Source organism: Ranitomeya variabilis, chromosome 5 (genome assembly GCF_051348905.1).
Source record: "Ranitomeya variabilis isolate aRanVar5 chromosome 5, aRanVar5.hap1, whole genome shotgun sequence".
Lineage (NCBI taxonomy): Eukaryota > Metazoa > Chordata > Amphibia > Anura > Dendrobatidae > Ranitomeya > Ranitomeya variabilis.
This window is the reverse complement of record NC_135236.1, coordinates 224,922,161-225,044,056: the sequence shown is the minus strand read 5'-3', so window position 1 is coordinate 225,044,056 and position 121,896 is coordinate 224,922,161. Positions and strand designations below refer to the sequence as shown.

General features: G+C 45.2%; 1 protein-coding gene across 8 annotated transcripts; it reads right to left on the bottom strand.

Moving 5' to 3' along the window:
- Positions 1-6,811: 6,811 nt before the first annotated feature.
- Positions 6,812-64,904, bottom strand: RNF111 (ring finger protein 111). Of its 8 annotated transcripts, none has more exons than XM_077263850.1 (14): positions 64,480-64,904; positions 41,644-42,530; positions 39,391-39,520; positions 35,175-35,338; positions 34,837-35,019; positions 31,260-31,579; positions 30,661-30,910; positions 29,682-30,051; positions 29,467-29,592; positions 25,994-26,120; positions 15,088-15,180; positions 11,486-11,581; positions 10,831-10,958; positions 6,812-8,006 (listed from the first exon to the last, which is right to left on the bottom strand). In XM_077263850.1, the coding sequence occupies exons 2-14, from the start codon at positions 42,458-42,460 to the stop codon at positions 7,889-7,891; spliced, it is 2,922 nt and encodes a 973-aa protein (XP_077119965.1). In that variant the 5' UTR covers positions 42,461-42,530; positions 64,480-64,904; the 3' UTR covers positions 6,812-7,888. The 8 variants fall into 8 exon arrangements, with proteins under 8 accessions (XP_077119965.1, XP_077119967.1, XP_077119964.1 ...); XM_077263852.1 differs by having other exon boundaries at positions 10,831-10,934; positions 64,480-64,771; XM_077263849.1 differs by having other exon boundaries at positions 41,632-42,530; positions 64,480-64,619.
- Positions 64,905-121,896: the final 56,992 nt, after the last annotated feature.

Genomic DNA, 121,896 nt, shown 5'->3' with positions numbered 1-121,896 from the left:
GTTGTTGTCCAATTTGTCCTGAGTATGCTGGTACCCCATATGTGGGGGTAAACCACTGTTTGGGCGCATGGCAGAGCTCGGAAGGGAAGGAGTGCCATTTTGGAATGCAGACTTTGATAGAATTGTCTGCGGGCGTTATGTTGCGTTTGCAGACCCCTAATGTACCTAAACAGTAGAAACCCCCACAAGTGAGCAAATTTTGGAAACTAGACCCCCTAAGGAACTTATCTAGATATGTGGTGAGAACTTTGAAAGCTCAAGTGCTTCACAGAAATTTATAATGCAGAGTAGTGAAAATAATATATATTTTTTTCCAACAAAAAAGATTTTTAGCCCCCAAGTTTTTATTTTCACAAGGGTAACAGGAGAAATTGGACCCCAAAAGTTGTTGTCCAATTTATCCCGAGTACGCTGATGCCCCATATGTGGGGGTAAACCACTGTTTGGGCGCACGGCAGAGCTCAGAAGGGAGGGAGTACCATTTGACTTTTTTAGCGCAAAATTGGCTGTCGTGTTTGGAGACCCCCTGATGTACCTAAACAGTGGAAACCCCCCAATTCTAACTCCAACCCTAACCCCAACACAGCCCTAACCCTAATCTCAACCCGATCCATAATCCTAATCACAACCCTAACGATAATCACAACCCTAACCCCAAAACAGCCCTAATCTCAGCCCTAACCATAACCCTAATCAAAACCCTAAATCCAACACACCCCTAACCCTAATCCCAACCCTAACCCTAATCCCAACCCTAATCCCAAACGTAACACTAATCCCAACCCTAATCCAAACCCTAACCCTAATCCCAACTCTAACCCTAACTTTAGCCCCAACCCTAACTTTAGCCCCAACCCTAACCATAACTTTAGCCCCCGTCGTCACAAAAAAAGTTCAATGTAACCTTTTTTTTGTACGTCGCGTCCGCCATTTCCGCGGATGCGTGGCCGTAACTCTGCCCCCTCCTCCCCAGGACATAGACTGGGCAGCGGATGCGTTGAAAAACTGCATCCGCTGCCCACGTTGTGCACAATTTTCACAACGTGCGTCGGTACATCGGGCCGACGCATTGCGACCGCCCCGTACCGACGCAAGTGTGAAAGAAGCCTTAGGCTACTTTCAGACATAGCGCATTTTTGAGCGCTATTTTGCGGGCGCTTTTCAAAAATGCGCAATGTCATTTTCGTCTGCCGGCAAAGTGAATGAGAAATTCACTTTGCCGTTCAGACACACCGCAAAAAAACGCGGCGCTTTTGTCTGCAAACACGCCGGCGTAAAAAGAATTGACATGTCAATTCTTTACGCAGCGGCGTGTCTGCGTATCCCCCTAGGGCTCCATATTACCTTCCACACACAGCGCCTTTGTCCTGGGTGTCGGCGTCTTTGTACGGAGGGGTTGACACCCAGGACCGGACGTGACGTCGGACAGGAAGAGGGAAGCCCCCGCCCCCCAGTGAAGCAGCATGGAGTCCTTCTGTGTGTGTGTGTGTGCGTGTGTGTGTGTCCCCATGCGACGCTAGTGCCACCATTGTGCTAAGTCGCCGTATGGGACTACTACTCCCATCCGGTATTAGGATGGGAGAGTTGTCCCTGTGTCCGGCGACTTAGCACAATTGTAAAGTTACACAAAACACCTACACACAATACACATACATGACACACAGTACATACAACATATAACACAGAGTATATACTCACCAACAGCACACTTGTAGGCGAAGCCCTCGATCCTCCAGGAAAAAATCCAAAAATAATAAACCAAATTCATACTCCCTGTCCGCAGAATCCATAAAACGAGTGTCCCACGCCGATCGGCTGCCAGGAGCGAAGCTCCTAGCAGTGTATCGCGTACTGTTCCGGAGTTCAATGACTCCGGCGTCTCGGTTAACAGCAGTACAGCTGCGTTGAACTTTCCCACGCAGCACTGCCGTTAAGCGAGAGTGCCGGGGTCAATGACCGCCGGTAAACTCGCTCGCGCATGCGCAGTGACACACCGACAGGAACTATGGCTCCTGTCAGTGTGTTGCTGCAGCCGTGGAGAGCAGACATATCTCTGGATGTGTCTGTTCTCCATGGAAAATCTTGATACGTGGCACTTAAATATGTGGCAATTAAATACGTGACACGTGGCACTTATACGTGATACGTGTCACTTAAATACGTGGCACTGAAATACGTGATACGTGGCACTTTGATACGTGGCACTGAAATATGTGGCACGTGGCACTTTGATACGTGGCACTTTGATACGTGGCACGTGGCACTTTGATACGTGGCACGTGGCACTTTGATACGTGGCACGTGGCACTTTGATACGTGGCACTGAAATATGTGGCACGTGGCACTTTGATACGTGGCACGTGTCTCTTAAATACGTGGCACGTGGCACTTTGATACGTGGCACGTGGCACTGAAATATGTGGCACGTGGCACTTTGATACGTGGCACGTGGCACTTTGATACGTGGCACTTTGATACGTGGCACTTTGATACGTGGCACTGAAATATGTGGCACGTGGCACTTTGATACGTGGCACGTGTCACTTAAATACGTGGCACGTGGCACTGAAATATGTGGGGCACGTTGCACAAAAAAGTTACATGTAGTTTTTTTTTGTGTCGACGGTCCGCCGAAGCACGACGCATCCGTCGCACGACGGATGCGACATGTGGCAATCCGTCGCAATGCGTCGCTAATGCAAGCCAATGGAGAAAAAACGCATCCTGCAAGCACTTTTGCAGGATGCGTTTTTTCTCCAACGACGCATTGCGACGGAAGCCAAAAAACGCTAGTGTGAAAGTAGCCTAACCCTAACCCTAAATTTAGCCCCAACCCTAACCCTAACTCTAACCCTAACCCTAACTCTAACCCTAACCCTAATTTTAGCCCCAACTTGTCTTCTCCTGCCGGCCGGCAGATGGCAGCAGATGGCGGGCGCACTGCGCATGCGCCCGCCATGATGAAAAAGCCGGCTGGCAGGAGAAGACAGAAGAGGACCCAGGGACCCCGGGTGAGTATGATAGGGTCCCCGAATCCCCCTATTTCTCTGTCCTCTGATGTGCGATCACATCAGAGGACAGAGAAATAACTGATCGCTTTTTTTTTTTTTTTTTCTTTGCGGTCGCCGGTAAACTGTTAATTACCGGCGATCGCAAAGCAGGGGTCGGTGCAAATCGACCCCGATCATGTTCTTTGGGGTCTCGGCTACCCCCGGCAGCCGAGACCCCAAAGAACATCCGGGTGCCGGGCGGCGGGCGCACTGCGCGTGCGCCCGCCATTTTTTCCCGGAAAAAAGATGGCGGCGCCCATGGGGAGACACGAGGAGCACCGGGGGAGGTAGGTAAGTATTGGGGGGCTATTGGGGGCCATCGGGGACCACATTTCTCTGTCCTCCGATGTGCGATCACATTGGAGGACAGAGAAATTAAACGGCAAATCGCTTTTTTTTTTTTTTGTTGCGACCGCCGGTAAACGGTTAATTACCGGCGATCGCAACTCGGGGGTCGGTAAAAACCCCCCGAATCATGTTCTCTGGGGTCTCGGCTACCCTCGGCAACCGAGACCCCAGAGAAAATCCGACTCTGGGGGGCGCTATTCACTTTTTCCACAGCGCCGTTAATTAACGGCGCTGTGGTTTAAGTACCCTTAGCGGCCGCCATTAAAAGGCGTATCGGCGGTCGTTAAGGGGTTAATTCTAAAACTCTGGGCAAAACTGTCAATGAAAAAGACCTGGGTGTATGGGTGGATGACAAACTCATTCAGTGGCCAGTGTCAGGCAGCTGCTACAAAGGCAAATAAAATAATGGGATGCATTAAAAGAGGCATAGATGCTCATGAGGAGAACATAATTTTACCTCTATACAAGTCACTAGTGCGACCACACTTAGAATACTGTGCACAGTTCTGGTCTCCGGTGTATAAGAAAGACATAGCTGAACTGGAGCGGGTGCAGAGAAGAGCGACCAAGGTTATTAGAGGACTGGGGGGTCTGCAATACCAAGATAGGTTATTACACTTGGGGCTATTTAGTTTGGAAAAACGAAGGCTAAGGGGTGATCTTATGTTAATGTATAAATATATGAGGGGACAGTACAAAGACCTTTCTGATGATCTTTTTAATCATAGACCGGTGACAGGGACAAGGGGGCATCCTCTACGTCTGGAGAAAAGAAGGTTTTAGCATAATAACAGACGCGGATTCTTTACTGTAAGAGCAGTGAGACTATGGAACTCTCTGCCGTATGATGTTGTAATGAGTGATTCATTACTAAAATTTAAGAGGGGACTGGATGCCTTTCTGGAAAAGAATAATGTTACAGGGTATATACACTAGATTCCTTGTTAGGGCGTTGATCCAGGGAACTAGTCTGATTGCCGTATGTGGGGTTGGGAAGGAATTTTTTACCCCATGGTGGAGCTTACTCTTACCACATGGGTTTTTTTTGCCTTCCCCTGGATCAACATGTTAGGGCATGTTAGGTTAGGCTATGGGTTGAACTAGATGGACTTAAAGTCTTCCTTCAACCTTAATAACTATGTAACTATGTGCAGAGCAGTACTGTTACTACCGTCACCACTCTTCAGAGTCGCTGGGTCTCGCCAGGTCTGGGCTAGTAGTGGGGGTGTCTGATAGACACCTCTCCATTACTTACACCAGGGATTGATAGTATCTGACATTACACAGCTGACATCAACCCTAAAAATCATTACACATACCAGAATTAAATGCTTTGGCGGCTGGGAAAAGCAGTAGAGTTAGCGCTATTCCCAGGCGCCGGGTGCCAACTACAATTGTCATCATCCTTGCCTGGTCTCCCTGCAAAGCATTTCTGCTGTATTTACATGCGCTGATCTCAGGCCGCTAAACGAGTGTGATCCACAATACTGAAGTCGTTCGCTTGTTTCACGGCCTCTTTACACCAACTGAGAAAGAATGAAGGGAACAGAACAATCACAATTAGATCAATCTGTCCCCATACAGTATCATGTTATCTGCAGCACAACTACAATTTACACCGGCGATGTGCTGCCGAGAACAAGGATTTCTGTTCCCACAAACAATCCAATCACTCGATGAATAGGCAACATTTTGCTTTAGTATAATACACCCCATAGTCCTCCATATATTATAATGTGCACCTCAGTCCTCCATATAGTATAATACACTCCTCAGTCCTCCATATATAAAAATACATTTCTTAGTCCTCCATATAGTGTAATACACTCCTCACAGTGCTCCATATAGTATAATGCACCGCCATAGTGATCCATGTAGTACAATTCACTTCCCATAGTATAATGCACCCCATAGTTCTTCATATAATATATTCACCTTAGTCCTCGCTACAGTATAATGCAGCCCACATATAGTATAATGGTGCCACCCCACAGAATATATTGTAGCCCCGAGTATAATGTAACCCCCCAGAGAATATAATGTAGCATCTCCATAGAATACAATGCAGCTCTCTCCATAGAATATAATGTAGCCCCCTCAAAGTATGATGCAATCACCCCTCAAAGAATATAATAAATTTAATACATAAGAGTAGGATGCAATCATCCCTCATAGAATGTAATACAATCCCCCCATAGAATGTAATACAGCCCCCCCAATAGCCCCACAATTCAGTTATCACTCATTGATATATTAAAAAAACCCAAAAACATACAATCCTCACCTCTTCTCGTGCCCCGCACTGCTCCTGGCTCCAGTCTCAGCAGCCACAGTCTGCCCAGACACAGCAGGTACGCGATGATATGACGTCATCGCGCACCCGCAGTGTCAGAGGCAGAGCGGGGAATGATGGGAAAGGGAGCGTCAGCAGATGCTCTCTCCTCCATCATTGCATTCAACTGTACTGGCATCATAGATGCCGATACAGTTGAATGCGGCGGCGCTGGTGGGGGGGGTGAGTCGGCGCTGGCGCTGCTGACAGCGTGCACGGATCGAGCGGCCCACTACTGGCACCGGCCCTTCTGGCATTTGTCAGAAGTGTCCGATGGCCAGTCCGGCCCTGCCAGTGCAGTAATGTTATAACTTCTTAAGATACATATACAGGGGCATCGTGTCCTACAGTCCCTCCCTGGCATAGATACACGCTACATCATATTCACAGTTGATCATGGATTTCGTCATACTCCGCACTACCTGCACTTTATGGATCTATTGAGCATTTCTCTCTATGCCTGATTATCCTTTATGAGGTCATGATTTCTATGCAGCTATATTATATACACAGATGTCAGCCTATACTTTGATGCAGTGGGTTTCATTATGGTGCAAGTGTAGACTCTGAAAAACTGTAAATACTGAATTTTTTGGCATTCCCCCCCAATTTATGTAGTTATTTTAGGCTGTGTAAGTGATTTTTTTTTTTTTTTTTTTAAAGAGATAAATGTTGCTATGTGAAGTTTTTAAAGTTGTGTAGTAGCACCTCTTTACAGTTACTATTTTATGGAGGATGACCTTCTGTAGTACACTGTGTTCTGGAACAACCCTGAATCAGATCCTCTGCATAGAATGTTATTTACAGCTTGGAGCTGCTATTTTGGACATTAATATGGAGGGACCTGTAGTATGTGTTTTATCTGCATATTTCATTTCCGCCAACATATGCATTTTGTTGCAGATTTTACCCTATTCATCACAAAGGGTATATACAAGATATAAATCAGCATGGCAGATTTGAAAAACTGAACTGCACATCAGTTATTTATTTTTTCTTTTAACACAATTCTCGATTTCTTAAAAATATATATATTCTCCTCCCCCCTTCTGTGTATTGTAAATAAGAAATAAAGACACAATCCGCTTTCATTTAGCTAAGTTTATTAAACCAAAAACTCTACGCAAGAGTTTTTGGGGACCTTGAAAAAGTTCTCTGGATGCATGGACACCTGCCATATAACAGCTGCTATTAAGACTATACATTTAAATGTTAGAATTGTTGGAGACGTCTTACCCATATTAGTAAGAACATGTACCTGACTACTTGCTATTGGACAATTTGTTAGAGCGATTTCACAGAAGCAAAAGAAAATCACATCCATAAAAGAAATAAATAGGTGAACAGCAGTCTAAATTCCTTAATATCGACACTTAAATATATTTGCATTGTGCTGAAAAGTGATTTAAACACACCTTTGCGGAAAACTGAACAAAATGGGTGGCAAATATTTATCCTACGTTATTTCTCAAAGCAGTGTGATTTCAGCATTAAACAATGTCGTCATCTCAATTAGCACTTTGTTTTGTTTTTATACAGCAGCCCAAAAATAAGGAATGTTTTCATACATTATCTCCTTTTTGACAACTAGAACTTTCATACATACAAACTAAATATGAACAAAAGTCGATCAAATTAAGGACTTCACCGTTAGTAATGAGTGAAATCCATTTAGCCTGGGACTATGTGGAAACCACACGCCCGCACAGACTCAATTCTACCGACTAGAGCAGCTAGATCTTGCCTGCAAGTTTAAGGGGTCACAAAGCCCATAAATGTGCAAAGAAATGCAATATGAGAAACCATGCAAAATACAAAGAAAACAAACTGTAGAACAACTAAATAATGAAATAGAAAGACAAACACACAAAAAAAATTGCTGTATAAATACATTTCTGCTCCCCTGCTTTGTAAGCAAAGGCCCCAAATATGATCTGTATACAAATGGTAGTCTATAGCATTAGTTGTATACCGAGGCAGAGCCGACACCAGATTTAATGCTTCCATGTCTGTGCATTTATGCCATGCCATCTTTTTTGTTTATTTTTTATAACAGGAAATCTTTATTCTGGATTTCAACATAGGTCATGCCATCTTTGGTTGGCTGCAGTACCAAAAGGAGTGAATGGGCACATTATTTACGGATTTTAAAAAAATGTCAACTATCGGTAGAAAGTTGAGCTTCAATGTCCACTCTACATATGGGGCACTTTTTATTTGTGATCAGCCACTGGTCCACACACACTTGATGGAAGAGATGCATACACGGAAGGCGCCTGGGTGGAGAGAGAAACAGAAGATTAGTACAAATCTACAAACTGCCTGATAACACGGGCAATCCCCACATGTACGGTGTCTAACAGCTGCAAAACATGTAGCCGCGGGGAATCGGACATTTCCCTCCTCGATACTCGGTGCATAACCGCGCACCCTAGGCAAACTCGAGTGACGAGCGCTTGTGCTCATCACTACTTTTAAAAACATTGTGTACTAGTCATACAGCCATTATCCGTTCACATGGTTGAGGCACCCAGGCGACCCATCACCCGTCAAAGCTGCGACTGCAACTGAGCACCCACTAAATACAGTGAAATAACCTATTAGTCAAAGAAGAAGGAAACATCCAGCTCAACGAGATAGTGAAAAAACGTGTCGTTCCTTTATTCACTTCAATAATATATGTGGAGGATAAAAACATCAGCAACAACAGGAATAAAAACAGTATCAACGCGTTTCTGGTGACAGAGCACCCTTAGTCATGACTAAGGGTGCTCTGTCACCAGAAACGCGTTGATACTGTTTTTATTCCTGTTGTTGCTGATGTTTTTATCCTCCACATATATTATTGAAGTGAATAAAGGAACGACACGTTTTTTCACTATCTCGTTGAGATGGATGTTTCCTTCTTCTTTGATTCTTCTACGCCCTGACACAGCGGTTCCGTGCTCCGAGTATCCAGAGATGTCAACTATGGTGAGCTGGACTTTGCTTTGCTCTATTATAAATAACCTATTAGTATATGATAATCGGCTATTTTGCTCATATCATAGCAGCTTCTATATCAATAGGAAGGTTGTCATATCATTGGACTCTTAAGTAGAAACAACCATCTTTAGCCATCTATATGGGCATGCAGGTCACAGAAAATGGAATAAAACGATAACTTGATATCTGTGATCCGATGTCTTATTCCAGAGAAATCCACATTTTTCTTAATACATAAGCTAAGATATAGAAATCCAATATAGATCTCCCTTAGAATCTTTTTCTAGAGGCAACATTAAAGGAAAGTCATGACATGTCTTACACTGGCAATGCCACCTGACAGTCTGCTCTCCTGAGTTACATGTCTCACACTGGTAACGCGCCCTTTCAATGAAACTACCCTCTAGAGGCAGATTGTTAGGGACATCCATGTCCAGACCATAGATAATTGTCATTTACATACTAAGATAATTTCAAGGGAACCTGTCACCCCCAAAATCGAAGGTGAGCTAAGCCCACCGGCATCAGGGGCTTATCTACAGCATTCTGTAATGCTGTAGATAAGCCCCCGATGTATCCTGAAAGATGAGAAAAAGAGGTTAGATTATACTCACCCAGGGGCGGTCCAGCTGCAGTCCGGTCCAGGGTCTATCTTCCTACGATGACGTCCTCTTCTTGTCTTCACGCTGCGGCTCTGGCACAGGCGTACTTTGTCTGCCCTGTTGAGGGCAGAGCAAAGTACTGCAGTGCGCAGGCGCCGGGCCTCTCCGACCTTTCCTGGCACCTGCGCACTGCAGTACTTTGCTCTGCCCTCAACAGGGCAGACAAAGTACGCCTGTGCCAGAGCCGCAGCGTGAAGCCAAGAAGAGGACGTCATCGTAAGAAGATAGGAGGCCCCGGAAAGGACCGCGACGCCCATCGTACCGGACCACGACGCCCATCGGATCAGACTGGAGCGGGACCGCCCCTGGGTGAGTATAATCTAACCTCTTTTTCTCATCTTTCAGGATACATTGGGGCTTATCTACAGCATTACAGAATGCTGTAGATAAGCCCACCGGCATCAGGGGCTTAGCTCATCTTCGATTTTGGAGGTGACAGGTTCCCTTTAAGATCAACAAAATGAGCAAATACCCTGCAGTAAATCAATCGCAATAGCCAACCCACCACATCAAGGCAACCCTATTCGGCACGGTGCTAACCTCTAGTATTAAAACCTTACCATAAATCAAATGATGTGAATGAATAAGGGTCGAGCAGGACAGAGACCCGACTAACGGACACCCAGCCATGGGGAGCTATATAAACGTAATGTCCAGCTCACAGAAAAGGGAGGCCAGGCAGTGTGAACATGCGCCTACACGTTGTATGTATACCAACTTATTCCAGAGAAATACAAAATTTTCTTAATATACTCCAGTTCATCTTTGGGTTTTTATAAGGCCGGATGAACACGATCCAAAGTAGCAGCGCACGTTCGCTGCGTCCAAGGTGCTGCTATCTATTGAACGTAGGTAAATCCGTATGTGTTCACTGAACCGTGCAGATTTACCACGTCCAATACATTCAATGGGTGAAATTTCTCTTGCGGAGAGTAGCGTCTCCACAAGAGAAATTAACGTGCTGCCGTGTCCGTGAGTGATCCGCAGGCGTCTCTGAACGCATAGTGGGCATGAGATTTCTTGAGATCCCATCCACTGTCGTAACATCTGGACGCTGCACAAGTACACAGCGTCCAACCCGCAGCGTTTACTGTGTGCGCCTACCCTTAGACCTAGGATTGCAGATATCAAAGGTATCAGTTTATTCAATCATCTATGACCTGCATGCCCATGAAGAGGTCTCAGAAGGGTTGATTCTACTGAGAGATTCCCAGCTAAGCAAAAGAGGAGCCGCAGCTGCAGTCAGGTAAAATGCAATTGTTCGGTCACGGAATATAGACCTGGCTGCTGGACCGGGGTCCTGAGAATCACTCCTCCCACATATAATACCGACTATGGGAGAAATACAACTAGATGAAATTATATTTTGACATTTGCAAATAAGCATTTTACAGAAAGTTTGTTCTGTGTATGATTTATAACTTCTCAGTACAGAATTCAGCTGGTACATTACCTGACATCTTCACCTTCCTCTAATATAGAAAGGCAGATGGTACACTTCTCTTCAGTGTCCTCCTCAGTGGCTTCCTCCCCATCTTGTTTGCCATGCAGTTTCCTCTGTGAGAACCAATCAGTGGATACCTTATTAGAGATGAAATTATTGGCAAGCTTTATAAAGACCAGTTTTAGGAAGACATTTACGACAACACAAACATTTAACTTTACTATTACATTTAGCAGTAAATCCGGATTTCATTTCATCCGGGGCCACGTTGCAAGTATACATCTGGATGTGTACATTACAGGGGTTGGGCCCTTCCAGTTTATGTATTCTCCGGCCTCCCTGGAGGGACCTTTATTATGGTTCCACCAACCTGACATCATATTGTACCCACGTGACAAAAAAAGTGATCAGTAAGAGTGGGGAGGCAACTGTGCACAATGCTAATATCTGGATTTTGGCATCTGAAAGATGCCCACTCTGCCATTAGTAGCTTTTACCAGAGCACGACTTCTAGAAAATAGGGATAAGGCTGTCCACACTGGACTAGGAAAGATATGTATCTTGGTACCGTATTAGCCACACTGGACTAGGCATTGTAACGGTTTATCAAACAATATACACGTTTCAAACAATGTTGGAGAAAGTTTGTATTTTCACGTCTCACCTTCTTATATTTGTGTGGGTATGTGCATCGCTCTATGGTCCCTTGTGAAGCGCCACGATTTACATTTCCAAGCCTTTCCTCCAGATGAATAAGCTCCTGCAGGAGGAAAATCATAGTCATCAATGGAAATAAATATTGCTAGTAACTGACAGACTGTTGGGGCCTATGCTTAAAGGGGTGTCAGGGTACAACGTATTGACGACTTATTTAATTTGGGCCTTCAATATCAGATCAGTGGGAGTCTGACATGGCAAACCCGATCAGCTGTTGCTTACTCCGATTCAAAGGAATGGGAGCCGTTCCCGACAGTTACACTGCCCTGCAATTCAGGTGCTAACATCCGGCAGACCCCAAAGCAAATAACAGCTGATCTATGGGAGTCCGACACCTGGCAACCCCAACGATCTGAGAATCATGATCTCTCTTAAGGATGGGTCATAAATAGATTACGCCTGGACAACCCCTTTAAAAATGTTCCCTCATGCCAATATAAAATTAGTTTAAAGCCATTCCACAAGGTATTACTTCATTACAGGTTTTAAATTCTGTGTGCTGAACAGACTTGAACGCACTATAAAAATAAAGGAAGCATGGGTTGCAGAATAAAAATAAAAAAAAGCAAACAAAACCCCCCCCCCCAAACCTCGGCATGGGTTTGCAGGAATATGGCAGTTGCCACTTTGAAGACCTAGCAATAGTGATGAGCAAATTTGCTCGGATAAGGCGTTATCGGGGCATGCTCGTGTGCTAACCAAGTGTCTTTGGCGTGCTCGAAAAACATGTTCAAGTCCCTGTAGCTGCATGTCTCCTGGCTGTTTGACAGCCCCAACATATCCAGGAATTGTAGTTAGGCAATCGCTGCATGTGTTGCGACTGTCGAACACATGTTGAATATATTACTCGGGCATGCTAAAAAAAAAAACCCAAAACACTCCATTAGCACACGAGCATGCTAGGATAACCCCTTATCCGAGAACGTTCCCTCTTCACTACCTAGCAATGCTCGGCCTCTTCATGGGCTAAGATCAAAAGAATGGCATAGTGTTATATAGAGGCACATACAGAATCACACTCCACTCTACAGAGTGACATTCAGTTGTTTCAAGAAACTATGGAACTAAAAGGTCATTGAAACAAGATGATCTTACAGAAAAACGTTGAAATGGCAACAAAGAACCTAATGGGAGTAATTAAAGTAACAGAAGTAAAAAAAAAACAAACTAACTTCACAGCGTTTTTATAATAAAGTGTTGCAGTCTTTAAAAGTAGTTGTTTCACGTTCAATCTTCAGGAGCACACTGCTCCCCTGCCTCCCGAGGATTAGCGTACTCCTGAAGATTGACAGTTCAGGCAGGCGGCACGGCTGGGCCACTGGTCCGAGCCGAGAGGCAGCTTCGCCTCATCAGGATGGGAGAAGTGCAGGGACACCGAAGCAGGCCAAATCCAGCCACGCGCCTTGCCTAGGAAACCTGACACCTCTGAGGTGGCCTGTATCCTTGGTAACAAGCTGTAATATCTTTAAGAAGGTGAGAATTTTAATTTTTTTCAAGAGGTAAAATTTTAAAGCCGCTTGTTTTTACACTCCAGAAGAGTTTCTCATTTTACAGTCTACGGTGACATTTGAATGCATTACAGAAAAGATTAATAAAAAGATTTAAAAGAATTCTGGTGTTGCCTATAGCAGCCAGTCACAGAGCAGCTTTTCTTTTAGACAGTTGCATATATCCCCTCCAATATTCTTCACCTCTTGATCAATAAGTAAAGCTTGGTGGCCAACAATCTCATGTCAGGGAACATGCATGTTACATTTAAGTGGCAGATCCTTTTGTTCTCAGGAGAACAGCAGTCTCCGTACTTGTCTGGTAGCAGCTTATACCCCTCTTCCGTTTGTTCAGACAAGCATAGATTCATTTTCAAAGTGTTCATATGTTATTAGTGGATGGGAAGGAATGACTGATTAGACTAAAGATCCACCAAACACGTTCAATACTTGTTGGCCAAGTGTTATTTTACTATGCTGCACAAACCAAGATAAGCAGCTCCCCAACTGCAACAAGTGGATAGTAGACAAGCGACAGCGTGGAGAGGACAGGACTGGAAAGGTTACTGCCCAACCCCGCTTACAGGCTAGGATGACTGTCCGCTGTACAGAAGGTACCAGGCATATTCATAAAGCAACGCCCCAGAATAGCACACGCTATACTGCAATCATTTTATAGTCCTTTACTTTGTATTAAAGATCTTACGTGATAGCAATACTTGTCAAATTTAGCAGCTAATATTGTATGTATAATGCAGTTTTGGTATGTTTTTGAGATAAGTGTACAATTCTGAAGACCCTGGTTCAGTGGCCAGGTCAGTATTCGGTGGGCCCTGCACGGGACCCTGTGTACCCCCCTCCTAAATGATGCCAGCCGCAGTTACACTTGCATACACGTCCTAGCGAGATATCATTGCGGCGTGAGGCACACAATGTCCTGCAAGGCCGGCTAATGAACAAAAGAAGAGGGTCATCAATGCAGTCAGGTAGAAGGTGGTTCACGGGGTTCTCGCCCAGCGGCCATGGACACATACATGGCTGCTGGGCCAGAGTCCAGCGAATTTATCAGCTCATCTCTACTAGTCGTAGGCTAGGAACATGTGCTATGTGTGGACTCATTATGTTTTGGGTAGGGATCCCTGTATTTTTGTTTCAGCCCAACACCCGTACAATCGTTCTCTTTTGCTCACACTTTAGTTACTGAATACAGAGGATACACAATGACCAAAGCTGCAATATGCAGGAAAATGGCATCAATTCATATATAAACTACATACTAGACATAGATTATAGTTGGCTTAGCTACAAATCATGCTAGAAGTAAGCTTTAGCCTTACAGGGTGCACGAAAACAAGAAATCATGTGGATCATCAATGTGCATATAAAGTATACTGAACGTCACAGTAGAATACGGCTGCTTTCACACTAGCGTCGGTACGGGCCCGTCACAGTGTGTCGGGCCGACGTATCGACGCATGCTGTGAAATAAATGCCCGACGTGGGCAGCGGAAGCAGTCTTACGATGCTTCCGCTGCCCCATTGCAAGGTCCGGGGAGGAGGGGGCGGAGTCTAGGAAAATGGCAAACTCGACGCACAAAAAACACTTTACATGAAACTTTTTTGTGCCCACGGTCCGCCAAAACACGACGGTTGCGACGTGTGGCAAAACATCGCAATGCGTCGGTAATGTAAGTCTATGGAGAAAACACGCATCCTGCAGACAACTTTGCAGGATGCGTTTTTTCTCCTGAACGACGCATTGCGACGTATTGCAAACGACGCTAGTGTGAAAGTAGCCTAACTCCGGCAAGGAATTAAACGCCACTTTCATTTCTAACGGCTCACGCCAAGATGCTCACTAAAGACATCTGCAGCAAACCTACTAATTGGCCTTGTATTTGGGGAACACATTAACACTCTGCATCTGATGGCGGGGAGGGGGAGGAATATTTTATTGTGTATCCTGTTTAAAGACACCAAGAACACAGCAACCTCATGGAAATATTCCATAGATGTGTTGCTCAAAAACATGACAGCAAAAAGCTAACATTCAGTTACAAACCTCAAAATTGCCCCTGAAAGGAACTCTGAATGACCTTCCATCCAATCCAGATGAAATGTAGCGGATGTGAGGGTAGCCCGCCATGTCTGGAACCTATTCAAATAGCAGATGTAAGTTAAACTTTAACACAACTGCTTGGAAATGATCGCATTGATCTATTTGCTGTTAGAGGGCTTTATAGTGAGCACCCATCTGGCACCAAATAGCTCAAATAAAAAAAAGAAAAGTATATAAAACACATAACTATAGTGAAGGACCAGAAACTGGTTTAGCTCTTTCAAATCGCAGGAGAAAATGGTGGTATGCTTTATGAGACTCCGTACATTACACTACAAAAGAGGCCAAAACACAGTGTGGATGCATCATGGGCCTCAGACATGATGGTTATTTATTTCTCTTTTTAAAGAAGACCACTTTTGTGACATAACACAACAAACAAACATGGGGCAACAGACAGACAGCTGACTTGGCGCCCCAAAACACAAAGCTCTACTACAGTCTTTAATGGTTTTATTATGTATAAAAAAAGGTAACCGAACCCTTCAAAATGTGCAACATCAAAGACCTGACAAGACCAATTCAAGTCATGCTGCAATTATTGACATTTTATTCCAGTAAAGGGGTTGTTGGGTGAAAAAACAAACAAAAAACACCACATTACCCACCCACAAGATAAGTGGAATCTTATAGGTCCATGCAGGTTTCAGTAGTCAAACCCCACCAATTGCCAGAACAAAGCTCCTTTATTCCCATTACAAAGATGTCGCGGGGCGCATGCTCCACTGCCACTATTCATTTTCTATGGGTATCTGCCAGAAAGTGACAAGAGCAAAGTCCGCCCTATAGAGAATGAATGGCGTGGTGGTCAAGCATACAACCTACTGCCCCTTCTAATAGATAAAAGTGCCCCAGATTAGGCGACGGGGTTCTACCAGTTGGACCTTATTGATTACATATCCAGACATGCACTAATCAGGAATAATAAGACAAGAGTAGTAGGGCGCTACGAGATACCTACTGTAATGTGTGCAGTTAAAAAAAAATTAAAAAAAAATGATAAAGGTGTCTGAAAACTGCAACATCAGCATTCACAATCTAATCAACCAACCCTTTGGTTTTCTAATCTTTGACATTTTGATGGACTGACAAAGGTCATTAAGAATACAATATACAGAAGAAACCCAGTAATGGAAATACAAGCGTAGGCAATAAATGAAGCACATCCTCAGGAGCTACAACACATGGAAAAGCTCCCGCGTTGTGAACTGGAAGGAGAGTAGGAATCAGATGCAGAGTGTCAATTCCTAACTGCTTAGTTGTCATTGAAAGTAAAAAAGGTCACTAAGAAGCTGGAAAAATACAATATCAATATATTCTAAGGAACTAAAGATTCATGCCGCTTCAGGTTATACTTTACAAAAAAGGCCCTCGTACTAACATCCATATCCTGTACATAGTGCAGAGAGCTACTTTACAGTAGCCGCCTGGCTCTGATGATACCACAGTGATGTTCTGTATGAAAACAGTGGTTGTCGTCAAGGACTATGAGGCTTTAAAGCTGCAGGCGCTTTGCAGATTTCTTTAGAATTAGTTTAAACAAATTGCTTATAACAGGCCCCTATTGTAAAAATTGTGAAACATAGAAGTATAGATAACATAACAATTAATATGTAATATTCTGTGTATACTGTATATTGACAGAAAGCTGCTAATCAGTGCTGGGGGAATGGTAGGACCAGGAAGCACGAGACAACTAGTCCTGTAGTAAGTAAATCCTGCTGAAAAACCTCAGATTTTATTAAAAACCGCAAAATACAACCCAGTAACATCTCTTGAATCAGACTCTACATCATGCTGAACACTTATGTAGAGCAAAAAGAAGAAGTCCTCCAAACATAGTAATGCATAAAAAATACATTTCATTAAAACAAACTTAAAAATGTTAAAAGGAAGTGTTTTGGAGATGAATACAGACCATACAGAAAAAAAAGACATACATCAGGAGATCTTCGGTATGTATATTCCATTATTATTTTTTCTCTTATTTATTTTTTTGTACATTCCCATATATTTCTACATGTCTGCAATTCAGACACTGTCTGGGTTTCTTTCTTGTAATTATGCACTTATTATTTTTTGTTTTCTCGAATGTCTGCACATTATATTACATTTAAACACATTCTGCCACTAAGTTGCAGTCTATACGATGCAAAAAAAAATCTCCCATAGTACATAGCACTTCATCTTTTTAAGCACGTGCACTTTATCTAAATGGGTGTCTGCTTTGCACGTTTCCCCTTCTCATATGCACTTGCTCACTTTAAGGCCATGTTCACACGCTGCGGGTTCCTCTGCGGGTTAATCCCGCAGCGGAATTGAAAATCTGCAGGGCAAAACCGCTGTGGTTATCCCTCGAGATTTATCGCGGTTTGTTCCGCGGTTTCCGCTGCGGGATTACTGCTGTACTATTGATGCTGCATATGCAGCAATATGCAGCATCAATAGTAATGTAAAAAATAATAAAAATTGGCTATACTCACCCTCTGACGTCGCGATCTCCCCGGCGCTGCAAGCGGCTGTGCCGACAAGGACCTTCGTGACGTCACGGTCATGTGACCGCGGCGTCATCACGGTCATGTGACCGCGACGTCACCACAGGTCCTGTTCGGCACAGCAACTGAGACCGGACGCCGCGGGCAGCGCTGAGAGGTGAGTATAGCTTCATTTTTTATTTTAATTCTTTTTTTTACACTATTTTATGGTTCCCAGGGCCTGGAGGAGAGTCTCCTCTCCTCCACCCCGGGTACCACCCGCACATTATCCGCTTACTTCCCGCAACGTGGGCACAGCCCCATGCGGGAAGTAAGCGGTTCAATGCATTCCTATGGGTGCAGAATCGCAGCGATTCTGCACATGCTGCGGGTTGTAAACCGCTGCGTTTCTGCGCGGTTTTTCCCGCAGCATGTGCACTGCGGTTTGCGGTTTCCATAGGGTTTACATGTTAATGTAAACGCTATGGAAACTGCTGCGGACCCGCAGCATCAAAATCGCGGCGGTTCCGCGGTAAAAACCGCAGCGTGTGAACATGGCCTAATGAAATGGAATAAATTCTCTTTGGGAAAGAATTGTATGATCGTTCTTTTATGTTTTTACACACTATTCCTTTTTGGAATATATTATTTATTATATACGGTACATTATCCTCCTTCTCCTAGTCGCTGGAGACATCTCTCCCAACCCCGGCCCCCCCATGTTATAGCCAGTCAAACCTCCCAACTGCTACACCCAGAAACCCCTCTAACCTTATTAATATTCCCTGCATGCTTTCTGTCTCTTTCAATTGTGCCCTTTGGAATTCTCGCTCTGTGTGTAATAAACTCTCCTTCATTCAAGACTTTTTCCTTTCTAACTCTCTTAATCTCCTGGCTCTTACTGAAACCTGGATCCAGCAGTCAGACACCACCGCTGCTGCTGCTCTTTCATATGGTGGACTACACTTTTCTCATACCCCAAGATCAGACAACAGAGCAGGTGGAGGCGTTGGTCTGCTCCTTTCACCCAAATGTACCTTCCAAGTTATCCCCCAAGTACCCTCACTTTTATTCCCTTCCTTTGAGGTCCATGCTGTCAGACTCTACGTCCCCTTCTCCATGCGAGTGGCGGTGGTGTATCGTCCCCCCGGCCCCTCTCATCAGTTCCTGGATCACTTTGCCACCTGGCTTCCACACTTTCTCTCCTGTGACACCCCCACCCTTATCATGGGTGATTTTAACATCCCCATTGCTTCTCCCCTCTCCCCATCTGCTTCTCACCTTTTATCTCTAACCTCCTCTTTCGGCCTCTCGCAGCATACTAACTCTCCAACGCATGAAGATGGAAACTCCCTTGACTTGGTCTTCTCCCGGCTTTGCTCAGTGGATGATTTCACAAACTCCCCTCTCCCGCTCTGACCACAACATTCTTTCATTCTCTATCAAGAACTGCCATCCCGCTCAGGTCACCCCCACTTTCCACACTTATAGAAACATACAGGCCATTAACACCCAGAAACTTATGAAGAACTTGCAGTCCTCATTGGCCCCAATCTTCTCCATCTCATGTCCTGACTCTGCTCTGAAGCATTACAATGAAACCCTGCAAAGTGCCCTGGATGAAGCTGCACCTCCTATACATAGAACTACTCGGCACAGACGGCGACAACCGTGGCACACGCTGCTAACACGTTTCCTGTAGCGGTGCTCCAGGTGCGCCGAACGTCTGTGGAGAACATCTAATCTACCCGAAGATTTCATCCATTATAAGTTCATGCTAAATGCATACAACTCTGCCCTTCACCTCTCCAAACAAACCTATTTCAACACCCTCATCACCTCACTGTCAAATAACCCTAAACGTCTCTGACACTTTCCAGTCCTTCCTCAACCCAAGAGAGCAGGCCCCAACCACAGATCTCCGCGCTGACGATCTGGCCAATTACTTCAAAGAAAAAAAATTGACCACATTCGACAGGAAATCATCTCCCAATCTCTTCATACCATGCACGGTCCTCCCTCCCCCACTGCATCTAGTTCACTCTCTGATTTTGAACCAGTTACAGAAGAAGTAAGCAGGCTCCTTGCATCTTCCCGCCCGACCACTTGCACCAGTGACGCCATTCCGTCACATCTCCTCCAGTCCCTTTACCCGGCTGTCACCTCTCACCTAACAAAAATATTCAACCTTTCCCTCACTTACGGTATTTTTCCCTCCTCATTTAAGCATGCCATCATACATCCATTACTTAAAAACCATCCTTCGACCAAAATTGTGCCGCTAATTATAGACTTGTCTCTAATCTTCCCTTCATCTCTAAACTCCTCGAACGCCTGGTCCACTCCCGTCTTACCCGCTATCTCTCAGATAACTCTCTTCTCGACCCTCTTCAATCTGGCTTCCGCTCTTTACACTCTACTGAAACTGCCCTCCCTAAAGTGTGTAATGACCTACTAACAGCTAAATCTAATGGCCACTACTCCATGCTAATTCTCTTGGATCTCTCCGCAGCATTCGACACTGTGGATCATCAGCTCCTCCTCACTATGCTCCGCTCCATCGGCCTCAAGGACACCGTTCTCTCCTGGTTCTCCTTTTATCTCTCTGACCGATCTTTCACTGTATCTTTTGCTGGTTCCTCCTCCTCTCACCTTCCCCTTACTGTTGGGGTTCCTCAAGGATCAGTCCTAGGCCCCCTCCTCTTCTTTGTATACTGCCCCTATTGGACAAACAATCAGTAGATTTGGTTTCCAGTACCATCTCTATGCTGACGACACCCAATTATACACCTCTTCTCCTGTTATCACGCCGACTTTCTTAGAAAACACCAGTGATTGTCTTACCGCTGTCTCTAACATCATGTCGTCCCTCTATCTGAAACTGAACCTGTCAAAAACTGAACTCGTGTTCTCTCCCTCTACTAACCTACCTTTGCCTGACATTGCCATCTCAGTGTGTGGTTCCACCATTACTACAAAGCAACATGCCCGCTGCCTTGGGGTCATCCTTGATTCCGAGCTTTCATTCACCCCCCACATCCGATCACTGGCTCGCTCTTATCTGCATCTCAAAAACATTTCTAGAATTCGCCCTTTTCTTACTTTCGACTCTGCAAAAACTCTTACTGTCTCACTTATTCATTCTCGTCTGGACTATTGTAACTCTCTACTAATCGGCCTCCCTCTTACCAAACTCTCCCCGCTCCAATCTGTCCTGAATGCTGCTGTCAGGATCATATTCCTCACCAACCGTTACACCGATGCCTCTACCTTGTGCCAGTCATTACACTGGCTACCCATCCACTCCAGAATCCAGTACAAAACTACTACCCTCATCCACAAAGCACTCCATGGCTCAGCACCACCCTACATCTCCTCTCTGGTCTCAAGTCTACCACCCTACCCATGCCCTCCGCTCCGCTAATGACCTCAGGTTAGCATCCTCAATAATCAGAACCTCCCACTCCCATCTCCAAGACTTTACACGTGCTGCGCCGATTCTTTGGAATGCATTACCTAGGTTAATACGATTAATCCCCAATCCCCACAGTTTTAAGCGTGCCCTAAAAACTAATTTGTTCAGACTGGCCTACCGCCTCAATGCATTAACCTAACCATCCCTGTGTGGCCCATTCAAAAAAAAAAAAAAAAACACAATCAGGTTCCTCTCATCATGTTCTCATACACTTTATGCAGTTAATAGCACTCTATGTCTGTACTGCTACATACTTAGGCAGTTAACTAGTTCATGCAGCTTTACATGAACACCCGAGCCTTAGGCTAGGTTCAGATTGCGTTAGGGCAATCCGTATAGCGCTAAGCGCTAGCGGATTGCGCTAACGCAATGTCTTTTTAGTGGTCGCGTTAAACGTCCCCGCTAGCGCAGATGCCAGAGCGGGGAACGGACCTCGGGCACGCCGCGGACGCTGCAAGCAGCATCCGAGGCGTGCCACAAAAGAACGGCACATCGCTAGCGCTTGCCGAAAATGGCACGCGCTGGCAAGGCGCTTTAACATTGCTGACAATGGGAGCGCTAACGGACGCGTTGCACGGCGTTAATTTGACCGTGCAACGCTGTCCGTTAGCACTCACACAAAAATGAAATGAGAACCTAGCCTTACACTATGGCTGGTCCAAATAACTAAAGCAATTGTTACCATCCACCTCTCGTGTCTCCCCTTTTCCTCATAGTTTGTAAGCTTGTGAGCAGGGCCCTCATTCCTCCTGGTATCTGTTTTGAACTGTGATTTCTGTTATGCTGTAATGTCTATTATCTGTACAAGTCCCCTCTATAATTTGTAAAGCGCTGCGGAATATGTTGGCGCTATATAAATAAAAATTATATATATATATATATATATATATATATATATATATATATATATATATATATATTATATATTTTTTTTTTTTTAACCATATTTTTTTTTTCATTTTTTCATTATATTCTTTATTTTTTGGTACTTTTTTTGGTCTAAATTTAATCTCTTACCTTATGTGGTGCATGTGGGCCCACTTACACCACACTTTGGGTCTACACTTTAATAATTGCAAACAGATGATGCATCATTAACGCACATTTTTTTTTTTTTTTTTTTTTTTTAAATCTACCGTAAATCATGGTTAAATGCTGCCATGAATGGGTTAACATGACTCCTGATTTCTGATGAGACTCAGAGAGGCCAAGTGATGTGTTTAGGTTGATTTGCATGATGCTGCGATCAGGTCCTCACGGTTACATCCAGCTATAGCAACTACAGCTATGATGCTGCGGTCACGTGAGTTGCACTTTCAGACGAAACACCTCCTGTGGAGTCTCTGGCCGATTCCTCACTTGGGTCACACACTGGAAGGAACCCTTCCGGGCGACGCTGACCTGAGATTGAGTGTCCCTTCCGGTCACATGGAGATCACATTGCTCACATTCGACAGGTATGATGCTTTAGGAGATGGGTGTAAATAGGTGGCATGTTGGACTGGCTTTAAATGCACCCCCTTCTGAGGAAGTAACATCGAACTGCAGGTAAGGGGCACACTGGGACTTCTGACACTCTGGGCAACTATCCCTCTGGCTCCTCATTACATGCTTATGATTGAGAAGGATTTTTCTATTCTGCACCTTGAGCCATGGTATGCATTGTCTCTGGCTTCCCTCATTGGGCGTTTACTTATTTGTTTCATGTTTTGGAGGTACCATATTTCCCCACTGCATTCATACTATTAACCCTTTCCAAGCCTCATTAGGGGCAGCCAGACACATTACCCCAGTAGTGTCCGGGTATATTCATTTGTTTACTTATTTTGCACCCTGTTGTTGTAATTTGTTTGCACTTTATTTATCTCTATAGAGGATTATTGCTTACCACTGCTTTACAAGTGCACCTTGTCACTAAATCTCATTATGTACGTATGCTTAGCTTATACTGTAATTATGGATGCAATATAATTATTCTATTGATATCCATCCACTTTTTGAGCCCAGTGTTTTGCTTGTTTTTTTCTGTATACATGTCCAAAACACTTCCTTTCAAAATTTTTAAGTGTACATATCATTAAAATGTTTTTTTTTTATGCATTACTATGTTTTGAGGACTTCTTTTTGCTCTACATAGATGTCTGGTGTTATGAAGGTCCTCCGATTTAATGATTTAGGGCATTTTTTTTGTTTCTAAAACATGCTGCTCTCAGATTCCATGGCAAAAACCTGATGCCAGATTCCCTTCAAGACATCATTTCCCCAGCCATAATGTACAAATGACTTACTCACTTTACTCATCACTTACATATAAAAACAATGTCACAAACAACACTATATTAGAAAACTGCATAGAAGCAAACCCACAGGCCAAAAGAACTGGAATCTACCCTGCTTACAGGAGACAATCGAACTTCTTTTATACCATTACCTAAGCATTCCTTTAATAAAAATTAGAAGCCCAATATATATTGATAAAAAGGTAAGCAAAAAACCCAAGAGATGAATAGAAACATTGTTCTACCACAAGTCTGAATACTGCAGCATTATACACACAGCACTAGCCTTCATCTTCTGAAAAACTACTAACAAGTTACTGTAGAATTAAGAAAAAAAAAAGTCAGCATTGACCAATCTTATTTTACAGACTTGGGTTAAGCTCAAACAAGTGCAACGATTTCTACAAGAATACATTTTACGCTATGGCTGCTCTAAGGTTAGACATGTGCAATTTGGTTCTATTCACTGACCAAACTCATACCGTGTAAAAGTTTGGGCACCCCTGGTCAAACTTACTGTTATTGTGAACAGCAAGTTGAAGATGAAATGATCTCTAAAGGGGGCTAAAGTTAAAGATGACATTTTTTCTTTGTATTTTATGAAAAAAAAAAAGAAGAAAAAAAATATATAATATTTTACAATTTAGAAATTACAAAAAGGAAAAATGGGCCAATACAAAAGTTTGGGCACCCTTGGAAATGTGTGTGCTCAGATAACTTTGATCAAGGTTTCAGACTTCATAAAAACCCAGCCTCCTCTAACCTTGTGCCAAAAAACAGCAGCCATGGGTTCTTCTAAGCAGCTGCCTGGCACTATGAAAACAGTGGAGGCCCACAAAGCAGGAGAAGACTGTAAGAAGATAGCAAAGTGTTTTCAAACTGCCCTTTCCTCAGTTCGAAATGTATTTAAGAAATGGCAGTTACCATGAACAGTAGAGGTGAAGATAAGGTCTGGAAGATGAAGAAAAATTTCAGTGAGCTGCTTGCAGGATTGCAGAAAAGGCAAATCAGAACCTCCGCTCGACTGCAAAAGACCTTCAAAAAGATTTAGCAGACTCTGGAGTTGTGGTACATTGTTCTACTGTTCAGAGACACCTGCACAAATATGGCCTTTATGGAAGAGTCATTAGAAGAAAACCTATCCTGTGTCTTCAGCATAAAATTCAGTCAGAAGTATGCAAAAGAATGTCTAAACAAGCCCGATGCATTTTGGAAACAAGGCCTGCGGACCAATGAGGGTAAAATAGAACTCTTTGGCCACAATGATCAATGGTATGTGTGGAGAAAAAAGGGCACAGAATTTCAGGAACATCTCGACAGAAGAACGGAATTCAATTAAATTTCAACAAAATCATGATGGAAACAATCTGTTAAAAAAAATTAAAAAAAAGCTGAAGTTGAAAAGAGGAAGACTTCTACAAATGGATAATGATCCTAAACACACGTCAAAATCCACAATAGACTATCTCAAAAGATGATGTGAACATCGAAAAACTGTGGCCAGACATCAAAATAGTTCATGCAAGATGACCCCGGAATCTCACAGAACTGTAACAATTTTCCAAGGGAGAATGGCTGAAAATCCCACAAGCAAAAAAAAAAAAAGGGGGGGGGGGGGGGGAAGGTTTAACTAGGTGCTAATCATGAGCCCATTTTCCTTTTCGTAATTTTTGAAATGTAAAAAGTAAACCTTTTTTGCCTAAAATACAAAAGGAATTGTGTCATCTTTAATTTTAGGCCTTTTAGAGATCATTTTTAACTTGCTAAACTGTTCACAACAACTGGAATTTTGACCAAAGGTGCCCAAACTTTTACATGCCGGTGTACATTTCAATGAATCCAACGATGATGTGGACGGACAGCACAAGGATGTTTTATACATGGGCACGTGGATTTGGCCATGTAATGTTGACAGCATATGTCATGACCAACTGAGCCGTCTCGTTCCTTGATGGCCATCACACATTGACATACACATGGCAATGGTATAGCTAAACAACAATGAATCTATGCCCATGACATTGTTGACATACTGCTCTCCTATTGGTCCAATACAAAAGTATTACTAAAGTAGTCTTAACATTATTCTTCGCACAAATCACATACATCTGGAGAAAGCGAGTTGTGGCCTTCATTTTCTCCAGATGTATATGATGCATCCGAAGAAGGGGAGAGTGACACTAGAGAAGATTGGCCACAGGGACTGCGAGACAATGTTACACAATCCCTGGGAGACACCGTGTTGACGCCTCATGAACAGCTCGGGAAATGGAGTATGAAAGGGTTATTTTACAAGAAGGAAAGATGGGGACTTAGAAGGTGCTGTCCGGGTAGTGGACAACTTCATTAACAAGTAAATTGCAAAGTTGCTTGTTTTGACATGTAAGCTGCAATTTTTCCCCATTTATGATGCTGAGAAAACTCCTTTAAAACAAATATATGTCAAATTTAATTTCCTAGGTGAAAAACAGTAGTAATAGTATTAGCCTGAGGATACAGGACCATTTACAAGCATGACACAGAAATGCAGTACATAGGAAGTCTGACAGAAGCTGTAAGTTTGATGTATAAAGCACCTAATAATTCTTGCATTATATATACCCACAGTGAACAGATCTTACCATTAAGGGGAGGGCTCCGAGCTGTAAGTGGTGAAGCCTCGGAGGAGTATGGTAGTGAGATAAGTGGGGATGTAAGGGACTGGTTTGGTAGGGTGCTCCAGTCACTCCAGTTTCAATTGCTATCTCCCTGCAGGATTTAAATAGAAGAAATCCATTTATGTCCTTGGTACCATAAACTGTGAAATAGGACCACAACATCACATCTGTGTGCACATACTACAATTAGTCTAAAAATACATAAATGAGGACACATCTCCAGGTCAAAAGTGGCCAGTTTTTGACCAGATTTTATTTATTTTCGATGAACCCCAGTCTCTCAGAAGAAGAAAAAAAAAAAAAAAAGTTAAAAAAGTAGGTAAAGTGCTCCAGGAGTGTCAAAGCACCTCCCAAGCCATTGCCCTCCAGGCTCTATACCCTACCCAGCTACACATCTCCTCTTCTTGACTGACAGCTCACTGGTTTGGCTACAAAGTCAGAGCTGTCAGTCAATCCTTCTGACAGACTCCCTTTAATTTCACATGTTCCTGTCCTCAGGACTAGAGATGAGCGAATATGTTCGGGTCCCTTCTTATTCAGTAAGGTATAGCGCTTACCTAATAAGCTGCAGAGGGAACCAGGATACCTGGATCGCTATGGCTGATCAGCTGTCCGGCTCCGCAGCTGCATGTGTGGTGGCTGTGTCACTGTCACAGCACATGCATGGAGAGCCTGTTGGTTGGGCTGGCCATGCATGTGTTGTAACTGTCACTCGGCCACGACACATGCAGCTGAGGAGGCAAACAGCTGATCAGCCGTAGCGATCCAGGTAGCTGGGTTCCCTCTGCAGCTTATTAGGTAAGCGCTATACCTTACTGTATAAGGAGGGAGCAGAACATATTCACTCATCTCTACTCAGGACACCTACAGCAGATTTTACCAAATATATTCTTAGGCCACATTCACACAATCAGTATTTCACACCAGTATTTGTAAGCCAAAACCAGGCTAGAAAACCAATGAAAGTGTACAATAGAAACATGTCACCACTTCTGCATTTTTTTCAAAGTCTCCAGTTTTAGGCTTTCAAATACTGACCAAAATACTGTGGTGTGAACGTGGCCTAATGGGTGAAAGCCACAAAGAAAAATTTGGAACATAATCAGATTTCTTTGGCAGCATCTAGATGAGTAACAGGTCATCCACTTTTGTGTAATTGTACAAGGCCCGTGTTCAGGTTGCAATACCCAGAACGACCACCAGGTTTCCAGGCAGAGACAACTTCCTCATAGGCATATATGACTAATGTGGAGTTCAAAGGGAGTTTGGTCTTACTCTTCTGCATGACTGCCAAAATAATCAGATGTTTTTAATAATTTGTTGAAAATACCCATTCAAAGTTCATTTGTCTGTCTCATTTAAAACCCTAACATGAGGCAAACAAAAGATCTAAATAAGGGAAACAACTCTGTATTAATGAAGTCTGAAGAGAAGTAAAATATTGGGTTCTTTCCCCGGTCAGAGTTGCTGACAGTTATAAAATGGCAAGCTATCTTACTGTCCGATTTTCAAGATCAACTAAATCTGTGGAATTATGGAGAGAAGGTCAAATGTAAAAAAGGAGACCACCCCACCCCCCCAAAAAAAAGCCCACCTCCACAAGTTTATCAAAATAATTATTTTAAACGCGAGTGGAACATGTTGATACATTTTACATACAGGATTAGTGGCTTATTGCCCAATACTATGCGTCAATGCACTTGAAGCAGTCTCAAGTCAAGGACCCTCCCGATGCACTCAGCCTTATTTGCCTATGGCTTCTATACTAACTTATGCATTACTGACACACGGATCTTCACAAAAAGTTATTATTCGTGGGAGTACAAGCACCTATGCAGCTGTAGCCATACCACTCCTTTTTAACAGGTTCCCCCTTAACCCCCTAAGATTAGAGTCAACTTTTGAATTCTCAAAAAGCCATAACTTTCTGTAAATATATACCATTTTGTGAAATTCGTGACCAAAAAAAAAAAAAAAAGAATTTTTTTTTTACTATTTTCTTTACAACATCATCAACCTTATGGGATAAACAATTGTTAGAATCTTGATAGATCGATCTTTTATGGATGCTCTTAAGGTACCGTCACATTAAGCGACGCTGCAGCGATAATCGACAACGATGCTGATCGCTGCAGCGTCGCTGTGTGGTCGCTGGAGAGCTGTCACACAGACCGCTCTCCAGCGACCAACGATGCCGAGGTCCCCGGGTAACCATCGGGTTACTAAGCGCAGGGCCGCGCTTAGTAACCCGATATTTACCCTGGTTACCATTGTAAAAGTAAGAAAAACACAGTACATACTCACCTTCTGATGTCCGTCAGGTCCCTAGCCGTCTGCTTCCCGCACTGACTGTGAGCGCCGGCCGTAAAGTAAAAGCAGAGCACAGCGGTGACGTCACCGCTGTGCTGTGCTTTACGGCCGGCCGGCGCTCACAGTCAGTGCGGGAAGCAGACGGCTAGGGACCTGGCGGACATCAGAGGGTGAGTATGTACTGTGTTTTTCTTACTTTTACAATGGTAACCAGGGTAAATATCGGGTTACTAAGCGCGGCCCTGCGCTTAGTAACCCGATGGTTACCATTGTAAAACATTGCTGGCATCGTTGCTTTTGCTGTGAAACACGACGATACACGCCGATCTGACGACCAAATAAAGTTCTGGACTTTCAGCAACGACCAGCGCTATCACAGCAGGATCCAGATCGCTGCTGCGTGTCAAACACAACGAGATCGCTATCCAGGACGCTGCAACGTCACGGATCGCTATCGTTATCGTTGCAAAGTCGTTTAGTGTGAAGGTACCTTTACACCAAATGTGGTTTTTTTGCATTGTGTGTTTAACAGGGAACAATGAGGTGATTCATATTTTAAAGGCTTTTTTTCTAAAAAAAATAAATAAAAAATAATCTATCTACACACACACACATATGGGGAACTTAAACTTGCGTCCGTTTGAGCACCTCTACCATGTACTGCAGTGCTATAGTATTGAGACATGTAGAAATAAAAAATCTGAACCTGTGGCTTGATGTCACAGAATAAACACAAGAGGCACCCGGCAGCCGCGGTAATTCATCAGTACCCCACAATTGCGTTGCGAGAAGTAGGCGGTGGTTATGCATGCAATGGGCCCCAAATGAACACGCAGGTAAGGATCGTGGCATTTAAATGGTGTGGTCATTGATTGACATCAGCAGTCACTAGGTTAATATCGCTAGTGCCAAGTGCTGCCGTTAGAGGAAATGCCAGCTACAATCACACAGCCACCACCTGCCCTGTGTGGATCAGGCTCAGCTCCTGAGCCTACACCCCACCCAGATATGCTCCTAGACACATCAGCCATGGAGTGTTAAGGCGATAGTGAATTTCCATTTCTGCTCTGCGTAGACATAATCCCACAGTTTTATAAGCCTGTACACCTCATATTCAGACTACTTACCAAGCTGACCGTTCAGAAGCTTGCCTGGGAAGAGAAGACATGGTTTGTGGCACATGAATATGGCGTCCATGGCCATAGTTTGGATGCATTCTGTGCGGATGTGGAGGTGGACGTTCATGGGCACGTCTAGAAAGCAGACCAAAATAAAATAAAATGAGAAGCTTACCAGTAAAGTAGGCATATTAAAAGAATATGAAACTATAAAACTGGCTTACGTTGGATGTTGTATCAGGCGTCGCCTTTGAACTTCCATTCTCTGGATAACTTCATGAGGGTGTAGCCTCTGTGTTGCAGGTGCTGTTGCAGTCATATGATGGGCCATGGACTGATGAGAGGTGGTAAGATGCTGAGGCAATTGGGCAGTAGCACTTGTAAAGTGATGGGATGGTGGCGGTGGAGGAACAGGATGTGTGGACGAAAGGCTAGGGAGTGATGGATGGAAAGGGGGCACTGCGTGAGCAATCACATAGTCCATCTGAGGAGGCGGTGGAGGGGGTGGTGGCGGCGGTAGCTGGGGAGGAGGATTGGCATGTGAATGAGGACAGGCAGAGGTTTGATGGTGGAGAGGTCTTGAAAGGGATGCATCTGCAAAAATGAAAACAATAAGATTTGCATTAAACAAAGTGCACACCCTTCTAGAGTAAGTATTATTCTAATGGAATCTAATGGAAACATGACTCCTAGCAAACCAGTACCAAGTATATCCAAGTAGATAGAATGCATCTGAGAAAAGATGCTTGAAAGGAAGACAAATCAAGGAGAAAAATCAAATCAAAGATTATGGAAACTGCAATGGTGTCTACAAGCTTATCTTTTGTTAGGGTATGTTCATGAGATCATTGTTTCTAGAGAGGAGCGGGTCACCTCTCACCGCCAGTCCATGGTACAAAGTCAGAAGTCTCTGTCTGCACAGATAATACTTTTCAGTCCGGCTAAACATAAGCTGAGCCTGGGATCCTGGAGGCTAAGAGAATGTATGCAGCTCCTGTCAATGGCCAGAGACTACTGACCTGAACCACGGACAAGGAACCTATGCCAGCTCGTGGCTGGTGTACATTTCCTTTACCTGGTGCAGGCCATCCCACAGTATCTATTTTTGACTTTGGTAGAAAAAGCTTAAGAAAGTTTAGCAAGACAAGAAAAAAAGTAAACAGTAGGTCTGCAAAACCAGCAGTCAAAGCATTCAATACCTACATGGGGCATGCATAAAATGCCGACAGGAGGAGAGAGAAGTCTGGGGAGGCGGTTGTGTCTGAGCCACCAAGCTAGGTCCATAGCCATCAATAGCCATAGTTTGGGCTGTATTGGCAGTCGACTGATGTCCATAAACTGAAGATCGTGAAGATGAACCAGGACAGCAAGGGTCAAAAGCAGAGGTGCTATGAAAGCTAACACTTCCATGGCTTCTTATACCATTATTGCTCAGATCCACAGGCAAGGCTTGCTGTAACATGAATGGTATAGATAAGAACAAAGTTCTGAGTCTGCAGAGGCAGGAAATAAAAATCTACCTGCATAGTATAACAAATAAATAATATATAAATAGGTTCTAAGTCTACAGCATTGAAAGGTAGTGATAGAAAAGAAAAACAAACAAACACACTAGACAACTTTCCTAGTGCTGTAACAATAACAATGCTATTTTACATAAACAGTAGGTTCTATTATATTTGGAAAGTTACCATCTTCTATATAATTTTAGCCATTCTTCCATTATTCAAATCACATCTAATATTGAAATAGAGAACAGACCAAAAGAAATTGAACCGTATGATAATCTTGAGGATTCTTACCGGGTCGTGGTACGAGGATGAAGAGCCGCCCGCTGCTCCACAAGGTGGGGGCACAGGGGCATTTCTTTCCACGGGACAGTGTGCATCCGTGAAGGAGGGAGACAAGGGAACGGAGGGGTGAGAACCGAGATGGTGGTGGTGATGGTGATGTGGAAAGTGGTGACTGTGCGTTGGATAACAGCTTGAATGAGTATGTCCTAGGACGTGGGGATTCTGAGATGAACCACCACAGGGAGAATGCTCTGGGCAACAAGATGGTAATCGTGGCATTGCTGGGGGGCCACCATCAGCAGTTGTGCCAGTAGTCCTTCTGGTCTCATCTACAAAATGGAATTACAATATAAAAGTCAAAGCTAATTCTCTATAGCATCTCACACTGCATTGAAATTTGTCACTTAGAGACATTTATTTATTATGTACAGACAACTTTAGCCTGGCTCAAAAAACTGATTGCAACTGGATCAGTTTTTAACATTGAAGTCTATGAAAAACGGATCCATTAACTAGCCATCAGTTTTCATTCTATTTGAAATGGATCGCTTTTGTGTTAGCTGGATGACCGTTCACATGTACAGTAGTCAGCTTTTGGAAATCGGCTTGCAAAGATACCAGATTGCGGCTGGATCCACTTCAAAAAGATGATTATTGGACACTAGACTGTGGCCCGATACTAATGCATCAGGTATTCTAGAATATGCATGTCCCCGTAGTATATGGACAATGATGATTCCAGAATTTGCGGCATACTGTGCCCATCGCTGATTGGTCGAGGCAACCTTTATGACATCGTCGCCATGCTGTGCCCGTCGCTGATTGGTCGAGGCCACCAGGCCTCGACCAATCAGAGACGCGGGATTTCCAGGACAGAAGGAAAAACCCTTAGACAAATATATATATATATATATATATACACAGATCCAGCAGGCAAAAAAACAGATTGTAAAATAGGAGAAAAGCAGAAGGCTATTTGATGTATTTTCCATAGACTTCAATAGGGGTGGGCAACCGACCACACCCAGATCCCTTTAAAATCAGTTTCTCTAGTAGTTCTCTATAAAAAGAACAAACAAACAAAAAAAGAAATCTATATATCCGCTGCCTCGGAGTAACCTTCGACTCTGCCCTGTCCTTCAAACCGCACATCCAAGCTCTTTCCACCTCCTGTCGCCTCCAGCTCAAAAATATCTCCTACTCTACTAAAATGCTTGTGCATGCCCTCATCATCTCCCGCCTTGACTACTGCAACATCCTTTTCTGCGGCCTCTCTGCTAACACCCTTGCACCTCTCCAGTCCATCCTTAACTCTGCTGCCCAACTAATCCATCGCTCTCCTCGCTACTCCCCCGCTTCCCCCCTCTGCAAATCTCTTCACTGGCTCCCATTCCCTCAGCGTATCCAGTTCAAATTACTAATACTGACCTACAAGGCCATCCATAACCTGTCTCCTCCATATATCTCTGAACTAATCTCCATATATCTTCCCTCACGTAATCTCCGGTCCTCCCAAGACCTCCTTCTCTCCTCCACACTTATTCGCTCCTCATCCAATCGCCTCCAAGACTTCTCCCGAATATCCCCCATCCTCTGGAATTCTCTGCCCCAACACGTCCGGTTATCCACCACATTCAGATCCTTCAGACAGAACCTGAAAACCCACCTCTTCAGGAAAGCCTACAGCCTGCACTGACCCCGCTGCCTCCTCATCACTACTGGAGTTATCGCCTCACCAACACCGGAGCTCCTGAAACCCCCCAACCTACTGTCTCCTTCCCCATAATCCTGCAGAATACAAGCCCGCAAGGGTCCTCGCCCCTCTGTATCAGTCTGTCATTGTAAGTTTGTCTACTGTAAGTGATATCTGTAACTTGTATGTAACCCCTTCTCATGTACAGCACCATGGAAACAATGAAAATATATATATATATATATATATATATATATATATATATATATATATATATATATATATATATATATATATATATATATATATATATATATATATATTATATATATATATATATAGAAAAAGCAAAAGAAGGCAGCACTCCAAACACTTCTCAAGGTGAAGAAAGTAGGATTTATTCAGCCCACATCTCTGTGCGACGTTTCGGCTCACACTGAGCCTTTTTCAAGCTTCTCATAGACAGTCTTCTCAGAGAACACAGGGGCCCTCTCTCAAGATTCAGTGCCAAAGAGAACAGGACCAACCCTTTGTTTCCTTGGAGTGGAAAGCTACTAAAAATGTTTAAACTCAGGTGCCCCTCTATCGAAAATGAATGTGATTGCTGAATTAATGCAATTATGAACATTAAATAGTAAGGGAATATGGCTGTCCAACGCTCTACACATACGCTCAGCTAAGCCGTGCGTATGGAAGTGTTCTAAACCGGGAGAAGGGAATATTCCGCTGTCAGACATCCTAAGGATCCTAACCTCTACCCCAGTCCTGCCAACAGCTAATGGTATAGCCACATTAACAAGCCCATCACAGAAAGCACAGATGTAATCCAGTAATTAGATGGTTTACATGTGCACAAATCGCCTTTCATACATTTCCCTGGAGACTTTCCTGAAAAGATCTAGTCGGTGCTATAAGTCGAAGTCCATCTGGCAGCTTCGTAGTTAGTTGTTCAGGCACGAGTGCTCACTGCACACAAGGATCAGAGTAAGGACATATAGAAGGATTTCTAACATCCAAGATAACTGATATATGAAGTGACGCCCACAACTTTGGATCTGGCACATCCCAAGGAGATGGCTACAGCAGGAAACCGGTTGTTGGCTTCATGGTTCTCAGGCATGTAGAAAGAATCTGGTACATTCTGTACAGTAGATTAGCTACTCAGCCACTAGGCGTTAGGTCTCAGTGCAAAGATCACTTAATAGAAGTAGTTCTCATTAAGGTGGTTATGAAGCCCCCGCTGCACTTGGAGTGCATTACTAATACTTGGACTGGTCAATATTCATGTAGTTCAGGGAGGAAAGTGTAACTTACCTACATGTGGATAGCTGTAACCTCCCTGCTCAGTCCTGGCACCCAGAGGTGGCATTCAGTGACCAGTCAGTCTGACCCCCCTACTGAGTACCAGGGGCAGTAGGCTAGCGATTCTCTACCCTTTACCCTATGATGAACCATTTCCCACACATTCACCCCACTCCGTGGGAAAATGTCATATGACAGAAGTGAGGAGCAGAAGCGCAAGGAGCCTGAACTGGAGCAGGTTTGCAGATAAAAGCAGTGTTCAGATTGGCTGCATTCAGCAACATAGTACACGGTCACAGTAAGTTAAGGGTTAATATACAGAGAATGACCATCTGGAGGGGGTCACAACACAATCTACATTTAAATGTGTATATTAAGACCCCTGCATAGGTTTTGAGCTACAATTCATGAAGAATTACATTCCCAATTGGAAAAACTACTAAACGCTACTATACGCTGCCCGATAACAGTGGAGCTCTCACACGGCTTTTTGGGGTCTGTTCTATATCTCAGATTGTTAACCATTAAAAATAAATAAATAAATAATGCTACGCCAGTATAGAATCCAATACTGCTGGGCAGGAAACTTACCTGCAGTCACACCTGTTGTACTGTTACTTGGTGGGACAGCAGGAGCATCGGGAATCGATGTCTGACCCACCAAGGGTCCAGAAACAGCATCAGAGGCCGGCTCTGAGGTAGACGAGTCACTGGAAACAGTGCTGACAGGCTGAGACTCTGTTCTGCCAGAGGTAGTTGGCACAACTGTAGGATCTGTGTTATAAAAACAATGTATACATACATTAGACACACACCCTACATGTATATAGAAGCCCATAGCCGTCCTGCAAAGCCATCAGTGGTCACCAACATATGCATTCGGAACCTGGGATTTTGACTCGCCATCTACACAGGCAGGGTACACATACCATCTTCATCTACAGTAAGGTCCACAACTTCAGTTGCATTTTGCCTGAGAGGCTGAATCACAGTGGAAACTCTACTGCGACTCCGGTGCTCCTGGGACCTTCCAGATTGTGAACTTGAACTTTGGCCCCAATGAGATCGAGAGTGTCCTAGTGAGGAGCGAGACCTATGGGGAAAGCAAAGTGGCCGATGTTAAATATGTAGAGCTAAGGTGTTGTGAATGAAGAGGTAGTGAATCGCTTAGACACGCTAAATGGATGTAGATCTCTAGTGTGACGCAGAGTACGGCAGCTGCTAAGAGCTGACCAATAACAGCATTTAGAGTGCAGACTTATCGCATGGCCTTCTGCTCGCTCACAGACACTAGACAGGATTTTGAAACACAGTCCAAAAAATATTTTAAAAGGCAAAAATTACCTCCAAACTAGATATAACACCTACCTTAAATAAATAGATGTTTAGGGGAAAGAGGGTCCATTTTAAAAGATCATTTAAAAGATTACATTTTTAATGAATTGTATTAAAAAACGTAATTTTTCAAGAAGGTAGAACATATAGTAGCATGCTGACAATCAAATGAATGCATCCGGTGTAGAGCTTTCATAAGGGGCAAAGTGGAGTGTTCAATCCAAATGGCTGAACATATGACTGTAGATTCGACCCCCCAAATCACAATCAAACTGCATGGTTGCCCATAGCCCAATTATAAAGTGCATGTACATAATTTACAGAGCTAATGACATGATTGATATGTAGCTGGAGCAGGAAGAGGGTGCAGGAAGAAACTAAACCAATGTACCAAGAAAGAAAAAAACGCAAGAACAGGAGTGGGGTAACAATTCTTCAAATTTGAAAGAACTGCTGGAGAGTCAAGAACAATAATAGTCTATTTCCTGCAGTCACAGAGAATGAACGGAGCAGAAGTGCATTATCTCAAAAAGCAGTATTATCAGGTTGTTTTTATTTACATTTTTTAAGTCTCGCACTTTTGTTTTTATTTCTTTATTTCTTAAGGGTGGTGAAATTATGCAAGTCAAGTCTGTTTTGTAGTTAGATCATTTACCCGTCGATTACAATTCATATTTTGACAGATCGGACTTACTTATACGGACACAGAGGACGAAGATGGTGGTGACGGGTACCGTTAACATGTCCCTGGCTGCCATAACTACCCATTGGTTACGATGTTAGTGGAAGTTGGTCACCGTTGGCATTGCCACCAACAATGATTCACAGGGGCATTGAAGTGCTTTAACTACAGCTATTGAAGCTTGCCGCGGCCGCCGTAGTTCCAGCTATTGAAGCTCGCCATGGCCAATGTAGTTCCAGCTATTGAAGCTCGCCGCGGCCAATGTGGATCCAGCTATTGAAGCTCGCCGCGGCCAATGTGGATCCAGCTATTGAAGCTCGCCGCGGCCAATGTGGATCCAGCTATTGAAGCTCGCCGCGGCCAATGTGGATCCAGCTATTGAAGCTCGCCGCGGCCAATGTGGATCCAGCTATTGAAGCTCGCCGCGGCCAATGTGGATCTAGCTATTGAAGCTCGCCGCGGCTAATGTGGATCCAGCTATTGAAGCTTGCCGCGGCCGCTGTCGTTCCAGCTATTGAGGCTCGCCATGGCCAATGTAGTTCCAGCTATTGAAGCTCGCCGCGGCCAATGTGGATCCAGCTATTGAAGCTCGCCGCGGCCAATGTGGATCCAGCTATTGAAGCTCGCCGCGGCCAATGTGGATCCAGCTATTGAAGCTCGCCGCGGCCAATGTGGATCCAGCTATTGAAGCTCGCCGCGGCCAATGTGGATCCAGCTATTGAAGCTCGCCGCGGCCAATGTGGATCCAGCTATTGAAGCTCGCCGCGGCCGCTGTCGTTCCAGCTATTGAGGCTCGCCATGGCCAATGTAGTTCCAGCTATTGAAGCTCGCCGCGGCCAATGTGGATCCAGCTATTGAAGCTCGCCGCGGCCAATGTGGATCCAGCTATTGAAGCTCGCCGCGGCCAATGTGGATCCAGCTATTGAAGCTTGCCGCGGCCAATGTGGATCCAGCTATTGAAGCTCGCCGCGGCCGCTGTCGTTCCAGCTATTGAAGCTCGCTGCGGCCGCTGTCGTTCCAGCTATTGAAGCTCGCTGCGGCCCCTGTCGTTCCAGCTATTGAAGCTCGCCATGGCCAATGTAGTTCCAGCTATTGAAGCTCGCCGCGGCCAATGTGGATCCAGCTATTGAAGCTCGCCGCGGCTAATGTGGATCCAGCTATTGAAGCTCGCCGCGGCCAATGTGGATCCAGCTATTGAAGCTCGCCGCGGCCCATGTGGATCCAGCTATTGAAGCTCGCCGCGGCCACTGTCGTTCCAGCTATTGAAGCTCGCCGCGGCCGCTGTAGTTCCAGCTATTGAAGCTCGCCGCGGCCAATGTTGTTCCAGCTATTGATGCTCGCCATGGCCGCTGTAGTTACAGCTATTGAAGCTCGCCGCGGCCAATGTGGTTCCAGCTATTGAAGCTCGCCGCGGCCAATGTTGTTCCAGCTATTGATGCTCGCCATGGCCGCTGTAGTTACAGCTATTGAAGCTCGCCGCGGCCGCTGTCGTTCCAGCTATTGAAGCTCGCCATGGCCAATGTAGTTCCAGCTATTGAAGATCGCCGCGGCCAATGTGGATCCAGCTATTGAAGCTCGCCATGGCCAATGTAGTTCCAGCTATTGAAGCTCGCCGCGGCCAATGTTGTTCCAGCTATTGAAGCTCGCCATGGCCAATGTAGTTACAGCTATTGAAGCTCGCTGTGGCCGCTGTAGTTACAGGCAGATGTCTGCTACATTTTACAGCTGGTACGTTATTAGCTCAGCCCCAGAGTCCCCTCCATATATGAAGATCATATTATAAGATGCATTATTGCATCTTATGTCGGTAAAGGGTTAATCAGAGGACTTAGGACCACGGACATACAATCAATTATGGTCCCAGAAATCAGGCACTTATTACCTATGAGTTCATCTTGGGCTAACCCCTTTAATGTGGCGGACAGCATTTAGACAGCATAATCATTAAAAACCAAACGTCCTCAGTGTCTGATCTATATCATAACCGAAAGAACAGGACATCTTCCCTTGTGATAAATATGTAATAAAGGCAGCATCTCAATGCTTAGTCCTCACATCAGCGTAGGTCGGGGTCGTCCTGATCAGGCACAAAGCCATCCATTTCTCCCAGCATTGAGAGCAGCTGTAGAATGTAGCACACATTTATAGTGCTCAGCAGCAAATGGGTTAAATGCTTTCATTTAATTTGCTTTGTGTGTGAAACTGCAGAGCAAGCAAATTCAGGAGCCTGCGGAGACTGCTCCAAGTGCCCGTGACACCAGAGCAAGTCCCAATTATCGGAGCCTCTTCCATCTCACACTGAAAACAGATGAATGTTTAATAGCGCCTGGAGATCGCGGATAGCTCGGCACGCGGCAGGGCATGCTCTAGTAAAATGGCAAGCCTTGTAGTGACAGCCCGGCCTCTGGCTGGCCCCATATCTCACAAGGCCATCTTAGAATTATTTCACAGGCATGCAAGGATTTACCGATTCCTCATTTCTCACAACGCTGGGTTGTACCATTCCTCTTGAACATTTATGAGAAAATTGACAACTAAGCAATACCATTTTCCTTGTAAAAAGCCGTGTGACCACATACGGATTTAGCCGATTGGGTAGAATTATGTATAGGAACACATCCACAACTGGAAATAGTGATTTTGTATAGCCTTTTTAGGGGGAAATAGGAATGGTAACACTATTGTCAATTTATTCACCTCTATCCAGGAGAAATAATCAAGGACTAATGTGACATATTGAGAAACAGATAGAACTGACATGTGAGGAGGAAGAAGAGCGACTGCTCCTCTCCGAGACGGACGGACATGGTCATGTTACTACTCCTCGGTTAGGCACTTTCCAACCATAGCTTTAGTCGCACTATTTCCTTTATGGTCATTGGAGCACATTAGGGTTTTTTTCTTTATGGATCTTAACCAAGGTTCTCCAGGTTTCTGTTTTGTTTTTGGAAAGTCCAATAGTCTAACAAGTTACTCTATTTTGTTCCAGTACACACAAAAAAAGAAGCTTAATGGAGGCATAAGATTGATGAAATTAACAGAGTTCGATAACAAAAACAGTAAGATTTTATGCACAGCACACAAACACTACACCTATAGCTCACATATTTGGTAGTAAAGGCTCAAACCTGTAGGATTCTCCGACTGTCACTATCTCCACTTCACTGTCAGTTGAGGTGACGTTGATTTCTTCATTGTTGCCAGGGACTTGGGGTGTGGATGAAGCCTCAATGACTACAACGTCCTCATCAATGCTACCTGAGAAGTTAAAAGAGGCAGGTATGAATATAGAAACTGTTACATTATCTTCTGGTAACCGCATAACCAAGTGTAAGAAAAAAACAACTTCGTTTTCAAGTTACTCATTCAAATTGGGCCGTTTAAAAACATGGCACCCCCTTTAATGTTGCCCAAGCCCATCTCTAGGCTGGCAGGTTATATTTTTCAGGACTCCCCATTATCAAATACAGGGATGCCCATTAGCCCTGAAGCATCAGACTGGCACGGATGTGGGGGAGCACTGGTAGGTGGGGATTGTTGGTCATTACTTCATCTAACATAACAAGCACTCCAGGCACATCAGGCACGGTGGTACAGCCAGCGCACACTGCCATTAGTATGCTCTTCCCTTAGCCCCGCTCTAGGTACTGCACTTTCTAGATCCAGTACACATGTACAGGATTTACCATACGCTTCGGACACGCCAGAAAGAAGATGACGAGATGAAGTTTCTAGTGCTTGCATCCTCCCATAAACAACATCCTTCTACTGGAGCACTTTATTCGTGGACGGGCGAGAGACCCAGTGGTGGCACATACTGAATATATACATCTATTTTAAGCGAGAGGGGCTGCCCCACAATCACCCTTCAGAGGACATTTGATAAGAGTCTGCTCACTGGTGGTTCCGGTGATCATGAAAACAGGCGTCCCGAGTCCCCCATTTGAATGAGAAGTGAGAAACTAATGGAAATAGCTTAATTAAAAAAAAATCTGGTGTTAACTTACTTTATTTAAAAAGGGATTGTCCAATTTTGCCATCTTTTTCTTGCTTAAATATATGTACATTTTGCTAAAACTAATTTTTTCTGCGCTGTATTTCTGGCTGTGTAATGAGTTAACTCAGAATCAGTCAGTGAGCCTCTTCTGATGATCCAATGGGAGAGCATCTAACTACTTTCAGCAGATTTATGACCACAGACCACATGAAAGACCAAAGAGAAATGATTTTTTCGCCCAATACATGAGTTTAAAGGGGGTGGGAGAGGGATAGTGTGACGTTCTGGGGGTGTCAGCACCGCTTCTCCTGGAGATCGTGTGACATAACAGTCCCTGTAGCCAGTCAGCGCCCGCATCACTCTCCCTGCCTTTGGACAAACTCGCATGGAGAGAGTGAAGCGGCCGCTGACTGACTGCAGGAGCCGCGCAACAATGTCACGAGATCACTGGGAATTAAACACCAGCACCGGAAGGGGGGTAAGAGTGCTAGTATTTTTACTGGGGGCACCAATGGGATTCAGAAGGGGTAGTCCAAGAAGTTCACAAACCCTTTAAGCTCTACTCCTCCAGCTGATGGGAAACTGTGCTCCAGTGCAGTGCTAAGTGAAGCAAAGAGCATGCCTCCCATAGAGAGCAAGGGGAAACGCAGACAATGGCAGCAGTCTGCACTAGACCACAAGGGATGCTGAAATTAAAGTCTTTAAGGAATTTTATAAAATGCAGGCAGGGGGAAAAAATACACATTTTTTTATTATGGGGAAAGAAATCAGTTAAAATGTGATGCTCAGGTCACACCAATCATGTGGATAGGAGATGTGCATGTCCGCTGTAACTAGACCTGGCGGGGCACTGGCCATTGCTGTGTCTGTACAGCACAAAGGAATGCGAGATAGTAAACAGCAGTTGTAGAGATCGCAGATTACAGGCTGGCTGCGCTGCTGATTGAAAGCCATTTTACATCATTATACTCACACCATCTGCTCCATCTACAGCCACCCATGGCAACAAACTACTTATTGTCAGGCCCAGGGATCTATTTAGAGCCACTGACAACAACTCTTCATAACCAAGACGATGGGACGGAAAAGAAGAAGGCCTTCACTGCACCATCGTATTTCACATATCGGGCCCAAGACAAAGGAGAGATCATCCTAACATCCTGTACATTACAGTGTGTGTGTGTGTGTGCGTGCGTATCAAAAAATGCAGCATAACTTGTATCTTACTCATGCCAGTCCCTGCCAATTCTGTGCCTGGCGTCCACTGGGCGGCTCTCAGTGACAGCTATTTCAGTAGGTACAGGAAAGGCTGACAACCAGTAAGTATTTTAATTTAATATGACTAATTTAATATAGAAAATGCTAACTTAACTGTACACGCTACCTGAGGGAATTGTTGTACCATTTTGGTGGTTTTCCCCAGGAGACACAAATATGTCTTCTCCTTCAGTGGAAGAACTGGAAGCCGACTCACTGCTGAGGTCATTCTCACTGGAGCTACTGGAACTGGGGAGCAAGGCGTACTTCTGCCTCGCCAGCACTTCCCGCTTCTTTCTTTGCATTAATATCCGCTCTTTCTGCTTTTGCGTCCTCTGAGTTGAACCTTTTTTCATAAACGTCTTCCGATGTACAGGCCTCCTCAAGCTGCTCACCTGATAACAAGGCCTTTTCATAAGCATAGGCACAGAGTCTGAGGGGGGACGAGGCCATTTTTGAGCCCTCGCACTGGGACTTCTGTTTGTAGGATTTACTCCGGCAGGTGAAAAGCGTCGAGGGTTGTCCTTGTCCTCATCAGAAGTCATAGTATCAGAGTCACCAAAATGGGAGCTTGATGAAGGCGAAGAAACACAGTCACTAAAGGAAGAGTCATTGTCATCGTCACTTTGGGGCTCTAGTCTTAGCTCCAGCAGTCTCTGATTTTCTTTCACAGCACAACTTTGGGTGAAGGAGGGACCAGCCTGCTGGCTTTTCCTCTTTTTTCGGACTAGGCCCTTTTCTTGATCTGTGCCACCGCTGTTTAAGTTCCTCTGTTGCTTAGTAGAGTCACCATAACAGTGAGTGAATTCATTACCTACTTTACTTGAGATCATGTCTACGTCTGCTGGGAAGGTCCTTGCTGCCCCCGCACACTTAGGGTTCAGCAATACCCCTTTCAGATTTTCAGGTATCTTTGGTGCATCTGTAGGAACCTCACGCTTCATATCCGCTTATAGATGGTGTTGTCACTCACACAGAACTGACCATGAGTGAACTGGTGAGCCCCACCGCAAGCTGAAAAGAGGAGGAGGAGAAAGATATCAGTACAGCACCCAACACTTGAAGACTTTAAATTAACAGTATGAGAAAAAAAAAAAAAAAGCAGCTTGCCAGTAGTGCCACATATGATTTCACGCATATTTAAACAGACTATATACTCTGGATTCAGCAGAAAACGTATATAAGAAAGGTTACTTCCTTGTGAAATGTACACAGGTGCCCATACACCAAGAAAGCAGGCAGCCAGATGATCGCTCAGCCGGCAGCTCCATTTTTGACTTTCACATATAGACAAATTCTCAATGGGGAGAAGACAATATGCCACTGACAAAAGGTCTAGTCTTCCTTGGAGCTGGTAATTAGGCATGCCGAATAACAACCTTATACCCTTGCCCTGTCAAAGATGGTGGGCCAATTCTGCCAAAATTGGAAGATTCGACTGCTATGCATCTAATGTGTATGGGTGCCATTATCTTCACAAAACAGCTATTTGACCTCTGTCAAAAAAACAGATTTTTAACCCCTGGAAGTAACCAATGAGTTCCTAGTGAATGCCTGCAAGCAGAGTTATTGACAACTGATGAATTGATAAATACACTGGAATCATAAGTCTATTTCTCCCTGATGCTATTGTGTGCACAGACCCTTAGGCTATGTGCACACAGCACGTTTTTGATACTTTTTTTTCTGGGCAGAAATGGGCCAAGAACACTCTGGAATCCTTATGCAAGCTAATATAGTGACAATCCTGAAGTGTTGTGCACATGATCAGCACATTTCCCTAAGTATTTGCAGTGCGTTTTTTTCTGCAGCATGTCCACTCTTTGTGAGTTTCTGCACCCACTGACTTCAATCGAGTCAGTCAAATCTGCAGGTGGAAAAATGTTTGCGGAGTTGCTGAGCTTTCGTTTTGCATTTTACCAGCTTCCTATGGTGTTTCCCGATGTGGTGGTTCTTATCGGTGGTAACGCAACTGCCGGTAAGACAGTCGGTCAGAGAGCTGCGGGGTCATGCTGTAGGATGTCAGCGTGACCCGTGGTAACGCTACCGCCAGTGCGGTCAAATCTGCACTGAAATAAAAAAAACAACGTGTGCACACAGCCTATCAGTCAGTAAATAAAAGTTTAGATATTACCGATGCTGCTGATCCATCAAAATACCACTGTTAAGTCCAAAGTTTCAGCATTAGCAGCGTGCTAACTCAAGTCTATGGGCCCATAGATTCACTTTGACAAAGTCAGTCTGCAGCGCTGGTCATAGAAAAAAACTTTTACATAAGGACAGTAACACCTTAAAGTAAACTTATGGTAATAGATCAGCGACATACAAATCACTTGCCCAACACCCTGCTTTTATGTTGTACTGCAGTCGTGAAAATCAACACAACTGAGCAAAGTGTTAATTGTTCAAAACCCCCAAACACAAAAAACAAAAAAACAAACCACAAATAAGGAACGGAACCTGTACATATGATACAGTGGGGGAAATAAGTATTTGATCCCTTGCTGATTTTCTAAGTTTGCCCACTGATAAAGACATGAACAATCTAATTTTAAGGGTAGGATAATTTTAACATTGTACAGTCACACTGTATAAATTATATACATTTATTTGCATTTTGCAGTGAGAAATGAGTATTTGATCCCCTACCAGCCGTTAGGAGCTTCTAAGGCTATGTGCACACGTTGCGGATTAGGCTTAGGAATTTTCGGTGCGGATTCTGCATCTCTTGGCAGAAAACGCAGGTGTGGATTTGCTGCGTTTTTACCCCTGTGGATTTCTATAATGGAATGGGTACAAAAACGCTGCAGATCCGCAAAAAAGAAGTGACATGCTACTTTTAATCCGCAGCATTTCCGCACGGAATTTTCCACACCATTAGCACAGCATTTTTTTTTTCTATTGATTTACATTGTACTGTAAATCACTTGCGGATCTGCAGCGTTTCTGCATGGCAAAAAACGCTGCAGATCTGCAGGAAATCAGCAACGTGTGCACATGGCCTAACTGGTCTGTAGGAGCCAGAACTCTAAGGCTAAGTGCACACGTTGCAGAATTGCCGCGGAAATTTCCGCGGCAATTCTGCAGCTCCTGCCGCGGGTATATCACATGAGGAATTGGCATGCATATTCCCGCAGATAACTAGCGTTTTGCAAGCATAATTAGATTGCAAAATGCTAGCGTCTTCCAAGCGATCTGTAGCATCGCTTGGAAAACTGATTGACAGGTTGGTCACACTTGCCAAACATAGCGTTTGACAAGTGTGACCAACTTTTTACTATTGATGCTGCCTATGCAGCATCAATAGTAAAAGATAGAATGTTAAAAATAATTTAAAAAAATGGTTATACTCACCTTCCGCAAACAGCCGATCTCCTCAGCGGCTTCCGTTCCTTTAGATGGTGTGTGCAGGACCTTCGATGACGTCACGGTCACGTGACCGCGACGTCATCGCAGGTACTTCACACACACACACCATCTATAGGAACGGAAGCAGCCACGTGCAGCGCTGAGAGGCGGGAAGGCTCCGGGGCCATCAGAGGGTGAGTATATCACAATTTTTTATTTTAACTTTTTTTTTTTTTTTTAAACAATTATATGGTTCCCAGTCCGTGGAGGAGAGTCTCCTCTCCTCCACCCTTGGGTACCAACCGCACATGATCTGCTTACTTTCCGCATAGTGGGCATAGCCCCACGCGGGAAGTAAGCAGATCAATGCATTCCTAGGTGTGCGGAATCCCCGCGATTCCGCAAATTTAATGAACATGCTGCATTTTTTTCTGGAATGCGATTCTGCTCAGGAAAAATGTGCACAAAAAATGCGGATTGCATTCTATTAAATAGGATGCTTAATGTGAGCGTTTTCGCGGTTTTATAGCGAAAAAAAATGCGAAAAATCTGCTACGTGTGCACATAGCCTTAATCAACTTGCTACCTGCAATAAAGACAGCTGTCTTGCAAAGTCACCTTTATAAAAGACTCCTGTCCACAGACTCAATCAGTCAGACTAACCTCTACAACATGGGCAAGACCAAAGAGCTTTATAAGGATGTCAGGGACAAGATCATAGACCTGCACAAAGCTGGAATGGGCTACAAAACCATAAATTAGACGCTGGGTGAGAAGGAGACAACTGTTGGTGCAATAGTAAGAAAATGGAAGAAATACAAAATGACTGTCAAGCGACATTGATCTGAAGCACCATGCAAAATCTCACCTCGTGGGGTATCCTTGATCATGAGGCAGGTGAGAGATCAACCTAAAACTACACGGGGGGGGAAAGTTGTTAATGATCTCAAGATAGCTGTGACCAAAGTCACCAAGAGAACAATTTCTAAGGCTACGTTCACATTTGTGTTGTTGTGTGCTGCGTCGGCGACGCAATGCACAACGCATGCATAACGCAGCGTTGTGACGCATGCGTTCATTTTTTTAACGCAAAAAAAAATTGCTACAGGCAGCGTTCTCTGCGCCCTGATAGTTGCGCCAAAAATGACGCATGCGTCACAAAACGCGAGACAATGCATGTCCATGCGCCCCCCCCCCCATGTTAAATATAGGGGTGCGTGACGCATGCATCGCCGCGGCTGCAAATGTGAACGTAGCCTAATACATTAAGGCGTAAAGGTTTAAAATCCTGCAGTGCCCGCAAGGTCCCCCTGCTCAAGAAGGCGCATGTGCAGGCCCATCTGAAGTTTGCCAATGAACACATGGATGATTCTGTGAGTGATTGGGGGAAGGTGCTCTGGTCAGATGAGACAAAAATTGAGCTCTTTTGTCATTTACTCAACTCAGTGTTTGGAGGAAGAGAAATGCTGCCTATAAACCAAAGAACACTGTCCCCACTGTCAAGCATGAAGGTGGAAACATTGTGTTTTGGGGGTGTTTCTCTGCTAAGGCCACAGGACTACTTCACTACATCAATGGGAGAATGGAAGGAGCCATGTACCGTAAAATCCTGAGTGACAACCTCCTTTTCTTTGCCTGGACATTAAAAATGGGTCATGGAAGGGTCTTCCAGCATGACATATGACACAAAATATACAGCAAAGGCAACAAAGGAGTGGCTCAAAAAGAAGCACATTAAGGTCATGTGCTCTGGTCCTGCTCTTCTGTCTGTCAAACTGGATACAGGCATAACAGAGGTAGGATGACCATTGGACAATGACAGACAACGCATGCAGAGAAATGAGGAAGTTCATCACCTATAGTGCTGGCAGAATGTGGATGAAGAGGAACCACTCACTAAAGTGGATGGCAAGTATCCAGGAACAGACCATGAAAACCAGGATAAATTAGACTGGTATGTGTACCATATGGGCAACAAGACCATGCGGTTTTATTATTATGCTTTTGATTATATAGGGCTATCTTATTCTGCAGCGCTTTACAGACATCATCACTGTCCCCGTTGGGGTTCACAATCTAAATTCCCTATCAATGTCTTTGGAATGTAGGAAGAAACCGGAGACCCAGAAGGAAACCGACGCAAACACAGGGAGAACATACAGACTCCTTGCAGATGTTGTCCTTGGTGGGCCCAGGTCCTTGAGCCCAGGACCCCAGCACAGCAAGGCTGCAGTGCTAACCACTGTCTACAGGTGTTGTGAGGAGGATAGATGCACTTCAAATTAAAAAAAAAAAAAAAAAAAACCCCTGCTTTCTCTTAAATTAATTTTCCTATTCAACAATTAGAGAAAAACCATCATTCCCTTTTGCCAAAGTTCTGATTTCTGGGGCCTGAATCCAGGGATCCATAATCATCTTAAACATATTGTTCAGCAGTTACATATAAGCACTGTCTCATGTATATAGTGAGTACAGGATTCTAGAGAGAAAGGGTTCCTGACAAACTGTAAAGGATATGTTCACACGTCATGTTTCTGTGCTGCACTTATCATAAAAGTAAATTTAAAAAAAAACAAAACAAAAAAAACAAAAAAACAAAAAAAAACTGCAGCGTTTTACCTGCCAAGAAACATTTTTGATGCAGATATTGAAGGAAATACACAAAGTGCGCACATATCCTAAGAGAACAACCATCCATAAAAGGTTCAGGAAGATGTCCCGTGTGTTATACTGGGGGACATACAACATGCGTTACTCCATGACTGTCCATGCATCCTGTGGCTCCATCTTTCTTATATGGTGCAGTTATCATGCACACATTGGAGGGGAGTATAAATTTATATATTCTCTGATGCCTGCCCAAAATTCACAAGCTAGAATAGACTGGACATTTTAGGGCATCTCTAAAAGCTAGCAGTAACCAGTACGAAAACCACATCAAAGAACTTCCAAAACCAAAGTAATAATTAATATTTCTCCCTTTACAGTGGTAGAACACCCAATGGCGCATTTTTACCAGAAAACATTCAGTGAATGAGCACTCCAGTTTCCCCTCTGATGCAAACATACCAGGAAAATGTCAATTTGTAGATTTTTCCTGGCAACTAACATGATTTTCAGCAGCACATTGTCCTCTGTAAACAGGGATGTGCTGCCGGGAACAGATCGCCCATATTAGTGATTGTTCTGTACCCATCATTGTTTCCATAGACTGGTAAAGAAGTGCCGAACGACCCGGAGCTAGGCAATAAGCTGAGAACTGGCCAAAATCAGCATGACTACATTTAGCCAAATGCTTGCTATTCCTGAAACCTCCAGTTGCATCTTGTGGGTACCCCTTGGGGCCGAGAACCTTTGTACAAAGGAACCTCCCAAGGAATATATTTTTGCACTGATTGGGGTGGCCATTCAGATTGGAGCATCAGTTCCCACAGGAAGAAAGGGCCTGCACAGTGACAGATCCAAGAAAAAAAAAGAAGATATTTTTTAAAACCGTAAAATCTGCATCTTCCTACTGCACAGTAACCAAATCCAGGATCTGCGACCGCAGAGACATTCTTGTCCAGTGAAATGCCTAAGTGCTCATTTGTGGCCACCACAGAAAGTCATATGATTATATGAGCAGATTCGCTTTATTTCTTGCTCTTACAATATTTCATAACTTTTAACAGAAACTTTGTACAGAAAGCCATATATCAAAATTTATGCAATGACATCAGAAGAATGTGACCTTTTCTGCTTTAGTATTTGCTTTTCAAGTATTTTTATTGAACATTTTGAAAATTTTTTGAACATGCATTTTGTTTATATGTATATTATTTCGCATTAGTAAGTAGGGGAAGGAAGGATGGGGAAGGGTTTGGGAAAGGGAAGGGGAAGAAAAACTTTAATAGTAACTGACAGATTTGTGACTACTTGTATAACTGCTACAGTAATTGATCTGTCTTGATATAATTAACTTCCATACATTTCTGAATTCAAACTATGTACATTAAGAGTAGCGAAATCTGCTACCTTTAACTTTATAATAAAGATAACAGTTAATCTAAGGTCTGGTGTATAGTATTCCATTTGCTCCATTTTTTGTCGTATTTATGCAAACAACAGTTAGCTATTGAGAATTTTAAGTCTAACGTATTATGAATTCTCAGTTTGTCTACAATGTCAGAGAACTTTGGTATGACAGTTAATTTCCAAAAGGTGGCAATCATGTTTTTAACTATTAGTAAGAGATGTATTATGACCATTTTAATTGAGCATTGTACATTTTCCAGGTCTAAGAAGAATGCTGTTTGTGGGGAAAGAGTGAAGTTCCTGCTTTAGGCTATGTGTGCACACGTTCAGGATTTCTTGCAGAAAATTCCTGAGAAAAACCTGAAATTTTCTGCAAGAAATCTGCATGCGTTTTTGGTGCGTTTTTTCCAAACATTTCCCAATGCATTTTATAGTGGGAAATCCGCAAAAAAAACCGCAAGATTAACATGCTGCGTTTTTTTACCGCGATGCGTTTTTTTTCTTGGAAAAAAACGCATCATGTGCACAAAAATTGCGGAATTCATTCTAGATGGGATGCATACTGTATGCTGTTTTTTGCGGTTTTATAGTGAAAAAAACGCGAAAAATCAGCAACGTGTGCACACAGCCTAAGGGCTTGTTCACACTATCCTTTTTTTGCTGCGGATTTTTCAGCTGCGGGTTTGGAAAACCCGCAGTTGAAAACCACGGTGGTTTTCCCTGCGGGTTTTTGTGCGGTTTCTTCTGCGGATTCCACTGCGGGTTTCCAACTGCAGTTTCCTATTGGTGCAGGTGGAAAACCGTTGCGGAATCCGCAGAAAGAATTGACATGCTACTTCTTTTTTTCCCGCAGAAAATCCGCGCTGATTTTCTAGTGGAAAAAAGCAAAGTGGGCACAGCGGTTTTTGATTTCCATAGGGTAACATTGTACTGTACCCTGCATGGAAAACGGCTGCGGATCCGCAGCTGCAAATCCGCTGCGGATCCGCAGCAAAAACCGCAGCGTGTGAACATAGCCTTAGTATTTGGATCACACAGCCTTAGTATTTGGATAATCCAAAATTTTTCCGTGTTCAAATCCTTTTCCAATATGAAAAGGAAAAAAAAAAAAATCCCAGTATGTTTTCATGTAAGGTGCTGCAGTTGGAGCAGCACAGAAGAAATTGCAGTGTGCAGGAGACCTTCCCTCTACATGCACAAGATCGCAGCAGATGCCATCCTGTAAGGTGCAGAGAAGCCCCAGCCAACTGTAGAAAGGAAGGGCACACCTTCTACACCACCAAGAATAGATCTGGATGGGGATGGTTAGGGCAAGCTAGTCACACCGCGCAGAAACATGCCGTAATGTCATCTCTGGCAACAGATGGTGCGGAGAGATGAGTAATGACCCCACACAGGTTTCTCAGAGAGCTACCAAGTCAGAAACAAAGCAGACAAGATTCTGACAAGTCACATCAATGGTCAAAAGAAGTCTTCTAGAATAAAGTAATAACACACTAGGACCTAAAAATACCAAAACACAAAAAATAGTGAGTATATTTTTTTATTCACTAAATATTCTAATATTTTACTCAGTTTAAAGGAAGGACTAGTTCTTGGATTCATTAAAAGCACCATTTTTCTTTTAAATTTCAGCGCCAGAGTGGTACCACTAATCTAAGTTCCTGCCCCTAGTAAAATACTTAACAGCCGGCGTCTTCATCTAGTTGGCATCGCTCCGTTCGCCTTCTGCAGGCTGTGACCTCCACAATCGCTTCAGTGTTTGCTGGGCGATCTGGAAGTCACCACAATGTCAGCCTGAGGGCCAGAAAGAGGGTCTCAGACTTACACCGAGAACCTGTGAGAGACAGTTAGAGGTAACAGTTCCATCAAAAGTTGGGGTCACAAGATGGCAGTGAGAGGCCAGACCCATACATGGTGGCTAATAGATTACTGGGTTGGTAGGAATTTACATTAGTAAGTAGCACCACTCCATCGATGTAAAAAACATAAAATGCTGGAGTGGCGCTTTAAAGGGAACCTGTCACCCCCAAAATCGAAGGTGAGCTAAGCCCACCGGAATCAGGCGCTTTTCTACAGCATTCTGGAATGCTGTAGATAAGCCCCCGATGTATCCTGAAAGATGAGAAAGAGGTTAGATTATACTCACCCAGGGGCGGTCCTGCTGCGGTCCGATGGGCGTCGCAGTCCGGTGCGGGGCCTCCCAGCTTCTTACGATGACGTCCTCCTCTTGTATTCACGCTGCGGGAAAGATCAGAGATGCCCGGCGCCTGCGCACTGCAGTACTCTGCGGCGTGAAGACAAGAAGAGGACTTCATCCTATGAAGATGGGAGGCCCCGGACTGGACAGAAACACCCATCGGATCGGACAGGCCCAGGTGAGTATAATCTAACCTCTTTTTCTCATCTTTCAGGTTACATCGGGGGCTTAACTACAGCATTACAGAATGATGTGGATATCCCCTGATGCCGATGGGCTTAGCTCACCTTCGATTTTGGGGGTGACAGGTACCCTTTAAGCAGTTCCTACAGTTTTAGGACCTAAAAGTTTTTTTAAATGTGAATTTTTGGGCAAGAAAGTCGAAACACCCTTGCGTGCTCAAGGCTCACGAAAGTAAAAAATTAGGCCTTTTCATTATTTCAAGCAAGAAATGAAGAATGTGCCTTGTGGCAGTACTGTAAGGAGATAACAGTTACCTAGGAAGGGGCCAATACAATACAGACATATGTTCATAAGGTGAACTTCCCGATTACATCCAATAAAGTGAATGAATCATGTTTGTACTTGCAGGGCTGTTCCAATATGAAAAAACAAACCTGGGTGTCAGGGAGGTCAGATTTTCTCAGGTATATGGGGCACGTAGGATAAGAGATGAATCTGTCATCAACTCTACCGGCATTACTCACAGACACCATCTAGGATAACCCGACTCCAAACATAATGTGGCACATTATATTTAATATAGTCATGGGACAACAAGCATGGATAATTCATTTTAATATTTGTGACTTTTCTAATGACATGGCTTCAATAATATGAGCCGGTAGAAGGGAGACAAGCTGCAAGTCAGGTCAGACCGGTCGTGTGTGCTCCGCTGTGCACAGCATTTCTGTTGAAGCTCACTGATAACTAGGCCTTACATATAGGACTAAAGTGTAGATACAATGCAAGGTAATTGTGAACGAGCATCGGTAATCTTCAGAATGAGCGTCTATCTTGCCATGTACAGTGCCTTGTGAAAGTTTTCGGCTCCCTGAAATTTTTCAACCTTTCCCAAATATTCTTCAAACATAAAGGTACCAAATGTAAATTTTGGGTGAAAAATCAACAAGTGGAACACAATTGTGAAGTTGAACGACATTTATTGGTTATTTTACATTTTTGTGGAAATTCAAAAACTGAGAAGTGGGGCGTGCAATATTATTCGGCCCCCAGTGCAGCGAACTCACTCCAGAAGTTCATTGTGGATCTCTGAATGATCCTAAATGCCTAATGATGATAAATATAATCCACCTGTGTGTAATCATGTCTCAGTATAAATGCTCCTGCTCTGTGATAGTCTCAGGGTTCTGTTTGAAGCACAGAGAGCATCATTAAGACCAAGGAACAAGTAATGCATTGCGAAAATGACCTGTGATGACGTGCGGTCTCGCGAGACCGCTACGTCGTCTGGGGTCATGCCCGAGCATCGCAAGGAGCGGGAAAGGCTGCCGGGGACGCCGGAAGGTGAGAATAGAATGTTAAAAATAATAATAAATCATGATATCTTTTTACTATTGATGCTGCAAATCTAAATGACACTGCTAAAGGGTGCCGACGTTGCTTCTGAGTTAACACAACCAAATGAGCATCTGTGGGGTGTGCAGAAAAGACCAGTCTCATTCATGGAGTCCCACCGCCCAACTTACAGTACCTGCTGCTACATCCTGATGATAAATGGCCCCTTCAGTGAGGCAGAATATAAAAGGCTTATAATGACACATTTACATTTATGACAGAGCTGCTCTTTAGGTTAGGCTACTTTCACACTTGCATCGTTTGGCCTCCGTCACGATGCCTCGTTTTGGAGAAAAAAAAACGCATCCTGCAAAGTTGCCCGCAGGATGCGTTTTTTCTCCATAGACTTGTATTACTGACGCATCGTGAGGTATGGACACACGTTCCATACGTCATGCACTGGATGCGTCGGTATTTGGCGGACTGTCGTATCGAAAAAACATTCAAAGGAATGTTTTTTCGTAAGTCGGGTCCTGCATTTTGAACTGCGCAGGCGCGGCCGGAACTCCACCCCCTCCTCCCTGGGACTTTACAATGGGCAGCGGACGCGGTGAAACACTGCATCCGCTGCCCACATTGTGCAAAAAAATCACCACTGTCCGTCAGTACGTTGCGCCGACGCTTTGTGACGGCCCCGTACCGACAGGAGTGTGAAAGAAGCCTTACAAAACATAACAGGTCTTATACTCCTCAGCTTCTACACAGTAATCCCTTAGCTTTTTTACTGCAGAATGTGTTTTGGAAGGAGGTAAGGGAGGAAGGCTCACCCATTCACATGCCTAATTGTACAGCTAAGAATCTGCTCTAAAGCATGCACTTCGCTCCAAGAGTGAACCAGGCAAGTCTTAGCACATAACCACTCCCAGGAAGACAAATATGTGGCCAATAAAACGGAAAAATAACCTTCTGATTATTATCAGTATTAAATAATAATATAGCATCCTACAGAGAAAAAAAAAAAAAAAACACCAGGAAACAAAAAAAAATCCTAATATATATATATATATATATATATATATATATATATATATATATATATATATATATATATATATATATATATATATATATATATATATATAATTGTCTAAGGGGTACTTCCGTCTGTCTGTCCTCAACTTCCGTCACGGTTATTCATTTGCTGATTGGTCTCGCCAGCTGCCTGTCATGGCTGCCGCGACCAATCAGCGACGGCCACAGTCCGATTAGTCCCTCCCTACTCCCCTGCAGTCACTACCCGTTGCCCGCTCCATACTCCCCGCAGTCACGGCTCACACAGGGTTAATGCCAGCGGTAACGGACCGCGTTATGCCGCGGGTAACTCAGTCCGTTACCGCCGCTACTAACCGTGTGACCAAGTTTTTACTATTGACGCTGCATCAATAGTAAAAGGATCTAATGTTAAAAATAATTTACAAAAATATAAAAATAATATACTCACCTTCCGCCGCCTTTCCCATTCCTCGCCACCCTCCGGTAACTGCTCTGTGCAAGCGGCAAGTTCCAGTAGCAAGGATCGTATGGCAGAAGGACAAGCCATGACATCACGGTCATGTGACCGCGACGTCATCACACCCTGGGACCGGAAGCTGCCGCCTGTACCGCGCACAGGCGACAGAACTACAAGTATGGTGAGTATGTTAGAACTACAAGGGGCCCTCGGATCGGAAGGTGAGTATGTTTATTTTTTAACCTGTGACATACGTGGCTGGGCTATATACTACGTGGCTGGGCTATATACTACGTGGACATGCATATTCTACAATACCCGATGCGTTAGAATCGGGCCACCATCTAGTTGCATTATAAACATGGAGCCTTGGGTACACTTCTGGGCCTCTGTTTCACTTTCAAAGAGCAGTTTTGCAATTTTTTGTTCTGGGCAAACCACCTTTATAATTAATATTTTTCTGCACAATTAATAAATAATGGCTCATACAGATGTCAGTAATTTTTCCTGAACACAAATGGTCCACGTTTTTAATCAGGGTTTGATCAGTTTTTTAACATCAGTGTTTTATCAGTTTTTCACAGCTAAAAAAGAAAAGGATGGATGCTCAGAAAAAAAAACAAAACCTAATATATGGACATGTATACAGCTCAAGAGAATAGATAACTGTGAAAAATACAGAGGAAAAGTACAAGAAAACCTTATGTCTGAATAATCCCCAATGGATTAGGCCAATAATACACAAAAATAAAAACACATTATATCAATACTCATGTTTGCTTTAAAGACTTTACATTTGACAGTAGATTCGTTATATTAAAAATTAAATAAAGAATTGACAGCGGAACAGAGTTGGCCAAACAATAAATTTGAAAATGACAGAGCCCTCAACACTCCTGGTGTGGGGCGCACACGGGTCCATCACACTGGAAGCCCCACCATTCTAGGTTTGGTGACTAGGGTTGTGATCATGAGTTCACATAAGGGCTGTAGCAAGAGGTTTATTTGCAGTCTCGCTGTATTGGAGTCTCTCCACTGATTTATAAACCAAACGTGTAGGCAGAAATGGCACAATGTGCTGGGTATATACCCAAACCTTCCAACCTATATACCAACTGGCAAAAGAGAGAAGGCAACTACTGTATATCCCCCAATTGTCCCACAGTTGTCTCTACCATGCTGCAGAGATCGGCACCCTATATGAGGAAGATGGCGCACTGCTCAATATACATTAACGCTAAAAACCCTTTTGTGTACCTTCCCCATTGCAAAATAGTGCAAAAACACACCAGTGTGACAAAACACAATCCTAGGAATGTAATCAGCAGAAAGGGGAACCAAATGGTAAATTGGACCCTTACCTTATATAACTAGAAGCAGCATTCAAATAATCCCGTTTCACATTGGGCCTTAAATCAGAGAGTTTGCTAGCATCAAGACAAATAATAGAGTAGGGGGAGCGGAGCAGATGGATCTATAGTTTTGCGAGAAAACATTCAGTATAACCCTTGTCCTAATCAGTTCAACTTCTCTTTCTTGGATTTTCGGTCCAATGCCCAATCCTATCAGTGACTGACAGCTATCTTTGCTAAGTGTGTGCACAGGGAGCTGTCAGTCACTGATAGGGCCGCCCACTAGACCAAAAATCCCAGAAAGAGCAGAGGATTACATTAGTACACAGGTTATACTGAAAGTTTTGTGAGAAAACAGTATCAATCTACTCAGCTCCTCCTGCTCTATAACGTGATGCCTGCAGATGGGACTGTCATCTCATGGTGGCAGGTTCACTAAGCAATTCAACAAAAAAGGAACACAATTCACAAGCACGTTAACTTAGTTGTCCTGAATTAAAAGAGAAAAAAAAAAAATGAAGACGTCAGGAAAAGAGATCTCCACCGATCTCTATTACTGAAGAGCAGAAGCAATTTACTAGACCCAAGTTCAGCTCCGATCTGCATTGCCTAGTGTCATCAGATGGAATTCTAGAGTCTTCTCCTGCACCGGCCGACCTTTTCTTGTAGATTTCTCTTTGAAAAGTTATAGAATTATTCTATTTTTACTACTAAACTCAGCTGACCATACCACATGGAATACTGGCTGCAAAGAAGAGTAAAATTTAGTTTTTATTTTTTAATTTCCTCTCCCCACGGTGAAAATAAATCACTTGTAAAGTTCAGGTTATGACTTACGACAAGGTCAGATTTACTTTGTGGGTGTGTACTACTTCCCCTGTATGACCAATCATAAACTGGCAACATACAGAGGAAAAAAGATAGCCAAGAACAGGCTTCCTCCTGTGAGACATGTACTGACAGTCTGCTCTTCTCAGTGGTCTCACTGCAGATCGGTTTGTAGTCAGTGCTGTGAGTAATGAATGTGCTTACAGTGCCGGTAGCACAGCTATATGCTCTCACCCACACCAAATGCCATGAGATGAAAACGAAAGTATTAGGTTTTCACATTTTGCTCGGCTCCACTTCTGGTATTTTGTAATCACACACAGTTCTAAAGTTAGAGTAGACTGTATCATTACATGCCTCATAGAATGGTAGAGTTGGAAGGGACCTCCTGGGTCATCTGGTCCAACCAACTGCTCAAAGCAGGATTCACTAAATCATCCCAGACAGGTGTCTGTCCAGCCTCTGTTTGAAGACTTCCATTGAAGAAGAACTCACCACCTCTCGTGGCAGCCTGTTCCATTCATTGATCACCCTCACTGTCAAAAAGTTTTTAATATCTTATCTGTACATTCTCCTTTTCAGTTTCGTTCCATTGCTTCTTGTGTTTCCATGAGCAAATAAGATTAAAGGATGATCCCTCTACACTGACACCCCTTCAGATATTTGTAGGCAGCCATTAGGTCTCCTCTTGGCCTTTTTTGCAGCTTCAGAATGCTATTAATCTGCACTGGGACACCTTTCACAGTGAACACAGAAAACTATCAGTGTTGTGAGGAGGGTTATAAAGAGCTCAACATTCAGAGAACTGGAAGATCTGCAGCAGAGAAAGCTGGGGAGAAAGGTTGAACTTGATGGACTTAGGTCTTTTTTCAACCTATGCAACTAGGATGTTGTTATCAAAGCAGCAAGCAGCCCAGTAACACAGCTGGACTCAGGAACATCAAGGTCTCCTCCCCTACATCAAGCTGCTCTCAATAGAGGGGACAAAATTTACCGATTCGATTTAAGAAAACTGAAAGCAGAACTCTATACCTGAGTCCCCCAACTCCACTCCTCAACAGCCACCACCAACGAAGATTTCCAGGATTTCTAGTATTGCCCAAGGGGGCAAACACTGGACTATGAGAATTGCTGGCCTATGATTTTCCAGATTAGGAGCGTTACATTACTTGATTATGAAGACAGCATGAAACATCTACAGCAAGGCTAGCAGAGCTCATAGTACATCCAAAAATTAGCAAGGATGTCCTTTTCTTTAGGCAAAAATGACTTCACTTTTCTTATTGCTGCCTTTTAAACAATGGTGGCATAACGCAAATGGAATTGAATTACAGCTATTCTGTAAAGAGCATTATTATTTGTATTAGAAACTCCCATGGTTTGCTATGCTCAGGTTATGAGCGACTATCCATTTCATGAGGAAGACCCCTGCCTCCTTCTCACATTAGGAATGCCATTCTAGTGTCTTGCTACAAGTAATAAAATCTATCATTATAAAGCAGCCGCCTAGAAGTGTCCTCTCACATTCCAGAGATAATGATCATAACCTGAAGATTAGCATTGCAGAGTTCCGACAGGTATCGGCAAATAACATGCTACCATTTCTTGCTTTGACTTTATGTAGAGCTTTTGTAATAACTCCTTTGGCACAACTATACTGGGGGGGGGGGAGGGAAAAAAAGAATTTCTTGCTCGATGACAATAGGAACGGTGGCTCAATAGTTTGCAATGGGGTCTTAGGTTTCTTATTCAACCAGGGGCATGATGAACATACGGTATTTGGAATGTTTCCCCCTACTACTCGGACAACCTCTCAATCCCCATGTTCCCAGCTTGTAAAATTAGGCCGGGGTCACACTTGCGAGTGCAATGTGAGAAACTCACACGAGTCTCTGGCATCACGTAAGGGTATGTTTCCACAGTCAGTAAACGCTGCGTTCATCCGCAGCGGCCAGAAGTTACAGCATAGTGGATGGGATCTGAAGAAATCCCATCTCCACTAAGCGTGCAGGGAAGCCTCCAGTTTCCCTGCGGAGACGGAGATGTGGCGCGTCTTTAGAGACCGCAGCATGTCAATTTATCTTGCGGAGACGCTCCATATCTGCAAGATAAATTTCCAGTCCACTGTATAGGATGCGGTGATTCCACACAGTTCAGTGAACACACGCGGAATCGCCTGCGTTAAAAAGCCGGCAGCGCTTTGGACATGTGCTGCGTCCAAAGCGCTGCCTGTTCCTGACTGTGGAAACATACCCCAATACTCAACGCCGATGCCGTTCCTGCGGTGTCTGTACTGGCTCTCCGCGACATTGCATGACATAAGGTCACGGGATACCCGGGAGAGTCAGCGCAGATACCGCTTGAACGGCGCCAACACCGGACATGAATATAAAAGTGTTATTTTACAAGAGGAAAATATAGGGATTGAAAAAGGGTTGTCCAAGACAGCTACTGTAAGTGGGGACATATACAGACAAAGACATTACCAAGTAACACTTAGTCCAACAGTTATAGGAGTAGTGAGGGCCCTGTGACGCACCAATGGTTTGCTATGACAACAAGGACAACAATGCCTGGCAACATGGAGATCCGCTGGAACCTAGCCGGGGCTTCATAGGAGATAGTGATTTTTACTATATGGGGTAATGCTGTGGTATTGCTGTATGTATGAGTGACCAGACAATGGGGGGGGAGAGAGAGAGAATCACCTCTCCCCCCCCGCCATTACAAATGGAGATAAATCCAAAAAATATATATGTCTTTAAAATTGCACATATTTGCTTATCACTGCATACTGAAAGTCTGATCAAAATATAAAAATAAGTACCCCGATCAGTAAACATTGCCCCCTACTGTTTATACTACCACATACACTTCAGGCTATCAGTGTATGGAGTTTCCTCTTTTTGACCAAGTAGGCACAATCCATTAGGCTGCTTTCACACATCAGTTTTTTGCCATCAGGCACAATCCGGCAAATTTTGATCACTGGAACCACATTATCTGCCCCACATCATGCTGCTTTTAGATGGTGTCAGATTTCTTTGAAGTAAACCTCTTTAAATAATGCCGGGGCCCTAGTAACGGTTATCCAAGTTTTGTCATCAGCCACAAGGGCAACAGAATCCAGCATCTCTTAACTGTTGGGCTACATGCACACTGCGGAAAGCGTGCCGTTTATCCAGCAATTCAGGTCCACACTAATATAGATGCTGCCTCTTAGGAGAGCGTTATCTACACACTACAAATCTGAAACATGGCAATTCATTTATGCGGAATTCCTTCTAGACTGAACTCTTGCGATGCACAGAGCGACGTCTGCACGAGCATATGCGGATATTGCCAGAACAATTCCACCATGTGTGCACACAGCCTTAGGCCACGTCCCCACACCGTGTTTAGCAGTGCAAGTGGAGCGGATTGTATTTCATGAAAACTATATATAATATATATATATATATATATACACATGCACATATACAAGACTGAATTCAGTCTACAACAAACAATTGTAATATATTTGTAGAACTCAGATGCTATTCAGTAGCTCCATATAGACTTGAACAGTCTCATGCGACACACAGAACTAGCACATGAAGTGGTAAACACAGAATCTGTACATGGGGAAAGAAAACTCGCTCCCCTGCACTGCCCCATTGAAAAACAGTGGTTTGTGGCATTTAGACCGAAAGTACAGTCATAAGAACCCACCCTAAAGAGCATAGTACTTACTCCACACATGCTGCAGGTTATCCTCACAGACTGGCCCTATTAATGGGGCTAATGCTCATTCTGTTCTGCAACACATCAACCTATGGCAGGAAAATTAAAGTGTCTGCCAAGTGTGAACATGCCCTTATTAGAATTTCTGCACCCTCAGATAACCCGTGCAATCCGGTCACTGGCCACATTAGTAATCTATGGCTGCTGGATGGGAGCCCCCAGAACTTCCTCCTACCTGATGGCATCTCAGTTCTTCTGATTAGCTAACCTGGCGTGACAAGTGACATCGCGCCAGGCTAGGTAATCAAAAGAAGAGCCACGGACGTGGTCACACCACAGGAGGCAAGTCTCAGGGCTCCCTTCTGGCAACCACACATTACTAAAAGGGAAGTCAAGGGTGCTCACTATACCAACGAGGGGGTGCTCTGGAGAAAAATAAGTCCAATATATTTTATAAATCACTCCGGCACACCAAAAATAAACAGTAAGTGTATATTTATTTCAATTCAACAGACAGCGGGATGCCATAAAAAAGAAAAAAGCGGTCACAATTGTAGACGTATAATGGTATCCCCAACGTTTCGGCATTAAGTTGCCTTTCTCAAGGGGTATTAAGTCTATTTGTAATGTGACCAGCACGGTGAGCAGCTCCCTCTTCACATAATAATAACAGCGTCCGGAACAAGGCTCCAAGGTAGGACAGGTTGCTGTGTGCAGGTCAGGGAGCCGCTCAGCGTGCTGGTCACATTACAAATAGACTTAATACCCCTTGAGAAAGGCAACTTAATGCCGAAACGTTGGGGATACCATTATACGTCTACAATTGTGACCGCTTTTTTCTTTTTTATGGCATCCCGCTGTCTGTTGAATTGAAATAAAACCACACATTACTGGCATGGCTGATGGACCAGGACCTCCGAATCGAGTCGCACCAACTCCACTGTAAGGCTAGCGTTGTCTCTGCCGCACAACGGGGGCAGCGGATGCATTTTTCCAGCACATCCGCTGCCCCATTGTGAGGTGCGGGGGAAGTGCGGGGAGGTGGGGGCAGAGTTCCGGCCGCGCATGTGCGGTCGGAAAAAGCGGACCGTCGGGAGCAAAAAACGTTACATGTAACGTTTTTTGCTCCCGACGGTCCGCCACAACACGGCGCAACCGTCGCACGACGGTAGCGACGCGTGTCAATGCGTCGCAAATGTGTCGCTAATGTTAGTCAATGCAGAAAAAACGCATCCTGCAAGCACTTTTGCAGGATGCGTTTTTTCGGCAAAACGACGCATTGCAACGTATTGCAGTTAACGCTAGTGTGAAAGTAGCCTAAGGAATTTAGTTGCCTGCATTGCCAACAAAGCCTTGTTCACATTCATGTGAGCGCTACTCTCAGGTTTCTAGCGGGGTCATTCCATATCAAGTGATCCAAATATGAATTATTTTTTTTTAACCTCAAGTCTTTAGATATTTTTTATTTTTTGTTTTTATGAAGTACACCTTTAGTTAATTACAAATTAAAAGTTTTTAATTTTTTTCTTCATCGGTTAATTTTTTACAGATTTCTGAAGTTAAAAAAAAAAAGCACAGATTTTGGCCTGGTATGGTTTTACATTTTTTATCATATCTCGGGCTAGAATTAAGATAAAGAGGTGGGAGAGGCATCATTTTTCTCAGAACGGTACCGGCTTTCATTTGATATGTCACAAGACTATGTTTCTTTAGAATTTGTTTTGGAGAAATCAAATTCAAAATTTTGATGCGCAATTGTGAAAAAAACGCATGTTTTAAAATTGTGAAAACATGCATGTGTGTCACTTGTGTCCTTGTTTATATTTGTACAGGGATTCAACTTGGGATCTATCAAATTTGTATTTTTTTAAGCCTTGAATCATCTGATTTTATGTTTGTGTGAGTTTCTTCCTTTTTTTCCCTCGTCCTTTTTAGTCTCGTCCTAATTATATGTTAAAAACCAGATTAAAAGAACCAATATTTTTACCACCTATTTATACGTGGAACAATTTTTTTTCTATTATAATCACTAAACATGTCTTTTATGAAGTGTTTAAGAAGAGTACACTAGTTAAATACTCATTCTATAAAATATGAACTATTCAAACAATAGTAGGTTTTTACACTGGCCTTTTATCATCAATGTGTCCCTTCTAGTGGGTGAAATGTCATCTTGCCCATAAGCGCTCACTAGCAATGGCCGTTTCCTTCTGTGTCAGAGTACGCACGGCCTGTCATGGTGCTCGGCTCCACCTGAGTTAATATCTGATTTTTGTAACTTTTACAATGTCTGGTTTTCTTGGATACACAAAGGATGGCGCTGGACCAGAAGGTGCAGAAAAGTCACTTCTTCATTTTCACAGTCTATGGAGAGTACAGTAGCCGCCACCAGCACTAATCATATTCACAGGTCACGTAACCAGTTGTGTCATCCATTGCCGATCTTGTGCCGCCTTCTACCACTTCATGGACGTCACTGTCTTCATTTCTGCTTCACTACATGGGATGACAGTGCGGTATTGCCAAGTCCCTGTGATGGGTTCTGCTTCCAGTAACCGATGTTTTCACAATCTCTCCTCCTCTTCGTAGTCCTGGTTTGTACAATACATGAACTGGATGTTAAGAATATGTTTCTCCCTCCATTTGAGGAGTTTCCTGGGTGTTAAGAATTGGTGTGAATCTGGCCTCTGGAGGCTCCAGCTGCCGGCCGGTCATCTGCTCTGCAGTCACCGTCTACCCCTGGTCATTCTCAGGTTGAGCCCTAACAAAGCTTCTCCTCTGTCCTCTCCTGATTCTAAGCTGTAACATCTAAAAATCATGGATTATTTGGTAACTATAGACCCCACACTGTTAGACCACAGGCTGAACAGATCTGAACTCAAGATTTTCAAATTGACACTGCACTAGTTTTATTTTTTAAAATATGATCCCATCACGATCCCAACATGTATTTTGGTACAGATGTGGCTAGGAGCATAGCAGGCACATGTGCAGTTTGACATTTTGAAATTAAACGTTTTTTTCGGAAATGAGTTTTAAAATTTTGCGTTTCCGTTCGCATGGGTAAAATATTAACAAAGATACTCTTGTGATATATCTAGTGAAAGCCTGTACAGTTCTGAGTAGAATGGTGTTTATTTGGTTTCTCTATTTTTTTTCTAGCCTGAGTTATGAGGAGAAATGTAAAGGCAGGCAACACCGAAATTCGCACTTTCCGAACTTTGAAAATCAATTAAAAAAAAATGTATCTAGAATTTTTTTTCTTCACATTTTGCATTCTCTGACACACTATTACCAAATAACAATCTCAAAATAATTAAAAATATAGTGGTAAAAATCATTGGTTCACTTGACATGGAATGACCCAGTGCTGTTTCACAGTCCGGATACATCACCATCTACCGGTCCTTCATGCCAACTGGAGAGTAGAGGATATAAAATAAATAAGAAAAACCATTACACACAGGCCAAGGGTCCAGCCAATAGACACCATCACCCCAGAGCCTTCCTTAGGGTAATGCTGACACTTACAGCAACACAACATACTGAGCGTTAGGGGTGATGCTCGTTATGTCAGGAGAAAACGCTGGTCCAAGAAAGTCACCTAGTATTAGTGACAGCATGAAACACCCAGCCGCACAGCCCACCTCTCCCACCCCAGCCGCACGGTCCACCCCAGCCGCACGGCCCACCTCTCCCACGGTCCACCCCAGCCGCACGGCCCACCTCTCCCACGGTCCACCCCAGCCGCACGGCCCACCTCTCCCACGGTCCACCCCAGCCGCACGGCCCACCTCTCCCACGGTCCACCCCAGCCGCACGGCCCACCTCTCCCACGGTCCACCCCAGCCGCACGGCCCACCTCTCCCACGGTCCACCCCAGCCGCACGGCCCACCTCTCCCACGGTCCACCCCAGCCGCACGGCCCACCTCTCCCACGGTCCACCCCAGCCGCACGGCCCACCTCTCCCACGGTCCACCCCAGCCGCACGGCCCACCTCTCCCACGGTCCACCCCAGCCGCACGGCCCACCTCTCCCACGGTCCACCTCAGCCGCACGGCCCACCTCTCCCACGGTCCACCTCAGCCGCACGGCCCACCGCTCCCACCCCATCCGCACAGCCCACCGCTCCCACCCCATCCGCACGGCCCACCGCTCCCACCCCATCCGCACGGCCCACCCCGGCCACACGGCCCACCGCTCGCACTTGTATAAGGAGCACTTAGTGCCATTCCCCTGTGTGCAGATTAGGGGTGCAGGACAGGGGCCCCTGGGAATCACACGACCCACGTCAGTAATCAGGGACACAGGCACGGAGCTCCGTGTATCACACCTGTCACTATCACGCAGCCCACGGAGGGTCTGGCTGTAACAAATGGTTAGTGACGAGATGTAAATACCCCCTCCCCCACCCGGGCACTCCTCGCCCACGCTGCAGCCCCCGATGTGACGGCACCAGGTGTCCTTACCGATCACGGTTAGCAGTCTGCGGCCTGGATCATTTCACCGCCTGCCGTAGCCAGGGACAATCCGACCCCCCGCAGCTTCCTTCCCCACCCAAAGGGGCCGATCGCTTGGCTCTACCCCGGCGGGGGAGGGGGTGGCTCCTATGGTACTAGACTTCTGGGATTCTTTAACCCTCTCCCCGTAGAATGCAGAGGAGCGGTAAGGCAGGGGGCACTTGTCCTGGAGCTGCCCCCGTATACCGCGGCCCGTATCACCAGAGCGGAGACTCGTCCTCGGCCACAGCAACTGAGGCTCTCCCTTCCTCTCGCGACACTTATTATGACACAACAGGGAAGCGGAAAAGCGAGAGCCGAAGTACGACAGCTGCTAGGGCTGGTCACGTGATGCGCAAGGAGATGCGCCGGCGTCCATTTTCCTTTAGGGCACTTCCGTTCCCTATGGTCTACCTGAAGTAAATATCACGGTATACGCAGTCGTGTGTATTCCACAGCACGTGGTTTCAGCTCTGCTGTGGAAAAGGGCAGGTGCTCGGCAGGTTTATTACTTGATGGTCATTATAGGGAGTTGAAAAGTGCTGAGGTAAAGCCCTTGGAGCGAAGTATGAGTTATTATTATTATTATTTATTGTTATAGGAGTTACAGGAGAGTTAGGTGACGTTCACACTTTGAGTATTTGATCAGTATTTTATAAGCCAAAATCAGGAGGAGAACAATCAGTGGGGGAGTATTAGGCCATGTTCACACGTTCAGTATTTGGTCAGTATTTTACCCCAGTATTTGTAAGCCAAAACCAGGAGTGGAACAATCAGAGGAAAAGTAGAGTAGAAACATATGCACCACTTCTGCATTTATCACCCACTGCTGCTTTTGCTTATAAATACTGAGGTAAAATACTGATAGAGTGACCGTGGCCTAATAGAAATACGTCACCATTTCTATATTTCTCACCCATGCAGGGTTTTGGCTTACAAATAGGTGAAATACTGAGGTAAGATAATGAATGTGTGCGCATGGCCTCAGACTGCGTGCATGTGGTCTTGGTCTACATGTTTATGGCCTCAGACTACCTGCATGTGGCCTCAGACTATGTGCATGTGGCCTCAGACTATGTGCGCATGGCCTCAGACTACCTGCATGTAGCCCCAGACTACCTGCATGTGGCCCCAGACTACCTGCATGGTGCCTCAGACTATGTGCATGTGGCCTCAGACTATGTGCGCGTGGCCTCAGACTACCTGCATTTGGCCTCAGACTACCTGCATTTGGCCTCAGACTACCTTCATGTGGCCTCAGACTACCTGCATGTGGCCCCAGACTACCTGCATGTGGCCCCAGACTACCTGCATGGTGCCTCAGACTATGTGCGAGTGGCCTCAGACTACCTGCATGTGGCCCCAGACTATCTGCATGTGGCCTCAGACTACCTGCATGTGGCCCCAGACTATCTGCATGTGGCCTCAGACTACCTGCATGTGGCCTCAGACTACCTTCATGTGGCCTCAGACTACCTGCATGGTGCCTCAGACTACCTGCATGTGGCCCCAGACTATCTGCATGTGGCCTCAGACTATCTGCATGTGGCCTCAGACTATGCGCGTGGCCTCAGACTACCCCTCAGACTACCTTCATGTGGCCCCAGACTATCGGCATGTGGCCTCAGACTATCTGCATGTGGCCTCAGACTACCTGCATGTGGCCTCAGACTACCTTCATGTGGCCTCAGACTACCTGCATGTGGCCTCAGACTACCTGCATGTGGCCTCAGACTACCTGCATGTGGCCCCAGACTACCTGCATGTGGCCCCAGACTACCTGCATGGTGCCTCAGACTATGTGCGCGTGGCCTCAGACTACCTGCATGGTGCCTCAGACTATCTGCATGTGGCCTCAGACTACCTGCATGTGGCCCCAGACTATCTGCATGTGGCCTCAGACTATGCGCGTGGCCTCAGACTACCCCTCAGACTACCTTCATGTGGCCCCAGACTATCGGCATGTGGCCTCAGACTATCTGCATGTGGCCTCAGACTACCTGCATGTGGCCTCAGACTACCTGCATGTGGCCTCAGACTACCTGCATGTGGCCCCAAACTATCTGCATGTGGCCTCAGACTATCTGCATGTGGCCTCAGACTATGCGCATGTGGCCTCAGACTATGCGCGTGGCCTCAGACTACCCCTCAGACTACCTTCATGTGGCCCCAGACTATCGGCATGTGGCCTCAGACTATCTGCATGTGGCGTTGATCACAAATGATGCTGTAACAAAAATAGAAAAACAGTGTATGAACATATAATATATACAGTGCTCAAATGTACAAAATATACACAATATACAGGGGACTATCCATACAAGTACGGATATAATGGCCCCGGACTGCGCACACTCTGCGCCACCAATCCATGTGAGACTACGGCCTCACAGCAGATAAGTACCCCAAGCGGTTAACTCCTTTTTTAAATGTGTCCCTATCCTTAGTCTCTAACAGGCAGATCCACCGTACACTAAGGGTTTTTACCTAGTGTGGATTACTTCACTTCCACTACCCACTCCTTAGTCCCTCTGGATTACAGGATATGGGCTTAAGACTATCAAGGTATAATTACCAGGTACATACACAGCATATTACTTATCTGCACAACTCTAATGCCATGTTCAGCCTGTATATGCATTTATATTGCAGACAATCCCACATACGACAGATGTCTCAAGACCATTGATTCTCTGTCCTGGACAGTCTCTATTGAATTTAAAGCCCCTTCTGTCACTATCTGGGTAAATACCTCTCTATGTGCCATGTACTCCCATATACAGTCTAATGATATAATTCCACGGGTCACATACATCTCTATGGGATAACCTTTAGGTTATCTATACTATCATTAGTCTATACCATATCATATTTTTCTATTGTTTCTGAACAGGAGAAAACTGGGCCACCTTTGATTTTGAGTTTTCTACTCTATTACCATATGACGTTATACGAATTACCTACTAAGGGTACGTTATTCCATCTTTACCTACTGCACCATCTCTTTCCCTATAGATGCATACTGTCTTCAAGTAACCCTTTCACGGTTCTAAAGTCCTTGTATTCAACATAGGTCTCTAGATTGGGATAAATGTATTTTGTCTTTCTAAGGACATTTGTTGACATGGGTTCCATTATATCCGTACTTGTATGGATAGTCCCCTGTATATTTTGTACATTTGAGCACTGTATATATTATATGTTCATACACTGTTTTTCTATTTTTGTTACAGCATCATTTGTGATCAAGGCCACCGAGTGGCCGAAACGTTATTTTTTTGTTGCCTTATTTCTTCGTTTTCACCTTCAATAAAAATATTCACTTCAGCAAAATTTGACTTGAACTATGATGAGTGCAGTGATTTGATTCACTTTGAGCTCTTAGGGGTCTTGGGACTCCGTTCACTTGCACCGCCAACTTCCATCTAGAGTCGAGTGCTAGCTCTTTGTTCATTCTACTATCTGCATGTGGCCTCAGACTACCTGCATGTGGCCTCAGACTACCTTCACGTGGCCTCCGACTACCTTCATGTGGCCCCAGACTATCGGCATGTGGCCTCAGACTATCTGCATGTGGCCTCAGACTACCTGCATGTGGCCTCAGACTACCTTCATGTGGCCCCAGACTACCTTCATGTGGCCCCAGACTACCTTCATGTGGCCCCAGACTATCGGCATGTGGCCCCAGACTATCTGCATGTGGCCTCAGACTGTGTGTATGTGGGATCAGACTGCGTGGGCGTGGCCTCGGACTCATCACAGGAGAAAAATCAAATATATAAATAAAATTATATTACTAGAAGAGGGGACGGGAAGAAAAACGTTAGACACGAATATGAAGCCAGAAAATATACTGATGAAGGATATGAGGTGCGGCAAAGAAGACCCAAGACAACATACTCGGAAGGGAGATAAGAACATTTCTAAAACAATCCACAGGAGGAGATTGGAACAATACAAAATCCTCTAAACTGCATGCACGCAAACGCCAGAAGCCTGACGAACAAGATGGAAGAACTAGAAGCAGAAATATCTACAGGTAACTATGACAGTGGGAATAACCGAGACATGGTTAGATGAAAGCTATGACTTTGCAGTTAACTTACAGGGTTACAGTCTGCTTAGAAAGGATCGTAATAATCGGCGAGGCAGAGGGGTTTGTCTCTATGTAAAGCCTTGTCTAAAGTCCACTTTAAGGGAGGATATTAGCGAAGGGAATGTAGATATCGACTCCATATGGGTCGAAATACATGGAGAGAAAAATAGTAAAAAATTCTCATTGGGGTCTGTTACAAACCCCCAAATATAACAGAAATCATGGAAAGTCTACTACTAAGGCAGATAGATGAAGCTGCAACCCATAATGAGGTACTTATTATGGGGGACTTTACCCGGATATTAACTGCGAAACAGAGACCTGCAAAAACCATAAAGGCAAGAGGTTTCTGCTAATAACCAAGAAAAATTATCTTTCACAAATGGTGCAGAATCCAACCAGAGGAGCAGCACTTTTAGACCTAATACTATCTAATAGACCTGACAGAATAACAAATCTGCAGGTTGTCGTTCATCTAGGAAATAGTGACCACAATATTGTACAGTTTCACTTGTCTTTCTGTAGGGGGACTTGTCAGGGAGTCACAAACACTGAACTTTAGGAAGGCAAAGTTTGACCAGCTTAGAGATGCCCTTAATCTGGTTGACTGGGACAATGTCCTCAGAAATAAGAATACAGATAATAAATGGGAAATGTTTAAGAAGATCCTAAATAGGCCCTGTAAGCGGTTTATACCTTGTGGGAATAAACACTGTCATTACACTGGCTGCCCATTCATTACAGGATATAATTCAAAGTACTTGTTCTCTCCCACAAAGCTCTCCACAGTGCGGCACCCCCTTACATCTCCTCCCTCATTTCTGTCTATCGGCCTAACCGACCTCTGCGCTCTACAAACGACTTTCGACTAACCTCTGCATTAATCCGTACCTCCCACTCCCGACTCCAAGACTTCTCCCACGCTGCGCCAATCCTCTGGAATGCTCAACCCCAAGATATTAGGACCATCCACAACTTGCATAGTTTTAGGCGCTCGCTCAAAACACATTTGTTCAGAGCGGCCTATCACATTCCCTAATGAAAGTCATTTTATGTTTGTGTGTAGCCCGTTCACTATCTCCATCTATCCCCCACCCCTCTGAAGATGGCTAGACCATCATTGTAAATACATCATTGTAAATACACACCTGTACTTTGTATCTCCCCACCTCATTGTAGATTGTAAGCACTCACGAGCAGGGTCGTCTTATTTTGCTTTAATTATTGTATTGTTAACATTGTTACTTATGACTGTTATGTTTGAAATTGTTAAACTGTAACTATAAGGCTATGTGCACACGTAGGGAGGGTCCTCTGCGGGTTCTCCCGCAGCGGATTTGATAAATCTGCAGGGCAAAACCGCTGCGGTTATCCCTGCAGATTTATCGCGGTTTGTCTTGCAGTTTCCGCTGCGGGTTTACTCCTACTATTGATGCTGCATATGCAGCAATATGCAGCATCAATAGTAATGTTAAAAATAATTAAAAAATGGTTATATACTCACCCTCTGACGTCCCGATCTCCTCGGCGCTGCACGTGGCGGTCCAGTTCCAAAGATGCTGTGCGAGAAGGACCTTCGTGACGTCACGGTCATGTGACCGCGACGTCATCGCAGGTCCTGCTCGCACAGCAACCCTTCGACCGGACGGCCACGTGCAGCGCTGAGAGGTGAGTATATCATTATTTTTTATTTTAATTCTTTTTTTTTACACAAATATGGTTCCCAGGGCCTGGAGGAGAGTTTCCTCTCCTCCACCCCGGGTACCATCTGCACATGATCCGCTTCCCGCATCGTGGGCATATCCGCGATTCTGCACAAAGAAGTGACATGCTGCGGAATGTAAACCCCTGCGTTTCTGCGCGGTTTTTCCCGCAGCATGTGCACAGCGGATTGCGGTTTCCATAGGTTTACATGTAACTGTAAACGCAATGGAAACTGCTGCGGACCCGCAGCTGCAGAAATGCTGCGGTTCCGCGGTAAAAACCGCAACGTGTGCACATAGCCTAACTGCGGAATATGTTGGCACTATATAAATAAAGATTATTATGGTGCTTGAACCTCCTAGGTTCAAGCAACATATTGTAATCCGATTTCTTATATTTTATTATTATTATTATGGTGCTTGAACCTCCTAGGTTCAAGCAACATATTGTAATCCGATTTCTTATATTTTATTATTATTATTATTATTATTATTATTATTCTTCTTCTCCGCGTTTTCCGCAATTAATGCGGCCCGAACCGCTCGGCGCAGAGACCCCGTTCAGGCGGCGTTTCGAAGCCCTCGGTGGGGACAGGTGTGCTATGACTTTTATAGTCGATCCGATATGTAGATTTTATTTAAATCGCATTTAAAAAAAAAAATTTCCCATAGGAAATAATGGCGAACTTTCCATTACCCCAAACTTGACCTTCCAAAGATGGCAGCTATGCAAATGTACGGTATCCATTTTAGGACATGATCATTTATCACACGGCCCCGTGTGCAAAAGTAAGTGCGCCCCCGGCCCCGTGTGCAAAAGTAAGTGCGCCCCCGGCCCCGTGTGCAAAAGTAAGTGCGCCCCCGGCCCCGTGTGCAAAAGTAAGTGCGCCCCCGGCCCCGGGTGCAAAAGTAAGTGCGCCCCCGTGTGCAAAAGTAAGTGCGCCCCCGGCCCCGTGTGCAAAAGTAAGTGCGCCCCCGGCCCCGTGTGCAAAAATAAGTGTGCCCCCGGCCCCGTGTGCAAAAGTAAGTGCGCCTCCGGCCCTGGGTGCAAAAGTAAGTGCGCCCCCGGCCCCGTGTGCAAAACTAAGTGCGCCCCCGGCCCCGTGTGCAAAAGTAAGTGCGCCCCCGGCCCCGTGTGCAAAAGTAAGTGCGCCCCCGGCCCCGTGTGCAAAAGTAAGTGCGCCCCCGGCCCCGTGTGCAAAAGTAAGTGCGCCCCCGGCCCCGTGTGCAAAAGTAAGTGCGCCCCCGGCCCCGTGTGCAAAAGTAAGAGCGCCCCCGGCCCCGTGTGCAAAAGTAAGAGCGCCCCCGGCCCCGTGTGCAAAAGTAAGTGCGCCCCCGGCCCCGTGTGCAAAAGTAAGTGCGCCCCCGGCCCCGTGTGCAAAAGTAAGTGCGCCCCCGGCCCCGTGTGCAAAAGTAAGTGCGCCCCCGGCCCCATGTGCAAAAGTAAGTGCGCCCCCGGCCCCGTGTGCAAAAGTAAGTGCGCCCCCGGCCCCGTGTGCAAAAGTAAGTGCGCCCCCGGCCCCGTGTGCAAAAGTAAGTGCGCCCCCGGCCCCGTGTGCAAAAGTAAGTGCGCCCCCGGCCCCGTGTGCAAAAGTAAGTGCGCCCCCGGCCCCGTGTGCAAAAGTAAGTGCGCCCCCGGCCCCGTGTGCAAAAGTAAGTGCGCCCCCGGCCCCGTGTGCAAAAGTAAGGGCGCCCCCGGCCTCGTGTGCAGAAGTAAGTGCGCCCCCGGCCCCGTGTGCAAAAGTAAGTGCGCCCCCGGCCCCGTGTGCAAAAGTAAGTGCGCCCCCGGCCCCGTGTGCAAAAGTAAGTGCGCCCCCGGCCCCCTGTGCAAAAGTAAGTGCGCCCCCGGACCCGTGTGCAAAAGTAAGTGCGCCCCCGGACCCGTGTGCAAAAGTAAGTGCGCCCCCGGCCCCGTGTGCAAAAGTAAGTGCGCCCCCGGCCCCGTGTGCAAAAGTAAGTGCGCCCCCGGCCCCGTGTGCAAAAGTAAGTGCGCCCCCGGCCCCGTGTGCAAAAGTAAGTGCGCCCCCGGCCCCGCGTGTGAAAAGTAAGTGCCCCCTTGGCCCCGTGTGTGAAAAGTAAGTGCCCCCCGGCCCCGTGTGTGAAAAGTAAGTGCCCCCCGGCCCCGTGTGTGAAAAGTAAGTGCCCCACCGGCCCCGTGTGTGAAAAGTAAGTGACCCACAACTCTGACCTGTATATAGGAGTCTGTATATAGGGGGATGTCTGTATATAGGAGTGGTGTCTGTATTTAGAGGGATGTCTGTATATAGGAGTGGTGTCTGTATATAGGGGGATGTCTGTATATAGGAGTGGTGTCTGTATATAGGGGATTGTCTGTATATAGGAGTGGTGTCTGTATATAGAGGGATGTCTGTATATAGGAGTGGTGTCTGTATATAGAGGGATGTCTGTATATAGGAGTGATGTCTGTATATAGGGGGATGTCTGTATATAGGAGTGGTGTCTGTATATAGAGGGATGTCTGTATATAAGAGTGGTGTCTGTATATAGAGGGATGTCTATATATAGGAGTGGTGTCTGTATATAGAGGGATGTCTGTATATAGGAGTGGTGTCTGTATATAGAGGGATGTCTGTATATAAGAGTGGTGTCTGTATATAGGGGGATGTCTGTATATAGGAGTGGTGTCTGTATATAGAGGGATATCTGTATAAAGGAGAGATGTCTGTATATAGAGGGATGTCTGTATATAGGAGTGGTGTCTGTACATAGAGGGATGTCTGTATATAGGAGTGGTGTCTGTATATAGAGGGATGTCTGTATATAGGAGTGGTGTCTGTATACAGAGGGATGTCTGTATATAGGAGTGGTGTCTGTATACAGAGGGATGTCTGTATATAAGAGTGGTGTCTGTATATAGGGGGATGTCTGTATATAGGAGTGGTGTCTGTATATAGAGGGATGTCTGTATATAGGAGTGGTGTCTGTATATAGAGGGATGTCTGCATATAGGAGTGGTGTCTGTATATAGGGGGATGTCTGTATATAGGAGTGGTGTCTGTATATAGGGGGATGTCTGTATATAGGAGTAGTGTCTGTATATAGGGGGATGTCTGTATATAGGAGTGGTGTCTGTATATAGGGGGATATCTGTATATAGGAGTGGTGTCTGTATATAGAGGGATGTCTCTATATAGGAGAGATGTCTGTATATACAGGGATGTCTGTATATAGGAGTGGTGTCTGTATATAGAGGGATGTCTGTATATTGGAGTGGTGTCTGTATATAGAGGGATGTCTGTATATAGGAGTGGTGTCTGTATACAGAGGGATGTCTGTATATAGGAGTGGTGTCTGTATATAGAAGGATGTCTGTATATAGGAGTGGTGTCTGTATATAGGGGGATGTCTGTATATAGGAGTGGTGTCTGTATATAGGGGGATATCTGTATATAGGAGTGGTGTCTGTATATAGAGGGATGTCTGTATATAGGAGTGGTGTCTGTATACAGAGGGATGTCTGTATATAGGAGTGGTGTCTGTATACAGGGGGATGTCTGTATATAGGAGTGGTGTCTGTATATAGGGGGATGTCTGTATATAGGAGTGGTGTCTGTATATAGAGGGATGTCTCTATGTAGGAGAGATGTCTGTATATACAGGGATGTCTGTATGTAGGAGTGGTGTCTGTATATAGAGGGATGTCTGTATATAGGAGTGGTGTCTGTATATAGAGGGATGTCTGTATATAGGAGTGGTGTCTGTATATAGAGGGATGTCTGTATATAGGAGTGGTGTCTGTATACAGGGGGATGTCTGTATATAGGAGTGGTGTCTGTATATAGAGGGATGTCTGTATATAGGAGTGGTGTCTGTATATAGAGGGATGTCTGTATGTAGGAGTGGTGTCTGTATACAGAGGGATGTCTGTATATAGGAGTGGTGTCTGTATATAGGGGGATGTCTGTATATAGGAGTGGTGTCTGTATATAGGGGGATATCTGTATATAGGAGTGGTGTCTGTATATAGAGGGATGTCTGTATATAGGAGTGGTGTCTGTATATAGAGGGATGTCTGTATATAGGAGTGGTGTCTGTATATAGAGGGATGTCTGTATATAGGAGTGGTGTCTGTATATAGAGGGATGTCTGTATATAGGAGTGGTGTCTGTATATAGAGGGATGTCTGTATATAGGAGTGGTGTCTGTATATAGAGGGATGTCTGTATATAGGAGTGGTGTCTGTATATAGGGGGATGTCTGTATATAGGAGTGGTGTCTGTATATAGAGGGATGTCTGTATATAGGAGAGATGTCTGTATATAGAGGGATGTCTGTATATAGGAGTGGTGTCTGTATATAGAGGGATGTCTGTATATAGGAGTGGTGTCTGTATATAGAGGTATGTCTGTATATAGGAGAGATGTCTGTATATAGAGAGATGTCTGTATATAGGAGTTCTGTCTGTATACAGAGGGATGTCTGTATATAGGAGTGGTGTCTCTATATAGGGGGATGTCTGAATATAGGAGATATGTCTGTATATAGAGTGATGTCTGTATATAGGAGTGGTGTCTGTATATAGAGGGATGTCTGTATATAGGAGTGGTGTCTGTATATAGAGGGATGTCTGTATATAGAAGTGGTGTCTGTATACAGAGGGATGTCTGTATATAGGAGTGGTGTCTGTATATAGGGGGATGTCTGTATATAGGAGTGGTGTCTGTATATAGGGGGATGTCTGTATATAGGAGTGGTGTCTGTATATAGAGGGATGTCTGTATATAGGAGTGGTGTCTGTATATAGAGGGATGTCTGTATATAAGAGTGTTGTCTGTATATAGAGGGATGTCTGTTTATAGGAGTGGTGTATGTATATAGAGGGATGTCTGTATATAGGAGTGGTGTCTGTATATAGAGGGATGTCTGTATATAGGAGTGGTGTCTGTATATAGGGGAATGTCTGTATATAGGAGAGATGTCTGTATATAGAGGGATGTCTGCATATAGGAGTGGTGTCTGTATATAGAGGGATGTCTGTATATAGGAGTGGTGTCTGTATATAGGGGGATGTCTGTATATAGGAGAGATGTCTGTATATAGAGGGATGTCTGTATATAGGAGTGGTGTCTGTATATAGAGGGATGTCTGTATATAGGAGTGGTGTCTGTATATAGGGGGATGTCTGTATATAGAAGTGGTGTCTGTATATAGAGGGATGTCTGCATATAGGAGTGGTGTCTGTATATAGGGGGATGTCTGTATATAGGAGTGGTGTCTGTATATAGAGGGATGTCTGTATATAGGAGAGATGTCTGTATATAGAGGGATGTCTGTATATAGGAGTGGTGTCTGTATATAGAGGGATGTCTGTAAATAGGAGAGATGTCTGTATATAGAGGGATGTCTGTATATAGGAGTGGTGTCTGTATATAGAGGGATGTCTGTATATAAGAGTGGTGTCTGTATATAGGGGGATGTCTGTATATAGGAGTGGTGTCTGTATATAGAGGGATGTCTGTATATAGGAGAGGTGCCTGCATATAGGAGTGGTGTCTGTATATAGGAGTGGTGTCTGTATACAGAGGGATGTCTGTATATAGGATTGGTTTCTGTATATAGGGGGATGTCTGTATATTGTAGTGCTGTCTGTATATAGGGGTATGTCTGTATAAAGGAGTGGTATCTGTATATAGAGGGATCTCTGTATATGGTAGTGGTGTCTGTATATAGAGGGATGTCTGTATGTAGGAGTTGTGTCTGTATATAGGAGTGGTGTCTGTATATAGGAGTAATGTCTGTATATAAGAGGATGTGGCCAAAGTGGCTACCAAGGATTCCTGCATGCCAAAATGGCTACCAAGGGGCCAATGTTGCTAACAAGGGCCCCCGCACATCAAGGTGGCTACCAAGGGGACAAATTGGATACCCAGGGGCAGGGCCCTGCATGCCAGACTTGCTCCTGAGGTTCATTGGCAGCTGGCAGCGCTGTTCAAGCACCATGTATTTCCTTCAGGAAATGCCCATCTAGTTATTATTATTATTCTTCTTCTCCGCGTTTTCCGCAATTAATGCGGCCCGAACCGCTCGGCGCAGAGACCCCGTTCAGGCGGCGTTTCGAAGGCCTCGGTGGGGACAGGTGTGCTATGACTTTTATAGTCGATCCGATATGTAGATTTTATTTAAATCCCATTTAAAAAAAAAAATTTCCCATAGGAAATAATGGCGAACTTTCCATTACCCCCAACTTGACCTTCCAAAGATGGCAGCTATGCAAATGTACGGTGTCCATTTTAGGACATGATCATTTATCAAAGTCAAACATCAGAATAAAGTGACTATGACACCCTCTCGTCCCGTGTGCAAAAGTAATGGCGCCCCCGGCCCCGTGTGCAAAAGTAAGCGCGCCCCCGGCCCCGTGTGCAAAAGTAAGCGCGCCCTTGGCCCCGTGTGCAAAAGTAAGCGCGACCCCGGCCCCGTGTGCAAAAGTAATGGCGCCCCCGGCCCCGTGTGCAAAAGTAATGGCGCCCCCGGCCCCGTGTGCAAAAGTAATGGCGGCCCCGTGTGCAAAAGTAATGGCGCCCCCGGCCCCGTGTGCAAAAGTAATGGCGCCCCCGGCCCCGTGTGCAAAAGTAATGGCGCCCCCGGCCCCGTGTGCAAAAGTAATGGCGCCCCCGGCCCCGTGTGCAAAAGTAAGCGCGCCCTTGGCCCCGTGTGCAAAAGTAAGCGGGCCCCGGCCCCGTGTGCAAAAGTAAGCGCGCCCCCGGCCCCGTGTGCAAAAGTAAGCGCGCCCCCGGCCCCGTGTGCAAAAGTAAGCGCGCCCCCATCCCCGTGTGCAAAAGTAATGGCGCCCCGGCCCCGTGTGCAAAAGTAATGGCGCCCCCGGCCCCGTGTGCAAAAGTAATGGCGCCCCCGGCCCCGTGTGCAAAAGTAATGCCGGCCCCGTGTGCAAAAGTAATGGCGCCCCCGGTCCCGTGTGCAAAAGTAATGGCGCCCCCGGCCCCGTGTGCAAAAGTAATGGCGCCCCCGGCCCCGTGTGCAAAAGTAATGGCGCCCCCGGCCCCGTGTGCAAAAGTAATGGCGCCCCCGGCCCCGTGTGCAAAAGTAATGGCGCCCCCGGCCCCGTGTGCAAAAGTAATGGCGCCCCCGGCCCCGTGTGCAAAAGTAATGGCGCCCCGGGCCCCGTGTGCAAAAGTAATGGCGCCCCCGGCCCCGTGTGCAAAAGTAATGGCGCCCCCGGCCCCGTGTGCAAAAGTAATGGCGCCCCCGGCCCCGTGTGCAAAAGTAAGCGCGCCCCCGGCCCCGTGTGCAAAAGTAAGCGCGCCCCCGGCCCCGTGTGCAAAAGTAATGGCGCCCCCGTCCCCGTGTGCAAAAGTAATGGCGCCCCCGGTCCCGTGTGCAAAAGTAATGGCGCCCCCGGCCCCGTGTGCAAAAGTAATGGCGCCCCCGGCCCCGTGTGCAAAAGTAAGCGCGCCCCCGGCCCCGTGTGCAAAAGTAAGCGCGCCCTTGGCCCCGTGTGCAAAAGTAAGCGCGCCCCCGGCCCCGTGTGCAAAAGTAAGCACGCCCCCGGCCCCGTGTGCAAAAGTAAGCACGCCCCCGGCCCCTTGTGCAAAAGTAATGGCGCCCCCGGCCCCGTGTGCAAAAGTAATGTCGCCCCCGGCCCCGTGTGCAAAAGTAATGGCGCCCCCGGCCCCGTGTGCAAAAGTAATGGTGCCCCCGGCCCCGTGTGCAAAAGTAATGGTGCCCCCGGCCCCGTGTGCAAAAGTAATGGCGCCCCCGGCCCCGTGTGCAAAAGTAATGGCGCCCCCGGCCCCGTGTGCAAAAGTAATGGCGCCCCCGGCCCCGTGTGCAAAAGTAAGCGCGCCCCCGTCCCCGTGTGCAAAAGTAATGGCGCCCCCGGCCCCGTGTGCAAAAGTAATGGCGCCCCCGGCCCCGTGTGCAAAAGTAATGGCGCCCCCGGCCCCGTGTGCAAAAGTAATGGCGCCCCCCGGCCCCGTGTGCAAAAGTAATGGCGCCCCCCGGCCCCGTGTGCAAAAGTAAGCGCGCCCCCGGCCCCGTGTGCAAAAGTTAGCGCGCCCCTGGCCCCGTGTGCAAAAGTAATGGCGCCCTTGGCCCCGTGTGCAAAACTAAGCGCGCCCCCGGCCCCGTGTGCAAAAGTAAGCGCGCCCCCGGCCCCGTGTGCAAAAGTAAGTGCGCCCCGGTCCCGGGTGTGCAAAAGTAAGTGCTCCCCTGGTGTGTGAAGTGCTGCTGTAAAGCTGGCAGCGCTGTTCAAGCACCATGTATTTCCTTCAGGAAATGCCCATCTAGTTATTATTATTATTATTATTATTATTATTATCATTATTAAGAAATAGGAAAAACCCAATGTGGCTAAACAAAGATGTAAGAAGGGAAATTAACAGTAAAAAGAAAACATTTAAACTACTAAAGCAGGATGGCGCTGTTGAAGCGCTAAAAAACCATAGAGAGAAAAATACTTTATCTAGAAAACGAATTAAAGCTGTGTGGTGTAGTAACCTATTTTACAGCCAGGGGGCGCTGTGTGTGCGCTTCAGGATGCACTTGGAGGCATAATTATGATGGTGAATTAGGGACTGGCATTATTGTAAATGGCCGGTATGTGTCGCAGAGGTGCTCTGCGCTGTAAGCACAAAATTATATGGTTATTCTGGGACTTATAGTTCCACAAGTGTTTGTTGTGGTTACTTATAAGGGGGGCTTATAGGGTTAGCTGGTGAGCTGGGCGGGACTGGCTAACCACACACATCACCCACCTATGGGGGTGTTTACAGCTACATAATGTGACCAGGGTGTGGGTAACATGGTTCAGAATGTGAGTTCCTGTATAGCCTGTGTGTTGGAATGGACTGGATTCCTGGAAGCACCTGTTGAGGCTATGGACTGAATGGTCAGGGTGTTGGAATGTCCTGGGATGGACTGGATTCCTGGAAGCACACGGTGAGACCATGGACTGAGGGCCTGTGTGTTGGAAGTGCCTGGACTGGACTTCCTGAATAGCACACAGAGAGGCCGTATCTGCAGAGCCTGGGACGGCTACTGTGTTGGGGAAGCTACAGTTCCTACTGCGGGTCTGGACTATCTGAGGTTCCCTGGTCACAAAGACGATGACCTCAGTGAGGCAGCTTTCCCCTGGGAACCAGCACTGACAGGAGTCAGTGGAGCCGAGCTACTGTAAGGTAACTCCAGATAAAACGGGGGTTACGGGCAGAGACGTATCTGCCATTGGAACAGACTGTCGGTGGTTAATGTGTTCCATTGATGTATATAATGAACTGTTTGTGACACGGTTTATGAAGTTTAATAAACCGGATAGACTGTTTATGGGGAGAAACCGTGCCTGAGTGCTTTAATTCCCTTTGCCAAGCGAGTTTCCCCAACCCACTCAGGTAGCGTTATCTCACATTTGGTGCTAGACTGCAGGCAACGGTCCAGGAAACACATGTGTGGACGTGATTGCTGTAACTCGGCGGGGTTACGACATTTTCTGTGGATTGGCGGGTCCACGAAGTCTGCGGTGCGGAGCCGTGCAGAGCTTTGTGGAGAGGAGCTGCAGTTGCAGCAAGAGATTCTGCAGGAGCTGCAGTTGCCGCAGCAACAGCTTGAGATTAACTTCCGGAGGTGTTGGCGGTGTGTAACTGCAGCAGGAGCTGTGCTAGTACCAGCAGGAGCTGGTGAGGTGTCATGGGAGAACATTGGTCCAGATAGTACAAACTCTTAAAGGGCCTGTGCGGCCCAAAGAAAGTTTTTTTTGTTGTTGTGTACTGGTGCCTGAGAGTACCGTGGGGAGTCCACGGGGTGTACCCCAGGGAAGCACTGACACAGTGAAACGACAGTGCTCCACAAGGTGAAGTCAGGAAGACTGTGGTAGCCATACCAGAACATATGACCAGACAGAAGTGTGGGTCTGACCATCTCTGGGACTTGTCAGAGGTCACCAAAGGTGTGACCGTTGAAGACGGGGAAGCTTCGGGATTGGGGTCTGACACTGTTAGAAATGGGGACCACTGGTTCCAGGATGACCGATCGGGTGGTGGTGGTGACTCCCATTCAGACAGCGACGAAAGCGTAAAAGAGTGCAGTAAAGCTGACTAGGGTACAAGTGGCAAGTCTTCCTCCCGTCGCCAGAGACGTAAAAGAGGCAAAGGGGCTGAATAAATTGCACCCTCTGAGAAGATTGATAAAGAGGAGAATTCAACCGCTGTCACCCGACAACTAGAGGAGGTTTGTCAACAGCTGGCGAATGAGAAGTTGAAGGTGTCGATTATGGAACCCTGCACAGTTGGATCAGGTGCATCACCTGGAGTCTGAGCTCTCAGTAATCAAGGCTCAGCTCAGAGAGAAGAAAACACAGGAGGTCCAGGTTCTTGCCAAAGGGTTGTTTTATGAGAAGCAAAAGGTGACAAATTTACAGGCCGAGTTAAGGCATCTGAGACAAGCGGCTGAGCACAGGGTGGATGAGCTGGAGGAGGAAGTCTCTGAGCTCAGAAGTCACCTGTCAACGTGGCAAAGTGTGAATAAGGCCTTAAGGAAAGATGTGGCAGTGCTCAGAGTAACTTTAGGAGGTCTTCTATAACAGAAGAAGATGGTAGTCGCAGGCTAAGGCTAGTTTCACACTAGCGTTTATCCGGGCTGCGGAGGGATGCGGACTTCCTCCGTGAAGCCCCGCCCACTGCCACGCCTCTTCGTTCAGCTCTGCCTATGGCTGCATGCGGCGTGCGCACCCTATCTTTAACATTGGGTACGCAGGCCATGCCGCTGTATGCAGATGCCGCCACATGCATCGTTTTGACGGTGTGACGACCTGCGCCGAACGCAACATGTTGCATGTTCGTGCAGATGCCGCACCGTCAAAACGACGTATGCGGCGGCATCCGCATACAGCGACATGGCCTGTATACCCAATGTTAAAGATAGGGTGCGCACGCCACATGCAGCTGTAGGCAGAGCTGAACGAAGAGGTGCGGCAGTGGGCGGGGCTTCACGTAGGAAGTCCGCAGCCCGGTGTCAGGACTCTGGACATTTTGATTACTTTTGTGCATTACTGCCCTTTTCCAAGATGGCGTCTTTGGTCTCATGTGCACTGTGTCTTAGGCCATGTAAAGAAAAAGTGTATGCATATAAACGAATGGGATCACCAATAACAATAATATAATACAAAAAATGAGTTTTTATTGAGTACACCACACAAAAAACATTAAAAGCAATGAAAAAAATAACCCATACACACATGGGTAGAGGTTACGGGTCTACAATGGTTATCATAGGTAAATACCAGATGGAACACTATCAAGCCAATTATAACAAACAGTACAATCAAATCATAGTTCCGTTTTGTCAGGTGTAAACATGCTGTTATTCCACGGGATACAACCATACAATATTATAGTGGTGTAAATATCAGTACAAAGGGCAATAGTACATAGGCTACAGAAGGGTATCTAAGCTATGGATCTGCCACACAACACAATATACAAGGCTTCCGCTATAGATACCTATAATCTTACCTAGCCTGACCACAGGATAACCCCTGACAAGTTGGCATGCTGAATAAATAAAATATGATAAAGTATGTGCAGTGTGTCTTCCTACTATAAAACTCCACCCCAGCCTTCAGTCTGTGCTAGAGTATTTTGCCTTGCATCCAGCTCCTGACAACTCCCTGACTTTGCACCTGCACCTGCTCCTGTGAACCTGTGTGGAGATCCTGCTGCTCAGCTCTGAGTTTCTGCTGCATACATCGGTTTCCAGTAATCCTCCATCTGGCTGCTTGTGTTTGTTTCCATCTACATTTGCTGGACATGTAAGCTGTTGCTGCTCTGCTTAAATCTGAGACTTTTACCCAGGTCTCCCTGGTTGTGCTAAGATATTATTTGAACTGCTTTATAAGCATATCTATCTGTCTTTGGGCTACCAAGGACTTATTCGTGTCAAATATCCTCAAGAATAATTGTGCTTCATAGACTTTCTGCGTGATTGCATTTTCCTCTGAAGTTTCCTAGACTGTTAAGCTGCGTTTAATATTTACTCCAAGTGTTGTGGACTTGAGTTTCTCTCTGCACCTGTTTGAATCACCGTGTGATAATATAGACTTTACCACTTATAAAACTGTGTCCTGTAGTTGTCTTGTTCCATGCAAAGAGTCTCCTGAGTTATCCCTTATAATCATTAAAGGATACTCTAGCCTCAAAAGTGGAGACTGCTGGAACAATGAATGCAGAAAGCAGACTAGAGCAGGTGTTCTCCATAATTAGATCACTGCAGAAAAATGTGGAAGGTCTGCAAAAGAAGTTTGGAAGCTTTGAACACAATCAACAAGTGTTTGGACAAACTTTGCAGGACTTAACCCCTTAATGACAGCTAATACCTCTTTTAACTGACCTGAGATATAAGAGAATATCCTCCCCATACAGGTGACAATCCAGCAGCTGTCGGCTGTACACTATAGCTGACAATTTGCTCTATCAGCCATGATCTGTGTTTGCACCATCCAAATCTGTTTAACCCCTTAGATGCTGCTGTCAGTAGTGAATACATCATTATAAATGGTTAACAGAGTGTGAGGGCTTCCACTTTATCCAAATTGGTGCCCTCAGATCATGATTGTGTGGTCCTGATGTTTGCCATGTCATGACCAAATAGCTGCCTTAGAGTCTGACTGCTGTAGTAATCTGTTCAGAAGTTAGAGGCATTTAGGTGGTAAAAATAGACATTTTCATTTCTGTCATGCCACTTTGCATTAATTCCTGTAAAGCACCTGAATGGTTAACAAACTAACTGACTGCAGTTTTCAATATGTCAGGGGGTACTGTTTTTTAAATGGTATCACTTTTGGGGTTTTTCTAATATATAGGACCCCTAAAGTCACTTCAAACATGGATAAGTCCTTAAAAAAAGAAATTGTGTAAATTTCCTTGAAAATATGGAAAATTGATGCTACACTTTTAACCCCTTAACGACCGCCGATACGCCTTTTAACGGCGGCCGCTAAGGGTACTTAAACCACAGCTGTGGAAAAAGTGAATAGCGCCCCCCAGAGTCGGATTTTCTCTGGGGTCTCGGTTGCCGAGGGTAGCCGAGACCCCAGAGAACATGATTCGGGGGGTTTTTACCGACCCCCGAGTTGCGATCGCCGGTAATTAACCGTTTACCGGCGGTCGCAACAAAAACAAACAAACCGCGATTTGCCTTTTAATTTCTCTGTCCTCCGATGTGATCGCACATCGGAGGACAGAGAAATAGTGTCCCCGATGGCCCCCAATAGCCCCCCAATACTCACCTATCTCCCCCGGTGCTCCTCGTGGCTCCCGATCGGCGCCGCCATCTTTTTTCCGGGAAAAAATGGCGGGCGCACGCGCAGTGCGCCCGCCGCCCGGCACCCGGAAGATCTTTGGGGTCTCGGCTGCCGGGGGTAGCCGAGACCCCAAGAACATGATCGGGGTCGGTTTGCACCGACCCCTGTTTTGCGATCGCCGGTAATTAACAGTTAACCGGCGACCGCAAAAAAAAAAAAAAGCGATCTTTAATTCTCTGTCCTCTGATGTGATCGCACATCAGAGGACAGAGAAATAGGGGGATTCAGGGACCCTAACATACTCACCCGGTGTCCCTGGGTCCTCTTCTGTCTTCTCCTGCCGGCAGGAGAAACGAGTTGGGGCTAAAATTAGGGTTAGGGTTAGGGTTGGGGCTAAATTTAGGGTTAGGGTTGGGGCTAAATTTAGGGTTAGGGCTAGGGTTAGGGTTGGGGCTAAATTTAGGGTTAGGGCTAGGGTTAGGGTTAGGCTACTTTCACACTAGCGTTTTTTGGCTTCCGTCGCAATGCGTCGTTAGAGAAAAAATGCATCCTGCAAAAGTGCTTGCAGGATGCGTTTTTTCTCCATTGGCTTGCATTAGCGACGCATTGCGACGGATTGCCACACGTCGCATCCGTCGTGCGACGGATGCGTCGTGCTTTGGCGGACCGTCGGCACAAAAAAAGCTACATGTAACTTTTTTGTGCGACGTGTCCGCCATTTCCGACCGCGCATGCGCGGCCGGAACTCCGCCCCCGCCTCCCCGCACCTCACAATGGGGCAGCGGATGCGTTGAAAAAACAGCATCCGCTGCACCCGTTGTGCGGCGCTTACAACGCTAGCGTCGGTACGTCGGCCCGACACACTGCGATGGGCCGAGTACGACGCTAGTGTGAAAGTAGCCTTAGGCTTCTTTCACACTTGCGTCGGTACGGGGCGGTCGCAATGCGTCGGCCCGACGTACCGACGCACGTTGTGAAAATTGTGCACAACGTGGGCAGCGGATGCAGTTTTTCAACGCATCCGCTGCCCAGTCTATGTCCTGGGGAGGAGGGGGCAGAGTTACGGCCACGCATGCGCGGAAATGGCGGACGCGACGTACAAAAAAAAGGTTACATTGAACTTTTTTTGTGACGACGGGGGCTAAAGTTATGGTTAGGGTTGGGGCTAAAGTTAGGGTTAGGGTTGGGGCTAAAGTTAGGGTTAGAGTTGGAATTAGGGTTAGGGTTTGGATTAGGGTTGGGATTAGGGTTACGTTTGGGATTAGGGTTGGGATTAGGGTTACGTTTGGGATTAGGGTTTGGGTTAGGGTTGGGATTAGGGTTAGGGGTGTGTTGGATTTAGGGTTTTGATTAGGGTTATGGTCAGGGTTGAGATTAGGGCTGTTTTGGGGTTAGGGTTGTGATTATCGTTAGGGTTGTGATTAGGATTATGGATCGGGTTGAGATTAGGGTTAGGGGTGTGTTGGAGTTAGGGTTGGAGTTATAATTTGGGGGTTTCCACTGTTTAGGTACATCAGGGGGTCTCCAAACACGACAGCCAATTTTGCACTAAAAAAGTCAAATGGTGCTCCCTCCCTTCTGAGCTCTGCCATGCGCCCAAACAGTGGTTTACCCCCATATATGGGGCATCAGCGTACTCGGGATAAATTGGACAACAACTTTTGGGGTCCAATTTCTCCTGTTACCCTTGTGAAAATAAAAACTTGGGGGCTAAAAATCTTTTTTGTGGGAAAAAATAATATTTTTTTATTTTCACTACTCTGCATTATAAACTTCCAGTGAAGCACTTGAGCATTCAAAGTTCTCACCACATATCTAGATAAGTTCCTTAGGGGGTCTAGTTTCCAAAATTTGGTCACTTGTGGGGGTTTCTACTGTTTAGGTACATCAAGGGCTCTGCAAACGCAACATAACACCCACAGACAATTCTATCAAAGTCTGAATTCCAAAATGGCGCTCCTTCTCTTCCGAGCTCTGCCGTGTGCCAAAACAGTGGTTTACCCCCACATATGAAGTACCAGAATACTCAGGACAAATTGGAGAACAAATATTGGCATCCAATTTCTCTTGTTACCCTTGTGAAAATAAAAACTTGGGGGCTAAAAAATCTTTTTTGTGGAAAAAAAAATATTTTCTATTTTCACTACTCTGCATTATAAACGTCTGTGAAGCACTTGGGCATTCAAAGTTCTCACCACATATCTAGATAAGTTCCGTGGGGGGTCTAGTTTTCAAAATGGGGTCACTTGTGGGGGGTTTCTACTGTTTAGGTACATCAGTGGCTCTGCAAACGCAACATAACGCCCGCAGACCATTCTATCAAAGCCTGCATTTCAAAATGGCGCTCCTTCCCTTCCGAGCTCTGCCGTGCGCCCAAACAGTGGTTTACCCCCACATATGGGGTACCAGCATACTCAGGACAAATTGGACAACAACTTTTGGGGTCCAAATTCTCTTGTTACCCTTGTGAAAATAAAAATTTGGGGGCTAAAATAATCTTTTTTGTGGGGAAAAAAATATTTTTTATTTTCACTACTCTGCATTATAAACTTCTGTGAAGCACTTGGGCAATCAAAGTTCTCACCACATACCTAGATAAGTTCCTTGGGGGGTCTATTTTCCAAAATGGGGTCACTTGTTGGGGGTTTCTACTGTTTAGGTACATTAGGGGTCTGCAAACGCAACATAACGCCTGCAGACAATTCTATCAAAGTCTGCATTCCAAAATGGCGTCCTTCCCTTCCGAGCTCTGCCGTGCGCCCAAACAGTGGTTTACCCCCACATATGGGGTACCAGAATACTCAGGACAAATTGGACAACAACTTTTGGGGTCCAATTTCTCTTGTTACCCTTGTGAAAATAAAAACTTGGGGGCTAAAAAATCTTTATTGTTAAAAAATATATATTTTTTATTTTCACGACTCTGCATTATAAACTTCAGTGATGCACTTGGGCATTCAAAGTTCTCACTACACATCTAGATAAGTTCCATGGGGGGTCTAGTTTCCAAAATGGGGTCACTTTTGGGGGGTTTCTACTGATTAGGCACATCAGGGGCTCTCCAAACGCGACATGGCGTCCGATCTCAATTCCAGTCAATTTTGCATTGAAAAGTCAAATGGCGCTCCTTTGCTTCCGAGCTCAGCCATGCGCCCAAACAGTGGTTTACCCCCACATATGGGGTGTCGGCGTACTCAAGACAAATTGTACAACAACTTCTGGGGTCAATTTTCTCCTGTTACCCTTGGTAAAATAAAAATTTGGAGGCAAAAAGATCATTTTTGTGGAAAAAATGCGATTTTTTTATTTTCACGGCTCTACGTTATAAACTTCTGTGAAGCACCTGGGGGTTTAAAGTGCTCACCACACATCTAGATAAGTTCCTTAAGGGGTCTAGTTTCCAAAATGGTGTCATATGTGGGGGGTCTCCACTGTTTAGGCACATCAGCGGCTCTCCAAACGTGACATGGCATCCGATCTCAATTCCAGCCAATTCTACATTGAAAAAGTAAAACGACACTCCTTCTCTTCCAAGCTCTGCGGTGCGCCCAAACAGTGGTTTACCCCCACATATGGGGTATCGACGTACTCAGGAGAAATTGCACAACAACTTTTGTGGTCTAATTTCTCCTGTTACCCTTGTGAAAATAAAAATTTTGGGGCAAAAAGATCATTTTTGTAGAAAAAATGAGATTTTTTATTTTCACGGCTCTACGTTATAAACTTCTGTGAAGCACTTGGGGGTTCAAAGTGCTCACCACACATCTAGATAAGTTCCTTAAGGGGTCTAGTTTCCAAAATGGTATCACTTGTGGGGGGTTTCCACTGTTTAGGCACATCAGGGGCTCTCCAAACGCGACATGGCATCCGATCTCAATTCCAGCCAATTCTGCATTGAAAAAGTCAAACGGTGCTCCTTCACTTCCAAGCTCTGCGGTGCGCCCAAACAGTGGTTTACCTCCACATATGGGGTATCGACGTACTCAGGAGAAATTGCACAACAACTTTTGTGGTCTAATTTCTCCTGTTACCCTTGTGAAAATAAGAATTAGTGGGCGAAAAAATTATTTTTGTGAAAACAAATGCGATTTTTTATTTTCACGGCTCTACGTTATAAACTTCTGTGAAGCACTTGGGGGTTCAAAGTGCTCACCACACATCTAGATAAGTTCCTTAAGGGGTCTAGTTTCCAAAATGGTGTCACTTGTGGGGGGTTTCTACTGTTTAGGCACATTAGGGGCTCTCCAAACGCGACATGGGGTCCGATCTCAATTCCAGCCAATTCTGCATTGAAACAGTCAAACGGTGCTCCTTCACTTCCAAGCTCTGCGGTGCGCCCAAACAGTGGTTTACCTCCACATATGGGGTATCGGCGTACTCAGGAAAAATTGCACAACAAAATTTGTGGTTAAATTTCTATTTTTACACTTGTGAAAATTAAAACAAATGGTTCTGAAGTAAATTGTTTGCAAAAAAAAGTTAAATGTTCATTTTTTTCTTCCACATTGTTTTAGTTCCTGTGAAGTACGTAAAGGGTTAATAAACTTCTTGAATGTGGTTTTGAGCAGCTTGAGGGGTGCAGTTTTTAGAATGGTGTCACACTTGGTTATTTTCTATCATATAGACCCCTCAAAATCACTTCAAAGGTGATGTGGTCCCTAAAAAAAACATGGTGTTGTAAAAATGAGAAATTGCTGGTCAACTTTTAACCCTTATAACTCCCTAACAAAAAAAAAAATTGTTTCCAAAATTGTGCTGATGTAAAGTAGACATGTGAGAAATGTTATTTATTAACTATTTTTTGTGACATATCTCTCTGATTTAAGGGCATAAAAATACAAAGTTTGAAAATTGCAAAATTTTAAAAATTTTCGCCATATTTCCATTTTTTTCATAAATAATCGCAAGTAATATCGAAGAAATGTTACCACTAACTTGAAGTACAACATGTCACGAAAAAACAATCTCAGAATCATCGGGATCCGATAAAGCGTTCCAGAGTTATAACCTCTTAAAGTGACACTGGTCAGAATTGTAAAAATTGGCTCGGTCATTAAGTACCAAATTGGCTCTGTCACTAAGGGGTTAAACCTCATAAAATGCTAACAAAACAAAATAACATTTTACATATATAAAGCCGACATGTGGGAAATGTTATTTATTAATGGTTTGCTGTGGTATGACCATCTGGATTAAAGAGATAAAAATTCAAATTTAGAAAAGAGCAAATTTTTTAAAATTTTACAAAAAATTTTGATACTTTTTATAAATAAACACAAAACATATTGACCTAGATTTACCATTATCATAAAGTATAATGTGTCATGAAAAAACGGTCTCAAAATCACTGGGATTTGTTGAAGCGTTGCAGAGTTATTACCACATAAAGTGACACTGGTCAGATTTCAAAAATTTGGCTCAGTCACTAAAGGGGTTAAGCACCCGCATGGCAGCCCAGGAAAACAAACTTGCTGGCATAGAGTCCCAGTATGGACAGGCTTTTCAGGACATAAGCACGCAAATGGCTGCACAAGCGACTTTACCATCTGGGCAACCGCCACCAGGTAGCCCACCTAAGTTGCCCCCATTCAGATTTAATGGTGATCACGACAAATTTTGTGGCTTTGTGAATCAATTATGCTATATTTTGATGTGCATGCTGACCGTCTTCCTAATGATAGATCCAAAGTATTGTGTGTAATAATGCTGCTGACCGCACGAGCGCTCGCCTGGGCGAATCCGATGATTGAGTCTCGTGACCCGCGGTTAAATAATTTGGACAATTTTTTGGCCGCTATGGCATTAATGTTTGATGACCCTAATCGCCGTGCAACCGCTGAATCTGCTTTATTGTCTTTACGCCAGGCTAAATGTTCTGTTATTGAGTATGCTACTGAATTCAGGAGATTAGCGGTGGATACTAATTGGGACAGTTATGCACAATTACCTGTTTTTAAAAGGGGTCTGTCTAGCATTGTAAAGGATGAATTAGCTCGCTCTGAATCACCACAAGAGCTAGAGGCATTTATACAGCATTGTGTGCAAAATTGACATTCGCCTTACTGAGCGTAGGCAGGAGAAGTTTGCTGCATATAACCATATTTCTAACTTTTCCCTTCCTTCCAAAGAGCCTGCAGGTAAAACATCTCGAGAGGTAGAGGAGGTGCCAATGCAAATTGATTCTGTTAAGAGGCGCAAGAGTAATGAGCGCCGGGAGCATCGCCTTCGAGAAAGTCTATGTTTCTACTGCGTCCAGTCTGACCACTTTCTAATCAACTGTCCCAAGTGTCCCAAGCGGCCTAACAAGGTGCTAGCAGCAGTAGGGGAGTATGACAACTATGATGATGAATCTGACATCTCTGAATGTAGCCTGCCTTTAAACGCTGTATTCCATTCACTTTCTATGACTTCACCAGCCAAGGAGCTAAATGAAAAGAACTCTCACTGTTCTCTCCCAATTAAGATCTTGTGTACAGGACAGTGGATTTCCAGTGCAGCTATGATTGACTCTGGTGCAGGTGGCAATTTCATGGATATCGCATTTGCCAAGGAACATGGTATTGAAATTCAGCAGAGCCTCTCCAATTACCATGGAAACAGTGGATGGGTCACCTTTAATCTCCGGGCCTGTGGATCAGGAGACCTATTGTGAATTCCGTTCTCGGGCTCCCTCCTGTGGTCATGACTGGTACTGTGTGAGTTCTGTTCTTGGGCTCCCTCTGGTGGCTTTGAGCTATACGGCTGGGCTCAGCTGCCTCGTTTTCTGCTAGTCTGGCTCCTATTTAACTCCACCTGGACCTTTACTTGTTGCCTGCTGTCGTATTCAGTACTGGTTCAGATCTCTCTTGGACTTCCCTTGTGACCTGTCTCCTCTGGAGAAGCTAAGTTTTTCTAGTTCATGTTTTCTCATTATTTCCTTGAAAATGTTTCTCAGTATATGAGTTCAGTCCAGCTTGCTTATATGTGATTTCTTCGCTCGCTGGAAGCTCTGGGGTGCGGAGTTGCGCCCCTCACATCGTGAGTCGGAGTGGGGTTTTTTTGCATTCTCTGCGTGGATAATTTTGATAGTATTTTATACTGACCGCACAGAATCCTTGCTATCTTCAGTCTATTTAGAGTTAGTGGGCCTCATTTGCTAAATCCTGTTTTCATTCCTACGTCTGTGTTTTCCCCTTAACTCACCGTTATTATTTGTGGGGGGCTGTCTAAAACTTTGTGGTATTTCTCTGAGGCAAGTGAGGCTTTGCTTTCTCTCTAGGGGTAGCTAGTTTCTCAGGCTGTGAAGAGGCGTCTAGGTTTTCAGGTACGCTCCACGGCTGCCTATAGTGTGTGTCGATAGATCAGCGTTGCGGTCAGTATAGTTCCCACATTCCCAGAGCTTGTCTTTATTTGGTTTACTTAGCAGGTCAGTTTTGTGGTCCTTGCCACCAGGATCATAACAGTACAGCAGGCCAATAAAGTGTTAATGCATCGCAGAAGAGGGATAAGAGAAGTCCTGAGTTCATTTTTTTTTCTCCTTTGCAGTTTGTCTAGCTTCTCTCCTCCCCTTAATCTCTGGGTGGTTCAGAATTCAGCTGCAGATATGGACGTTCAGAGTCTGTCCTCTAGTGTGGATCATCTCACTGCAAGGGTGCAAAGCATTCAGGATTATGTAATTCATAGTCCTATGTCAGAGCCTAAGATACCAATTCCTGAGTGTTTCTCTGGAGATAGATCTAGGTTTTTGAACTTCAAAAATAATTGCAAATTATTCCTTTCTCTGAGACCTCGTTCCTCTGGTGACCCTGTTCAGCAAGTTAAAATTATTATTTCTTTGTTGGGTGGTGACCCTCAAGATTGGGCATTCTCCCTGACGCCAGGAGATCCTGCATTGCTAAATGTGGATGCGTTTTTTCTGGCGCTTGGATTGCTTTATGAGGAACCTAATCTAGTAGACCAGGCAGAAAAGGTTTTGCTGGCTCTCTCTCAGGGTCTGGATGAAGCAGAGATTTACTGTCAGAAGTTTAGGAAATGGTCTGTGCTCACTCAGTGGAATGAGTGTGCCCTGGCAGCGATTTTCAGAAAGGGTCTTTCTGAAGCCATTAAGGATGTTATGGTGGGGTTCCCCACGCCTGCGGGTCTGAATGAGTCAATGTCTTTGGCCATTCAGATTGATCGGCGTTTGCGGGAGCGCAAACCTGTGCACCATCTGGCGGTATTTTCTGGGCAGAAGCCTGAGTCTATGCAATGTGACAGGAATCTGACCAGAATTGAAAGGCAAAATCACAGACGTCAGAATGGGTTGTGCTTTTACTGTGGTGATTCTGCTCATGTTATCTCAGATTGTTCTAAGCGCACAAATAGGTTCGCTAAATCTGTCACCATTGGTACTGTACAGCCTAAATTCATTTTGTCTGTTACTTTGATTTGCTCCCTGTCATCCTACTCAGTTATGGCTTTTGTGGATTCAGGCGCTGCCCTAAATTTGATGGATTTGTCATTTGCCAGGCGCTGTGGTTTTATCTTGGAGCCTTTGCAATTTCCTATTCCACTGAAGGGAATTGATGCTACGCCATTGGCCAAGAATAAGCTTCAGTACTGGACTCAAGTGACTATGTGTATGACTCCTGCACATCAGGAGGAGATTCGCTTCCTTGTGTTACATAATTTGCATGACGTTGTCGTGTTGGGTCTGCCATGGCTGCAGGCTCATAATCCAGTCCTGGATTGGAAAGCTATGTCTGTGTCAAGTTGGAGAGAAGGGTCTGCTACATCCTTGTGCTTTTTTTCCCCGTAGACTAACCTCAGCAGAGAAGAATTACGATGTGGGAGACAAGGAATTGCTGGCTATTATTGCGGCTTTCAAGGAATGGAGGCATCATCTGCAAGGAGCTGCACAACAGATCGTAGTGCTTACTGACCATCGCAATTTAGAGTTCCTCAGATCCGCTAGATGTCTTTCTCCTCGTCAGGCTCGTTGGAATTTATTTTTAAATCAATTTAATTTTGTTATCTCATATCGTCCAGGTTCTCGTAATGGGAAGGCTGATGCTTTATCCCGAATCCATGCTGCGGATTCCGTACCTGGAGCCCCGTCCAAGACCATTCTATCTGATGCCAATTTCATCGGAGTTATCCACGATCAGGACTTGTGGAAGAAGTGCAGGGAGGCTTATGACGGTGATGTATTTCTGGCCAACCCACCTGTGGATATTAATCTTGTCTTTAAGGGTGGAATGTGGTTCAGAGATCGACGTATCTACGGCCCTGAGGGCGTCCGTCTGCAGATCGTCAAGTTGGTACATGACTCCAAGTTGGCTGGTCACAGGGGGGTACAGAAGACACAAGAGTTCCTAAGCCGATTTTTCTGGTGGCCAACTTGCCTGAAGGATACTAAGGACTATGTTCTCTCTTGCGAGGTATGTGCTCGTTACAAGACTCCTCGTGTGGCACCTGCGGGTCTCCTGCAACCATTACCTGTTCCGTCCCGACCTAGGGGATCTATATCAATGGACTTTATTGTGGAGCTGCCTACATCGGGGGGCATGAATACGATCATGGTAGTAGCTGATCGCCTGACTAAAGCTGCTCATTTTGTTCCATGCACCGGCATCCCCTCAGCTAAGGACACAGTGAACTTGGTTATTCAGAATGTCTTCCGGCTGCATGGGGTCCCGGATGAGATCATCTCTGACCGTGGAGTACAGTTCACTTCAAGATTCTGGAAGGGGTTTTGCTCTGCATTCAATATTAATGTCTGTCTCTCTTCCGCTTACCATCCCCAGACAAATGGTCAGACTGAGCGTACCAACCAGACGTTGGAACAATATCTAAGATGCTATGTTAGCCATCTCCAAGATGATTGGTTGGAATTACTGCCGTTAGCCGAATTTTCATACAATAATTCCCGGAGCGCCTCCACTAAGTTCACTCCTTTCTTTGCCAATCTGGGTTATCATCCATGTATCTTACCTAGGTCTCCGATTAATTCTCCGGTTCCAGCAGTTGAGGAAAGGCTGACTGCGATGAGGCAAAATCTGGAGGTTCTGAAGGAATCCCTGACCACAGCTCAAGAACGTTATAACAGATCGGCTGATAGATTCCGTAAACCTGCACCCGTGTTCAAGGTAGGAGATTCCGTGTGGTTATCAACTAAGAATCTGAAGTTAAACGTTCCTTCACAAAAACTTGGACAGAAATTCATTGGCCCTTTCAAGATCAACGGTATTGTGAGCTCTGTGGCCTGCCGGCTGAAGCTGCCTAGGACTATGAAGGTACACCCAGTTTTTCATGTATCTTTACTAAAGCCTGTATCTCCTAATACCTTCCAGGGACGTGTTGTGCCACCTCCACAGCCTGTGGTGATTGATGGGCAAGAACAATTTGTGGTGGAGGAAATTATTGATTCCAGGATTTGCAGGAATCGGCTCCAATATCTTATAAGATGGCAGGGATATCCCCCTGAGGGAGACTCTTGGGAACCTGTGGAAAACATCAATGCCAAACAGAAGATCTCTTGTTTTCATCAAAGATTCCCTGAGAAACTAGGTCCAGGATCGTCCTGAGGCCGCTTCTAAGGAGGGAGTAATGTCAGGACTCTGAACATTTTGATTACCTTTTGTGCATTATTGCCCTTTTCCAAGATGGCATCTTTGGTCTCATGTGCACTGTGTCTTCCTGCTATAAAACTCCACCCCAGCCTTCAGTCTGTGCTAGAGTATTCTACCTTGCATCCAGCTCCTGACGACTCCCTGGCTTTGCACCTGCAACCTGCACCTGCTCCTGTGAACTTGTGTGGAGATCCTGCTACTCAGCTCTGAGTTTCTGCTGCATACATCGGTTTCCAGTAATCCTCCATCTGGCTGCTTGTGTTTGTTTCCATCTGCATTTGCTGGACATGTAAGCTGTTGCTGCTCTGCTTAAACCTGAGACTTTTACCCAGGCCTCCCTGGTTGTGCTAAGATATTATTTGAACTGCTTTATAAGCATATCTATCTGTGTTTGCGCTACCAAGGACTTATTCGTGTCAAGTATCCTCAAGAATAATTGTGCTTCATAGACTTTCTGCGTGATTGCATTTTCCTCTGAAGTTTTCTATAGACTGTTAAGCTGCGTTTAATATTTACGCCAAGTGTTGTGGACTTGAGTTTCTCTCTGCACCTGTTTGAATCACCGTGTGATAATATAGACTTTACCACTTATAAACTGTGTCCTGTAGCTGTCTTGTTCCATGCAAAGAGTCTCCTGACTTATCCCTTATAATCATTACACCCAGATAACCGCTAGTGTGAAACTAGCCTCATAGCGGTGGTGCCAGAGTGGTAACGAGGTGGAGCTGCCAATGCCCATCCTGGAAAGGGGTCTGGAAGAGTGTAAAGCGGAGGAAGAGTTGGCGCTAAAAGCAGAACAAGACAGTCACCCAGTCGTGGCAGATGTCTTAAAGGGATCCTGTCTCCCCCAAAATCGAAGGTGAGCTAAGCCCACCAGCATCATGAATGCTGTAGATAAGCCCCTGATGCTGGTGGGCTTAGCTCATCTTCGATTTTGGGGGTGACAGGTTCCCTTTAAAGGGAACCTGTCACCCCCCTCAGGCGTTTGTAACTAAAAGAGCCACCTTGTGCAGCACAAATGCTGCATTCTGACAAGGTGGCTCTTTTAGTTATGATGCCTGCAATGTTCCCGGAGGCGGGTCTTTCCTTGCTAATCAGACACAGCACAGCCGTCACTCCGGGCCTGTGCGCGCCGGGCGCCGCATCCTCAGCGCTGTTTTCAAATGAGCCTGCGCTCTTTTCTCATGCCTTGGGCATGCGCAGTGAGCGCTGCCCGTCCTCTGTCCTCATTTGCAGTCTAGCTGACTGCGCCTGTGCGGCCGCCCTGCCAGACATCCCGCCCCGCAGTGTCTTATGCCTGGCAGGGCGGCCGCACAGGCGCAGTCAGCTAGACTGCAAATGAGGGCAGAGGACGGGCAGCGCTCACTGCGCATGCCCAAGGCATGAGAAAAGAGCGCAGGCGCCGGCTCATTTGAAAACAGCGCTGAGGAGGCGGCGCCCGGCACGCACAGGCCCTGAGTGACGGCTGTGCTGCGTCTGAATAGCAAGGAAAGACCCACCTCCGGTTACATTTCACGGTATGAGGGGGGCACATTTTATAAGTGATTATTTCAGCGTGTGCAGGTATCATAACTAAAAGAGCCACCTTGTCAGAATGCAGCATTTGTGCTGCACAAGGTGGCTCTTTTAGTTACAAACGCCTGAGGGGGTGACAGGTTCCCTTTAAGCCCTGTTCACACTGAGCTTCTGCAGTGCATCCTGGGGCTCTGCCTGAATTCCCTTAAAAAAGATTGACATAAATCCAATTCGGGGCACAGACTACACTAACAAGTATAGGTCAAATTAATTTTTTTTTTCTGAAATTGACTGATTTATTTTCTTAGGCCAGGTGCACACGATCAGTAATTGGCAGCATGTTTGCTGCGTCCAAAGTGCTGGCGTCTATTGAACAGAGGTGATTCCACATGTGATCACTGGACCGCGTAGAATCACCACGTTTAATACAGTGTACGGGTGAAATGTATCTTGCGGAGGCTTGCGCCTCCACAAGAGAAATAGACATGCTGCGGTCTGGAAAGACACACCGCTTGTCCTTCTCCGTGGGTGAGCCGCGGGCGTCACTGCGCACATAGTGGACATGAGGTTTCTTGAAATTCCATCTACATACCCTCAGAGTTTGTCTGTGTTTTTTCATCTAAAAGTGTCCAGTTTTCTGTGGCTGTTGGGACAGACGGACATGTTCAGAAAAAAAAAACAGGCATTAGACATAAACTGCTGATCCCTATTATGGCGACACTACAATTACAGAACTATATATGAATCACATATACACTATACATGTACACACATTGTATATAATCTAATATATAAAGCTGAATGTGTGTATGTGTGTGTGTATGTCCGGGATTGGCATCTGCACCGTCGCAGCTACAGCCACAAAATTTTGCACAGTCACACGTCTGGACCCCGAGAGCGTCATAGGCTATGTTGTGAGGTGAAATTTTAACCCCGCGCTTTCTAATTCACCAAACAATTTTGCCCCTATCTACATAATGAGGAAAAAGTGAAAGGAAAAGTGTTGGAGGCGTCGCAGCTATAGGCACAAAATTTTGCACAGTCACACGTCTGGACCCCGAGAGCGTCAAAGCTATGTTGTGAGGTGAAATTTTAACCCCGCGCTTTCCAATTCACCAAACAATTTTGCCCCTATCTACATAATGGGGAAAAAATGAAAGGAAAAGTGTTGGAGGCAAATTAACAGCTGCCAGATGTGAACAAGGGGGACTTAAAGAATGAGAGCGATGGCGCCAAAGAGTATATACTGTACAGTTGCTAAGGTAGGGCCCCGACATGGGATAATCACCACACCACCACGGGGATATGAACACACACACAAAATGCGCCACACACTACCACGTGCTCGAACACATATACCACCCTCAGCGCACATTTCACCACACATACACCAACCTCGCCACATAAAAGTCGAAACACAAAAGTCGCTGCTCAAAACTCGCCACGCGCAAAACTCTCCACATGAAAAACTCGCCACACGTGCAAAACTCACCTCATGGAAAACTCGCCACACGCAAAACTTGCACATGCAGAAAAATTGCCACATGCACAAAAGTTGCAACACATGCAAAAGTTGCCTCACACAAAACTTGCACATACTCAAAAGGCACCACACATAAAACTCGCCACGCGCAAAACTCGCCATGCGCAAAACTTGCTGCACACAACTTGCTACACTAACCTGTCACATGCAACTCGACACACAAAAAGTTGCTACACGCATGTCACCACACAAAACTCATCTCACAAAAGTCGCTACATGCATGTCGCCACATGCAACTCAACACACACAACTTGACACACGAAACTCGCCCTAAAACACACACAAGTCTGGTATTATCCTTTAAAATAAAAATCTGATTAATAAGCAGACAAACTACAAGAGCAACAAATGTACCATATAGGAATCCGGCAGCTGTCAGTCACATGACCAGTCTATTATGTGTATGTGTGAGCTAATATATACTGTTATGGACCTGGTGGTTAGGAGCACCTGGAATGACCTGATGAGTAAACTCAAAAAACGGAAGTAGCTCTGGGGAAGTGGGAACTCTGCTGACCGCAAACTCTACTCCTATCGCACACACTAGAAATAGCCGTGGAGCGTACCTAACTCTCCCTAGACGCCTCTTCACAGCCTAAGAGCTAACTACCCCTAAAGATAGAAATAGAAGCCTAACCTTGCCTCAGAGAAATTCCCCAAAGGTAAAGGCAGCCCCCCCACATATATTGACTGTGAGTTAAGAGGAAAGTCACAAACACAGGAATGAAACAGTTTTTAGCATAGTAGGCCAGGCTTACTAAATAGTCAGAGGATAGAAAAGAATACTATGCGGTCAGCATAAAAAAACTACAAAACCACGCAGAGTATGCAAAAAGACCCCCGCACCGACTCACGGTATGGAGGCGCAACACTGCACCCCAGAGCTTCCAGCTAGCAAGGAAACATGATAGCGAGCTGGACTAGAATTTAGCAGTGCTAAGAAATATATTCAGGCAGCAGTAACATCAAATGAACTAGCAGGGACTTAGCTTCTGCTGGAGTAGACAGGTCCTCAGAGAAGTCCAAGAGAGATCTGAACCAATTCTGATACATTGACAGCTGGCATCAGGTAACGATCTGAGTGGAGTTAAATAGGGAAGCCAGCATAGCAACATAACGAGAGCAGCTGATAAAGTCAACCTAGTGACCAGCAGTTCCGCTCGAAGCCACCAGAGGGAGCCCAAGAGCAGAACTAACCAAAGTACCATTCATGACCACAGGAGGGAGTCCGTGAGCGGAATTCACAACAATGTACTGCTGATTTATCAGGCTGCCAATTTAGCTTACAAATACTGAGGTAAAAATACTGACCAAATAACGTGTGAACGAGGTCTAATACAGGAGGAGATGACATACAGATATATACTATATACAGGAGGAGATGACACACAGGTATATACTATTTACAGGGGAGATGACACACAGGCATATACTATATACAGGAGGAGATGACACACAGATATATACTATATACAGGAGAGATGACACACAGGTATATACTATATAGAGGAGGAGATGACATACAGGTACATACTACATACAGGAGGAGATGACACACAGGTATATACTATATAAAGGAGCAGATTACCTACAGGTATATAGTATATACAGGAGGAGATGACATACAGGTATATGCTATGTATAGGAGGAGATGACATACAGGTATATACTATATACAGGAGGAGATGACACACAGATATATACTATATATAGGTGAGATGACACACAGGTATATACTATATACAGGAGGAGATGACACACAGCAGGTATATACTATATACAGGGGAGATGACATACAGGTATATACTATATACAGGAGATGATATACAGGTGTATACTATATATAAGGGAGATGACAAACGTATATACTGAGGTGAAAATGAGAGGTGTGAGGTGAAAATGAAAAGGTGTGAGTGCAAAATGAGAGGAGTGAGGGAAAATAGTGGAGTGATCGGAAAATGACAGACGTGAGGTCGAAATGACAAGTGTTAGGGGGGAATGAGAGGAGTGAGGGGGAAAATAAGAAGAGTGAGGGGGAAAATGAGAGGTGTGAGGGAGAAAATGAGAGATGTGAGGGGGAAAATGAAAGATGTGAGGGGGAAAATGAAAGATGTGATGGGGAAAATGAGAGGCGTGATGGGAAAATAAGAGAAGTGAGGTGCTATAACTAACCACAGATATTTACTATGCCCAGGCAACGCCGGGCTCTTCAGCTAGTTTATAAATATAGAAACATACACTATATACTGTATATACAGTATACAGACACATACATTGTGTACAAACACAGCATATCCAGTGTAAACTAACACTGACCTACAAAACCATCCATAACCTTCTCCTCTGTATATTTCTGAACTAATCTCCCACTATCTTCCCTCATGTAATCTCCGGTCCTCCCAAGACCTCCTCTCCTCCACGCTTATTCACTCAAGATTTCTCCCGAATATCCCCCATCCTCTGAAATTCTGTGCCCCAACACATCCAGTTATTCACCACATTTAGATCCTTCAGACAGAACCTGAAAACCCATCTCTTCAAAAAAGCTTGCAACCTGCAATGACCACGTGGGCAACTCAACACCATCGGAGCTACTGCATCCCCCGACCTACTGTCTCCTTCCCCATAATCCTGTAGAATGTAAGCCAGCATGGGCAGGGTCCTCTTTCCTCTGCACCAGTCTGTCATTGTTAGTTTGTCTACTGTAAGTGATATTTGTATTTTGGTGTAACCCCGTCTCACGTACAGCACCAAGGAATCAATGATGCTATATAAATAAATAATAAAAATATTACCGAAGGTTTATACCTAATTTCTCTGGGAGATCGACACCCCTAACCGATCTCCTTAAGGGAAAGAAGTCAGTCATGGTGCGGTGGAATCCTCAGGTGGAGAAAGCATACCAGTCTATGAAGGTGGCTCTGTAGAGACTTCGTCGTGCATACGGATGTCTCTAACATCAGTCTAGAAGTGGTTCTGTCACAGAAGGTGTACAGAGAGGAACATCCGGTCACCACCTACCTAAGTAGGAAACTCATCCTGGCCGAGAAAAATTATAGCATAGTGGAGAAGGAGTGCCTGGCTATTAAATGGGTCTTGGAGTTATTTGCTTGGTTGACTGTTTTGCTTGATGATGGATCATTCACTCGTGGTCTGGACGAAAAATGCCAAGGAAAGGAATGATTGGGGCACGCAATGGTTCCTGTCTCTGCAAAATTTCAATTTCACTGTGGAACATCGTGCAGGGAAGGCGCAAGGGAATGCAGATGACCTGTCACGGGCACCCTGTATGGTGACAAGAGTTCAACCCCCACAAGTTTGAACAGAGGTGGGAGATATGTGAAGCAGTGAGGCGATCATATGTGAGGGTCTATGTGTGCCCCAGGATGCAGATGGAGTCCTATTGAACCGGCTGGAGTGCCTTGTGTTCACAGCAGGACGCCTGTGAGTCACAAGGCAAAATAAAAGAAAGTATGGATTGGGTCCAGGTAGTGACTCGGTGAGATTTTTTAGGAAAGCCTATTAAGGGCTTTTATTTTTAGAGGAATTTGCAGGTTTGGTAGTGGGGCGAATCCCTCCACTCAGGTTTTGGAAGTGGCTCTATGGCCACAATTTCATTTAAATCTGTCAGTTTTGCCTTGAGTGTGTCAGTTTTAGAGTTTGCAAGCTGCAGAGCAGGTGTCTCTGTGCAACCCAGGAGTGTGTGAAGAGGGACTTCCAGGTGGCTGGTGCACCCAAAAGACATGACGGTGTCATTGTCCACGGCAATGGGTTTGGAAATCTGGACTGTGTTTATGGAAACCCGGCTGCGATCCAGAGTACATCACTCCTATGAGTTATTTGGACATTAAAGACATTTGCTTTGAATTTTTCTGTGGTCCTTGCCTATCTGTCGCACTGCACCAACCCTGCTGCACTACAGTACAGAAACCTTTGTTTGCAATTACAGAGGTCAGAAGTTTCCTGTAGTTCTTGACCAAGTTTGCACACATTGCAGCAAAGAATTTGGCCCTCTACTCCATACAGATCTTCTCCAGATCTTTCAGGTTTCGCAGCTGTCAATGGGCAACATTGAGTTTCAGCACCCTCCAAAGATTTTCTATTGCTTCAGGTCTAGAGACTGGCTAGGTTACTCCAGAACCTTGAAATGCTTCTTACAGACCAACTCCTCAGCTGTGTGTTTCGGGTCATTGTCATGCTGGAAGCCCCAGCCATGACTCATTTTCAATGCTCTTACTGAGGAAAGGAGGTTGTTGGCCAAAATTACGCAATACATGACCCCATCTATCCTCCCTTCAACACCATGCAGTCATCGTGCCCCCTTCGCAGAAAAACACCCCCAAAGTATGATGTTCCTCCCACTATGGTTCACAGTTGGGATGCTGTTTTTTAGTGTTGTAATCATCCTACTTCCTCAAAACATGGCAAGTGGGGTTGATACCAAAAAGTTCTATTTTGGTCTAATCTGACCACATGACCTCTCATGCTTCTTTTGGATCTTCCAGATGGTCATTGGTGATCTTCAAGCGGGCCTAGACATGTGCACGCATGAGCAGTTGAACCTTGTGTCCCAGTAGGAAATCCATGATGACATAGTGTGTTACTAACAGTAATGTTTGAGACTGTGGTCCCAGCTCTCTTCAGGTCATTGACCAGGTCCTCCCAAATAAGGCTACTTTCACACTAGTGTCGGTACGGGCCCGTCGCAGTGCGTCAGACCGACGTACCGACGCATGCTGTGAAAGAAAAGCACAACGGGGGCAGCGGAAGCAGTCTTACGACGCTTCTGCTGCCCCATTGTAAGGTCCGGGGAGGAGGGGGCGGAGTAGATGGCGGACTAGACGCACAAAAAAACGGCGGAGTAAATGGCGGACTAGACGCACAAAAAAACGTTACATGTAACTTTTTTTGTGGCGGCGGTGCGCCAAAACACGACGCAACCGTCACACGAGGGTTGCGACGTGTGGCGATACATCGCAATGCGTCGGTAATGTAAGTCTATGGGGAAAAACACATCCTGCAGACAACTTTGCAGGATGCGTTTTTTCTCCTAAACAACGCATTGCTAGTGTGAAAGTAGCCTAAGACTGACAGTCATCTTGTGTTTCTTCCATTTTCATAAAGAAAAAAAGTGGTTTGGTACCGTGTTAGCCAGTTGAAAAAATAATGCTCTCTGTGTGAAAAACCTTTCAATGGCTAACAAAAATATAATAAATGATGTTACTAAGGCCAAAAGCTTGCTTTGTAACATCATTTATTTTATTTTTGTTAGCCATTGAAAGGTTTTTCACACTGAGAGCATTATTTTTCCATTTTCTAATAATTGTTCTAAGGCCGGCGTCACACTTGGCGTAAGACAATACGCCACGTATTATACATCCGTACTACGGCCGTAATACGGAGAAATGTTCCCAAAATATTGATCCGTAGTCAGGGTGTGTCAGCGTATTTTGCGCATGGCATCCTCCGTATGTAATCCGTATGGCATCCGTACTGCGAGATTTTCGCGCAGGCTTGCAAAACCGACATCTAATGGATTTATGTGCTCAAATGTTCGGGAAAACATATATACAGTATATATATATATATATATATGTCATTGAGACACATATATATATATTCTGTATTTAGATTTCATTCAGCGCGATATCTGTGAACAGCCGGTAATTCAATTGCCGGCTTTTCATTTCTCCTGCACAAACCCGACAGGATATGAGACATGGTTTACATATAGTAAACCATCTCATATCCCCATTTTTTTGCATATTCCACACTACTAATGTTAGTAGTGTGTATGTGCAAAATTTCAGCGCTGTAGCTGCTAAAATAAAGGGTTAAATGGCGGAAAAAATTGGCATGGGCTCCCGCGCAATTTTCTCCGCCAGAATGGTAAAGCCAGTGACTGAGGGCAGATATTAATAGCCAGGAGAGGGTCCATGGTTATTGGCCCCCCCGTGGCTAAAAACATCTGCCCCCAGCCACCCCAGAAAAGGCACATCTGGAAGATGCGCCAATTCTGGCACTTGGCCACTCTCTTCCCACTCCCGTGTAGCAGTGGGATATGGGGTAATGAAGGGTTAATGTCACCTTGCTATTGTAAGGTGACATTAAGCCAGATTAATAATGGAGAGGCGTCAATTATGACACCTATCCATTATTAATCCAATTGTTTGAAAGGGTTAAAAAACACACACACATGATTTAAAAGTATTTTAATGAAATAAACACAGCGGTTGTTTTAATAATTTATTGCTCTCTCAATCCATTTGCAGGCCCTCGCTTGGCAAAATAATAAACGCACAAGATACATACCTTCTGATGTCCTATCACGTCCAACGAGGTAATCCATCTGAAGGGGTTAACTAATATTACAGGCACGAGCTGCGATAAACCACTCGCTCGTGCCTGTAATCCCCGGGTGCTGAAAGGAAAGCAGAGTGATCTGTACTTACATTGAGTCGCGGTGATGCGCCCTCTGGTGGATGTTCTCATGAACTGCAGCCTGGGAATTTTTTCCCACGCTCCAGGTCATATGAGGACATCCACCAGGGGGCGCATCACCGCGACTGAAGGAAATGTAGGTCAATGACCTACATTTCATTCATTCGCCGGGGAATTACAAGCACGAGCACACAGCTGCATTAGCAGGGCTCCTGCTTGTAAATTATTTTAACCCCTTCAGATGGATTACCTCGTGGGACGTGACGGTTCAGCTGAGGGTATGTATCTTGTGCGTTTATAATTTTGTCCCTGGTGTCTAGAGACAGCTCTTTAGTCTTCGCCATGGTGGAAAGGTTGGAGTGTGATTGATTGAGTGTGTGGACAGGTGTCTTTTATGCAGGTAACAAGTTCAAACAGTTGCAATTAATACAGGTAGTAAGTGCAGAGTAGGAGGGCTTCTTAAAGAAAAACTAGCAGGTCTGTGAGAGCCAGAATTCTTGCTGGTTGGTAGGTGATCAATTACTTATTTCATGCAATAAAATGCAAATTCATTAATTAAAAATCATACAATGGGATTTTCTGTTTTTTATTTTTATTTTGGGTATGTTTCCACGGTCAGTAAATGCTGCGGGTTTGATGCTGCGTTCATCCGCATCATCAAACCCGCAGCGGCCAGATATTACAGCATAGTGGATGGGATTTGAAGCAATCCCATCTTCACTATGCATGCACGGACGCCTCCGGCTTCCCTGCATAAACGGACATGCGGCACATCTTTCCAGACTGCAGCATGTCAATTTATCTTGTGAAGACACTCCATCTCCCCAAGATAAATATCACCGTCCAATGTATAGGACACGGTGATTCCTCACGGTTCAATAAACACATGCGGAATCACCGGCGTTCAAAAGCCTGCAGCACTTTGGATGCAGCCGACGTGCTGCGTCCAAAGTGCTGCCTAATGCTGAAGGTGGAAACATACCCATTGTGTCTCACAGTTGAAGTGTACCTACGATAAAAATTACAAGCTTCTCCATTCTTTGTAGGTGGAAAAACTTGCAAAATCGGCAGCGGTATCAAATACTTAATTTCCCCACTGTACATCAGGCTGATACTGTGCCTCATAGCCATGCCATCCATGATTTATTAGGAGATGAAATGGAAGAACAACAGATCCAAGCAGACCATGTTCTGTCAGATTCTACAGGTGGAGACCTTATTCAAGAGGGTATGGATTCACATGGGCCAACAATCAAAGATGTGTTTTCAGTGCTGTCTTATTGCAAGTCCACGTTAACAACACTGACCCAGCAAATGGGTAGGTTAACCCCTTAACGACCGCCTATATGTCTTTTAACGGTGGTGGTTAAGGGGCCTTATTCCTCAGTGCCGCTTTTTAACAGCGCTGAGGAATAAGAGTATAGTGCCGCTGAGCAGCGGCGACTTCCCCGGGTGTCAGCTGTATGTGACAGCTGACACCATGGAGTATCGGCCACAGACAGTTTTGCGACCTATCGGGCCAATGAACCCCTTAATCGCGACAGCTGCATTTAAGTTGTTACAAGGAGGTCACAAGACCCCTTTAATAACCATCGGACCACCGTGATGAGAATCGTGGGTCCTGATGGTTACCATGGTACTCTGAGGCCATGTGATAATCCAAGGCTACGGTGGCCTGTGAGATCCAGCAATAAGCTAAGTCTCACAGACACCAGTCAGTGAGTCGCTGACAGTCTGATACACTGCTGTACACAAGTACAGCAGTGTATGAGACAGGTGATCAAAATTTAAATTATACATGTCCCACAGTGGGTCTAAGTATAAAAGTGAGGAAAGTGAAATAAAACATGTAAAATAAAACACAAAAAAGTGCACACATATCTCTAAAATCCGTTTCTCCACTCAAAACGTCTCTCAATCAGTGTCTGTGGCTGGAGATGTGGAGATGGAGACCTCAAATGTGTGTTATCATAAACACTGACCTGAGCGGGTGGACCCGCAGGGCTAAATGCACTATGTACCTGCTATTCGTGTTTACCTTCAGTATGTGTTGCTAAAGGCACTGACCTGAGTGGGTGGACCCACAATACTACATGGACTATTTTTTTTCAGTTTTGTTTTCGCTTTGTGCCAGAAAAGGCTCTGTTTTGGATGGCGGGAGACATCCGCAGCAGAGAGATCGCTCCAACCCCAAATCCAGGTGATGACTCTTACGTGAGGAAAACAGTAAGAAGAGTATTGTAAAAGATGACCCTGGGTAATGACATCGAGGCGTTCCTGGCAGTGTTTAAAAGGGTGGTGGAGCAGGAGAAATTGCCTCTGGAGCAGTGGGCGGAGGTTCTGGTGCCATATCTAATGGGTGAACCACAGAAAGCTTACTATGACTTGGTGTTGAAGAACGCAAAAGAGTATGCCAATTTAAAGGCTGAGATCTTGGCACACTTAGGAGTGACTCTGACTGCTAGGGTGCAATGGGTGCATGAGTGTGCGTATCACAGTGACAAGCCTCCCTGGTCCCAAATATTCAATCTCCTACACCTGGTCCAAAAATGGTTGAAACCTGAATCTTGGTGGAGACGTACTAGGCGGTCAAGAGGTCCTTGGGGAAGCAAGGGGTTGTAGCATCCCCATTCTGGGGTTCCCAAAGCGGACTGACACCGAAAAGAGGGGAGCTAGAGCCACACCTAGGGAGCATCTGAGAGCACCGGAGTTAGTGGCCAAGGTCTCTACCCATAGTGTAATTTGTTGGAAGTGTCATACCCTTGGCCACATAGCCGCCCATTGTCTCATGACCACCGAGTCAATGGACTGCAGTACAGGACATCCCTGCACGTATTTTGCATATCCGGTCTGCAGTGCTGTTCCCCAAGCAGGAGAGAGCCGCAGGCATGCCCCTTGACAGTAAATGGGGTGCAAGAGACTGGTCTGCTGGACTCAGGAATTTGGTAACTCTAGTGAGGGCCGCAATTCCACATCAGCTAATTCCTGGAAAGAGGGTGGGCATCCGCTGTATCCATGGCAAACCGAAGGACTACACTGTGGCCCAGGTGGTCATAAACACAAACCGTGGCACCAAGGCCCATGAATTTGGCGTGGTCAAGGACCTAATGTACACTATTATAATATGGTGGGACTTAATGTTATTTTGGAACTTTGGGGAAAAGGGCGGACGTCTGGTTGCCCGGACGACAGCCGAGTTCCTCCCGAAAAAACCTCGTTGCAGGCTATGGATGACAAGCTTCCATTTTGTGTGCTTGTTGGTGATGAGGATGAGGCCACTGAGGCCAGCATCCCTGAGCTGGAGGTGTCCAGGGAAAACTTTGGAACAGCCCAACTCAGGTATGTTACTCTAAAAGTGGCATTTAATAATGTAACGGTACTTAATGGTGTAGCCCAAGAGCCGGGGGCTAACACTAGATACCCACATTTTGCCATGAATGGGGAGGTGATATATCATGTCACCAAGCTGAAAGGGGAGGTAATTAAGCAGCTACAGGTGCCAGGGTCATACAGACGCAGAGTGTTAGACATTTCCCATACACATGTGTTAGGTGATCACCTGGGCGTAGAGAAAACCCAGGAACGGATCCTCCAGAGGTTCTACTGTCCCGGTTGTCACCAGTGGCGCCACAGGTCCAAGGTAATTATGTTGGACTATATAGCTTAATTTCCCCTCCTAATTCTTATAACATTGGGCACTGGATATTGCTTACCTGTAAACCCATAGACTTTGTTTGATCAATATAGATATTACTCAATGTATTAGTAGCGCTTTGGTAGGTTGCTGGCACATTTGGTTATACTAACTTGCCTTTGACCTGTGGTCCCATTTAGTAGTTTTCTCCATCTTGGAATCCCGTATGTTGTTATAATTTTTGTTATTTCATCAGTATGTTTTCAACAAATTGAATGTTTTTATGATTTGGATTCCTTAGTGCAGTTTTCGTATAGGTTTACTGTATATACATTTTTGCACTGGGAAATAGTTTGTAATTCCGTATATGGGCACAGGTGATATTTATCATATACTGTGCATTGTTATCTATATCTGGTTATATTGTCAACTTTTGTAGCTACTGTCCCACCTGCCAGCTAACTTCCCCAGTGGCCCATTTTTATAGCCCCTTGGTGCCGTTGCCCATTATTGAGATACTGTTTGATCGCATAGCCATGGATCTAGTGGGATCCCTGGTCAAGTCCGCCAGAGGGCATCAGTACATCCAGGTGATACTGAACTATGCTACGCAATATCCGGAGGCCATTCCACTACGTAACTCCTGTGTATACCCCGAGAGTTGTTCCAGGTCTTCTCTAGAACGGAAAAGAGATCCTAAAGGACCAAGGGACCCCGTTTATGTCAAAGTTGATGAAGGAGTTGTGCAAAACCCTGCAAATCACACAACTCTGGACCTCAGTCTATCATCCACAGATGAATGGCTTGGTTCAACAAAACTTTAAAGGCCATGTTGAAGAAGGTCATGCAGAAGGATGGCCGGGAATGGGACTGTCTACTACCGTACCTTCTATTCTCCATCAGAGAAGTCCCGCAGGCCTCTACAGGGTTCTCCCTGTTCGAACTGTTGTATGGCAGACACGCACATGGACTCCTTGATGTAGCAAAAGATGTGGGAGGCGGAGTCTACACGTTACCGGAGTGTGATCCAGCATGTGGCCCAGATGCAAGAGAGGATTGCTAAGGTAATGCCCTTAGTGAGAGAACACCTCCTCAAAGCACAAGAGGCACAGTCAAGGATCTACACTAGGTCAGCAAAGGTGAGACAGTTCAACCCAGGGGTTTGAGTACCTGTGTTGGTACCCACGGTGGAGACCAAATTCCTGGCCAAGTCGCAGGGTCCCTATGACGTAATGGAGAAAGTTAGGGAGGTCAACTACAAAATCCACAAACCGGGGAAGCGGAAGCCCTACCAGGTATACCATGTGACCCTAATCAGACCATGGCAGGACAGAGAACCTGAGGTCAGTGCAGAGGTGACAGACACCTTATTCCGCTCACAGAAGCAGCAGTGCCGGAAGTTGCAGCAGAACAGAGACCTCTTCTTAGAACTTCTGGGATGTACGAAAGTTATAGAACATGAGGTTCTGACAAAGCCTCATGTCCGGGTCAACGTGAAACCATATCAGATTCCTGAAGCTTGTTGAGAGGTCATCTCGAAGGAGGTAAAGTCTTGGTGCCAAAACCAGATGGGAAATAGCAACGACTATAGGAAGCTGGACGAAGTCTCTAAGTGCGATGCTTACCCAATGACCCAGGTCGATTAACTAATTGAGATGCCAGCGCTGGCTCGGTACATTACTACCGTTGACCTCACAAAAGGGTATTAGCAAATCCCTATGTCCCAAGATGCCAAGGAGAAGACTGCCTTTTCAACGCCAGATGGGTGCTGCCATTACACAAGGATACCGTTTGGGTTACAAGGCTACATTCCAGAGAGCCATGGACCGGATCCTGGCCCCCCACAAAAGGTATGCGGCGGCCTACCTGGACAACATTGTGATCTTCAGCCAGGATTGGGGAAGCCATCTGAACAAAGTCCAGGCGGTACTGGATGCTCTAAAGAAGGCGGGGTTTTCTATAAACCCGAAAAAATGTGCCTTGGTAATGGAGGAAGTGAGATACTTGGGCTATTTTGTAGGCAGGGGCGAAATAAAGCCCCAGATAAAGTTGAGGCGATCCAGGGCTGGCTACAACCCTTCTCAAAGAAGCAGGTCAAGGCGTTCCTGGGCATTGTAGGCTATTACCGCCGGTTTATCCCAAACTTTGTCTTTGCCAAGAAGAATTTCACCTGCTGGACAGCAGTCTATTCCAATACTTCCAACATGCGTATAGAGCCCAATGTCAGGTAAGTAACATTATAATTGAGAAAGATATTACATTAGATACTATATGTTCAGTAGGGATCACTAAGGGAGCAATCTCATGCATATCTGATGACTTGCTATTAGTTTAGTTTTTGTGAAAATATTTCCTTTGATGGTTAAACAGAAGTGGAAGTTTGAGATGGGGTAATTTCTGAGGAAAAGTCCTGTGTCTTCAAGAATGTCCCAAGTCTCTCACTAAGTGAACCTTGTAGGCTTTCGCTGCTGTATCTTATTTATAGAGCATACAGATCACTGGAAGTTTTGTTTAAAATGGGCATCAGAAATGTTCCACATGTTGTGGGCAAGACCACAACTTCATATATTTTTAGATAGTGGTTCTTAACCTTATAGAATTGGCGTATGAATATACAGAGCCTAGAGACATTCTAATTTGCATTCTGGGTTATGTTGATGAGTTATGCATAGAAAAGGTGGGAAAAATCGCTATTGCTCACCTGCTGTTTGTCTCCAGTGAATTGATTACTAAAATCTGGGTATCAGACAGACCTCTGTCCTGCAGGTGACAAATTAAACAAGTGAATCTGATATTCTAGTGGAAAAAGGTATTTGTGAGATATGGGAAAATGTTATACAATTGATATCATTTTGATATCTGATGGAGTTCCTTATCAGATAAAGTTTGGCCCAAAAATACTTGCTCCAAACTCAGCCCCCACCTTTGGCATTCCCCCCAGGCCAAAAGAGAAGTCAAATACACATCAAACAATGGGACCTCATTGTCCAGTGAAGGCACTTCCTTGGACAGAGCAGACCAAAGTCTTTTTTTAATTAGCCCAAGCAAATAGACCTTTGAAACTGTCTCCAGGGGTGGGGGGTGGGGCAAAAGGCATAGACCCTGTGTCCCCCAGCACCAAGTCCAGTAATTATAACAGGGGTGTGAACTCTTGTGCACTGCACTGCAGATCCCAGCAAAAGGCTCTGAGATATTGAATCTAGAAAATTACCTATATAAAAGAATGCAATATCTCTGAACCTAGCAGAGCACATAATCAGAATCTGCATTCCTTTCCCCACAAGCCCATACCACGCAGCCACCTCTAGAACTCTGCGTTATTGAGTTATAAAGCATAGCTATTAGGAATTAAATATGGTAGCTGTATTTGGTCTTCTTGCACAGATAAAATCCAGCAGAACTCAGTTGCGCTGCCGCTGTCCCATTTAGAGCCTCGGGAGGAAAGTTATGGGCATCCACGGTTCTGGACGGAAAACCATGCTCTCAGATATGGGAGGAGAGAGGCTGCACAGCTCAGGGGTTGGTGCAGCGTGTGGAAGGGAACAACCTAGGGGATAATAGGCAGATCCTCGTTTTGGACTTAGTTTTGCTATTGGCAGGAGGCCCAATGGCTGACATGGACATTGAATTACGTAACAAAGATTTGGACCTGTGATTCATCAGCGCCTCCTTGTGGTCATATGCTACATAACATGGTAATTATAATCTATCTGTACCCTACCCTTATAATACACTCCTGACTGTATACTTGTATATTTGCTCTTGTATATATACACCTGCATCTTTGTAGTGCGCCTTTCGGCAATTAAATATAAAATTAATCTTGGGTTGCTCTTTTATCTCGATTCACGAATCCCCATGTCCACATGCTCATTTGGTAATTATACGCTACCCCGGGGTTGGTTTCTGACCTGATTGTTGTGAACTGTGTTTCTGGGCTCCCTCTGGTGGTCACTAATGGTATTGTATGAGTCATGTCTTTCTGCATGCCTGGGCTTCAGCTGTTTCATTAAGCTGTGGGTTTTCCCTATTTAGTCCTCCTTAGGACTCAGTCTCTTGCCTGGTATCGATGTATTCAGTCCTATTTGGTCTCCTCCTGATTCCTTGCCATCTGTCTCATGCAAGAAAAGCTAAGTCCAGTTTGCATACTTTGGATCATTTGCATTATCAGTGTTTTTTGTTCAGCTTGCTCAAAATGTGATTTTCTAGCTCGCTGGAAGCTCTAGGGTGCTGATATTCTCCCCTCACACCGTCAGTCGGTGCGGGGATTCTTGAATACTCAGCGTGGATGTTTTTGCAGGGTTTTCTGCTGACCGCATAGTTCACTTTCTATTTTCTGCCTATCTAGATTAGATCTAGATCTAGATACCGGCTGGTATTCTCAGAGAGGGAGTGATTTTGTCTGCCATCTCCCCAGATTTGCGACGAGTGCTGCAGAAATTTCAGGCTGATAGACCTGATCGTTGCCCACCAGGGAGACTGTTTGTCCCTGATAGATGGACCAGCAGAGTTATTTCCGAGATTCATTCTTCGGTGTTGGCGGGGCATCCTGGGATTTTTGGTACCAGAGATTTGGTGGCTAGGTCCTTTTGGTGGCCTTCCTTATCGCGGGATGTGCGTTCCTTTGTGCAGTCCTGTGGGATTTGTGCTCGGGCTAAGCCTTGCTGTTCTCGTGCCAGCGGGTTGCTTTTGCCCTTGCCTATCCCGAAAAGGCCTTGGACGCACATTTCCATGGATTTCATTTCGGATCTTCCAGTATCTCAGAAGATGTCTGTCATCTGGGTTGTGTGTGATGGTTTTTCTAAAATGGTCCATTTGGTGCCCTTACCTAAGTTGCCTTCCTCCTCCGATTTGGTTCCTTTGTTCTTTCAGAATGTGGTTCGTTTGCACGGCATCCCTGAGAATATTGTGTCTGACAGAGGGTCCCAGTTTGTGTCCAGATTCTGGCAATCCTTTTGTGCTAAGATGGGTATTGACTTGTCGTTCTCATCGGCTTTTCATCCTCAAACTAATGGCCAAACCGAGCAAACTAATCAGACGTTGGAAGCTTATTTAAGATGTTTTGTTTCTGCTGATCAGGATGATTGGGTGACCTTTTTGCCACTGGCTGAGTTTGCCCTTAATAATAGGGCTAGTTCTGCCACTTTGGTTTCGCCCTTTTTCTGCAATCTTGGTTTTCATCCTCGTTTTTCCTCGGGTCAGGTTGAACCTTCTGACTGTCCTGGGGTTGATTCTGTGGTGGATAGGTTGCAGCGGATTTGGAACCATGTGGTGGACAATTTGAAATTGTCACAGGAGAAGGCTCAGCGTTTTGCCAACCGCCGCCGCGGTGTGGGTCCCCGACTTCGTGTTGGGGATTTGGTTTGGTTGTCTTCTCGGCATGTCCCTTTGAAGGTCTCCTCTCCTAAGTTCAAGCCTCGCTTTATCGGTCCTTATAAGATTTTGGAAATCCTTAACCCGGTGTCTTTTCGTTTGGACCTTCCAGCGTCATTTGCTATTCATAATGTATTCCATAGGTCCTTGTTGCGGCGGTACGTGGTGCCTGTGGTCCCTGCTGTTGAGCCTCCTGCTCCGGTTTTGGTTGAGGGCGAGTTGGAGTATGTAGTGGAGAAGATCTTGGATTCTCGTATCTCTAGACGTAGACTTCAATATTTGGTTAAATGGAAGGGTTATGGTCAGGAGGATAATTCCTGGGTTGTCGCCTCTGATGTTCATGCGGCTGATTTGGTTCATGCCTTTCACGCTGCTCATCCTGATCGTCCTGGGGGTATTGGTGAGGGTTCGGTGACCCCTCCTCAAGGGGGGGTACTGTTGTGAACTGTGTTTCTGGGCTCCCTCTGGTGGTCACTAATGGTATTGTATGAGTCATGTCTTTCTGCATGCCTGGGCTTCAGCTGTTTCATTAAGCTGTGGGTTTTCCCTATTTAGTCCTCCTTAGGACTCAGTCTCTTGCCTGGTATCGATGTATTCAGTCCTATTTGGTCTCCTCCTGATTCCTTGCCATCTGTCTCATGCAAGAAAAGCTAAGTCCAGTTTGCATACTTTGGATCATTTGCATTATCAGTGTTTTTTGTTCAGCTTGCTCAAAATGTGATTTTCTAGCTCGCTGGAAGCTCTAGGGTGCTGATATTCTCCCCTCACACCGTCAGTCGGTGCGGGGGTTCTTGAATACTCAGCGTGGATGTTTTTGCAGGGTTTTCTGCTGACCGCATAGTTCACTTTCTATTTTCTGCCTATCTAGATTAGTGGGCCTCACTTTGCTAAATCTAGTTCATCTCTACGTTTGTGTTTTCCTCTTGCCTCACCGTTATTATTTGTTGGGGGCTTTCTATATCTTTGGGGTTAATTTCTCTGGAGGCAAGTGAGGTCTTATTTTCCCTCTAGGGGTAGTCAGTTCTCCGGCTGGCTCGAGACGTCTAGAATCAACGTAGGCACGTTCACCGGCTACTTCTAGTTGTGTGTTAGGATCAGGTATGCGGTTAGCCTAGTTTCCACCTCCCTAGAGCAGTTCTATGTTATTGCGGACTTAGTCTGAATACCAGAGATTCTCTACCACTAGAATCATAACAGTATACCAGGCCAAAAAGATAATGTTTAAAGCATCGCAGAAGCGGGATTAAAAAGAAGTTCTGAGGTTTTGTTGTTTTTTTTTGCAGTCTGTCTAGCTTCTTTCTTCCCCTTATACTCTGAGTGGTTTTGAGCTCTGCTGCAGACATGGATTTTCAGACTCTGACTCCTAGTGTGGATCAGCTTGCTGCAAGGGTGCAAAGCATTCAGGATTTTATCACTCATAGTCCTATGTCTGAACCAAAAATACCTATCCCTGAGCTGTTTTTTGGAGATAGATCTAAGTTCCTGAATTTTAGGAATAATTGTAAGTTGTTTCTGTCTCTGAGACCTCGTTCCTCTGGGGATTCCACTCAGCAAGTTAAAATTGTTATCTCCTTCTTGCGTGGCGACCCTCAGGATTGGGCTTTCTCTCTGGCGCCAGGAGATCCTGCATTGGTGAATGTTGATGCGTTTTTTCTGGCGCTTGGTTTGCTTTATGAGGAGCCTAATCTTGAAAATCAGGCCGAAAAGGCCTTGCTAGCTATCTCTCAAGGTCAGGACGAAGCTGAGGTATATTGTCAAAAATTTCGGAAATGGTCCGTGCTTACTCAATGGAATGAGTGTGCCCTGGCCGCAAATTTCAGAAATGGTCTTTCTGAAGCCATTAAGAATGTGATGGTGGGGTTTCCTATCCCTACAAGTCTGAATGATTCAATGGCTCTGGCCATTCAAATTGATCGGCGTTTGCGGGAGCGCAAATCTGCTAATCCTTTGGCGGTGCTGTCTGAACGGACACCTGACCCTATGCAATGTGACAGAATTCTGACCAGAGCCGAACGGCAAAATCATAGACGTCAAAATGGGTTGTGTTTTTACTGTGGTGATTCAACACATGTTATCTCAGCATGCTCTAAGCGCTTAAAAAGAGTTGTTAATCCTGTCGCCATTAGTACTTTACAGCCTAAATTTATTTTGTCTGTGACCTTAATTTGTTCATTGTCTTCTTACTCAGTCATGGCTTTTGTGGATTCTGGTGCTGCTCTGAGTTTGATGGATTTGTCGTTTGCCAGGCGCTGTGGTTTTGTCCTGGAGCCGTTGGAATTTCCTATTCCTCTTAGAGGAATTGATGCTACGCCATTGGCGGAGAATAAACTTCAGTATTGGACGCAAGTGACCATGTGCATGACTCCTGTACATCAGGAGGTGATTCGCTTCCTTGTTCTGCATGATTTGCATGATGTGGTCGTTTTGGGTCTGCCATGGCTACAGATCCATAATCCAGTTTTGGATTGGAAAGCTATGACTGTGTCAAGTTGGGGTTGTCGGGGAATTCATGGTGATACTCCGTTGGTGTCTATTGCTTCTTCCACTCCTTCTGAGACCCCTGAGTTTTTGTCAGATTACCAGGATGTATTTAGTGAGCCCAGGTCCAGCGCCCTTCCTCCTCATAGGGACTGTGATTGTGCTATAAATTTGATTCCTGGTAGTAAATTTCCTAAGGGTCGACTCTTTAATTTGTCTGTACCAGAGCATGCCGCGATGCGAAGTTATATAAAGGAGTCTTTGGAGAAGGGACATATTCGTCCATCCTCTTCTCCTCTTGGTGCAGGATTCTTTTTTGTGGCCAAAAAGGACGGGTCTTTGAGACCTTGTATAGATTATCGTCTTCTGAATAAGATCACGGTCAAGTTTCAGTATCCTTTGCCATTGTTGTCTGATTTGTTTGCTCGGATTAAGGGTGCCAGTTGGTTCACCAAGATAGATCTTCGTGGTGCGTATAACCTTGTGCGCATTAAGCAGGGAGATGAATGGAAAACAGCATTTAATACGCCCGAGGGTCATTTTGAGTACTTGGTGATGCCGTTTGGACTCTCTAATGCCCCTTCTGTGTTTCAGTCCTTCATGCATGACATCTTCCGGAAATAGCTGGATAAATTTATGATTGTTTATCTGGATGATATTTTGTTTTTTTCTGATGATTGGGAGTCTCATGTGAACCAGGTCAGGATGGTGTTTCAGGTTCTGCGTGATAATGCTTTGTTTGTGAAGGGCCCAAAATGTCTCTTTGGAGTACAGAAGGTGTCTTTTTTGGGTTTTATTTTTTCCCCTTCTACTGTGGAGATGGACCCAGTCAAGGTCCGTGCCATTCATGACTGGACTCAGCCCACGTCTGTTAAGAGCCTTCAGAAGTTCTTGGGCTTTGCTAACTTTTACCGTCGTTTTATCGCTAATTTTTCTAGCGTAGTTAAACCTTTGACGGATATGACCAAGAAAGGTTCTGATGTTGCTAATTGGTCTCCTGTGGCCGTGGAGGCCTTTCGGGAGCTGAAGCGCCGGTTTACTTCAGCACCAGTCTTGTGCCAGCCGGATGTCTCTCTTCCCTTCCAGATTGAAGTTGATGCTTCTGAGATTGGTGCGGGGGCCGTTTTGTCGCAGAGAAGCTCTGATTGCTCTGTGATGAAGCCATGCGCTTTCTTTTCCAGAAAATTTTCGCCTGCTGAGCGGAACTATGATGTTGGTAATCGGGAGTTGTTGGCTATGAAGTGGGCATTTGAGGAGTGGCGTCATTGGCTCGAGGGAGCTAAGCATCGTGTGGTGGTCTTGACTGATCATAAAAATCTGATTTATCTCGAGTCTGCCAAGCGTCTGAATCCTAGACAGGCTCGTTGGTCGTTGTTTTTCTCCCGTTTTGACTTTGTGGTCTCATACCTGCCTGGTTCGAAGAACGTGAAGGCTGATGCGCTTTCTAGGAGTTTTGTCCCTGACTCTCCGGGAGTCTCGGAACCGGCTGGTATTCTCAGAGAGGGAGTGATTTTGTCTGCCATCTCCCCAGATCAGCGCCTCCTTGTGGTCATATGCTACATAACATGGTAATTATAATCTATCTGTACCCTACCCTTATAATACACTCCTGACTGTATACTTGTATATTTGCTCTTGTATATATACACCTGCATCTTTGTAGTGCGCCTTTCGGCAATTAAATATAAAATTAATCTTGGGTTGCTCTTTTATCTCGATTCACGAATCCCCATGTCCACATGCTCATTTGGTAATTATACGCTACCCCGGGGTTGGTTTCTGACCTGATTGTTGTGAACTGTGTTTCTGGGCTCCCTCTGGTGGTCACTAATGGTATTGTATGAGTCATGTCTTTCTGCATGCCTGGGCTTCAGCTGTTTCATTAAGCTGTGGGTTTTCCCTATTTAGTCCTCCTTAGGACTCAGTCTCTTGCCTGGTATCGATGTATTCAGTCCTATTTGGTCTCCTCCTGATTCCTTGCCATCTGTCTCATGCAAGAAAAGCTAAGTCCAGTTTGCATACTTTGGATCATTTGCATTATCAGTGTTTTTTGTTCAGCTTGCTCAAAATGTGATTTTCTAGCTCGCTGGAAGCTCTAGGGTGCTGATATTCTCCCCTCACACCGTCAGTCGGTGCGGGGATTCTTGAATACTCAGCGTGGATGTTTTTGCAGGGTTTTCTGCTGACCGCATAGTTCACTTTCTATTTTCTGCCTATCTAGATTAGATCTAGATCTAGATACCGGCTGGTATTCTCAGAGAGGGAGTGATTTTGTCTGCCATCTCCCCAGATTTGCGACGAGTGCTGCAGAAATTTCAGGCTGATAGACCTGATCGTTGCCCACCAGGGAGACTGTTTGTCCCTGATAGATGGACCAGCAGAGTTATTTCCGAGATTCATTCTTCGGTGTTGGCGGGGCATCCTGGGATTTTTGGTACCAGAGATTTGGTGGCTAGGTCCTTTTGGTGGCCTTCCTTATCGCGGGATGTGCGTTCCTTTGTGCAGTGCTGTGGGATTTGTGCTCGGGCTAAGCCTTGCTGTTCTCGTGCCAGCGGGTTGCTTTTGCCCTTACCTATCCCAAAAAGGCCTTGGACGCACATTTCCATGGATTTCATTTCGGATCTTCCGGTGTCTCGGAAGATGTCTGTCATCTGGGTGGTGTGTGATCGTTTTTTTAAAATGGTCCATTTGGTGCCCTTACCTAAGTTGCCTTCCTCCTCCGATTTGGTTCCTTTGTTCTTTCAGAATGTGGTTCGTTTGCACGGCATCCCTGAGAATATTGTGTCTGACAGAGGGTCCCAGTTTGTGTCCAGATTCTGGCGATCCTTTTGTGCTAAGATGGGTATTGACTTGTCGTTCTCATCGGCTTTTCATCCTCAAACTAATGGCCAAACCGAGCAAACTAATCAGACGTTGGAAGCTTATTTAAGATGTTTTGTTTCTGCTGATCAGGATGATTGGGTGACCTTTTTGCCACTGGCCGAGTTTGCCCTTAATAATAGGGCTAGTTCTGCCACTTTGGTTTCGCCCTTTTTCTGCAATCTTGGTTTTCATCCTCGTTTTTCCTCGGGTCAGGTTGAACCTTGTGACTGTCCTGGGGTTGATTCTGTGGTGGATAGGTTGCAGCGGATTTGGAACCATGTGGTGGACAATTTTAAATTGTCACAGGAGAAGGCTCAGCATTTTGCCAACCGCCGCCGCGGTGTGGGTCCCCGACTTCATGTTGGGGATTTGGTTTGGTTGTCTTCTCGGCATGTCCCTTTGAAGGTCTCCTCTCCTAAGTTCAAGCCTCGCTTTATCGGTCCTTATAAGATTTTGGAAATCCTTAACCCGGTGTCTTTTCGTTTGGACCTTCCAGCGTCATTTGCTATTCATAATGTATTCCATAGGTCCTTGTTGCGGCGGTACGTGGTGCCTGTGGTCCCTGCTGTTGAGCCTCCTGCTCCGGTTTTGGTTGAGGGCGAGTTGGAGTACGTAGTGGAGAAGATCTTGGATTCTCGTATCTCTAGACGTAGACTTCAATATTTGGTTAAATGGAAGGGTTATGGTCAGGAGGATAATTCCTGGGTTGTCGCCTCTGATGTTCATGCGGCTGATTTGGTTCATGCCTTTCACGCTGCTCATCCTGATCGTCCTGGGGGTCTTGGTGAGGGTTCGGTGACCCCTCCTCAAGGGGGGGGTACTGTTGTGAACTGTGTTTCTGGGCTCCCTCTGGTGGTCACTAATGGTATTGCATGAGTCATGTCTTTCTGCATGCCTGGGCTTCAGCTGTTTCATTAAGCTGTGGGTTTTCCCTATTTAGTCCTCCTTAGGACTCAGTCTCTTGCCTGGTATCGATGTATTCAGTCCTATTTGGTCTCCTCCTGATTCCTTGCCATCTGTCTCATGCAAGAAAAGCTAAGTCCAGTTTGCATACTTTGGATCATTTGCATTATCAGTGTTTTTTGTTCAGCTTGCTCAAAATGTGATTTTCTAGCTCGCTGGAAGCTCTAGGGTGCTGATATTCTCCCCTCACACCGTCAGTCGGTGCGGGGGTTCTTGAATACTCAGCGTGGATGTTTTTGCAGGGTTTTCTGCTGACCGCATAGTTCACTTTCTATTTTCTGCCTATCTAGATTAGTGGGCCTCACTTTGCTAAATCTAGTTCATCTCTACGTTTGTGTTTTCCTCTTGCCTCACCGTTATTATTTGTTGGGGGCTTTCTATATCTTTGGGGTTAATTTCTCTGGAGGCAAGTGAGGTCTTATTTTCCCTCTAGGGGTAGTCAGTTCTCCGGCTGGCTCGAGACGTCTAGAATCAACGTAGGCACGTTCACCGGCTACTTCTAGTTGTGTGTTAGGATCAGGTATGCGGTTAGCCTAGTTTCCACCTCCCTAGAGCAGTTCTATGTTATTGCGGACTTAGTCTGAATACCAGAGATTCTCTACCACTAGAATCATAACACCTGATATAAGACTGTTGGCGGATGGAGTTTATATCTAACGAGGAACTGGTGGCAGCATACTGTACTGTGTTAGTGAGGAACTGTGACAGTGACGGCCAGGAGGTTTACATATATATCCCCACCTTTGACTGGTAATATGTATCCTCCCTCACTGGGAGCGCCTCAATAACTCATACCTATAAGGAAAGACTTTCCGGCGACTATTTGCCCTCATTGCAGTTCCCTGACTGACAAGGGGTAAGTGGTGGCACCAGAGAGCCAATCCCTGCTGGGTCATTCTCTCCCCTCCCAAGAGGTGAGTGAAGTCGACACACCCCTTCTCCTGTACGATCCATCACAGATTGGTGGCAGCAGTGGGATCGAGACAATGGTGTGTGTGGGATCCCTTACTCCCAGACACTAAGGACTAACAGCATTAGCTTTTGCTGGTGGGGTCCTAAGAACAGCTCAGCACTAGACAGTTCGAGTGCAAGTACTGTAGGTGTGTGGGTGCTCGGGTTGCTGCTATGTCCATGACAGAGGAATGAAAAGACTGGCTGCAGGCACTCGAAGCTGGGCAAGAATGATGGCCAGGGAGCTATCCCATAATGCTGAGAATGATTGTACTGGTTCCGATGAGCGGGGGTCTCACCCGGGCTCCCCAAGCAACTCGTCGCCAATGCCCTACACAGACACAGGAGAATGTCCTTCTACTGCCCTTCTTCCAGGACAGCTCAGGTTGGAGGTCTTCTATCAAGCTGCCCTGGCTAGTCTCTAGGCGTGGCGAGAGGAAGTGTCAGGACTTTGAACATTTTTAATTACCTTTTGTGCATTACTGCCCTTTTCCAAGATGGCGTCTTTGGTCTCATGTGCACTGTGTCTTCCTGCTATAAAACTCCACCCCAGCCTTCAGTCTGTGCTAGAGTATTCTGCCTTGCATCCAGCTCCTGACTCTGGTGACTCCCTGGCTATATGCCTGCTCCTGTGAACCTGTGTGGTGATCCTGCTACTCTGCTCTGAGTTCCTGCTGCACACACCAGTTTCCAGTAATCCTCCTTCATCTGCTGCTTGTGTTTACTTCCATGTGCATTTGCTGGACATGTAAGCTGTTGCTGCTCTGCAAAAACCTGAGACTTTTACCCAGGCCTCCCTGGTTGAGCTAAGATATTATTTGAACTGCCTTATAAGCGTTTCTATCTGTGTTTGGACTAAAACAAGGACTTATTCGTGTCAAGTATCCTCAAGAATAATTATGCTTCATAGACTTTCTGTGTGATTGCATTTTCCTCTGAAGTTTCCTATAGACTGCTAAGCTGCGTTTAATATTTACACCAAGTGTTGTGGACTTGAGTTTCTCTCTGCACCTGTTTGAATCACCGTGTGATAATATAGACTTTACCACTTATAAAACTGTGTCCTGTAGTTGTCTTGTTCCATGCAAAGAGTCTCCTGAGTTATCCCATATAATTATTACATGATACTCTAGCCAGAAAAGAGGAGACTGCTGGAACAATGACTGCAGAGAGCAGATTAGAACAGGTGTTTTCCATAATTAGATCTCTGCAGAAAGATGTGGAAGGTCTGCAAAATAAGTTTGGAAGCTTTGAACACAATCAACAAGTGTTTGGACAGACTTTGCAGGACCTAAGCACCCGCATGGCAGCCCAGGAAAACAAACTTGCTGGCATAGAATCCCAGTATGGACGGGCTTTTCAGGACATAAGCACGCAAATAGCTGCACAAGCGACTTTACCCTCTGGGCAACCGCCAACAGCTAGCCCACCTAAGTTGCCCCCATTCATATTTAATGGTGATCGCGACAAATTTCATGGCTTTGTGAATCAATGTATGCTATATTTTGATGTGCATGCTGACAGTTTTCCTAATGATAGATCCAAAGTATTGTGTGTAATAATGCTGCTGACCGCACGAGCGCTCGCCTGGGCGAATCCGATGATTGAGTCTCGTGACCCACGGTTAAATAACTTGGATTATTTCTTGGCCGCTATGGCATTAATGTTTGATGACCCTAATCGCCGTGCTACTGCTGAATCTGCTTTATTGTCTTTACGCCAGGCTAAACGTTCTGTTATTGAGTATGCTACTGAATTCAGGAGATTAGCGGTAGATACCAATTGGGACAGTTATGCACAATTGCCTATTTTTAAAAGGGGTCTGTCTAGTACTGTAAAATATGAACTAGCTCACTCTGAGTCACCACAAGAGCTAGAGACATTTATATAGCATTGTGTGCGCATAGACATTCGCCTTACTGAGCGTAGGCAGAAGAAGTTTGCTGCATATAACCGTATTTCTAACTTT

What these genes read in the sequence shown, in the direction of transcription:
- RNF111 (XM_077263849.1), bottom strand. Translation starts at nt 42,460, where the DNA reads ATGAAGCGTGAGGTTCCTACAGATGCACCAAAGATACCTGAAAATCTG. An exon ending in TCCCTCAGGTAGCGTGTACA is followed by an intron (nt 39,521 to 41,631) that starts GTTAAGTTAGCA and finishes TTAACTTCTCAG; the next exon opens with GTAGCATTGATGAGGACGTT. An exon ending in CGCCTGATACAACATCCAAC is followed by an intron (nt 29,593 to 29,681) that starts GTAAGCCAGTTT and finishes TCTGCTTTCTAG; the next exon opens with ACGTGCCCATGAACGTCCAC.